Source organism: Lethenteron reissneri, chromosome 2, assembly GCF_015708825.2.
Source record: "Lethenteron reissneri isolate LAM-NWPU_2019-01 chromosome 2, ASM1570882v1, whole genome shotgun sequence".
Taxonomy (NCBI): Eukaryota; Metazoa; Chordata; class Hyperoartia; order Petromyzontiformes; family Petromyzontidae; genus Lethenteron; species Lethenteron reissneri.
The window spans coordinates 3,456,103-3,575,806 of record NC_083780.1 but is presented as its reverse complement, the minus strand read 5'-3'; the positions used below and the strand labels follow the sequence as shown (position 1 = coordinate 3,575,806).

At 52.0% G+C, this 119,704-nt stretch overlaps 3 protein-coding genes across 13 annotated transcripts; 2 read left to right on the top strand and 1 right to left on the bottom strand.

Moving 5' to 3' along the window:
• Positions 1-29,761: 29,761 nt before the first annotated feature.
• On the top strand, positions 29,762-42,519 carry LOC133342367 (beta-1,3-glucan-binding protein-like). Of its 3 annotated transcripts, none has more exons than XM_061551504.1 (11): positions 29,762-29,923; positions 32,226-32,460; positions 33,697-33,842; positions 34,856-34,991; positions 35,613-35,798; positions 36,042-36,119; positions 36,539-36,656; positions 37,151-37,222; positions 37,481-37,613; positions 38,831-38,958; positions 40,721-42,519. In XM_061551504.1, exons 2-11 carry the CDS (start codon positions 32,307-32,309, stop codon positions 40,812-40,814), a joined length of 1,245 nt encoding a protein of 414 aa, XP_061407488.1. In that variant the 5' UTR covers positions 29,762-29,923; positions 32,226-32,306; the 3' UTR covers positions 40,815-42,519. The 3 variants fall into 3 exon arrangements, with proteins under 3 accessions (XP_061407488.1, XP_061407470.1, XP_061407479.1); XM_061551486.1 differs by having other exon boundaries at positions 38,831-38,997; XM_061551495.1 differs by lacking the exon at positions 29,762-29,923 and adding an exon at positions 31,087-31,903 and having other exon boundaries at positions 38,831-38,997.
• A 12,826-nt stretch (positions 42,520-55,345) lies between these two features.
• LOC133342468 (beta-1,3-glucan-binding protein-like) lies at positions 55,346-69,227 on the top strand. Its single transcript, XM_061551638.1, has 10 exons — positions 55,346-55,551; positions 57,078-57,223; positions 58,410-58,545; positions 59,783-59,968; positions 60,425-60,502; positions 60,952-61,069; positions 63,896-63,967; positions 66,137-66,269; positions 67,139-67,266; positions 68,637-69,227. The coding sequence occupies exons 1-10, from the start codon at positions 55,425-55,427 to the stop codon at positions 68,728-68,730; spliced, it is 1,218 nt and encodes a 405-aa protein (XP_061407622.1). The 5' UTR covers positions 55,346-55,424; the 3' UTR covers positions 68,731-69,227.
• Positions 69,028-87,185, bottom strand: LOC133342137 (NXPE family member 3-like). 9 transcript variants are annotated; one of them, XM_061551108.1, is made up of 10 exons: positions 86,976-87,185; positions 84,766-84,827; positions 80,678-80,766; positions 79,957-80,466; positions 75,567-75,811; positions 75,025-75,095; positions 74,178-74,393; positions 73,318-73,488; positions 71,667-72,027; positions 69,028-69,607 (listed from the first exon to the last, which is right to left on the bottom strand). In XM_061551108.1, the coding sequence occupies exons 3-10, from the start codon at positions 80,756-80,758 to the stop codon at positions 69,310-69,312; spliced, it is 1,953 nt and encodes a 650-aa protein (XP_061407092.1). In that variant the 5' UTR covers positions 80,759-80,766; positions 84,766-84,827; positions 86,976-87,185; the 3' UTR covers positions 69,028-69,309. The 9 variants fall into 9 exon arrangements, 5 of the variants coding, with proteins under 5 accessions (XP_061407092.1, XP_061407085.1, XP_061407121.1 ...); XM_061551101.1 differs by lacking the exons at positions 84,766-84,827; positions 86,976-87,185 and adding an exon at positions 81,606-81,711; XM_061551137.1 differs by lacking the exons at positions 84,766-84,827; positions 86,976-87,185 and adding an exon at positions 81,606-81,711 and having other exon boundaries at positions 69,420-69,607; positions 71,708-72,027.
• Between the last annotated feature and the right edge of the window lie 32,519 nt (positions 87,186-119,704).

Here is a 119,704-nt window from a genome sequence, read left to right as displayed (position 1 = left end):
CCCCGTATAACTGTAACAGACTGTTGGGACAAGTGCTGTTCATGGGCACCTATATGAAGGCCAGCATGGCACACGAGGGGGTGGGTGGGTGGATAACCCCATCGCCTGACCACAGACACTGCCACCACTACCACCACCATCACCACCACCACCACCAACACTACCTCCACTACCACCAACCACTACCACCAGAGGGCAACACCACCATCACCACCATCACCACCATCACCACCACCAACACTACCACCACCACCATCACCACTACCAACACTACCACTACCACCAGAGGGCAACACCACCATCGCCAAAGCAAATTGACCCCTAACTCCCACTTTGACCCACTGTGTAGGCGAGGAGCAGGGACGGGAGCTGAGTGAGTGCAATGTGAGGAGGAGTGTTGCTTCCGACTGGGAAAGGTCAGCAGAGACAGAAGAGGCGACTCACACCGAGACGCGAACTTCACCGCATCCCAAACGCACAGGGCGTGCATTGTGCGTGCGTGTGCGCGTGCGTGGGTGTCTGTCCCCAAAGCACAGGGACGTACATTGTGCGTGCATACAAGCACGTGTGAGGGCGCGTATTGGGGATGAGGGTGTATTGTGTGTGCAAGTGTGCGCGTGCGTGTACGCGTGCTTGTGCGAGTGTGTGTGTATGTGCGCGTGTGTGTACGTGCGCGTGTGTGTACGTGCGCGTGTGTGCGAGTGCATCGTTAAGAGGGCATTTTGGTCTAATCTTCCACGCTGGCCAGATGTCTTGGAAGGAAGGGTTGAGAGTACCCACACTTTACCCCACCACACACGACATGCAGATCAACTCATCTGGGTTGAACCCCTTTAACTATGTGCGCATGTCATGTAGAACTTCTTTCGCACCGTGCGTAGAAAACCGTGCTAATCGGAGGTGCCAATATTACTCTGCTTGAGCCAGAAGTGGGGGTCAGGGAGGGAGGTGGGGTGGGAGGTGGGGAAGAGAGGGGGGTGGGGGAGGGAGGTGGGGTGGGGGAGAGGGGTGGGGGAGAGGGGTGGGGGAGAGGGGTGGGGGAGAGAGGTGGGGAGGGAGGTGGGGGTGGGAGGTGGGGGAGAGAGGGGGGTGGGGGAGGGAGGTGGGGTGGGGGAGAGGGGTGGGGGAGAGAGGTGGGGAGGGAGGTGGGGTGGGGGTGGGAGGTGGGGGAGAGAGGGGGGTGGGGGAGGGAGGTGGGGTGGGGGAGAGAGGGGAGGTGGGGGAGGGAGGTGGGGTGGGGGAGAGGGGTGGGGTAGAGAAGGGGGGTGGGGGAGAGAGGGGGGTGGGGGAGGGAGGTGGTGTGGGGGAGGGAGGTGGGGTGGGGGAGAGAGGTGGGGGTGGGGGAGAGAGGTGGGGGTGGGGTGGGGGAGGGAGGTGGGGTGGGGGAGAGAGGTGGGGGTGGGGTGGGGGTGGGAGGTGGGGAGGGAGGTGGGGGAGGGAGGTGGGGTGGGGGAGGGAGGTGGGGTGGGAGGTGGGGGAGGGAGGTGGGGGTGGGAGGTGGGGAGGGAGGTGGGGTGGGAGGTGGGGAGGGAGGTGGGGTGGGAAGTGGGGTGGGGGAGGGAGGTGGGGTGGAGGTGGGGTGGGGAAGGGAGTTGGGGTGGGGGAGGGAGGTGGGGTGGGGGTGGGGGAGGGAGGTGGGGAGGGAGGTGGGGTGGGAAGTGGGGTGGGGGAGGGAGGTGGGGTGGGAGGTGGGGTGGGAGGTGGGGGAGGGAGGTGGGGTGGGAGGTGGGGGGATCTAAGAACTCCCCCTCCACCGACCTCCATTGTCTCAGCTGCCACGCCGGGAGATGGGAGTGGAATCAGAATATTGATTAACAATGGAGGAATCCGATGAGCTATGAAGCTATTTTTCACACGCTACAACAATACAAAAACACGACAGCAGTGCAAAGCATAGGGCAAGGTAGGCAAATCACAATAAAAATATACAAATAAAACTAAAACACATTTTTTTTTTTAACCAGGCAAAACCCAACGAGCTATTAGCTTCTTTTTCAAAAGCGACCTGACCCACAAATGACAGCTCAAACGAAGCGGCTTATCGAGTGGAAATTTCTCGCAGCCAAATACTCTCAGTAATCGAATACGAACCGGCGAACTCGGGATGGGCAAGTCCGGTCAGTGCTCTGCTGACCACGATCACACCACAGTGGCCGCCTGGCTCAGTTACCATCACTCGATATGACGTGTGGGTAATAGGCGCGTTGCTCGCTCACAGCACTATTGCCAACAGTCTGCTCAGGCGACACGAGGGGGGGGGGGCGATCTGTGTTTTTGTGCCGTGGGCGCGGTTGTCTGTTCCTACACACCGCGCCTGTCGGAACTTCCCCGATTACTCCATCTCCCGTGCGGGAAACCACGGTCCAAATGTCAACACCGCCACCACCACCAACAACACTGCCAGCACCACCACCACCGCCACCACCACCGTAGCTAGCACCACCACCAACACCGCCACCACCAACACTGCCGCCACCACCAACGTACCAGCCCTACCCACCACTTTGCATTACTCAGCCGCCGAATATTTTGTTTTTGTAGATCGCGACCAGACCTCGACGAGCGAGACACACCGAGACAAAAAAATAACAGCTACACCGCAGCCACCGCCACGCGAGTCTGTGTCCGAGTGTGTCTGAGTGTTTCGCTGAGTGGGTGTCTGAAGTGGGGAGCGGTGGTGCAGTAGTTAGCGCGCCGCGCTCAAGACTCAGCGGCCCGAGTTAGATTCCCGCTCACAGCCAACACCGATGACGAATACCTGAACAAATCCTGGGCCTCCTCTAGGTCGATTTAGCCTAAAATGAGGACCTGGTGTGGTGTGTAAACATCAGCATTGGGGAGAAAGGTTGCCGAGCGTGGTGGATATCATCACCTCCTTGTGCGGCGTGCCAGCCTGCAAAGGTGCTAACAGCAAATGCCCCATTCGCCTGCTGCTCAAGGCGATACGGTGATAAATTAAATCACGACGTTTCGGAGGCAACACAAGCTTCCGTCTTCAGGTGGAACCGTCACAGCAAAACGACTGTATCAAGTGACTTTACCATGCAGTCACGAAAACTTCAAATCTAAAATTCACTTGATACAGTCATTTTGCTGTGACGGTTCCACCTGAAGACGGAAGCTTGTGTTGCCTCCGAAACGTCGTGATTTAATTAATTTGTTTTCTTTAACCTACGTGACTTTACCGAAAAAACTCAAGGGTATATGGATCTTTGCGGTCACAAAAACTTCAAATCTAGAGTTGTACGGGGATATTGTCTTTGTTTTTAACTGTCTGTGTGTCTTTGCCTGCCTGTGAAACAGCCGTACAGGCAGACAGGCAAGGGGGGCAGCCTGAGAGGCAGGTAGAGAAGGAGACAAGACAGAGAGACGGACTGAGAGATACATTGACAAGACAGGCGGGTAAGGAGACAAGACACGCTGGGAGGGAGCCAGGCAGTACCCCCCCCCCCCCCCCAACGCCCCCCCCACGCTCACAGGTCCAAACAGAGAGATTGACCTCAGACACTGGGCCCTGTGACTCCTCATTGACTCGCCCCCCTTCTCCCCACTCCGCCAGTTGAATATCGCAAGCGCTCATTTGCATCGACGCGATGACAGAGGCGCGGCACAGACGATAACGAAATCAAACACCTCCACGCGCCCAACGCGGCACGGCACGGTTGGCAGTTTGAGCGCGTGGAGGCTCGCGCGGTTCGAGCCCACGCGGGCCACCCTGGTTAATACCGTGGTGCATACCGATCCTAATAATAGTAAAACTGCCGCAGTGGCTGTTCAGAGATGCCGTGCCGTTGTTTTTTCGCAGGAGTCCACCGTGTGCCAGCGTCACAGCCCAAGTTTTGCCAAATGTGAAAGATTACACCGATAAGTCACTCAATTGGGATCACACGCAAGCACACGCATGCAGCAGGAGCAGCAATCATCGCCCGACCGCGACTGTGAAACTACCGCAGGCCGCATGTATGAGACTCGGCAGCGCCTTCCTTCGTGATGATCAGCCTGTGCTATGGCAATGATAGCGCCGATTCCACGTGTATCTCCATATATATAAAAGGCAAAGTTGTGATTATGTGTGTCTGTTAAAAATGTTTAGTGTACTTCCTGACATGCAACAAACTTGAAATTTTCCATGTGCGTACTTTTCAGACTGTACACCATGCACAAATTATAAAAATACACTTTTCTTTTTTGGGGGGGGGGGGGGGGGCTCAATAATGCATATATTTTTTGCACGGCAAGTGAGCTGTGATGTCAAATCTGTCATGTGACCCGCGCACGTGGAAGCGTAACGCATTGTAGTGTAGTGGTTAGCGCGCCGCGCTACGAACCCGGCGACCCGAATTCGATTCCCGCTCACGGCCACCACCGGTGACGATTATTTGAACCGGTCCTGGACTTCCCATAGGTCGACTCAGCCTTAAACGAGTAACTGCTGTGGTGTGTGAACATCGCCACTGGGGAGCCAAAGGCGGCCGGGCCTGGTTGATCCAAGTCCCGGGCGAAGCCGGGTAGTACAGCTAGTTAAGTTATAAAATACGTCATCTGCATGTACAAGTGTGTAAACATGTAGGGAGCACAGGTGGTGCATCTGCTGATCAGTCAGGAAAGTCACGGCACCTGGATCCGTGCCGTGATCTCCAACCAGCAGAGAGCGTGATAGCCTCAAAGTACACCTAGCCTGGCACAAGCACTGTGGTGACGTTACCGTCACTTAGTGGAAAATATTGGCTGAATGAGAAAGTGCATACGAGTGGGGAGCGGTGGTGCAGCGGTTAGCGCGCTGCGCTACGAACGCAGCGACCAAAGTTCGATTCCCGCGCACGGCCAATAACACTGGCGATTATCTGAACTGGTCCTGTGCCTCCCCTAGGTAGACTTGGCCTTAAACGAGTACCTCGTGCGGCATGTATGAAAGAGCACTGGGGAGCCAAAGGCCGCTGGGCGTGGTGCTGGCCACCCACCACCTTGTGTACCGTGCCTGGGTTCATTGGTGCTGCTTGCTAACAGCACTTGCCCCAAGGATACACAGGGCATCTTAGTCCGTCTCTATGTGCCCCTGATCGTGGCACAACTTCACACCGGAGTCCCACGCGTGTGGGATCATCTTAAACTATTTAAAACTATTTTTTATTTCACCAGGTAAGGCCCACAGCTCTTTTCAGAAGCGACATGGCTATAACAAATGGTAGCTCAACAAAAATCTGGAAATGTGTACACAAACCAAATACTCAAAACGCATGATGTTGATTCTAGATATGGGGATAGAAAAACCGGAGGTCCCTGCGAAAAATCCACACGACCACGGGGAGAGAGAGAGAGACACGCAGACTCCAAATATACAGCGGGTGTCATGGTCGGGATCAAACTCACAACCTCGTGTATACCAGGCGAGGTAGTTAACATCTCGCCACGAGAGTAATGGTGACCCTCACGCGTTCGAGGCGGAAGGACACTTGGGATGCCACCTGTACTGTCAAAGGGAACCGGGCTGGGGTCAAAGGGCACTGGGCCAACCCCCCCCCCCCCAGGCGGTGGGGGGAGGGTGTGGCAGGGCTACGGTTTAAAGGTCGGAGCTGTTTGCGTCATTGAGTAGGAATGAGACGAGAAGACAGCAAACTATAATAATACATCGCTGGATGTGACGCGTGCACACGTGTCACACACCACAATGGGGAGGCAAATGTGACAGGGTGTGGTTCTGGACACATCGGCCCCCCCCCTTCCACCTGCGTTGTGTGCAGTGCCAGCCTTCGTAGGTGCGAACGGCACTTGCTCTAACAACTTTGGGGGATCTTTGTCTGCGTGATTGCTCTACGGAAGTTTGCGTCATCAAGTCAGAACACGCGGGCACGCAAGATAACGCGCGAAGATACCCCGGGCGGAGATGGAGAAGGCACGCACACACACCACGCCCAGCCACCTTTACACGCCGTACCAGCCACACACTAACACACACACGTGCTCTCATAGCCACACACAAAAAACACAACACACACGCTGTCTTTCACGGACAATCTCACATACACACAAACGCAGACAAAAACCACTCGCACTGATGCGCGCACACACAACAACAACAGCCTCCATTCACCAATAAGTGATGGTGACCTCACCACAGTGCTTGTGTCAGGCTCGGTGCACTCACATTTTCACAACAACAACCACCACCTTTCGCCACTATCTGGCGGTGACATCACCAAGGTGCTCGTGCCAGGCTATGTGCACTTTAAGGCCACGTGAAGTGTGGAACGCCCGCTGGTAGGAGGTCATGGGACAGACCCAGGTGCCATGGGTTGACCGACTCTCTCGTACACTCTCACACACACTGTCACTCTCACTCACTCTCTCACATGCTCGTCCACACTCTTATATGCTGGACCACACTCACCTTCACAGGCTCTCACACACACAGACAGGCAGGTGCGGGCCATGCATGTGTGCCATCACTCAGGTGCAAGGTACAAGCTGATTTTGTTTAGCCAAGGTAAGAATTCAAGAGACCATGATGGGGTCTCACCTCCAACAAAGCTGAGCCGGGGGTAAACAAAATAACAGACGGCTAAATACGAGAAAATCAAGTGCGGCAACGAAGCCGAACAGAAATCGTGACGAAAGCCACCGCGTCGTCACGCGAGAAATCCGAATCATAGCAAGAGACTCACCGGCACCATGCCACAGTCGCACACATGTGTCTCACGGCTCGCTTCCTCCGGGGTGCATGCTCGGCTGGCTGGCGGCGGCGGCGGTGGTGGTACTGGGCAGACACGGTCAGGCAGGTGAGTCTCACCTGTGGGAAGGGGGGGAGGGGCCAGGGCGCACACGGGGACGTTTCATTGCAGAATCTTGGTGGCTGCGGCGGCGGCAGGAGGGGCGAGGTTTATGAAACCCGTTTCCCCAGACTGTGTGAGTGATGGACGCGGAACTAGTCGTGTGTGTCCGTGCGTGTGTGTGCACGTGTGTATCTGTGTTTTTGTCCGGTTAGAAACATTCAGGCTGGCCTTGCCTACCATCCATTCTGCATTAAACCAGACTGAATTACAGTGCGAGGAGCTCACAGATCCTTGAAAGATCTGGACACAGCCCAACATTAAGCTCCTCAGGCAGGCGAGGCTGTATTGGCTGGGCTACATAGCCGTATGCCCAGTCACCGCATGCCCAGGCAACTTCTATTTGGCTGGATAGCGGGGGCTAAACGGGCATGCCATGGGGTTGGAGAAAAGATGGAATGATGCAGTACAAAAGGACGTAGAGCTGAGTGAACTGGCTGATGACTGGTACCAGCGGTTTCAAAGTCAGCCTCTGTTGAAGGAGGCTTGTGAAGGACGCTATGGGGCACAGTTGGTGTGAGTCGCCCTCCAGCATGAGAGGAGGACAGAGGAGTGACGCTCACAACAATGCGCCAAGTGCCAGGCAGCTAAAATAGAGTGTGGTGGCGCAGTGGGGGGACACAGGTGGGGCATCTGTCAGTTATCTCAGCCAGTCAACCCTTGGCACCTGGGTCTGTTCCGTGACCTCCTGCCAGCAGCGAACCTTTATGACGCTTCACGTGGCCTCAACGTGCACATAGCCAGGCACAAGCGCCGTTAGTTGTTGTGTAACTTAGTGGCGAATGGCGGTTGTTGTGTAGCTTGTGAGGAGTGGTCGTGTAATGGTTCGTGCGCTGCGCTACGAACCCGGCCCACGAGCGTTACATTCCCGCTCACAGCCAAAGCCAGTGACGATTATCTCAACTGGTCCTGGCCCGCCCCTAGGTCGACTCAGCCTCAAATGAGTACCTGGTGCGGTGTGTAAACATCGCCACTGGGGAGACAAAGGCGGTCTGGCGTAGCGCTGGCTACCCACTACTCAATTGTGTGCTGTACCGGACTTCATCTGTGCTCACTATCAGCGCTTGCCCCAACAGCCTCTCAAGGCTACACGTGCAGATCTTTGTCTTTGTAGGTTCGTGATCCCAGTGGCACGAATTCGAGTCTCGGTCACAGGACAACATGGGCGACGGGCGAGTGATATCCGAACCGGTCCTGTGCCTCCCCCTGGGTTGACTTAGCATTAAATGAGCACCTGGTGTAATGTTTAAAAAAAAAACAATTCGTTACCGGGGAGACAAAATGTGGCTTAAGTGAAGTATTGGCCACAACCGCCCCCCCCCACCACTCTCTTCGCACTGTGCCAACCACAATAGGTGGCTGCTTAACAGCACTTGCCCCGAATGGTTTGTATGTCTCTATGGGGGACCTTTGTCTCGTGTGAGTGGAGAGGCCCTGGGGGTTTGTGTTGACACTGGGGGGGTTCGTCACGGGGATGCGAGTGGGAATCTGTGACGTGTACAGCTGTCACACACATACACACAGACACACATTCTCACACACGCACACAGAGGACAAACATTTACATGCACACATACATAGACAGTATTCACATACACACAACTAAACAATAAAGATCCCCCGTATAGCCTTAACAGACTGTTGGGGCAAGTGCTGTTAATGAGCACCTATGAAGACCGGCATGGTACACAAAGGGGTAGGTGGCCAACACCACGCCTGACCGCCTTTGTCCCACCAGTGTCGATGTTTAGTCACCGCACTAGGTACTAATTTGAGGCCGAGTCTACCTAGCGGAGGCTCAGGACCGGTTCAAATGTTCGTCATGAGCGTGAATCGACACGCGCACAAAGTGACACGAAACATTCAAACACGCACACACAACAAAAAGACAAAGCTTTGAACAGACTGTTGGGGCACATTGGCAAGCACAGATGAAGGCCGGCATTGCACGCGAAGGGAGCAGTAAATAAGTGATCAGTACCGCTGTTCTTGTTGTTATCGCGAACAAGAAGAGGTGTTGCCAGTGATGTCGCGAGGCGCGGGGAGAGAATCAACGACGGAGCAGAGGATCCGGAGCAGGGGACCAGGAGACTCGACACATTTTTATTTTTTACCAGGTAAGACCCAATGAGCTACATAGCTTTTTTCTCAGAAGCGAACTGGCCACAAATGATAGCCCAATCAAGTGGCATGTCACGTGGAAATTTACAGCGGCCAAATACTCTGAACGCGTGTTGTTGATTCTAAAGCGTGGGGGGAAAAAATCCAGAGGACCCGGAGAAAAATGAACATGACCACGAGGAGAGCGAGGGACACGCAGACTCCAAATACACAGCAGCAGGCGTCAGGGTCAGGATCGAACCCACGAACCTCCTGCATACCGGGCGAGGTAGTTAACATCTCCTAGCTACCGTGATGATGATGAGAGAGAGATACGCAACCTCCAAATATACAGCAGCAGGCGTCAGGGTCGGTATCGAACCCACGACCTCCTGTATACCAGGCAAGGTAGTTAACATCTCCTAGCCACCGTGATGATGATGAGAGAGAGAGACACGCAACCTCCAAATATACAACAGCAGGCGTCAGGGTCGGGATCGAACCCACGACCTCCTGCATACCAGGCGATGTAGTTAACATCTCCTAGCCACCGTGATGATGATGACAGAGAGAGAGAGAGACACGCAAACTCCAAATATACAGCAGCAGGCGTCAGGGTCGGGATCGAACCCACGACCTCCTGCATACCAGGCGATGTAGTTAACATCTCCTAGCCACCGTGATGATGATGACAGAGAGAGAGAGAGAGACACGCAAACTCCAAATATACAGCAGCAGGCGTCAGGGTCGGGATCGAACCCACGACCTCCTGCATACCGGGCGAGGTAGTTAACATCTCCTAGCCACCGTGATGATGATGAGAGAGAGACACGCAACCTCCAAATATACAGCAGCAGGCGTCAGGGTCGGGATCGAACCCACGAACCTCCTGCATACCGGGCAAGGTAGTCAACATTTCGCCACCGCAGAAAAATGTGGCGAGATGAGGTTCGCGGTTCATACCCCGTGGCTGCCCCGGTTAATACCGCACAGCACAACGACAGCAACCGGGGGGGAGGGGTGGGTAAAAAAAAAAGACACAAAACCCGCTGCTACAGGCGCCGTCCACTTCACTCGGCGGTGGTCGCCCCACAAAATCCCACTTCCGTCGCGACGGCATTCAGATCTGGCGCGATTCGTTCACGCGGGTCAGAGACGTTCGCGCTCGAGTTTGTTTGTTTACGATGTGCGCCGCGCGGAGAAATGGACCTTGGCGCTAACATGAGAGCAAGTCTGAGCACAACGAGTGAAGGGTCCACTCTTTAAAGCCGAGCCATGAACGTCTCGGGAGTTACCCACACTTTACCCCACACCACCTCTACCACACGTGGTGACCTGCCCATCATAGACCTCGCGGGGGGTGGTTGAATCTATTTACACAGCATCTGCTGCTGCTGCTGCTGGGGAAGGGAGGGAGGGGGACGGGCAGAGGAGGCGGGGGGGGAAGTTGGAGAAACTTGCTATGACCAGCGACCTGTTTAGGGGCCATCAATTTAGTAGGAAGGCAAAAATCTGTCAAAACTTGACCCCCCTCCCTCCCCCCGTCCCTGTATGCACGCGGACTTTTTACACCCCCCCTCCACCTGCGTACGTACGCTTGACGCACCCCCCCACCCCCCAAATCCTATAGAACGGCCAATATTTAATTCACGCAGAAACGATCAAGGATGAATACTATGAACGTGTTTAAGCAAACAGATAGTCCATGGCCGGCTGCATTAAAGAATTAAGTTGCGTTCCCTGGCCACTGATGTTGCCGGGCTGCGTGATAGCTGCAGTCAGGGTGGCATACAAGTGACACCTCTCACCCACAGTCCCACTTCTCCCTGTAGTGCTTGGTCTGACAGCTGAAGACACTGAACTGTGGCTCATTTGAAGGCCAATGGAGACAAATTATTATCGAGGCTTCCCCCCCCTCCTCCCCCCGTTTCCTATGCGTACATTGTCAGTAGACCCCCCATACGCAAGCGTACGCATTTGGGTCAACCCCCTCCCCCCTCCATGCATACGTACTGAATGGATGGCCCCTTCGTGCACGCCTGGTGTTACTGGGAAAAGATGTTAACGCCTTGGCCCGATGTACAGGAGGTCTTGGGTTTAATTCCCACCCTGACACCTATTGAAAATTTGGAGTTTGCATTTCTCTCTTTCCCCGTGGCCGCGTGGATTTTTCTCCGGGTCCTCCGGTTTCTTCCCCTCGACGCTAAGGATCAACCACAACGCGTTTCGAGTATTTTGGCCGCTAGAAAATTCCAGAAGTTAAGCCACTTCTTTGAACTATTATTCTTCAAAAGAGATTCACAGGTCAGTGGGCACTCGCATGGTGAAATAAAACAATGTTTTAAGTTTCGTTTCAATGTCGCTGTGATTCTCTACACATGTTCACATATCCGACCTCGTCACGTAAACCCCTCCACCACCACCGTGCCCCCCGTAGAGTCCGACTGACCCCCCTGTACACGAGATGGGTCTCCGTGTGTCGGTCCATTTCACACTGCGGTGCACTAAATGTGACTGGTTGCCCTGGGAACTCTCTGGGATTTCTCGAAGCACGTGGTGTTGTGCTGTTGCAGCCTCAGTGCAATGCTCTTGTTGTCGTGCTATTGTGTTTCTCAATTGATGGCGATGGTGGCGATGGTGGTGGTGTGGGGAGCGGTGGTGGAGCGGTTAGAAAAGCACTGCGCTACAAACCCGGCCACCCGAGTTTGATTCCCACTCGTGGCCAACACCAGTGACAATTATCTGAACCGGTCCTGGGCCTCCTTCCCTAGGTCGACTCAGCCTCAGATGAGTACCTGGTGCGGTGTGTAAACATCGCCACTGGGGAGACAAAGGCAGTCGAGTGTGGTGCTGGCCACCCACCCTCTCGCATATCGTGCCGGCCTTCATAGGTCCTCACTAACTGCACTTTGCCCCGACAGTCTGTTAAAGCTATACGGGGGATCTTTGTCTTTGGTGATGGTGGTGATGGTGGTGATGGTGGTGATGGTGGTGATGTAGCCACAGGTGGTAACATCGGCCAATAATCTGAGTCAGTCAACCCACGGTACCTGGGTCTGCCCCGTGACCTCCTGCCAGCAACAAGAGCCTTCGACACTTCACGTGGTCTCAAGGTGCACCTAGCCTGGCACAAGCACCGTGGTGACGTCACCACCACTTAGTGGCGAACGGTGCAGTTGTTGTAGTTGTTGGTGGTGGTGCCTGTGGTGGTGTTGGTGGTCGTGGGGAGCGATAGTGTAGCGGTTAGCGCGCTGCGCTATGAACCTGGCGACACGGGTTCGATTCCCGCTCACGGCCAACACCAGTGACGATTATCTGAACCGGTCCCGGGCCTCCCCTAGGTCGACTCAGCCTCAAATGAGTACCTGGTGCGGTGTTTAAACATTGTGTGCCACTAGGGAGACAAAGGCGATCGGGCGTGGTGCTGGCCACCCACCCCCTCGTGTAGCGTTCCGGACTTCATAGGTGCTCGCTAACAGCACTTGCCCCTACAGTCTGTTAAGGCTATATGGGGGATATTTATCTTTGGTGTTGGTGGTGAAGTTAACGGTGCCGGTTGGTGGTGGTGAAGAGTTAATCGCAAACTTTTGGTAAACTCCTTTGGGAGACCCCTTTGGGAGACCCCTTTGGGAGACCCCTTCGGGAAAGCCCTTTGACGTGCGTGGCTGTGGCCGAGATCCTCTGTGCCGAGATCCTCAGCGACGTGAATATCGCCCCCGTCTCTGACCGTCTGGACAAGCGTTATCGTGACCCCCCCCCCCCCCCCCGTTACACACACACACACGGGACAAGCACTTAAACACAACAACGCCGCCACACCGTGCTGGTTTTCCCACTCATGTCTCGAGAGCCTGCCAGGGCAACGTGGAATTTCCATCATCATCAGCAGCAGCAGCAGCAGTGTCTCAGGACGATGTTGTGACGTTATACAATCGGGGTTACCCACCCTGTGCCCCACCACTGTGAACTGGGCAGGGTCGCTGCGCTGGTGGTGGTGGTGATTGGTGGTGTAATTGGGTGGTGGTGGTGATTGGTGGTGTCATTGGGTGGTGATGGTGGTGGTGATTGGTGGTGTAATTGGGTGGTGGTGGTGATTGGTGGTGTCATTAGGTGGTGATGGTGATTGGTGGTGTCATTGGGTGGTGGTGATTGGTGGTGTAATTGGGTGGTGATGGTGATTGGTGGTGTAATTGGGTGGTGATGGTGGTGGTGATTGGTGGTGTAATTGGGTGGTGGTGATTGGTGGTGTCATTGGGTGGTGATGGTGGTGGTGTAATTGGGTGGTGGTGTAATTGGGTGGTGGTGGTGATTGGTGGTGTCATTGGGTGGTGGTGATTGGTGGTGTCATTGGGTGGTGGTGTCATTGGGTGGTGGCGGTGATTGGTGGTGTCATTGGGTGGTGGTGGTGATTGGTGGTGTAATTGGGTGGTGATGGTGGTGGTGATTGGTGGTGTAATTGGGTGGTGGTGATTGGTGGTGTCATTGGGTGGTGATGGTGGTGGTGTAATTGGGTGATGATGGTGGTGGTGATTGGTGGTGTAATTGGGTGGTGGTGATTGGTGGTGTAATTGGGTGGTGGTGATTGGTGGTGTCATTGGGTGGTGATGGTGGTGGTGTAATTGGGTGATGATGGTGGTGGTGATTGGTGGTGTAATTGGGTGGTGGTGATTGGTGGTGTCATTGGGTGGTGATGGTGGTGGTGTAATTGGGTGGTGATGGTGGTGGTGATTGGTGGTGTAATTGGGTGGTGGTGATTGGTGGTGTAATTGGGTGGTGATGGTGGTGGTGATTGGTGGTGTAATTGGGTGGTGGTGATTGGTGGTGTCATTGGGTGGTGATGGTGGTGGTGTAATTGGGTGGTGATGGTGGTGGTGATTGGTGGTGTAATTGGGTGGTGGTGATTGGTGGTGTCATTGGGTGGTGATGGTGGTGGTGATTGGTGGTGTAATTGGGTGGTGGTGATTGGTGGTGTAATTGGGTGGTGATGGTGGTGGTGTAATTGGGTGGTGATGGTGGTGGTGATTGTGGTGTAATTGGGTGGTGGTGATTGGTGGTGTCATTGGGTGGTGATGGTGGTGGTGTAATTGGGTGGTGATGGTGGTGGTGATTGGTGGTGTAATTGGGTGGTGGTGATTGGTGGTGTAATTGGGTGGTGATGGTGGTGGTGATTGGTGGTGTAATTGGGTGGTGGTGATTGGTGGTGTAATTGGGTGGTGATGGTGGTGGTGTAATTGGGTGGTGATGGTGATTGCCCCCATCATGTGGATGAGTCACCTTAACATAGGGCGCAGCAGCAGCACAGAATCGAGTGCATAAACACGCTCACACACACAAAGACAAAGATCCCCCGTACAGCCTTCACAGACTGTAGGGGCAAGTGCTGTTTGCGAGCACCTACTAAGGCCGGCACGGCACACGAGGGGGTGGGTGGCCAGCACCACGCCCGGTCGCCTTTGCCTCCCCAGTGGCGATGTTTACACACCGCACCACGTACTCATTTCAGGCTGAGTCGACCTAAGGGAGGCTCAGGACCGGTTCAGATGATCGTCACTGGTGTTGGCCGTGGGTTGCAATCGAACTCACGGCGTAGCGCACTATCCACTAGACTACCGCTCCCCACACCACTGTAGAAACACAATACAGTGTGCGCAGTGCATGTACACACTGTATATCTACACACAATACAGTGTACATGTGCACAATACACACACACGATACAGTGTACACATACAGTGTGCATGCGCACAATACAGTGCGCATGTACAAAGCGCACACACACACACCATACAATGCACACACGTTGCACACAAGCAGAACAGTTTATACAAAGCAGTATAGTACATCGTGTGGTGTGCATGTACACATACAGTACGGCGTGCAGTGTATATACACACAGGCCACAGTACATAAACACATCACACAGTCCACTTACACGACACACACATGACATGAAACACAGTATAGATGCACACAGTACATGTACTGTGCACACTGCATGACATAGCATCAGCATATGTAAAATACACACACACACACACGTGTAAATACACGCCCACACACAGACCCCCAAGACACATGCACAACACAAACGCGTAAACTAACACGAAGATGCCCCCTGAAAAGACTGTCTCCCCAGTTGCGATGGTTTTTTGACACACAGAACCAGCGGACTCATTTGAGGCTGAGTCGACCTAGTGGAGGCCCAGAACTAATTTAGGGAATGTGTCACTGGTGCTGTTGGTCGTGAGCTGGAATGGAACTCGGGTGGCTGCTGGGTTAGTATCGCTGGCGTGCTAACCTCTACAACTACCGCTTCCCCTGCCTAACACAACACATACACACACACGTGTACACACACGTGTACACACACGTGTAAACACACACATATACTCACCACACACACATGTAAACACACACACACACACACGTGTAAACACACACATATACTCACCACACACACGTGTACACACACGTGTAAACACACACATATACTCACCACACACACATGTAAACACACACACACACGTGTAAACACACACATATACTCACCACACACACGTGTACACACACACACGTGTAAACACACACATATAGTCACCACACACACGTGCAAACACACATATAGTCACCACACATACATACCACACACACATACCACACACACACATACTCTCCACACACTCGTGTAAACACACACACACACGTGTAAACACACACATATACTCACCACACACACGTGCAAACACACATATAGTCACCACACACACATACCACACACACACATACTCTCCACACTCTCGTGTAAACACACACACACTCACTATACACACTCACCACACACACCACACTCACCATATACTCACTCACCACACACACTCACCACAAGTGTAAACACACATACTCACCACACACACACACTCACCACACACACATACACACTAACCACACACACATACACACTAACCACACACACATACATACTCACCACACACATACTCACTCACCACACACACACGTGTAAACACACACATACTCTCCACACACTCACCACACACACTCACCACACACACTCACCACACACACTCACCACACACACTCACACTCACCACACACACTCACACTCACCACACACACTCATCACACACACCACACACTCACCACACACACTCACCACACACACTCATCACACACACCACTCACCACACACACTCACCACACACACTCACACTCACCACACACACACTCACGTGTAAACACACACACTCACCACACACTCACCACACACACAACAACAACAACAACAACCGCCATTCGCCACTAAGTGGCGGTGACGTCACCACGATGCTTGTGCCAGGCCAAGTGCACCTTGAGGCCACGTGAAGTGTCGAAAGCCCGCTGGCAGGAGGTCACGGGGCAGACCCAGCAGGTGCCACGGGTCGACTGACCGAGATGACCGAGATGACTGGCTGATGCACCACCTGTGCCCCCTACTGTGCCAACTTGCTGTGCTTTAGCCACCCGGCGCTCCGCTCGTTGTTGTGAGCGTCGCTCCTCCGCCCTCCGTTGTTGTTGGAGGGCGACTGCCTCCAACTGCCCAGTAGCGTCCTTCACGAGCCTCCTCCACTGAGGCCGATCTTGACACCGCTGGTACCAGTCATCGGCAAGTCCACTCAGCTCCACGTCCTCCTGTACCACATCACTCCATCTCTTCTCCAGCCCGTGCCGCGCCCGTCTAGCCCCCTCGATCCGGCCGAACAAAAGCTGTTTAGGCATGCGGTGGCTGGGCATGCGGGCTACATGACCCAGCCAACGCAGCCTTGCCTGCCGGAGGAGCTCACTGATGGGACTTTGCCCAGATCTTTCAAGGATTTGTGAGCTCCTCACACAATCCAGCCTGGTTAAACCCAGGATGGATCGTAGGCAGGCCAGCCTAAATGTTTCCAACCGGCGAAGATGCTCCACCAGGGGGGTCCACGTCTCGCAAGCGTAGAGAAGGGAGGGAATGACCGTGGCCGAGAAGACCTGAAGCTTCGTGCGGAGCGACAGACCAGGTAGCTTCCACACAGCGTTACGCAACCGATGAAAAGATATTGCCGCTCGACTGATTCGGAGTAAGACCTCTGCTGATAGACTGGAGCCGGTCATAAGCACACTGCCCAGGTATGGGAAACTCTCCACTCTCTCCACAACTGCCCCATCACCAATTGGGAGTTGTGGGGGTGGAGTGTCCGATGGTACAAAATACCCAGGCAGGTGCTTAGTTTTGGTGGGGCTGATGGTAAGGCCCCACCTCTTAGTGGCACGCTCCAGTCTCAGCAGCAGCGTCTCCAACTCCTCCTCTGAGTGAGCAGCTATTACCAAATCATCGGCATACATAACGTGGTTGACCAATAGGGAGCCATCCCTTGATCGCACCCGGGCGTCGATCAGCCTCCCATTATATCTGTACCAAATGGAAATTCCCCCGGTACAGCTATTGAAGGCTTCACGAACTACGCGGTCACGTGTAAACACACACACCCCACACACATACATACTCACCACACACACACACACCACACACATACATACTCACCACACACATACATACTCACCACACACACACACACCACACACACTCACCACACACACACTCACCACACACACACCACACACACACGTGTAAACACACACACACACTCACCACACACACACTCACCACACACACACTCACTCACGTGTAAACACACACACTCACCACACACACACTCACCACACACACACTCACCACACACACACTCACCACACACACTCACCACACACACACTCACCACACACACACACACTCACGTGTAAACACACACACTCACCACACACACACTCACCACACACATACATACTCACCACACACACACTCACCACACACACACACCACACACTCACGTGTAAACACACACACTCACCACACACACACCACAGACACACACGTGTAAACACACACACACTCACCACACACACACTCACCACACACTCACCACACACACTCACCACACACACACACCACACAACCACACACACTCACCACACACACCACACACACTCACCACACACACTCACCACACACACTCACCACACACACACGTGTAAACACACACACACACAGGCACAAGCAGGTGGCTAGTGCTAAATCAGTGTGTACGCTGCAGTCGGCCATTGTGTACCTGTGACACTGCCACACGTTCCCAGTCGACCCCGACACACGCTCGCAGCAGACACACGCACGCGAGTACAAGTGCGCCGAACAAGTGCAGGTCGCCCTTGGGAACAGGAGGGGAACCTCCGCAGAACAAAAAACCCAACTCGGAACATAAATCGGATCGCGTGTTGGATTTGTTGAAATTTTTTTTAAAAAAACTCCGAACAGATTTTAATTGCGAACCCGTAGCCCTCGCTGTTGTCCTTCACCTCGACGCAAACGTACCTTGACATCGGAAGCTTCATTAAGGACGCGGCCAGGACATTGTCTCGTCCTGCTCGTCGCGAACAGTGGCGGACGGACCTTGTGGGTGGAGACGGAACGGATCGAGACGCACGGACGAGCACATTAGCGACGCGTGGGGAGGGGAGAGAAGTGGGTTCGATTACCCCCCCCCCCCTAGTTGCTGTCAAGAGTGGTACGCTCTGGGCTGTACCATTATGTTGCTTAGAGGGGGGTGTTTGTAAGATGATTTATTCCAGATTCTTCCAATTGTCGAATTGTGAGTGGTCAGGAGGGATTATGGTTCGGGTGTATCTGTTGTAATGATCAGTGAGGGAGTGTAGCTGCACTGGATGCTCATTTATACAGTCAAGAAGTGGGGCCGTGGGAGGAGGGAACTCTGTAACTCCCCAGGGATTCTCAATAGTGGTATGGCCCAGTTTTACCATTCTCACAGCGGAGTCCGCGGGCGAACCCAGATTTCAGAAACATTGCCCCTGTGAGATGTCAAGAGTGGTACAGTCCGGGCTGGACCATTAATGCAATAGCAGGGATGAATACAGTATAAGGGATCGTTCCATTGTACAGTATAGATACCCCTATGTATAACCACAATTGGTATTGTCCGGGCTGTACCATTAAGGTAGCTTCATAAATGAGATGGGATATTCGCATATAATGTGTGTGCTACGAATAAGGGCCATGCCGGAAACATCGCAGATTATTAATGTTTTATTTCAAAGCCACAGTGTTATTGTCTAATATGTTGCCTTTATATTGTATATCACAGAGGGGAGTTGCACGGGCTTATGCACATTACACAAACAAGCCCCCCTCATTTAACGTCATGAATGGTAACGGTCCGGACTGTACCATTCACCAGCAGAGGGGAATTGAAGATGTGGGTCCAGTCGGGGCTGTACCATTCAGAACCAGAAAAGGGGGGAGTAAGGTCCGTACCATCTGGATACTATTCTAGATTTGAAGTTTTCGTGATTGCAAGGATCCATATTCTTGGTTCATTCGGTAAAGTCACGTAGGTAAAGAAAATAAAAAATAAAAATTAAAACAGAACAGAAGAGAGATGTCAAGAATGGGCTCATAGACACTCTAAACACCCCCCCCCCCCGTAAATAGTGACGAGTGGTATCGTCCGTGCCGTACCAACGTGTCTACATTTTGATTTAAAGCTTTCGTGACTGCAGGGATTCATATTCTTGGTTATTTCGGTAAAGTCACGTAGAAGGGAAATAATAAATAATATAAGTATAAAACAATACAAATTCTCACGACGTTTCGACTGCAACACAAGCAATCATCATCAGGTGTGAAATCCACAGCAAGAAAATTTGAAAAAAATAATTATTGCTGTGAATTTCACACCTGATGATGATTGCTTGTGTTGCAGTCGAAACATCGTGAGAATTTTTATTGTTTTATATTTATATTATTTTATTATTTTTCTTCTACGTGACTTTACCGAAAGAACCAAGAATATGAACGTGTCTACAGGTTACCCGTGACAGGCAAGTGGTAGATTGCGGACATAAAATGTTACCCCTTTAACTTAAAAAAAAGTCACGCTGTTTTTTTTACATCCCATCAGCCACGCATTTCTAACATTTCCCCCACAGCGCCCTGGGTACTGTTTACGTGTGAAAAAAAATAGCTTCATTGCTCATCGGATTCCTCCGGTCCGAATAAAGATTATTCTCATGTGCGAGTGCTTTTGTGTGTTGGCCTTGGTGTTAAACTATCGCTAATAATTACATTTGCTCTTTGACTCAGGGAACCGTGTTTAGCTGCTGCTGAATTTAGAAACCGCTGCAGGGTTTTGTGCTGAAGCAATGTGGCCCATGGGAATGCAATGTTAGGGGGTGGGGTGGCTGATGAGATGTGTAACAATGCTTTTACTTTTATGTCTTTTAAACGTGGAGAAACGAAGATGTGGGAGGAGAGAATTGTAAATTTCGTTATTGTAGGGACTGAATCTTAACTTAAAGCTTTCGTGACTGCAGGAAATCATACGAAAGCTTTAAATCGAAAAATAGAAAAGGATTTTTTTTAAAATCACGTTTCGATCGAATTTTTAAACCTAAAGACGATTAATATTCTTGGTTCTTTCGGTAAAGTCACGTAGAAGGGAATTGATAATTTAAAAATACAAATAAAAATATCAAATTCTCACGACGTTTCGATTGCAAAACAAGCAACCATCATCAGGTGTGAAAACCACAGCAAGAAAATGTAATTTAAAAACGCCACTTTTTTCAAAATTTCTTGCCGTGGTTTTCACACCTGATGATGATTGCTTGTGTTGCAATCGAAACGTCGTGAGAATTTTATAGTTTTATTGCTATGATTTATAAAAAATATTATTTCCCTTCTACGTGACTTTACCGAAAGAACCAAGAATATGAATCCCTGCAGTCACGAAACGTTAAAATCGAAAATTAAAGACGATTGCTTGTGTTGCGATCGAAACGTGATTTTTTAAAATTATTTTTCTATCTACGTGCCTCAGGGCTTACGGACACTAAGGGGCCGTCCATAAATGACGTCACGCACCTAGGGGGGGGGTCAGACATTTGTGACGATGTGTGACAAGGGGGGGGGGAGGTTTGAGAAATATGACGTCACATCAAAATGCGCAACTTTAAATAAATATAGACAACACGTTCTACTTAATTAAATAGACTTTTTAATAAATGTTTTCTCCTACATCAGAGTGCAGCGGCACATTAAATACGCACTACAATGACAATAGTTTAAAGCAATTTGAAGCATGTTTTATGGTTTGGGGGGAGGGGGCAGAGCTTTGTGACGTCATATTTGAGGGGGGGGGTCTGACTTTTTGTGACGCCGCGTGACAAGGGGGAGGGGGGGGTCAAAAATCGTCCAAAATCGCGTGACGTCATTTATGGACGGCCCGTTACGACGCACGGTGGAATCATCACCAGCCACGAGAGGGCGACGATTGCTTGGCAAATTTGGACACCAGCATTGTCCTTCACGTGTCCAGGAACACCTCGCTTAGGTCAATAACATTGGTCAACAAAAAAACATTTTTTTCTGTCCTGGACTTTTGCAGCTGTTTTAGACTAATTTCAGGGTGCTGATTCCAAATCTGATCTCAGATTTTCTCTATCACATCTCATTTTTATGCTATCGGCATACCCCATTTTCATTGATTTTACCCGAAATTAACTCTGTCACTTATGATTGCAAGTTGTTGCGAGTCAGTGACTGCTTTAGTGTTAAAATATGGTGCTGTATTTTTAGGATAGTGTGTTTATAATATAATTTTATGTAGATATCCACATTTATTTAATATTTTTCTTCTGCAGTTGTTATTGATGATGGAATATTTGATATCTCAAATACCTGATGTGATAGACAAAAACTGATGCCAGATTTGGAATCAGCACCCTAAAATTACCTTAAAACCGTTGGAATACCTTATGCCAGAAAACGTGTGTTGACCAGTGTAATAGATTGCGCTGCCGCATTGGAGAATGCTTACAACTCCGCACAGATGGATTCCAGAATCCATTACTGTGCTGCCAGCACATGACGGTGATCTGTTTACCGCATCGTATTTCCACCGAAATGTTATCTTTCACGATACATTAATGTTGTGCTCTCGAATATGATCATCATTAATTCGATTTCAGTTTATCGTAACTTTGTACATTCATATTCTTTGATTATTTACCGCAAGAACCAAAGAGAATGGATTCCTGTAGTCACGAAAGCTTCAGATCAAGATTTGCACATTTATTTCACGTTTGATTATTTTGTTGGCTTCAAAGTTATTCAAACGCAGTCAAATTAGCACAAGCGTGGCCGCACAATGGCGAGGCCATTACTGCAACTGTACAGCCAGCACCGCGTGCAGCGCCCACGATGACTGTTACAGACGAAACCATGGACGAACTTCATAGATGGGTGTGTCACAAACCCATTACGTCGCATACCCATTATGACGTCACGCACCTAGGGGGGGGGGGTCAGACATTTGTGACGATGTGTGACGAGGGGGGGGGGGGGTGAGAAATGTGACGTCACATCAAAATGCGCAGCTTTAAATAAATATCGAATTCTTATAACGACACTTATTGTTATAACAACACTCCTACAACATCAGAGTGCAGCGCCACATTAAATACGCACTACAATGACAATAGTTTAAAGCGATTTGAAGCATGTTTTATGGTTTGGGGGGGGGCAGAGCTTTGTGACGTCATATTTGAGGTGGGGGGGGGGTCTGACTTTTTGTGACGCCGTGTTACGAGGGGGGGGGGGGGGGTCAAAAATCGTACACAATCGCGTGACGTCATTTATGGACGGCCCCGTCATTGTCACCCATCATGTCACATCATGTCGCATACCATTGTCACATACCCATCGTTGTTACATGCCCATCATGGCACATAGCAATCATTTTATCACGTAACCATCATGTCACATACCCACAATGTCACATACCCACAATGTCACATACCCATCATGTCGTATGTATGTTTAACTTCTTTCGTAACGTAATTTGCCAACCGTGCTAAACGGAAGTGCGGGGTGATGGACATGCAGAGACAACTGCTACAGACCCACGTTTCGTGAAGCACGAACGTGAATGCTGTTTTCTTCTTGTGCGTGGTGGTAGCAGGAACGATACGGGCCAGGAGCTGAACGTCCAATGTCGACAACTGCTGGGCATGACGAGATGGCTTCAGCAGAGAGATCGTGTCGTGTTCGCTGTCCCTCCGTTGAATGAGCGCAGGCAAAGTGGTTTAATAATAATTATGCATCTTCTTGGTTCTTTCGGTAAAGTCATCACGTAGAAGGGAAATAATAAAATAATAAAAATAAAACATAATAAAATAATTCTCACGACGTTTCGGCCACAACGCAAGCAGCCGTCCTCAGGTGAAGAACAGGTCTGTCGGAAAGACAGCATCTCATTCTGAATGTCAGACTTTACCGAAAGAACCAAGAAGATGAATCCCTGCAGTCACGAAAGCTTTAAATCGAAAAATAATAATGCAATTTATAACGCGCGCAAATTTGCGGACGTAACGGCCGCAACTCAGAGGCGCGGAGCCAAGCTCAGAGTCGCTCGAAAGCACGTGGCTGTAGAGGTGAGTGTTTAAGTGTCTCTTGAAGGAGGCGATTGAGGTGATGCTGCGATTGTGCAGAGGGATGATGGCGTTCCAGACTGTTGGGGCTGTCACCGAGAAGCGGCGCGTAGACACGGCCATCCTGGATCTTGGTATAGGTCTCTATGGGTCTATATATCTACGAGTCTCTGACATGTCTCTGTGGGTTTGCTATACGGTCCATAGTGTGGGTTTCACGGCCACACTCGCAACCACTTTGGCTTGCCTTTAATTGTTTCTGTTTATGGCGTGCGCATGCGTGAATGTGCAAGAACTACGGGATTTATTTACAATTATTGTTTATTATTGCCGAGCACATATTTTTGTAAGGATATATACACCGGGGAAAATTTGCAACTTTTATCACGATATAGCGATGTTCATAAATGGACGGTACGATTAGCGTGGGTTTGAATACCGCGCGATACAGAGTACAATGTCGAATCTATACCGGGAGGGGTCGCCCTTGAGTTGCAGGAGTTTGGGGCAGAGTCGGGGGTGGCGGGGTTCACATTCCGGTCAAACAAATTAAACTACAATTCTGGCAAATCGCCTGAGGAAGCTGACTGCAATCACCCGCGACACGCCGTACTCAAATTGTAAATGTTGTGGGTTTACTCTCCGACACACCGGGTGGCCTAAGTAGTAGTAACTAATTGGCCACGTTTTGTTGACGTGACAACCCTTATTAAATGTCTGTGTTGGGCGGTGGTGGGTTAACGACACATTTATATTTCCGCGATCTTACCCAAAAAAACTTTATTATTAATAAGCTGATTTAAAGCTTTCGTGACTGCAGGGATTCATATTCTGGGTTCTTTCGGTAAAGTCACGTAGAAGGGAAATAATAAAATAATATAAATATAAAACAATAAAAATGCTCACGACGTTTCGACTGTAACACAAGCAATCATCATCAGGTGTGAAATCCACAGAAAGAACATTTTAAAAACCGCCTGTAGCATATGTTATAAAGGGGCCCTAAATAAAAAAAACACGTAAATATTAAAACACAAATGTTTTACTTGTGTAATAAAGGTCGTTGAGGCGACTTCTGGAATCTGGTCTTTTATTCACTTTTCATTACAGCTCTCCTTCACGCTGCTGACAGGCAGCGTGAGAGGGATAGAGAGAGACGCGCAACCACGTGGCAACTTGGAGCCCCGCTCTCGCGTGGCCTCTTCCTCCGTTCGTTCCAGTTCTGACCACGTGTTGTTCGTCTCCACCCCTATTTAATACCCGGGTCACGTGGTACGTTTCCACCAATCCTCGTTAGCCTCTATGGAATCTTCCAGACTCCATCGTAGGCTCCCGGGACCACGCCCCTGACTCGTCTCCCCATTGGCTGCGCATCTGGAGCTACATGCAGCTCTTTACGGGGCTGCTTTGCCACTCTGGAAATCCTAAAAAAATGGCTCTCGTTATATTGGTTGCCGGAGCCCTGGCCATTGAAGTCCAGTTTACCATCAAAATCCAGTTTACCATCAATGTTCAGTTTACCGTGAAAGTCCAGTTTACCATCAAAATACAGTTTACAATCAAAATCCAGTTTACCGTGAAAGTCCAGTTTACCATCAAAGTCCAGTTTACCATAAAAATCCAGTTTACCGTAAAAGTCCAGTTTACCATAAAAATCCAGTTTACCATCAAAATCCAGTTTACCATCAAAATCCAGTTTACCGTGAAAGTCCAGTTTACCATCAAAATCCAGTTTACCATCAAAGTCCAGTTTACCATCAAAATCCAGTTTACCATCAAAATCCAGTTTACCATAAAAATCCAGTTTACCGTAAAAGTCCAGTTTACCATAAAAATCCAGTTTACCATCAAAATCCAGCTTACCATCAAAATCCAGTTTACCGTGAAAGTCCAGTTTATCATAAAAATCTAGTTTACCATCAAAATCCAGTTTACCATCAAAATCCAGTTTACCGTGAAAGTCCAGTTTACCATCAAAATCCAGTTTACCATCAAAGTCCAGTTTACCATCAAAATCCAGTTTACCGTGAAAGTCCAGTTTACCATCAAAGTCCAGTTTACCATCAAAATCCAGCTTACCATCAAAAAATCCAGTTTACCATCAATGTCCAATTTACCATCAAAATCCAGTTTACCATCAAAATCCAGTTTACCGTGAAAGTCCAGTTTACCATCAAAGTCCAGTTTACCATCAAAATCCAGTTTACCGTGAAAGTCCAGTTTACCATCAAAATCCAGTTTACCATCAAAATCCAGTTTACCATCAAAATCCAGTTTACCATCAAAGTCCAGTTTACCATCAAAGTCCAGTTTACCACGGGCAGGGATCGGCAACCTGCGGCTCTGGAGCCGCATGCTTCGACCCACATATAAAAGACGCCGTGCCACCCGATTTAGCGCAACCCTGCCAAGAACATTGCTCGCTCTACAGAAGCGTCCTTCTTCTCTCTGCTGTCCCAATATGGAACAGCCTCCCCGAACACACTGTCGGCGAAATCACCGATTCTGGTCTTCAGGCCTTTAAAGGCCGAGCACATGGACATATCCTCGCTTTACCTTGCAGGACTGAGTCTTTGAGCGGCAGTGAACCAATGACTATGGCGATTAGATGTACTCATGTCTGATATGTAGTGTCGGATTAAGCGAGTGCGGGGCCTGTAGCATATGCTATGAAGGGGCCCTAAATAAAAAAAACACGTAAATATTAAAACACGTAAATATTTTACTTGCATAGTAAAGTGATTGTATTTTTTCACTTGCTATACAGCCAGATAATACGACAAATCGCTAACCTTAAACACCCAGTCGTCCATAAAAGTTGAAGGCAGTATAGTACTATAGTAATAGAGCAAGTGCAGAATCACTGAACCGGAATTGAAAGCTTGAAAGCGTTTATGCGCGAGCCCTTGAAGTGCGGGGTCCGTAGCATATGCAGCTACTTTTGCTACGAGGATCATCCGGCACTGCTGATGTGGCTATTGTTCACAATTGCACGCAATGCAAAGACAAATTTGAGTGCTGGAGCCGGTGGAGAGGAGGGGAGGGGAAGAGTGATAGTGATGACAATGAGAGGCATAATGATTAACATCACGGGGTGGGTGAGCCAGGGTGGGTGAGTTTTAGTAAAAATATTCTGGCGAGCGTGACCTCCACTCGGACCCGGTGTGTGGGTGACATAGTCGTGTTGATGTTTGTTGTTTAATCTGGCAAGTGTTGAATGATGAGTGCCTCTCTGAGAATGAGGCGTCGTGGACAGGTGTATGCACGTGCAGCTAGGGCAGATATTGACAAAATAAAGCAGTTATAGTTCACCCAAAGTAAAACCCCAAATGTCATGGACCCATTATGTCACATGGTGACGATGTCGTACGTTGCTTCCTCTTAGTACCCTTCACGCGACGGTCAATGGTATTGTGTATAGCAGATTGTATAATAATAAATAGTATAAAAGTGTAATGTTTAATATAATGTATAAGGTAATATATAGTATCGTAATTGTATGGTTAAAATGCAGCAGTGTGGTATACAGTAGTGACTAATCCCATATCTGCATTTTCCATAAATATGCTACATTCCTCTGTTGATATGCAAATTCATTTGTCAAGGCGCTCTTCCTCCCCTAACCCAGTTTAAATATACGCTGCCAAGCTTGGTGGTGCTCATTCAGACGCTGTGTTTCCGACAGCCCTGTTCTTCACCTGAGGACGGCTGCTTGCGTTGTGGCCGAAACGTCGTGAGAATTGTATATTATTATGTTTTATTTCTATTATTTTATTATTTCCCTTCTACGTGACTTTACCGAAAGAACCAAGAAAATGTCGTACGGTTGAGTATCAAGTACGGTCTTGACATAAAGTTTTGGCGTCCAGTCAAGAGCTCCGGCAGATGTGGAGTGACTTTCAGTGATGTGTCTTGAGATGATTATTCTCTAACTAACGCCGTTGCTGAGCGCAGGCCAGCAACAAGCAGCACGATCACAGTTGTACTACATACAGGGTGGGACATACGTAATTACCTGATTCGTTTTGCCTAAAACTTTTTTGGACTGACTCGATGGGATCGTGTCATGAACGAAGACGTTCGGAAGCGACTTGGTGTGGCCCCCATTGCGGACAAGATGCTTGAGGCAAGGCTTCGGTGGTACGGCCGTGTGATGCGAAGTGAAGAGTCATCAGTGGCCAAGACTGCCGTGCGTTTTGAGCCAGAGGGCCGCCGTCCACGCGGACGTCCGAAGAAGCGATGGATGGATCGAATAAAGGAAGACGTGAAGACGGTCAACGCATCCCCCGAAGATGCCCTGGACCGAGCCAAATGGAGAAGACAATGCCGAAAAGCGGACCCTGCGCCACAGCGGGAACATCGCTAGGAAGAAGAAATGTTGCCTAAAACTTTTGAAAAATGAAATACAAACACAAACTCTAAATGCTCGAAAAGTATTTAATTCATGGAGATTCGATACGATAATGGATGAAAAATAATATCTTGTCAATGACAGCCTGCGTTGCGTTGGCAAATCCGTGCTCTTTCAACGGCATTTGCCACCACTCTCCTCAATGAAAGCTCGCGAACGCTGTAGGTGGCTTTGATGGTCTCTGGCCTGACATTTTTGCTACCAGCTGAATGTTATATGGAAACGAATTCGAGTCCTGTACCAAGATTCGCCGCATCGACCGTCGTGCGATTCCACAATTGAGAGGAGCGTCTCTCCTCGTCGAAGTTTTGTGGTTCTCAGTGACCACTCGCCCTTAACTTGCTCAATAGAAGTCGGAGATCAACTGGCTCAAGGTCTGCCGACACTTTGTTCCTGATTCCCTCAAATCGGGAAATCAACGCCCGATTACAGTGCGGAGTTGGAGTCTTCAAATATCTGCGATAGTCTCTCTGTGTTGAAATAATTGAACATTTTTGTTCTAAAATGAATGTAAACTACTCTTGCACGCTGCTGAGGTGTATCCCGGTTCTACTTTCTTTCATGATTTGAAGCTTTCGTGACTGCAGGAATCCATACGCTTTGGTTCTTTCGGTAAATTCACGTAGGTATAACATAAAATAAATCACGACGTTTCGGGCGCAACACAAGCTTTTAAAACAGTCTGCATCAGCAGCAGGCCACGCTTTCCTACCTGATGACGGACGCTTGTGTTGCGCCCGAAACATCGTATTTATTTTACTTCTACTTTCTTTCTGCATTTTTTTTTTACAAAATGATTCAACACAACGTACCGCAATTTCAAATCAGGTAGTTACTTGTGGCCCACCCTGCATACCAGGAAATGAGCAAGGCTTTTATAATTGTCTTATTTATTTAACCAGCCTAACACCCAAATAACAGCATCCTTAACGACCAAACTGGGTATAGTAGAGCAGAGATTTCCATTTCGGGTGAGATTTGCGTAGGTCTAATACTGTACGACTCTTAAACGTCTTCATTTTGCGTTGTTTTTGTTGTTCTCAAGTCTGCCTGTAAATGCTGGTTCCCTATCAGGCGATTCTTGTGAAGGCTATGGGGCTCACAATAGCACGGTTGGCTACGTACGGTGCGAAAGAAGTTCAACATACATAACATACATACAATAGTCGCCGCCCTGTCTTTCATTGCAGTAAAATAAAAACAGTGGTAGTGGTCAGCCCTCTTCTCAACCCTTAACTCAACTTTAACAAAGGTTTACTTCCTTGTTGCATTCTTTGCTGATAGAAAAACATCTGCACACATTCCATTTCGAGCTATGAGACTAATCCACACATTTGTGGTCATTGGTGAACACAGGAACGCGGTACAATGCGGTTCCACGCGATGGAGAGAGTAGTTGGGGAACGTGCAAGGAAGATGGGATGGGCTGTTCTTGCTGTGGGTTTCCCACCTGATGATGATTGCTTGTGTTGCAATCGAAACGTCGTGATTTTATTTATTTTACACCTACGTGACTTTACCGAAAGAACCAAAGAGTATATTTATTTTACCAGGTTAAGGCCCACTTAGCTATGCAACTCTCTTTCACAAGTGACCTGGCTACACATGCTCGCTCAACCAAGTGACTTACCACGTGGAAATGTATAGCAACATACAAATACTCTCAAAGGCATGCTTGTAGTTTGAGGCATGCTTGTAGTTTGACGAGTCAAACGGGTTTGTTTTCTCAACACAGCGTGTGAACGGAATGGAGGAGGTCGAAAGTTGAAGCCGATCGGAGCCGGTTCACGTGGGGTAGGGGATCCACATGGTATATAGGCAGCAGCTTTCAAGCTACGAGGGTGGTAGGCAGCACTTTTCTAGCTGTAGCAACTGTGGGCACGGCATCAGCGTAGGAGCAAAATCAAGCAGAGTGGGAGGTGGGGGGCGCTTTGAGCGACCAACTGCATATCCGCCCCAAGCTGGAAGTCTGCCGATTCGTCTCTTGGTTGCGGTAAGCTTCGGTAAATCGGCACAATGAGACGGCGAGAGTTGACAGTGGAGGGGGGGGGGGGTGTCTCATTTCTGTTTTGCGCTGTGGGTTGAGGGAGAGGGAAGCTCTCGGTGGTGGTGGACCCAGCGGCCACTTGTGGAGAACGGGTGGGATGGAGGCGTCACGAAACTTGAAGTTCGATCCTCAACGGAGAACGTGGAATCCTTCTAGATTTGAAGTTTTCGTGACAGCAAGGATCCATACCATTTGGTTCTTTCAGTAAAGCCACGTAGGTAAAGACAATAAAATAAATTACATCACGACGTTACGGACACAACACAGGTGGGAAAACCACAACACAAAGCTTTTTGCTGTGGTTGTTTGTGTCCGAAACGTCGTGATTTAATTTATTTTATTTTCTTTGCCTACCTGACTTTACCGAAAGAACCAAAGAGAACGTGGAGACATTTTACTGTCGTGGTGGCAGCGCACCGCACTGCGCTTTGAGATTGCCGTGCCGTGTGCCGAGTGAGGTTGACCGGATGGTGTTTGCGGGATATGTGAGTGCGGCACCAGTCCGTGGGATTATAGTCGATTGGAGTACTCGAAGCGCGGTGCCACATCGCGACTGGTGTACGTATGTATGTTGAACTTATCTCACACTGACGTAGCCGATTGTGCTAAGCGGACGTACGGGGAAGGACAACAAACTAAATGCAAGAAGCAGTTCTAACGAAATGAGTTTCCAATCTCGATTTAAAAGTGCGTTGCTCCCAGCGGTTTCGAAATATTGGAAGGAAGAGCGTTCCAGACGGCCGCAGAAGCGCATCTGAAAGCGCGCGATGCGGTGACCGCCTTTGTTCGATGGTCAGCGAAAAGCGGCCGGTGCGAGAATGATCGGAGTTCGGGTGATGATGGTTTGTGCTCCTTGTCAACGTCAGCAAGGTAGTGTGTGGTCCATTCGTGGCGAGCGCTCTGCGTGTAAACGAGTGCGACCTCGCAACGCATTCGTTCGCCAATCGGAAGCCGATGGTGCGAATTGTCACCGTCGAGGACACTGCCGACTGCTTGAGAGAAAACCAAGTGGCGTTGCGGCGGTGGAGAGCATCGTCGGGTCAGAGGCGGCATGGTTCTCGAGGCGGTTTGGTGTCGTGCGCGCGTGGCCACTGACCCAGGAGCGGGGTTCCGTTCAGATCCATTCGAACCGCGGACGCGGCGCGAGGTGGCTAAGGGGGACGTGGCCGTTACCGAGCGCGCGGACATCGGAGCGCGTGAATGTCCCGTGTCGCATCGTTCGATTTGTTTGAACAAAGGGAACTGTTTTGAAATCCCCTTTTTAAGGCAATCGTCTGAATGCGCCTTTGATGATCGGCTCGCGTTTTAGGCGAGGCGGTGTTGTTCCCTATCGCTGTTGGGGATTTTTGTTTTGTTTTTGTTTTAAACTGGAGGATGTGTGATGCGTAATAGCGTCGCACGGGTAAGGGACGCGATGACATGCCGGGTGGGGAGGAATGAGTGATAGTAGTGATGTTGGCCATCCACCCTCCTCGACTGCCGTGCCGGCCTTAATAGGTGCTCGCTAACAGAACTTGCCCCAACAGTATCTCAAGGCTATACGGGGTCGCTTTGTCTTTGATGATGACGCATGGCGATATTGTTATCATCACTGCACATAGTTTAATAAGCACGCTTCATCCAGTGGATAGATCACTTGCCACCGCTCATGGCTGTTCTGGATAAAGCGTTCTGATTGGTCAGACATGTCGGGCAGGGCAGTCACCGCACATCGGTGTGTATGTTGAACTTTTTTCGCACCGTACGTAGCCAACCGCGCTATTGTGAGCCCCATAGCCTTGATAAGAAACGCCAATCGGAGGCGCGGGAGCAGTGGTCGCTGTTCGAGTGCGTGCAGGTGTCTGGGATGGTCGTCGTGGTCGGGAACGAGTGCGCAGGCCGGGCAAGGGCATTGCAGTGGTCTCCACGAGTCCGTTGACCAAGAAGGTGATCAAAGAGCAGATGGTGGGAGATGGATGGTCAGGGCAGATCTCGTAAGTCGCCACGTGTGTGTCGACCGTGCAGCAGCCGTGGGATGTGTCAGAGCTGCGAGGTGGTGAACAACGCCTTTGGCCATGATGGCAGCTTGAACTTGAACTTCATCCCAAACACCAATTATTTTATCTCCGTGACCCCACTAACTCTCACTCATTCACTCCCCCCCCCCCCTTCCCCACCCTGTGACTCCCCCAATTCGTTATTGTACTCATGTTGCTTTAACAAAGTCGTTCATTAACTTGTGCATTCCGTGTGTCCGTGCGTCCTGCAGAAGCCGCGCAATATCGCGTAGCCAGGGAAGATTGGTGCCGCAGATAAAGCGTCCCCCGAGCAAGGGTTTTTGTGTCTGGATATGGTGGAGAATTCAGAGCGCCGAGACGACGCGAAGTTTTGCTGCGATCAAAAGAGTCGCGAGCCTCTCTGGATGGCGGGGACATTCTTCTTCCTTGCCCTGTCCGTGGCGCTTGCCGCGGCGCTGGGGTCAAAGGCCGTCTGCGCAAAGCAAGGTGAATGAAGTGGTGACGGTGGTGGTGATGGTGATGGTGGTGGTGACGGTGGTGACGGTGGTAGTGGTGACGGTGACGGTGGTGGTGATGGTGATGGGGGGAGCGGTGGCGTAGCGGTTAGCGCACTGCGCTACAAACCCGGCGACCCGGGTTCGATTCCCACCTACGGCCACCACCAGTGACGATTATTTGAACCGGTCCTGGGCCTCCCCTAGGTCGACTCAGCCTCAAATTAGTTCCTGGTGCGGTGTGTAAACATCGCCACAAGAGAGACAAAGGCGACCGGGCGTGGCCTTCATAGATGCTCGCTAACAGCACTTGCCCCTACAGTCTGTTCCGGCTATATGGGGGGATCTTGTCTTTGGTGGTGGTAGTAGTATCGGTGGCGGTGGTGATGATGGTCTGACACAAACTCCACCTCCTCGTTGCACCAGATGCCAACACGGCAGTGTGTGTTGTAAGCAATGCCCTTGGCTAAAAGGGATGACATTAGTCGACCAGGAGCTGCGTCAGAGGTCCAGGAAGGGACACGCGACCCATGACATCCCCTGGCCACACACTCCAGGAACAACAGGCACTTGCCATGAGTGGCCAGGTGGAATGTGTGAATACCTGTTGGGGAGGAAGAAAGATGCCATTCCTCTATTGCAAGCTGCACTACGACCGTACACTTCTCTGCGGTGTACAGAAGGTCCGGTGGACTGGTTCTGGCTCCTGTCAAGAGGCATGGACAGTTCTCTACTTGCGTCAGTGGCTCCTCTTTTTCTTCGTATTGCAAGGATAAAGGAGGGCCTGGGAACAGCGCGGTGTGGGAGGCCGTGAGTGCAGGACTCGCCTTCTCATCAGTAGGTGTGGAATAGTGGTGATGGTGGTGGCGTGGAGGGATGTGAGGCAAGGCTGAGGAGTCCTCGATGACCTCCTGTCCCAGGTGCTGGCTAAAGTGGTCCCTTCGAGTAGAATCATCCTGTTGGGGTGACGTTAATGCCCGAGTGGGTCATGATGCTAGAACTTGAGCCGGGGTGAAGGCATGGGCCAGATTATCTCACGAATAATGGTAAAAAGTTCAGCCTATGGGCTTGCAATGACCAAGACACTGCTCCATCACCAGCACATCAACCCAACACCTTTGGTGGATGTGTGATGTGAGAAAGACGTCTGCAAGAAGGGGGTGATGGTGATGATGACAATGGTAGTGATGATGGCCATGTTTCTTCTCCCCACCCCCCGCCCGCTCAGCCTCTGTGGATGTCTGCACGAGTTTCCCGTGTCCCGACTCCTGCGACAAAACCCTCAAGCCCTGCAATGGGCTGATCTTCGAGGAGCTCTGGAATCAATTAAACCTGGACACCTGGGAGCACGAGATCACCGCGGGAGGCGGAGGCGTGCATATCCGCACCTCTAACCCCTGACTCTGACATCTCAACCTTTGACCCCCAACCCTGATGCTGAGCCGAGGTCATTACCGTGACCTCTAACTCTTCTCACTAAATTTCGATTTAAAGCTTTCGTGACTGCAGGGATTCATCTTCTTGGTTCTTTCGGTAAAGTAAAAAAAGAACCAAGAAGATCTTCTCACTAACTTATAACCCTGATTTCTATTAACCTCGACTTGAACCCTGATCCATTTTTGTTGACCTTAAACCGTGACCCAGTCTTCTAACGATGACGTAACCTCTGATTTTTTTAACCCCTCATACTTGTCCCTAAGCCGGATACTAACCTGACGCCTGCGTGTCTAATTGTGACCCTGAGCCGACCCAGACCCTCACCAGAAACCTATCCCAAACTTCTTTCATGTGAAAAAGCATTTCATTATAGGAATCATCTGATACCTATCCCACCGCCACCACTACCACCACCACCACCACCATGTCATCACCATTTTAACCACCACTTACTGCTGTGATGCCGTGGTGGTTTTTCTTTGGCTGTGTTGTGGTTTGCAGTTGTGCCACGGTTGTATTCGTGGTGGTTTCCTGGTTGTGGTTTTCCTTGGTTATTTTTGTGTTTGTATCTTGGTTGTGGCTGTAGTTATTCCTGTGGTTGTGTTGATGGTCGTATGGTTGTGACTATTCTTGTGGTTATTCTTGTGGTTGTTGCATGGTTGTGGTTATTCTTGTGGTGGTTATTTTTGTGATGGTTGTGTTTATTTCTGTGGTTGTGGTTGTGGTTATTCTTGTGGTGGTTTTGGTTATTCTTGTGGTTGTTGGATGGTTGTGGCTATTCTTGTGGTGGTTTTTTTTGTGATGGTTGTGTTTATTTCTGTGGTTGTGGTTATTGTTGTGGTCATTTTTTTGGTGGTTGTGTTTATTCCTACGGGTGTGGTTATCGTTGTGGTTGTTGCGTGGTGGTGGTGGTTGCGATGATTCCCGTGTTGGTGGTTGTCTCTCTGTAGGACTGGGAGTTCCAGCACTACACCAACAACCGCAGCAACAGCTACGTGCGCGACGGGACTCTGTTCATCCGCCCCACGCTCACGGAGGAAACCTACAACGAGGACTTTGTGCGCACCGGCACCCTCAACATCTGGGGTGAGGGTTCGAGCACTGTGTGTGTGTGGGGGGGGCAACGCCCATCTCCTTGTGATTGGAGACGGTAACACCGCGTTGAATTGTGAATGCCTGCACTGCCATTTGAGGTGAAAGGCTGAAAGGCTGACGTTAGTCATGGCGTGCTCGCATCCATCACAGTGGTAATTGTGGGTGCGCTGGACGGGAGCGAATAGCTGGCAATTCCTCCACCTTCAGCTTCATTACCAAAAAGACCACAGGATAGCCGTGAAATAAAGAACATACTGAAGGCCCCGTGGGGACCAAATTCCGTGCCATCTCCTGGATAAATCCCCACACGGCAAAGACAGGGATCTGAAAACCCACCTTGGGGAGCCTCCACAAACAAATGGGACAACACTGCGATTGGCAACGTGGAATGTCTGATGCTGGCCGGCGGGGAGAGGCTGCCGTTCCTCTGTCGGGAGCTGGACCTGTATTGCATTAGACGGGTATGGAATACAGGAGGTCCGGTGTGTTGTCGTGTGTGTGTGTGAGAGAGAGCTGTACTCCCTTGTGCCGAGTATTGTACACGCCGCATCAGCTGCTCATTTAAGGTCTAGTTGACTCTGCGTGTACTCGCACGCGCGCACCCGTACGCAGGCTCGACCCCGGCCGACACGTGCACGGACAACGCGTTCTACGGCTGCGAGCGCTCCGGGAAAGTGGGCAGCTTTGTGGTGAACCCGGTGCAGTCGGCGCGCCTGCGCACCGTCCACTCGTTCGCCTTCACCTACGGGTGCGTCGAGGTGACCGCCAAGATGCCCACGGGCGACTGGCTGTGGCCGGGTGAGCGATGGCGCCCCTACAATGAGACACAGTGCACGCAGACGCCCTGCACACATCGAGAATCATCGGGCAGTTTATAGAAATGCGAAGATGTCCCCCAGCCTCGCGCCTTCTTTAACAGGGGGTGTACGGTAGCCATCGACATTTCTTAGTTCTTAAGTTATTGATGACTTCTGGGGTAGATGCCGTGGCTTTTTGTGTGTGTGGATGTTGTGACTGCTCGCGACTCTCTCTGCTGTGTAGCGATCTGGTTGATGCCCAAGAGGAACGCGTACGGGAATTGGCCCAGCTCCGGTTTGATCAACATCGTGGAGTCCCGAGGTGAGGTGCAGCAGTACAAGTCTGGCCTACAGCTCGGACAGGGGTGGAGTCTGTCTCTGTTTGGGTTGGGTTCAGTTCAGTGTGGGCCTGCTCTGGTTCCGTACCAGATCCGGTCTTATCTCGGGATAAGATGGGTTTGGTCTGGGTGTGGGTCTTTGGTCGGGTTTGGTCTGGGTTTGGTCTGGGTCTGGGTTTAGGATTGGGTCTGGTTCTAGGTCTGTGTTTGGTTTGGGTCTGGGTTTGGTCTCGGTTTGGTCAGGGTCTGGTTCTAGGTTTTGGTTTGCTCTGGGTCTGGGCTTAGGTCTGGGTTTATTCTGCGTTTAGGCCTGCATGTGGAATGGGTCTGCGTCTGGGTCTGGATGTAGTCTGGACTGGACCGGACCGGACTGGGTGTCAATGACTGTCCCCACGCGGTGCAGGGAACGTGTATCTGAAGGACGCGCAGGGAGTGTCTCACGGGGTGGACGAGATGGGGTCCATCCTCCACTGGGGACCCTACCCCGACCTCAACTCGTGGTGGAGGACTTACGTGACAAAGTGAGGGGCACCCGAGGGGACAGTCCACAGACCTCGATTCTACCACCGCCACCACAAGAACAACTACAGCAATAATTAACACCACATCGACCACACCCACCACAACAACAACAACCAACACAGCCATCACCGTGACTCCCGACAATTACGGAATTATCAATCACCAAAAAACCAAACTTAACCACCATAACTACAGTGACTGCAGCATCCAACCACAATGGTCATCACGGTGACCGCAACAAGCACATGATCAACCACCCTAGATCCACAGAAACCCAAACAATCACCAATTGATATCAACATCATCCACAACAACCACTACAACACAACAATCACAACTACAACATCATCCACCATACAAGGACCCGAACTACAATCGCACCACAGCCACCACAATGACGACATACACCACAAGAATCTCAACAACCACCACCCTCACTCCCCTGCAACTCCCACCCCCTCCTCTCTCCTCCTTTCCCCTCCCCTCCCCACAGGCATGCGACACAGGGGACATTCGGAACTGGATTTCACAAATACGGGATGGAGTGGACACCAGACTACATCAGGTATCAGCATCATCAGCTGCAACATCTTCGCCAGTAGCAGCAGCACTTTCAGTTCCACCAACTCAACCATCCTCATGGCCATCATCCGTCCCACCAACAATTACCAACACCACCATTGCCATCATCACGCCAACCACCTTGCAAACCATCACCGACATCATCACCATCCCGAGTGGCCACATCTGGAACCTCCCGGGTGCTTACGAGTTGCTCCTAGGTTTCTCGGCATCTTTGCAGGCGACTGGTTTGTGGTTCCAGGTTCCTGCTGGACGGTCAAGAGATCCTAAAGGTGGACCCTGGTGCGGGTGGCTTCTGGGAATTTGGGAAGTTCCCGGCGTACTTGGATAACCCGTGGAAGGGGCGGGGAAAGATGGCCCCCTTCGATCTGGAGGTGAGGATAAGGACCTGGGACGAAAGGGGAAAGGGTCTGATTCCTAAACTAAACAATTTTTTTTTATTTTACCAGGTAAGGCCCTCTGAGCTACGTAGCTCTTTTTGAGAAGTGACCTGGCCACAAATGATAGCTCAACGAAGTGGCTTATTTGGACATTTATAGCAGTCCAATGCTATAAATGCGTGATGTTGATTATAAATGTGGAAGGAAAACCTACAGGACCCAGAGACCAATCCACGCGACCACCACGGGGAGAGTGAACACGCAAACTCCAAATATACAGCAGGTGACAGGGTCAGGATCAAACCCACGACCTCCTGCATACATGGCGAGGTAGTAAACATCTCGCCACCGATCCAGGCATCTGGAGCCTGGAGCTTAGATCAAGGAACTGGATTCTGAAACGTTGATCCTGGGATCATGGTTCACAGACCTGAGGTCTAAGGAATGGGAACTGGACCCTGGACATGATAGCTAAGGTTTGGGCTCTGAGACTGGGACCGTGGCATCTGGAATGTTTGGATCCTGGGATCTGGATCTTGGAAAGTTGAACCTGAGGCATAGAGTGATGGAACTGATGCCATTTCTAAACATGTCCTTAAATTTCCATTTTTAACTGTCAAAAGTTTCACCTCTTGTTGGACTCTCCCATCACCCACCATGGCTCTCCCAGCCTCAAACCCGCACCTCCGATTAGCACGGTTGGCTACGTACAGTGCGAAATAAGTTCAACACAAATACACATACAAACCCTGCCTACCGTCCACCAACGCCAAACCCCAAACATCACGTTTGACACTTTTTAATCTCAACTCGACCTTGGGCCTATCCTTCTCTGCACGCGTCGCCGCTGTGAACGTGAACATCCATTGCCCGCGATTCAACGCACCCCGTCTTCGCCACCTTCCCGACGCTCTTGGAATGGGCAGCGGTCATTTGCCCGGTATCGTTGTAGGGTTTTTGTTTTCCTTATTTTCCTCTTCCCACGAGTGAGGCCCGGTATCACGTGATGAGCCAGATCTGGTGAGAGGGGCACCTCAATTTTCTCAGAATTCAGAATTTTAGTTTTTTTTTATCCTGGAGGAATCCGATGAGCTATGAAGCTCTTCTTCACAGATGTTCACTAGGGGCGGGTGAGCAAGTTATAGAAGCGCCTTCTCTCATCCAACTCGTATCCGACCTCCCCCCCTCTCACCCCCAACACTTCCCCGCAGTTCTATCTGATCCTCAATCTGGCCGTTGGGGGCACTGTGAACTTCTTTGACGAGTGGACGAACCGGCCGCACGCAAAGCCCTGGAACAACACTTCTCCCACCGCTATGTTGGACTTCTACAACGCCAAGTACGTGGCTCTCGCGGGTATCACGCGGGTATCACGCGGGTGAGTACCAGCGAGTGTAAGGGTGGGTGGGTACACGCGGTTGTGTGGGTACACGCACGTGTGTGTGTGTTGGTACGTGCGTGTCGGGAGCGGTGGCGTGGCGGTTAGCGTGGTGCGTTACGAACCCGGCGAACCGAGTTTGACTGCCACTCATGGTCAACACCAGAGGTGTGGACTCGAGTCATGTGACTTGGACTCGAGTCAGACTCGAGTCATGAATTTGATGACTTCAGACTCGACTTGGACTTGCATAACAATGACTTTGTCCCACCTCTGAGGTGTGGACTCGAGTCATGTGACTTGGACTCGAGTCAGACTCGAGTCATGAATTTGATGACTTCAGACTCGACTTGGACTTGCATAACAATGACTTTGTCCCACCTCACTCAACACTAGTGATGATTATCTGAAACGATCCTGGGCTTACCCCTAGATCGACTCAGCCTCAAATGAGTACCTGGTTTAGTGTCTAAACATCGCCACGAGGGGGACAAAGGCGGCTGAGCGTGGTGCTTGCCAACCACCCCATCATGTGCCATGCTGGCCTTAATAGGTGCTCGCTAACAACATTTGCGCCAACAGTCTATGCAGGCTACACGGGGGATCTTTGCTTTTGGACTGTGTAGGTTGCCACCTCGCTGCTCCTGTAGGATCTCACTGCACTCATAATATAAGAGGGTGGTAACACTCAAAGCTCCGCGCAGATGGATTCAAGAATCCATCACAGTGTTGCTCTCGCCTGCAAGCCCAAGACTTCAACTCGTGGTAAACCTAAGTAGTCTCCCACCCAAATGCCAACCAGGCTCAACTATGCGTAGTGTTCATTGATCTGGAGAGGCCGGGGGCATTTCCAGGGTGATGTGGTCGTAGGCAGTATCACAAATCAAAGTTGGTTAACTTTTTCCATATTAATTTTCACGTCTTTTATCATCAATAAGCGAAAATAAACTTTTTTTTTATTTTACCAGGTAAGGCCCACTGAGCTACATCACCTTTTTTCAGAAGCGACCTGTCCACAAATGTCAGCTGAACGAAGTGGCTCACCACGTGGAAATGTATAGAGCCAAATATTCTAAACACACGATGTTGATTCTAGACGTGGAGGGGAAAACCCAGAGGACTCGGATAAAAATCCACGCGTCCACAGGGAGAGAGAGAACATGCAAATTCCAAATATATATAATTGACGTCAGGGTCGGGATCAAACCGCCGACCACCTGTACACCAAGCAAGGGAGATAACATCTCACCAAATACAGGTATCGTCAGGGTCGGGATCGAACCCACGACCTCCTGTATACCAGACGAGGTCGTTAGCATCTCATAGCCACCGCGGCGCGGTGTAGCTCCCAATAGTTCTAGATTTGAAGCTTTCGTGACTTTCAAGGATTCACACTCTTAGTTTTTTCGTTAAAGTCACCTAGGTAAAAAATTGAAATTAAAATTAATAAAAATTAAATAATAATTATTATTTTATTTTAATTTTAATTAAAATTAATAATAATAATTATAATTATAATTATTAATTATCATTTTATTTTAATACAAATTAAAAAAATATTAATTATTATTTTATTTTTCTTAATTTTAATTTCAATTTTTTACCTACGTGACTTTACCGAAAAAACTAAGAGTATAGCTCCCAACAGCCTCGGTGAGATGGCGTCTCCTTGTCGGGCTCGCCGTCTCGACGCCTGCGTCTCGTCGTGTCTGCCGCCCCGCAGGTCCCAGTGGCTCCCCACCTGGAAGAGGGAGGTGAGCAACGGCGAGGAGGCGGCGCTGCAAGTGAAGGACATCCGCGTGTGGGCCTACAAGTAGGAGAGCCCTTCTCGTGGAGCTACGCGAGGCTCCACGTGGAGCCATGTGTATCTGTTCAGGAGCCATGTTTGTTTGTTGTAGTACGGAGTTAGACTGATGGCCTTAATCTAAGTTGTCTTGTGGTTGTTGTTGTTGTTTGACTTGCATCCCACTGGGATTTGTTGCACACAGTGTTGGTGTACGGTGCTTTTTCTGCAATATGTTGCTGTCTTTTCTTGGATTTTCTGTTTGCACTTAGTCACATAGTCACTTTAAGATGTTTTCTTGTTCATGTTTTTGTATTTTGTTTGTTGCGGTAGCACCCGATTCAAGAGCCGAATGGCTCACAGGGTTATACCTAATACATGAACTTGAACTTGATGTGGAGCCTCGTCAATCAATGTTTCTTTCCTACACGGAATAGCACGTTTAGTCAGTTACCCAGCAAGTGTGCATGGGAGCCACGTGGAGCCACGTGGAGTCACATGGACCCCTCACAGCAAATACATGATATGCTTCGATTTAAAGCTTTCGTGACTGCAGGGATTCATCTTCTTGGTTCTTTCGGTAAAGTCACGTAGAACGGAAGTAATAAACTAATAAAAATAAAACATAATAAAATAATTCTCACGACGTTTCGGCCACAACGCAAGCAGCCGTCCTCATGTGACTTTACCGAAAGAACCAAGAAGACATGATATGCTTTGTAATGGATCTCATGATAATATTTTGACGTGTATATGCTGTATTGGTGTGGTGTGTGGGGCTATAAGGGCGCGGTAGTGTAGTTGTTAGCACGCAAGCGCTACGCACTCGGGAACCCAGGTTCGATTCCCGCTCTGGGCCATCGCCAGTGACGATTATCTGATGTGCAAGCATTGCAACTGGGGAGACAAAGGCGGCCGGGCGTGGTGATGCTGTCCCCACCCATCCCCTTGTGTGCTTTGCTGCCCTTTACAGGTGCACGCTAACAGCACTTGCCCCAACAGTCTGCTTAGGCTATCTGGGGGATCAATATCTTTGGGTGTATGTGCTGGGGATGAGTTCGGATTTTGAAGGACAATTTCGGTTCATTCCAGAACGTTTCCATCGAACAATCGTTGAACGTCGTCTTAGCACCGTACGAGTGGCGGTGACATCATCAGGGTGTTCGTCACGTGCTCCTGTGACGTCACCAGATTCTGGATCATTCCTCAAAAAAATGTTTTTTGCTTTTTTGGATCACCCAGAATTTGCGATGCGTTTGGTATTAGTCACCAAAAAAATTAACCCGTAAAAACAAAGTTTTTCACTATAAATCCTTTATATGCGTGGCGGCTAGAGTCCTCTCGTCCTCTGGCTTGAGATGGCTGCCACCTATGGGTCAGATGATTGCCTGCCACCATTAAGCAATTGGTAATTAAATATAATTTTTTTTTTCCTAAAAAGTGTAAAGTTATGGAATTTTTTTTCACGAAAATAAATTGTCACGCACAACGAGTCTGTGTGGAAAATGTCAGCTCGATTGGATCACGGGAAGTGGGTTAAAAACGACCGAAAGATTTGCACGGTCGTAAGCGCGCAAGCAAGCAAGTAAGTGAACTTAATATGAAGGATTTAAAAAGGACCGGGAACCGGTAAAGGCGATATGAAGATGTGCATATCTCGCGAGCGTTAACCGGCAGTCGCGAACAAACCGTTACGTGCATGCATCATCCGGAATCCCATATTGTAAAACTAGAATCTATAACACTGGTCAACACACTTTTTCTGGCATAAGGTATTCCAAGGGTTTAAGGTAATTTTGGGGTGCTGATTCCAAATCTGGCATCAGTTTTTGTCTATCACATCAGATTTTTGAGATATCAAATATTGCATTTTCAATAAAAACTGCAGAAGAAAAATATTAAATAAATGTGGATATCTACATTAAATGATATTATAAACACACTATCCTAAAAATACAGCACCATATTTTAACACTAAAGCAGTCACTGACTCGCAACAACTTGCAATCATAAGTGGCAGAGTTAATTTCGGGTAAAATCAATGAAAATGGGGTATGCCGATAGCATAAAATGAGATGTGATAGAGCAAATCTGAGATCAGATTTGGAATCGGCACCCTGAAATTAGTCTAGAACAGCCGCAAAAGTCCAGGCCAGAAAAAACGTTTTTTTGTTGTTGACCAGTGTAAAACAAGGTGTCCATAAAGTCCCGAATCTATTTGATTAAACTGATGGTTTATATTTTGATATGTTTCTTTGCAGGACCCTATGAATGAGTGTACAAGAACGTGTGATGGGAGTAACAATAAGATGGGGGGGGGGGGGGCTCCTCTGTGCTTAGGCAAACATCGTGTCGGGAAAACTATCTTGAACGTTTTGCATATCGCTGAATTGGCAACAGGCACCTGGACGCCTCGATCTCTGGGATTTAACGCCTTTGGATGCGCCTTTGGATGCGGTCTTTATCAAGTCAGGAGGGGTTATCGAACATTAGCTACATATCTGCGTGATTGACGAGATCGTACAACAACACCACAAAATAACTACACAGATGCTGCAAAATGTGTTCCGGCGACGCAGCCGACTCGACTTGAGCCGTGCAAGAGATATCAATGCCGCTCGTGTAGAATCCAATGCGCAGGTGTGAATTAATCGATATACCTCTGATTATAGTACAGGGACTCCTCTACGTACGGACGAGTTATGTTCCAGAGGTCTGTTCTTAAGTCGATGTGTTCTCCATGTCCATTCCAAACACGTTGTACGTCGTGTACATTAAACATGGGGAATGGCTTAAACACATTCCTCCTGCAGAGGGAGCTGGTAGGAACGTTGGGTTGCTCGGTCAATGGCCAGGGTCAACAGCGGCGTGGTGAATTCCGCAAATATGCCCGACTGTGAGGGCGGGCACAAGCCGGCGTGAGTAGGTTAAACGTTGAGTTTTATAAGGGCACCACGGGGTGACCAGCCCCTCCCCTCCCCACCCAGCCCCACCCCTCCCAGCCCCACCCTCCCCACCCAGCCCCTCCCTACCCTCCCCACCCAGCCTCTCCCCACCCTCCCCACCTAGCCCCTCGCCACCCTCCCCTCCCCTCCCCTCCCCACCCAGCCTCACCCTCCCCACCAAGCCCCTCCCCACCCTCCCCACCCAGCCTTCGCTGCACGACGGACGGACACAATAATCCTTGTGGGCTGGTGTAACCTGGCGGTTCCTACCAGTAAAAGTTGTATAATCTCATGCAGATGTAGATGCCACTGGTTCTTCACATTTTGCAGATGTAGATGCCATCACCGCCATCTATTGCGCAGCATTTGAACTCTCGGTCCGAACAGGCAACTGGACACACGGACAAGTTAATTCGTATCTCTGAAAGTTCGCCAGTAGGATGTTCGTAAGTAGAGGACCTCCTGTAATTTTTTACCCTAAATTGATTTTAATTTCAATAAAATAGATAGGGACTTTATGGACACCCTGTGTAGTTCTTGCGGTCTTCCCCCCCCCCCTCTCTCTCTCCCGTGTGAGTTTATTGTCTTGAACCTCGACGGACGCCTGCGAGCTGCCATAGTGCGCAAGAGGAAAGAGGAGAATCGGCCGCACGGGGAAACATCTTAAAGTTGTGCAACCAAATCTCCTCCACCCCCCCCCCCCCCCCCCCCCTCTCTCACCCCCCCCCCCCTCTCTCTCTTGAGAAATCGCGCCGTGGTCGCCAGGAGTAATCTCCCTCGCCACCTGGTTTATGCAGGAGGACGTGGGTTCCGATCCAGACCCTGACGCTTGTTGTGTCTTTGTAGTTTTTGTGTTTCTCTCTCCCCGTGGTCGCGTCGGTTTTCTTCGGGTCCTCCGGTTTATTTCCTACTTTTATCTATAGTCAACAACAACAACAGCAGCTCCTTTAGGGTATTTATAGTCAACAGCAGCAGCTCCTTCAGGGTATTTGGCTGCGATACATTTCTACACGATAAGCCACTTCGCTGAGCTTTCATTTGTTATCGCCAGGTCGCTTCTAAACAAACAAAATATGAACCAAACTGTTTTGTATTTTACCAGGTGAGGCCCACTCAGCTATGACATTGCCATGTCGTGCACCACCACGACATGAAAATCACAAATTCATCATCAACATTTCACACCCATCACCACCACCACCACCACCACACCTGATGATGGTTGCTTGTGTTTCAGTCGAAACGTCGTGAGAATTTTTATTGTTTCATATTTATATTATTTTATTACTTCCCTTCTACGTGACATTACCGAAAGAACCAAGAATATGGTTTGGTTAATAGTTTATAAATAGATTATATCTTCATTTGAAGCTTTCGTGACTGCAGAAATCCATACTCGTTGGTTCTTTCGGTAAAGTCACGTAGGTAGAATAAAATAAATCACGACGTTTCGATCGCAACGCAAGCAATCATCATCAGGTGAGACAACTTAGGGTGGATTCTTGCAGTCACGAAAGCTTCAAATCAACTCGTGATTGTCTCACTTGATGACGATTGCTTGCGTTGCGATCGAAACGTCGTGATTTATTTCATTTCTACCTGCGTGACTTTACCGAAAGAACCAAAGTGTATGAATAGTTTATAGTTAATAACAAGTAAATATTACGTCGGAACCGCTGATGATGGGGCTTTGCAGGCCCCTTCCTTGCGTCACCAAAACCTCCTCCCCCCCTCGCACGCCACGACCTTGGCCGTGCGTCCGAGGTGTCAGGGGTGGGGGGAGACGTGGGGTGGGAGCCCCCCCCTCCCTCTCTTTACCCACCTTATCGGTGTCCCTTCACTGACCCATGAATCGGTGCTTTACGAGTTGTTTGTATTGTTGGTCGTAAACCGTCGTGAGAAATTCTGGCTACTCGGGACATTCTCAGTCTGGGTTCGATCCTTGGGTCAGGGTCTGTCTCTCAGGGGCTCGGCTTGTTGACGGTCTTGTTGGAGACGCTGGGCCACCACCCACCACCGCTGATGGTTCGAATCCGGGTTGCGACCGAACAGCTGTGGTTGTCCCCTTGTACTCGAGCGTAGTGAGATGAGGGTCTCAACCCGGTGGGCAATGACTTGCACAGAGATTCATAGACTCACAGGGCGGACTCTAGACCCACAGGAACTATAGACTCACCAGCCCCTCCCCACCCAGCCCCACCTCTCCTACTCAGCCCTCCCCACCCAACCCCTCCCCACCCTCCCCTCCCCTCCCCACCCAGCCCCTCCCTCCCCAACCAGCCCCTCCCTCCACGACGGACGGACACAATAATCCCCTGTGGGCTGAGGTAACCAAGAGGTTCCTACCAGTATAAGTGTAATAAAAGACTCGACCACGATGTCTGGCTTGGTGTCCTTTATTCGGTTCGTTTGCTGTCTCCCACACGGCTGTCCTCCTTTGAGACTTTCCACACGGTGCCGACACTGTTGTTACACCCGTCACCGCTAACAGCTCCGCTGTTGATCTCCGCCGTTCCCGTAGCCTCTTAGCAGCCTCGCTGCTGTTACCCTCACGCAGCCCCCTGGCTGTACTCGCTGCAGCTTCTCCTTGTGTCGCTCCCGTAGCCTCGGACAGCCTCGCGGCTGTTTCCCTGTCGCTCCTGTAGCTCCTAGCAGCCTTGCTGCTGTCTCCCATACACAGCCTCCCCGGCTATACTCGCTGCAGCTCCTCAACCGCTCTCTCTCTCCAGCAGCCCCACTGCTGTCTCCTCCCGCAGCTCTGCTGTTGCTCCCTTAGTTGGTCACCGCTGGCCGACGGCGCCACTCTCCCCTAGCTTCGCCCTACGTGGCCTTACCCTTGCTCAGTCTCCCACTCTCTCCCGTCTCCTTCCGGTTTCCTCCCCTAAGGACCCGAACCTTGCTCCCACGTCACATAACTCCACCTCCTCGTGACGTCATATCCGGGAGGTCGCTCGCGCCCGCATTACACCACCCTCCCCCGTAGAGAAAAACCCAGCCGACCTCGGCTGAACAATACCAACCAACAGTAATGCGGGCGAAACCGACCTTGACACACCAAAGGACACCAAGCATGCAATATAACAGTATAACAGTAACAGTAAGTAACAGTAAGAACAATCAACACATCATAACAATCAACGAACGTACAAGAAGCAGGCAATAAATATAACAGTAAGAACAACAATGCAACATAACAATCAACGAAACACAAGGGATTTAGAACGTGTGCGGGTCGCCGGCCCGTCCCGGACGGTCGGCGGCCCATCCGCAGAGCGGGAACGTGACGGAGGTCGAGGAGTGACAGGGCGTAATCCTGTCGATGTTGGAGGTCCACCAACGTCCCGTGTCCCTGCAGAATTAGCCCCGGACGTGTCCCGCGACTGTGCCTGCAACGGGGTCGGAAGGGCCGCAGAGCCCGGAGCTCCCGCAGTCCTGGCAGGCACCCTCCGAGCAGGGCTCTTCGTCACCTGCGGCGTCACGGCCGGTCTGTCTGTTTCGGAGGTTCCTTGGTCGGCTTGTCCGTTGATGAGGCCTCCTGTTGCGGCGGACCCGGGATGCGGGCCCAGCAGTCCTTTGCGTAGTGGCCCTTCCGCCCGCAGCGGAAGCATTCGGCGTCGTTGCGCCGAAGCGCAGGCCTTGTATCCCGCCGGCCCCGTGCCGGTGGTGCAGCGTGCGGGCCCGGCCCGCCGCGTCCCGACCATGGACCGGAGGCGGCCGTCAGCTCCTGAGGGCCCCCCCCATTCGGCACGTAGACCGCCTTCGTAGGGTCCCAACCCAGAGCACCACCCTCTGCGACGGGCCCCCCCGTCCACGCCGTGACTTGTTTCCACCGTCGGAGGTTGAATTGTGCATCGAGACATTTTGCCGCCGCCCGGGAAGTGAGCTTCTCATGCCCACACACAGGCATGGGAATCCCAAAATCCCGAGACAGCTCGAGCATCTTGCCCAAGATGAGAGGCTCGAGCAGTTCAGGTGTTGTCTCTGGATATGCGGCCATGGCCAAATCAAGCACCGCACCCCTGTATGCAACGGGCGATTCATCGGGCGCTCGTTGTCGTTGAGCAAATCGCCGATGCGCATCGTCAGGTGGCTCGTAGGCGTCGGCCATTTCTTCAAAAACTCCATATAATGTCTTCTTCTTTTCGGCCTTTATGGAACGAAAAAAATCGAACTGATTCGTCGTCCAGAAGAGTCGGCAACACTTCTAAGGCCTCAGCATCGGTCCACCTCGCCGAACGGACCGCCGCCAAGAATCTACAGGCGAAAGCGCTCCAATCGCCGCCGATGGCGAATTCCTTGACTGTGGTAAGATGGCGACTCCGACTTCTCTTTACGCCGCCCTCCACCGATGGCTCCTCCGGTGGTAAATTCAAAATGGCGTCGAACCGCGGCGTGGTCAAGATGGTGGTTTCCCGCCGCGGAACGCGCAAGATGGCGGCCTCCTGCCGCGTGGCCGATGGCGTCGGAAGCGAAGACAACGTGGCGGCCTGTGGAGCACTCTCAGCTCTCACTGTCGCCGCCTTTGGCGTGACGAGATGACTCAACTGCGCCAGGACGTCCTTGAGAGTCTCCAGTTGCTCCGCCATCTGCTGCCATCGTGGATCAGCGTCCGATGTTGTTGGCGGGCCCGACACCACGGCGACATCTTCAACTCCAGTCCCCGCGCTCGTTTCAGCAGGGCTCTCCTCCACCACCCCAGCAGAATCCATGGTTGGAGGGAAGTCGTCGTCGTCGGACGAAGAAGCCGATGCTGGCGCCGGAATAGTTTTCTTTCTCACTTGCTTCGACATGCCGTTGCACTTCTGACACCAATGTAATAAAAGACTCGACCACGATGTCTGGCTTGGTGTCCTTTATTCGGTTCGTTTGCTGTCTCCCACACGGCTGTCCTCCTTTGAGACTTTCCACACAGTGCCGACGCTGTTGTTACACCCGTCACCGCTAACAGCTCCGCTGTTGATCTCCGCCGTTCCCGTAGCCTCTTAGCAGCCTCGCTCCTGTTACCCTCACGCAGCCCCCCTGGCTGTACTCGCTGCAGCTTCTCCTTGTGTCGCTCCCGTAGCCTCGGACAGCCTCGCGGCTGTTTCCCTGTCGCTCCTGTAGCTCCTAGCAGCCTTGCTGCTGTCTCCCATACACAGCCTCCCCGGCTATACTCGCTGCAGCTCCTCAACCGCTCTCTCTCTCCAGCAGCCCCACTGCTGTCTCCTCCCGCAGCTCCTAGCAGCCTTGCTGCTGTCTCCCATACACAGCCTCCCCGGCTATACTCGCTGCAGCTCCTCAACCGCTCTCTCTCTCCAGCAGCCCCACTGCTGTCTCCTCCCGCAGCTCCGCTGTTGCTCCCTTAGTTGGTCACCGCTGGCCGACGGCGCCACTCTCCCCTAGCTTCGCCCTACGTGGCCTTACCCTTGCTCAGTCTCCCACTCTCTCCCGTCTCCTTCCGGTTTCCTCCCCTAAGGACCCGAACCTTGCTCCCACGTCACATAACTCCACCTCCTCGTGACGTCATATCCGGGAGGTCGCTCGCGCCCGCATTACACCACCCTCCCCCGTAGAGAAAAACCCAGCCGACCTCGGCTGAACAATACCAACCAACAGTAATGCGGGCGAAACCGACCTTGACACACCAAAGGACACCAAGCATGCAATATAACAGTATAACAGTAACAGTAAGTAACAGTAAGAACAATCAACACATCATAACAATCAACGAACGTACAAGAAGCAGGCAATAAATATAACAGTAAGAACAACAATGCAACATAACAATCAACGAAACACAAGGGATTTAGAACGTGTGCGGGTCGCCGGCCCGTCCCGGACGGTCGGCGGCCCATCCGCAGAGCGGGAACGTCACGGAGGTCGAGGAGTGACAGGGCGTAATCCTGTCGATGTTGGAGGTCCACCAACGTCCCGTGTCCCTGCAGAATTAGCCCCGGACGTGTCCCGCGACTGTGCCTGCAACGGGGTCGGAAGGGCCGCAGAGCCCGGAGCTCCCGCAGTCCTGGCAGGCACCCTCCGAGCAGGGCTCTTCGTCACCTGCGGCGTCACGGCCGGTCTGTCTGTTTCGGAGGTTCCTTGGTCGGCTTGTCCGTTGATGAGGCCTCCTGTTGCGGCGGACCCGGCATGCGGGCCCAGCAGTCCTTTGCGTAGTGGCCCTTCCGCCCGCAGCGGAAGCATTCGGCGTCGTTGCGCCGAAGCGCAGGTCTTGTATCCCGCCGGCCCCGTGCCGGTGGTGCAGCGCGCGGGCCCGGCCCGCCGCGTCCCGACCATGGACCGGAGGCGGCCGTCAGCTCCTGAGGGCCCCCCCCATCCGGCACGTAGACCGCCTTCGTAGGGTCCCAACCCAGAGCGCCACCCTCTGCGACGGGCCCCCCCGTCCACGCCGTGACTTGTTTCCACCGTCGGAGGTTGAATTGTGCATCGAGACATTTTGCCGCCGCCCGGGAAGTGAGCTTCTCATGCCCACACACAGGCATGGGAATCCCAAGATCCCGAGACAGCTCGAGCATCTTGCCCAAGATGAGAGGCTCGAGCAGTTCAGGTGTTGTCTCTGGATATGCGGCCATGGCCAAATCAAGCACCGCACCCCTGTATGCAACGGGCGATTCATCGGGCGCTCGTTGTCGTTGAGCAAATCGCCGATGCGCATCGTCAGGTGGCTCGTAGGCGTCGGCCATTTCTTCAAAAACTCCATATAATGTCTTCTTCTTTTCGGCCTTTATGGAACGAAAAAAATCGAACTGATTCGTCGTCCAGAAGAGTCGGCAACACTTCTAAGGCCTCAGCATCGGTCCACCTCGCCAAACGGACCGCCGCCAAGAATCTACAGGCGAAAGCGCTCCAATCGCCGCCGATGGCGAATTCCTTGACTGTGGTAAGATGGCGACTCCGACTTCTCTTTACGCCGCCCTCCACCGATGGCTCCTCCGGTGGTCCAACACCAGGGTGAGACTAGGCTCTAAGGAAAGCTGTCTCGGGTGTGGACCAATCAACTTCAAGGACAGTGCATACATTATCAGAGTTATGTTTTTTGTTTGCATTACGACTGCAGGTATTGTGGTCTATGCAAACATGACTCCTTGTAAAAAATGTGTCAGTTTTGTTGCCAGATAAAAGGGTAAAAAAACTATTCTCATATTTTTCTACTGGCAAATGAGGTTCCAATGGTGTTCTCTCTCTCATTTATTCATTAATGCATTCGACAATCCACTCATTCATTCCCCTGTATACGCGGGTCCGAACCCTACGAGGTCAACACCGCAATTAACACTGTGGCGTCACGCAAGAGACCGCGGGCAAAGATTTCTGATACGAGAGCCCCCAACAACCAGATTCAAGTGCAAGTTTGTTTTGTTTGACCTGCAGGTGAAACCTCAAGATATCGGAATGAGTTTAATTTACAAGAGTGAGTGGGTGGGTGAATGAGTGAGCGTGAGTGGGTGGGTGAGCGATTGAGTGTGTGGTAAGTGAGCGTTGAGTGAGTGGGTGGGTGAAGGGGTGGGTGAAGGAGTGGGTGATTGAGCGAGTGGGTGGGTGATTGAGGGGGTGAGCGAGCGAGTGCGTGCGTGAGTGGTGAGTGAGCGTTGAGTGGGTGGGTGGAGGAGTGGATGAGCGAGCGAGTGGGTGAGTGAGTGGGTGGGTGGACGAATGATTGAGTGTTAGCGGGTGGGTGAGGGGGTGCGTGAGTGCGAGTGAGTGGTGAGTGAGCTAGCGTTTGAGTGAGTGGTTAGGTCAAGGAGTGGATGAGTGAGTGGGTGAATGAGTGAGTGGGTGGGTGAGCAAGTGCGTGAGTGGTGAGCGTGTGAGTGAGTGGGTGAAGGAGTGGTCGAGTGGACGGAGGAATGGTGGCTTTAGCGAATGGGTGAGTGAGCTCAAGTTGATTTTGTGTAACGCAGACGAGAAGTCAAGAGGCCAGGATGAGTCTCATTTGCAAGTGTGACCTGGCTCACGAGTCTGCTGGAGGGGCATTGAAAGCTGCTGTTTGCGATCCCAATTTGGTGATTCGCGTGCACATTTTGAATTGGGCACGGGATCTTTAACATCGACTGTGAGTGAAGCAGACGGCATCAGCGGCATCGTCACGGTCCGGCCCGCGGGCCGTATGAGGCCCGCGAAATCATTTGGTGTGGCCCTGCCAAGGCAACCGCAGGTAGGACTCGAAATTCAATAAATCTAGGAGCAAACCTGGAAAAGCAGTTGCGAGTAGCAACATCGTCAATACCAGCCAACATCACACGCCTCGCCAAAGAGAAGCAGTTCCAGCCATCGCATTAGGGGTGGAGTTAATTAAATGTTTGACCAAATATAACGGGCTAATTTTTAAGTTGATAATTTTGCATGGCCCGCGAATGATGTTATATAAATATCCAAATGGCCATTGGCGCTCTGCACACAACGCAGTCGTAACGGTGGGAGCGGCCGCTCGATTCGAACCGTGAACTCCTGCCACGAGCTGCTTGCCCTAGCCATGACACCGACTCTTATCCATTCCAGGGGGGGCTGGCGGGGGGGGGGGCGGGGGGGGTCCACATTTTCTCGAACCCGGCTCGGCTTCGATACCGTGTGGTCGCGATACGATATCGGCTGTTGTCAACTTTCACAACGCGGCAATCGTCGTGATATCAGTCTCCCTTCGACTCGCGTTGCCGTCACCGGCGTGAACGGCTGACGCGAGCCGGCTGAACGACTGCCCCCCCCCACCCCCCTGCCCCCCCCCCGTATGTATAGCATCCCATCACAATACACCCCATCACAATGTACCCCATCACAATGCCCCCATCACAATGGACCCCATCACAATGCCCCCATCACAACGCCCCCCATCACAATGCCCCCATCACAATGCCCCCCATCACAATGCCCCCCATCACAATGGATCCCATCACAATGGACCCATCACAATGGACCCATCACAATGGACCCCATCACAATACACCGCATCACAATGCACCGCATCACAATGCCCCCCATCACAATGGACCCATCACAATGGACCCCATCACAATGCATCGCATCACAATGCACCGCATCACAATGGACCCCATCGCAATGGACCCCATCACAATGGAGTCTGCGTGTCTCTCTCTCATCATCATCATCACGGTGGCTAGGAGATGTTGACTACCTCGCCTGGTGTGCAGGAGGTTCGTGGGTTCGATCCCGATCCTGACGCCTGCTGCTGTGTATTTGGAGTTTGCGTGTCTCTCTCTCATCATCATCATCACGGTGGCTAGGATATGTTAACTACCTCGCCTGCTGTGCAGGAGGTAGTGAGTTCGATCCCGACCCTGACGCCTGCTGCTGTGTATTTGGAGTTTGCGTGTCTCTCTCTCTCATCATCATCACGGTGGCTAGGAGATGTTAACTACCTCGCCTGGTGTGCAGGAGGTTTGTGGGTTCGATCCCGACCCTGACGCCTGCTGCTGTGTATTTGGAGTTTGCGTGTCTCTCATCATCATCATCACGGTGGCTAGGAGATGTTAACTACCTCGCCTGGTGTGCAGGAGGTAGTGGGTTCGATCCCGACACCCTGACGCCTGCTGCTGTATATTTGGAGTTTGCAAGTTCTATTTCTCTCTCCCCGTGGTGGTCGCGTGGATATTTACTCCGGGAACTCCGCAATTTTTTTGCTGCTATACATTTCCATGTGATAAGCCATTTCGTTTAAGCTGTCAATTGTGGCCAGGTCGCTGCTGAAAAAGAGCTATATAGTACAGCGAACCATACCTTGTAAAATAACAACAAAAATGTTTAGTTTAAATAGTTATAGAATGTCTGAACACTGTAGAGTGGGCAGTCGAGGGTGCCATTCCCCTGGGCTTATGTGATGTGGAGCAGAGTGGACTTACCGATGACTCGTACCGGTGGTGTCAAGATCGGCCTCTGTAAAGAAGGGAGGCTCGTAAAGGACGCTACTGGGCCGTGCCAGGCTAGGTGCACTGTGAGGGCTATTGAGCAGTTGGAGGCAGTCGCCTTCCAACAACAGCGGAGGGTGGAGGAATGACGCTCACAACAACGAGTGGAGAGCCAGGGTGGATAAAAGGCAGCGAGGTGGCGCTGTGGAGAGCACAGGTGGTCCATCTCAGTCAGACCATGACACCTAAGTCTACCCCGTGACCTCCTGCCAGCGAGCCTTCGACACTTTACATAATGGCTTCAAAGTGCACCCTGCCTGGCACAAGCGCCGTGGTGATGTCACATTATATGCATGTCCTCATTGATTATTGTTTCAGTTACAGACATTAATTTTAACGCACTCATCACTCATTCATTCCCCCCAATTGCTCTCCAACCGCAACTTTTATCGCCACCACCAATTCGTCGTGAATTTACCAACACCATCACCACAATCACCTGCAATGCTGCGCACAGTCGTGTGTTGTTAAATGTATCCATCAACATTCCGTCACCACCATCAATTCATCATCATCATCATCACCACTATCACCACCAATGTACCACCATCATCACCAAATGATCACTATTACCACCACAAATGCACCATCGCTACCAACTCACCACCACCATCATCACCAATTCACCATCACCAATGCACCACCACGACATAATGGTCACCAATCCAATTCACCATCACCATTTCACCCCCATAAATTCATAATTATCACCACCACCAATTCACCACCACGAAATTCACAGAAGCATCTCTATAACCACCTTCACCAATCACCGGCCCCCCGCTTGCCCTCCCTCTCTCCGTGTCAATGAAATAAAAAAAAACTAAACAATATTTTATATTACCAGGTATGGTCCGTTGAGCTATGCAGCTCTTTCTCAGAAGCGACCTGGCCACAAATGATCGTCAACGAAGTGGCTTATCACGTGGACATTTATAACAGCCAAATACTCTAAACGCACGTTACTAAATGTGGAGGGAAAAACCGGAGGACCCAGAGACAAATCCACGCGACCACTACGGGGACAGCAAACACGGAAACTCCAAATACACAGCAGCAGGCGTCAGGGTCAGGCTCGAACCCACGACCTCCTGTATACCAGGCGAGGGAGATAACATCTCCTAGCCACCGTGATGATGATGATGAGAGAGAGAGACGCAAACCCCACATATACAGCAGGCGTCAGGGTCGGGATCGGACCCACGACCTCCTGTGTACCAGGCGGGGTAGTTAACATCTCCTAGCCACCGTGGTGATGATGAGAGAGAGACGCAGACTCCACATATACAGCAGGTGTCAGGGTCGGGATCGAACCCACGACCTCCTGCACACCAGGCGAGGGAGTTGACATCTCATAGCCACCGTGATGATGATGATGAGAGAGAGAGACTCAAACTCCAAATACACAGCAGCAGGCGTCAGGGTCGGGATCGAACTTACGACCTCCTGTATACCAGGCGGGGTAGTTAACATCTCCTAGCCACCGTGACGATGATGAGAGAGAGACGCAAACTCCAAATACACAGCAGCAGGCGTCAGGGTCGGGATCGAACCCACGACCTCCTGTACACTAGGCGAGGGAGTTGACATCTCATAGCCACCGCGGCGTCCGCAGTGGCAGAGGTCACGTCGCCATAAACGCGTGGCCACGCCTGTGAAATATCTCTCCCGGGTGAAAACCACAGACCGCGAGCAAAGTCTCGCTTCGATAGCGCGCACCTCTACGGATAACGAGCCGTAGATAGGAAAAACCTCAAGGACCCAGCGACTACGGCTCCGGGATAAATGGGGTGTTCGTCCAAGTCTCTCACTCAACGAGAGCTGCTCCTCATGGCGCTCAGCGGCTTCCTCCTGGCGGTGTGCGTGGCGCTCAGCGCCCTGCTCGGCACGGGGGTGCTCTGTGCCGATCCAGGTAATTGGTGGTGGCGGCCGTGTAAAGGGGCGCGCCACGGTGGCTAGGAGATGTTAACTACCTCGCTAGGTATACAGGTGGTCGTGGGTTCGATCCCGACCCTGACGCCTGCTGCTGTATATTTGGAGTTTGCGTGTGTCTCTCTCTCATCATCATCACGGTGGCTAGATGTTAACTACCTCGCCAGGTATACAGGTGGTCGTGGGTTCGATCCCGACCCTGACGCCTGCATGCTGCTGTATATTTGGAGTTTGTGTGTGTCTCTCTCTCATCATCATCACGGTGGCTTGGAGATGTTAACTACCTCGCCTGGTATACAGGTGGTCGTGGGTTCGACCCTGACGCCTGCTGCTGTTTACTTGGAGTTTGACTGTTATTTCCGTGGTCGCGTAGATTTTTTTTCTGCTGGTACTACCGGGTTTTCCCCTCCACATTTCGAATCACGCGTTTAGAGTGTTTGGCTGCGATACATCTAGACCTGATGATACACTTCTTTGAGCTGTCGTTTGTGATCAGCTCAGTCGGCTTTAGTTGGTAAAAAAAAAAATGTAATTGGCGAATTGATGGTGGTGATGTCGTCCATGATAACGGTAATGGGCATTTACATTGCTATGCTGACGGTGTGATTGGATTTTTGGAGTCATTGTAAGGCACGGGCCAGATCAGCTCAATGTAACGACTGATAGATTCCTTCTGTGCAGCCGACAGATGCATCCGCACACACTCAGTCGTATGCAGGTTGAACTTCTTTCACAATATGCGTAGCCAACCGTGCAATCTAGTATGGTCCAGCACACCGAGTCCAAGCAAACACATCGGCAAGACGGTGATGTTGACGATAATAGTTATTCAATCGTGATGATGGTAATGCAGTGGCGTAGTGACGACATTATCAGCTCAGGGGGGGCTGCTGCAATCGGTCAGATGATGGTCCCAACATTTGATTTGTCTCGCGCGGTCGCACCTCGAGTTCCCTAATCACGTCCTCGCTACGCTCACGGTCTCGAACATTTAACACTGGAGGGACGCTCCGTATTCGCAAAATGCAGCCACGACTAAATGAAACAATTTTAATACTACATTAATTTCATCCGCGTTTTAAATAGGTTTTCTAAAATAAAAATAACAGATAATAAAATGTAAAAAAATATATTTTTAAATATATGTCTCTTATTATTACATAAAAAATAATTTTTTTTTTATTTAATTTTTTTTTAAATTACAAAATATATAAACATATATTTAAATTTTTTATTTCCTATATACGTGACTTTACCGAAAGAACCAAGAATACGAATTCCTGCAGTCGCGAAAGTTTTAAGCCAAGATTTTGGTTTTAGTTTTGTTCACACCGTTGTTGAAAACAAATCTCACGGTGTTTGTCAAGGGGGCCCCAACTCGTAACTTTGGCCACTAGGGGAGGGGGGGGGGGCTTGGACAAGGCACCACCTGCCCCACGCTAGTTACGCGACTGTGGTATTGACGATGCTATCGATGATGATGATGGCGTTCCTTCGTGTCCCCAGACCCAGTGTCCCTGTGCTCGAGTTTCCCGTGCCCCGCATCCTGTGACCAGGCCCTCCCGCCATGCAACGGGCTCGTCTTCGAGGAGCTCTGGGACCAACTCGACATGGACACGTGGGAGCACGAGATCACGCTGGGCGGCGGAGGGGTAAGCGCTGACCCCTCACCCTGACCACCAGCCTGACCCTGAACCCGTGCCTGATCTCTAGCCTGATCCTGAACCCGTGCCTGATCTCTAGCCTGATCCTGAACCCGTGCCTGATCTCTAGCCTGACCCTGACCACTAGCCTGACCCTGAACCCGTGCCTGATCTCTAGCATGATCCTGAACCCGTGCCTGATCTCTAGCCTGACCCTGACCACCAGCCTGACCCTGAACCCGTGCCTGATCACTAGCCTGATCCTGAACCCGTGCCTGATCTCTAGCCTGACCCTGACCACTAGCCTGACCCTGAACCCATGCCTGACCACTCGCCTGACCCTGAACCTGTGCCTGATCTCTAGCCTGATCCTGAACCCGTGCCTGATCTCTAGCCTGACCCTGAACCCGTGCCTGATCTCTAGCCTGACCCTGAACCCGTGCCTGATATCTAGCCTGACCCTGAACCCGTGCCTGATCTCTAGCCTGGCCCTGAACCCGTGCCTGATCTCTAGCCTGACCCTGAACCCGTGCCTGATCTCTAGCCTGGCCCTGATCACTAGCCTGACCCTGAACCTCTCCCTGACCACTAGCATGACCCTGAACCCGTCCCTGATCTCTAGCCTGACCCTGATCACTAGCCTGAACCTGAACCCGTGCCTGATCTCTAGCCTGACCCTGAACCGCTCCCTGACCACTAGCATGACCCTGAACCCATCCCTGATCTCTAGCCTGACCCTGATCTCCAGCCTGACCCTGAACCTGACCACTAGCCCGACCCTGCCCTCTAACCTGTCCCCGACCACAGAAGACATGGAGCGATGAAGTATTGTGTGCAGATGGTTGTGTTTCTCCTCGTGGAGGTGGTTGTATCGTGGTTGTGGTCCTGGCCACACCAGGTGCTGCTCGCTAACAGCACCTGCAGCAACAGTCTGTTGAGGCTACACGGGGGATCTTCGTCTTTTGTGGTTATATTGTGGTTGTTGCGTGGTTGTGGTTGTTGCGTGGTTGTGGTTATTTCTGTGGTTATTCTTGTGGTTATTCTTGTGATAGTTGTGTGTATTTCTGTGGTTATTGTTGTGGCTATTCATGTGATGGCTGTGTTCATTGCTACGGTTGTGGTCATCGTTGTGGTTTGTTGCGTGGTCGTGGTGGTGGTTGCGATGATTCCCGTGTTGGTGGTTGTCTCTCTGTAGAACTGGGAGTTCCAGCACTACACGAACAACCGCAGCAACAGCTACGTGCGCGACGGGACTCTGTTCATCCGCCCGACGCTCACGGAGGAGACCTACAACGAGAACTTCGTGCGCACCGGCTCCCTCAACATCTGGGGTGAGGGTTCGAGTCCGGTCCCTGTCTGAGCGGCGAGCCTTCCACGCCTGACGTGACGGCCTCAGGGTGCACCTAGCCTGGCACGAGCGCCGTGGTGATGTAACTTGGTGTTGTTGTGTGGAGCGGTGGGTGTAGTGGTTAGCGCATTGCGCTACGAACATCCGTGACGATTATCAAATGAGTACCTGGTGTGGTGTGTTAAGGATCAGCACTGGGGAGACAAAGGCGGCCGGGCGTGGTGCTGGCCACCTACCCCCCTTCGTAGCCACTGGATAACAGCACTTGCCCCCACAGTCTATCGAAGGCTACACGGGGGATCTTTGTCTTTTGGAGAGGTGGCACAGCGGTTAGCGCCATGAACGTGTCCGCCCAAAACAACCACAACAAGACGAGCCACTGTTGTAGAATTCGCTAAAACAAAGTCGATATTTTAAGAGCCGCAACGCGACGCGGACACCAGACGGTGGTGGCTGTCCTTGATTCGTGACGGTCACGAAGCCGTCCAATCAGGACCCGCCGCACGCGGCTACAGAGCCGCAAGTTGCCGAACCCCTCCCCATGGCGAAGCGCCGGGGGAGAGACGAAGGCGGCCGGGCGTGCCGTATCACCCCCACCAACTCCCCTCATCACGGGTGCCGTGACGGCCTTCACGTGTCGCCTACTCGGTAAACAGCAACACAGAAGTATCGGCTGTGCGAGTTCGACGGTTCACGTTCAAAGTTCAAAGTTAATTTATTAGGTATAGCCCTGTGAGCCATTCGGCTCTTGAATCGGGTGCAACCGCAACAAGCAAAAAACAAAAACATGAACAAGAAAACATCTTAAAGTGACTATGTGACTGAGTGCAAACAGAAAATCCAAGAAAAGACAGCAAAATATTGCAGAAAAAAGCACCATACACCAACCCTGTGCAAATATCCCAGTGGGATGCAAGTCAAACAACAACAACAACCACAAGACAACTTAGATTAAGGCCATCAGTCTAACTCTGTTCTACAACAAACAAACATGGCCAAACCAAAAAACTTTTCCAAAATCACCAAAACAAAGCCATAAAAGCAATGAAACAGTGGTCATAGGAACTGTGACCGAATTTTCACAATAAACGACGTAAACAACATGTACCACCAAAACCCTGCAGCCATAGCTGGCTGCATGAGTCACGTGACACGAGCGCGACCGCCGTGACGCGCCCAGCCCTTTGTGACGTTGCCCCTCTCCCCGTGACGCGCTGCAGGCGCGGCTCCGGCCGACACGTGCACGGGCAACGCGTTCTACGGCTGCGAGCGCTCGGGCAACGGGGGCGACCTGGTGGTGAACCCGGTGCAGTCGGCGCGCCTGCGCACCGTCCACTCGTTCGCCTTCACCTACGGGCGCGTCGAGGTGACCGCCAAGATGCCCACGGGCGACTGGCTGTGGCCGGGTGAGCGATGGTGCCCCTGCAATGAGACACCCTGCACCCAGACACCCTGCACCCAGACACCCTGCACTGAGGCAGCCTGCACCCAGACACCCTGCACTTTAGTCGCCCTGCACCCAGATACCCTGCACTGAGACACTTTGCACTGAGGCAGCCTGCACCCAGACACCCTGCACTGAGGCACCCTGCACCCAGACACCCTGCACCCAGACACCCTGCACCCAGACACCCTGCACCCAGACACCCTGTACTCAGACACCCTGCACTGAGACACCCTGCACCGAGACACCCTGCACTGAACCATCCTTGCACCGTGATGTCCAGCACCGATACACCCTACACTGAGATACTCTGCAGAGAGACGTTACGCATCGGTCCGTTTGTGACTGCACACGTGCGTGACTGCGTGCGTGACTGTGTGCGTGACTGCGTGCGTGACTGTGTGTGTTGTGTATGTAGCGATCTGGATGCTGCCCAAGAGGAACGCGTATGGGGGTTGGCCCAGCTCCGGCGAGATTGACATCGTGGAGTGCCGCGGTGAGATGGGGGTCCGGCTTGGGGCCTCGGATCTGGGTTGGCTCGCCTCTGCGTCTGGGACGGATTCTGTTTTTCGTGGGTGTGGATGAGGTTTCCCGTGGGTCTGGGCAGGTTTTCTTTAGGTACGGATGTGGTCTGGGTCTGGGCTTCGGTCTGCGTCTGGGTTCAGGTTTGGGGTTAGGTCTGGCCCTGGGTCTGCTATGGGTCTGGGTTTATGTCTGAGTTTGGTCTGGGTGTGGGTTTAGGTCTGAGTTTGCTCTGGGTTTATGTCTGAGTTTGGTCTGGGTTTAGGTCTGGGCGGCTTATGTCTGGGTGTGGGTTTAGGTCTGGGCTGAGGTCTGGGTTTGCTCTGGGTTTAGGTCTGGATGTGGAATGGGTGTGCGTCTGGGTGTGGATGTGGTCCGGACCGCACCAGACTGGGTGTCAATGACTGTCCCCACGCCGCGCAGGGAACGCAAATCTCAAGGACGCTCAGGGAGTGTCTCACGGGGTGGACGAGATGGGGTCCACCATGCACTGGGGACCCTACCCCGACCTCAACTCCTGGCCCAAGACTCATGCAACAAAGTGAGGGGACTGGGGACCCGAGGGGACCTTAGACCCATGAGTTGACAGCAACTACATCACAACCATAGCCGCCACAACAGCAACATATTGACCGTAATAATCACTAAGAACACAGCTACGAAAACAATTTAAACAACACAATGTTTTTATTTTTCTCATCTTTTTCAAAAGCGACCTGGCCACAAATGATAGCTCAACGAAGTGGCTTATCACGTGGGAATTTATAGCAAAACGCATGTTTAGATTCTGATACATGACCACGGGGAGAGATAGAACACACAAACTGCAAATATACAGCAGGCGTCAGAGTCTGGATCGAACCCACGACCTGATGTACACCAGGCGAGGTAGCGAACATCTCGCCACCATGGCACCCCTACAACCAATTACAAAAAATAACCGCTGCACTTCCGCTACACATCGCACCAGGTACTCATTTTAAGGCTGAGTCGACCTAGGGGAGGCCCAGGACCGGTTCAGTTATTAGTCACCGGTGTTGGTGGCCGTGAGCAGGAATCCAAACCCGGGTCGTCGGGTTCGTAACGTAGCGCGCTAACCACTGCGCCACCACTCCCCACTCATAACCACAACAAACAACCAACTTAACGCTCATCTGGCAGCAACCATCGCCACCTACCGCATAGAACGTGGCAGAGGTGGGACAAAGTCATTGTTATGCAAGTCCAAGTCGAGTCTGAAGTCATCAAATTCATGACTCGAGTCTGACTCGAGTCCAAGTCACATGACTCGAGTCCACACCTCAGAGGTGGGACAAAGTCATTGTTATGCAAGTCCAAGTCGAGTCTGAAGTCATCAAATTCATGACTCGAGTCTGACTCGAGTCCAAGTCACATGACTCGAGTCCACACCTCAGAGGTGGGACAAAGTCATTGTTATGCAAGTCCAAGTCGAGTCTGAAGTCATCAAATTCATGACTCGAGTCTGACTCGAGTCCAAGTCACATGACTCGAGTCCACACCTCAGAGGTGGGACAAAGTCATTGTTATGCAAGTCCAAGTCGAGTCTGAAGTCATCAAATTCATGACTCGAGTCTGACTCGAGTCCAAGTCACATGACTCGAGTCCACACCTCAGAGGTGGGACAAAGTCATTGTTATGCAAGTCCAAGTCGAGTCTGAAGTCATCAAATTCATGACTCGAGTCTGACTCGAGTCCAAGTCACATGACTCGAGTCCACACCTCAGAGGTGGGACAAAGTCATTGTTATGCAAGTCCAAGTCGAGTCTGAAGTCATCAAATTCATGACTCGAGTCTGACTCGAGTCCAAGTCACATGACTCGAGTCCACACCTCAGAGGTGGGACAAAGTCATTGTTATGCAAGTCCAAGTCGAGTCTGAAGTCATCAAATTCATGACTCGAGTCTGACTCGAGTCCAAGTCACATGACTCGAGTCCACACCTCAGAGGTGGGACAAAGTCATTGTTATGCAAGTCCAAGTCGAGTCTGAAGTCATCAAATTCATGACTCGAGTCTGACTCGAGTCCAAGTCACATGACTCGAGTCCACACCTCAGAGGTGGGACAAAGTCATTGTTATGCAAGTCCAAGTCGAGTCTGAAGTCATCAAATTCATGACTCGAGTCTGACTCGAGTCCAAGTCACATGACTCGAGTCCACACCTCAGAGGTGGGACAAAGTCATTGTTATGCAAGTCCAAGTCGAGTCTGAAGTCATCAAATTCATGACTCGAGTCTGACTCGAGTCCAAGTCACATGACTCGAGTCCACACCTCAGAGGTGGGACAAAGTCATTGTTATGCAAGTCCAAGTCGAGTCTGAAGTCATCAAATTCATGACTCGAGTCTGACTCGAGTCCAAGTCACATGACTCGAGTCCACACCTCAGAGGTGGGACAAAGTCATTGTTATGCAAGTCCAAGTCGAGTCTGAAGTCATCAAATTCATGACTCGAGTCTGACTCGAGTCCAAGTCACATGACTCGAGTCCACACCTCAGAGGTGGGACAAAGTCATTGTTATGCAAGTCCAAGTCGAGTCTGAAGTCATCAAATTCATGACTCGAGTCTGACTCGAGTCCAAGTCACATGACTCGAGTCCACACCTCAGAGGTGGGACAAAGTCATTGTTATGCAAGTCCAAGTCGAGTCTGAAGTCATCAAATTCATGACTCGAGTCTGACTCGAGTCCAAGTCACATGACTCGAGTCCACACCTCAGAGGTGGGACAAAGTCATTGTTATGCAAGTCCAAGTCGAGTCTGAAGTCATCAAATTCATGACTCGAGTCTGACTCGAGTCCAAGTCACATGACTCGAGTCCACACCTCAGAGGTGGGACAAAGTCATTGTTATGCAAGTCCAAGTCGAGTCTGAAGTCATCAAATTCATGACTCGAGTCTGACTCGAGTCCAAGTCACATGACTCGAGTCTGACTCGAGTCCAAGTCACATGACTCGAGTCCACACCTCTGGAACGTGGCAGCACCCTTCTGACAAAGAGTCGTGGAACTCGGTGAGGCTTATCTCGGTAAACAAGTAACGAATACAAATAAATAAACATAGCCCGCAACAATATCAACAATCACTAGGATGACCACAACTTTCATCACAACAACAACGACGTAAATAAAACGAATCGATGTATTTAATTGAATCGTCAATGTCCATCCGGGTTTCACATAAATGTTCTTGCTGTGATTTTCACACCTGATGGTGATTGCTTGTGTTGCAATCGAAACGTTTTATTTATTTTTTATTTCTATTTTTTTTTACCTACGTGACTTTACCAAAGAACCAAAGAGTATTCATATACCCCCCCCCCTTCCTTCCCCCCCTCCCCCACCCCATCACAGGCACGCGAAAGAGGGGACTTTCGGAAGTGGATTCCACAAGTATGAGGTGGAGTGGACACCAGAATACATGAGGTAACAAGCATCATCATCAACAGAATCATCATCATCAACAGCATCATCATCAACAGAATCATCATCATCATCAACAGAATCAGCATCATCAACAGCATCATCAACAGAATCAGCATCATCATCATCATCAACAGCATCATCATCAACAGCATCAACAGAATCAGCATTATCATCATCATTATCGTAACAATCATCATGGACTTGGCTACAAGAATCATTGAGGAACCATCGGGCATCCAGATGGTGGTGTCCATGCAGAAGCAAGAGATAAGGGGCACCGCGGTGGCTAGGAGATGTTGACTACCTCGCCCGGTGTACAGGAGGTCCTAGGTTCGATCCCGACCCCGACGCCTGCTGCTGTGTATTTGGAGTTTGCGTCTTCACGCTCTCCGTGGTTGCGTGGGTTTTCTCCGGCTCCTCCGGTTTTTTCCCCCTCCACATTTAGGAACACGAGTTGAGAGTATTTGGCTGCTGTACATTTCCCCATGATGAGCCACTTCGTTGAGATGTAATTTGTGGGCAGGTCGTTTCTGCTTAAAGAGAGCTATAGAGCTCAGTGAGACTTTGCCTGGCATTTTTTTGGTTTTATTTGAATCCGCAATGGGGCTGCAGCAGCAATCAGATCTTTTGAGGTGAGACGGGCGATAGACTAAAATTTGGGGGCATGGAGAGCATCTTTAGGTCTGCTGTGTGGCCTTGAAGCAAGCCGTTGACTTTGTGCAAAGCCGTAACCATGGGGTCAACATTGGGGGGGGGGGGGGGGGACCAAATCTTCCACGGGGTCTGGGGGTCCACCTCCAGAAGAAAAAAAATTCTAAATTTGAAAACGAATTTCCTGCCTAAAGTATAAAGAAATTCACTAACATATAGGATGGACTTTTTATTTATTTTGTACAATATCTAATAGTGTATTGTATTACATTGAGATTGTATTACAGGACTGTTTTTTTCTTTTTTACCATTTATTGTTGCATTGTATGTAATGGCAGAGATTATGGATTAATAAAGTACAACCATAACCACAATCATATTAACAGAAATATATTTTATAGCAATATATTGGGGGGGGGGGCATTTTGAGCATTTTTGAATGAATATTGGTAGGGGATGTGTCCCCCCCCCAATATGTATTATAATTACGGCCTTGATTCTGTGGAACGTGGCTGGGAATGTGAGAACTGCTTTCGGCTGCGATGACATCCCAGGTGAGCTGAGTCATATGCTTGTAAAGTCTGTGATGTCACTGAGGTGAGCTGAGTCAGCTGCTTGTAAAGTCTGTGATGTCACTCAAGTGAGCTGAGTCAGCTGCTTGTAAAGTCTGTGATGTCACTCAGGTGAGCTGAGTCAGCTGCTTGTAAAGTCTGTGATGTCACTCAGGTGAGCTGAGTCAGCTGCTTGTAAAGTTTGTGATGTCACTCAGGTGAGCTGAGTCAGCTGCTTGTAAAGTCTGTGATGTCACTCAGGTGAGATGAGTCAGCTGCTTGTAAAGTCTGTGATGTCACTCAGGTGAGCTGAGTCAGCTGCTTGTAAAGTCTGTGATGTCACTCAGGTGAGCTGAGTCAGCTGCTTGTAAAGTCTGTGATGTCACTCAGGTGAGATGAGTCAGCTGCTTGTAAAGTCTGTGATGTCACTCAGGCCTGTGGACGAATAAGTGAGACGTCACAATGATTTCATTTCCGGACTGGTCGTTTGCCAAAGGTTGTGTTTAGTCTCCTTCATCATCATTGTGTATTCACTAACACCACGGATTAAAACCCAGGATTCAATACAGGGCAGATGAATGTGCGGGTTTGTTGACTTTCACTTTTTGCTGGAGCCGTGAAGCTGGTGGACACCAGTTTCCTCCTGGCCACGCCAGATGCCTCCAGTTTCATCCAGGTACCTCCAAATATCTCAACTTTCATCCTAGTCCTTCCAGCTCCCTCCAGTTTCATCCTGGTACCTCCAGACACCTCCAGTCCCCCCCTGGTCCCTCCAGATGCCTCCAGTTTTCTCCTGGCCTCTGCAGATGTATCCAATTATCTCCTGGCAACTCCACGTGTCTCCAGTTTCCTCCAGGTCCCTTCAGATGCCTCCAGTTTCTTTCTGGTCCCTTCAGATGCCTCCAGTTTGCTCCTGACCACTCGATATGTCTCCAGTTTCCTCAAAGCGACGGATGTGTGTCCCCAGGTTCCTGCTGGACGGCGAGGAAACCCTGAAGGTGAACCCGACAGCAGATGGTTTCTGGGGCCTGGGCGCGTTCCCCAATAACATCGACAACCCGTGGAAGGGGCGAGGAAAGATGGCGCCCTTCGACCAAGATGTGAGGATGAGGACCTGGGAGGAAGGCGAGGCGATCTAAACTAAAACTATTAAAAACTAAAATACTAGTTTTACCAGGTAAGGCCCACTAAGCTATGTAGCTCTTTTTCAGAAGCGACCTGGCCACAAACGAAGTGACTTATCATATCCAAATATATAGCAGTCCAATACTCTAAACGCGTGTTTCTAAATGTGAAAAAAAATCCATGTGACCACGGGGAGACCATGCAAACTACAAGTATACAGGCGTCAGGGTCGGGATCGAACCCACGACCTCCTCTGTGTACCAGGCGAGGTAGTTAACATCTTGCCACCCCGGCGCTGAATCCTGAGTCCTCGATGAAGGTATCTGGAGTCTAGAACTTAGGTCTAGGAACTCGATCCGGGAGCCTTGATCCTGGGATACTGAGACTTGGGTCCTGAAACATCAGATTCTTGGATTCTGGATTCACCCCCCCACACCCATCTAGAAATCTGGGTAATGGGAAATGGATATTGAAATCTTGGATCTGGGAAATGGAATCTGGGATCCTAGGAATGGAATGAGAGACCTGGATTCCGATACTGTGGCCTGAAAACCTGGCACAGAAACCTGAAATATGGATTCGAAGAGCCGATAGGATCTGGAAAGCCGGGACCTTGTTTATGAAGTAATTTTTGTATTGTACCTTCAGGAAATCTTTGAAAGAGAGCTTCATAGCTCATCGAATGCCTCCAGTATAAATGAATATTCTGATTTTATAGGAGGTCCACAATTTGCACCGAAAACTTCGGAAACCACCACCACTACTTCCTACCCCCCCCCCTCCACCTCCTACGACCTTCCCTGTGCCTGCACCCTCTGACCTCTATGACCACCCACACCCCTAGTTCTACCTGATCTTGAACCTGGCGGTGGGGGGCACGGCCTTCTTTGTGGACGACTGGACGAACCAACCCTACCCCAAGCCCTGGTTGAACAACTCGCCCAGAGCGGCTGCCGACTTCTACAATGCCAAGTACGCGCCACGCCTGTTCATGTGTGTGTACACGAGGCAGATGTCGCAATCGGGTACCCGATACCCGTACCCTACCCGATACCCGGCTACCCGTACCCATTTGTGACCCTGGTGCGGCCGGGTACGGGTAGGCCGTGAGTCACTGGTGAGTCACCGTTTGTCACTCAGTTCCCAACGTCTTGTCTCTTCTCACAATTCAAGTTCCTAGAATCAACCCACCCGCGCCTGCAACGTGGCTTCATCCCAGAGGTCTCAATCATGTACCCGTACCTTACCCGATACCCGGCCGGGTACGGGTAGCCGGGTATCGGATAGGGTACACATTTGCGACCCTGGTGCGGCCGGGTACAGGTAAGGAATTAAAACCCGTTTGCGACCTCTGACACGAGGTTGTATGCAGGTGTGTTCACGTATGTGTATGTACACGTGTGGGGAGCGGTGGTGTAGCGGTTAGCGCGCTGCGCTACAAACCTGGCGACCCGGGTTCGATTCCCGCTCACGGTCAACATCAGTGATGATTATCTGAATCGGTCCTGGGCCTCCCCTAGGTCGACTCAGCCTCAAATGAGTACCTGGTGCGATGTGTAAACATCGCCGCTAGGGAGACAAAGGCGGCCGGGCGTGGTGTTGGCCACCCACCCCCTCGTGTGCTGTGCCGGCCTTTACAGGTGTTTGCTAACAGCACTTGCCCCTACAGTCTGTTAAGGCTATACGGGGGATCTTTGTTTTGTGCACTGCGTGGGTGTGTGTGTGTACACGTGTTGGTGGTCGTGACTGATGATGCTGATGATATTTGGATAATTATAAAGTTGAAGATTAATTTCGTTGCTCTGCCCATGCGAGAAGCTGCCACACAGCGGGGTAGTGGTAAGCAGCGCGCTCTAAATTTCGATTTAAAGCTTTCGTGACTGCAGGGATTCATCTTCTTGGTTCTTTCGGTAAAGTCACGTAGAAGGGAAATAATAAAAATGAAATATAAATGTATTTTTTCAAATTTTATTATTTCATTATTTCCCTTCTACGTCACTTTACCGAAAGAAGAGGAGTGGATGTCGAGAGCTCCCTCGAGTGGAGGCCACTCCAGCCAGCAGCAGGGGCGCGAGCGAGCACTCCCAGGGGCTGCGCCTTTCCCCAACGAGATTTCCACTCATCTTGGTTCGGTAAAGTCACGTAGATGACTTAAAAATAAATAAAACTAACGTTTCCATCGCAACACGACCGCGACATGACGGCTCGTGTTGCGATCGAAACGTCGTAGTGTCATTTTTTTGTTTCTACCTATCTACGTGACTTTACCGAAAGACCCAAAGAATATGAATTCCTGCAGTCACGAAAGTTTCTAAGTCAGGATTTCCACTGCCGCCCCGCAGGTCGCAGTGGCTCCCCACCTGGAAGAGGGAGTTGAACAACGGCGAGGAGGCGGCGCTGCAAGTGAAGGACATCCGCGTGTGGGCCTACAAGTAGAGCCCCTCCCCCCCTTCTTGGAGCCAAGTGGAGCCACCCATTCAACCACGTGGTCTACGTAGAGCTACCCATGCAACCACGTGGTCAATGTGGAGCCACATGCAACCACGTGGGTGCACGTGGAGCCACATGCAGCCCCTTTCGAGCCTTGCGAAGCCCCCTCGTGGAGTAACGTGAAGTTCCCCATGCAGCCACTTGGATCCACGTGGGGCCACCTATGGGGCCACAGTCGTACCCAGATCCACAATTACTCCACCCGTAGTCACCCGGAATAAATGAGACCACAGGGGAGATGGATTGTTGATTTGTAGATTTAATTTGCAGGCAATCGTGCAAGAGCATTGTGTGTAAGGGGGCGGGGGCCGGTAGACAATGACGACGATCGTCGCTCCAGAGCTGCGTTCTCACGGCCTGGACAACAAAGGGTGTCGGCCCGGCCCAACTCTATTTCCTGTAACGGCCCGGCCTTGAATAATAAAATCAATGATGCCTCCTCACCACATTTGTCTCTTTGTATCATACAAAATAACTGATTTACACCTCACCGCCTCCCCCCCCCCTCCAAACTCCGTTCCGCCTTCAATTGCTCGCTCGAGGTGGTGGGATGTTATCTCCATCGCCTGTTCTGCAGGAGGTCGTGGGTTCGATCCCGACCCTGACGACGACGATGCCTGCTGCTGTATATTTGGAGTCTGCGCGTCTCTCACTCTTCCCGTGGTGGTCGCGTGGATTCTTCTCCGGGTCCTCCGGTTTTTCCCCCTCCACATTTGAGATCGCGCGCTCAGGAGTCCATTCAGCTGTTGCTGTACATGTCCACGTGACGACGATGATGAGAAGCCACTTCCGTGAACCGTCATTCGTGATGACCGGGTCGCTTCTGCAAAACAGCTACGCAGCTCAAGCGGGGGCCTTACCTGGTAAATGACTAAATAATAGATTTGTCTTAAAGAGAAGCCGCTGCACGCGCTACGCAACCCCACGGGAACCCCGTTCCCGCTCTGTGTCTCGGCGGTGAAGCAAGCGGATCATCATCGGAGAGGGGGGGGGGTGGTCGATAAATTGAGTAACACTGTGGGGGAAGTAAACATTGCTCGTCCTACTGATGGACTCGCCCCGGCTAATCGGAATGTGGAATCTACACTGGGAGCTGTAGTGAGTTTTGCCGCGAAGGTCTATTAACGTTAAAAAACACAAAACCCCTCACGCTGTAATCACGCTGTGTGTGCCAACTGGCACAGATTGATGAAAGCGAGTCAGGTGATCAGCCCCCCCCCCCCCCACAAGCTCCCACATCCCCATCCTTCCCAAACCCCCATAACACCCCCCCCCCAACAACAGCCGCCGTTTGCCAATAAGTGGCGGTGACGTCACAACGGCGCTCGTGCCAGGCTAGGTGCCCCTTGAGGGGGTCGCGTGAAGTGTGGAAGAGCCGCTGCTGCTGGCAGGCAGGAGGAGGTCACGGGGCAGACCCCGGGTGTTGTTTTGCCCCGCAGGGCAGTGTTGTGCAGAGATCACAACACACACAGTACACACACAGAGAAGGATCCCCCCCCTCCCTCCTCCTCATGCCGTGGAGCCTTAACAGACTGTCGGGGCAAGTGCGGTTAGCGAACACCTCTGAAGGCCGGCACAGCACACGTGGGGGTGGAAAACACCAAGCCCGGCCGCCTTTGTCTCCGAAGTGATGTTTACATACCGCTCCAGGTCGACTTAGGGGGGGATGGGGGGGGGGGTTGAGGCGTCGCTAATACCAGTTCAGAGATACGTCACCGATGTCTGCCCTGAGCGGGAATCAAACTCGGGCCGCGCGGTTCAAAGCACAGTGGCGCCGATCGCTACTACGCTGCCGCCCCCCCCCCACAGCACACCAAGTGGCGGGAATGTCACCAGAGCGCTTGTGCCAGGCTAGGTGCACTTCGAGGCTCGCCGCTGGCAGGTCACGGGACAGACCCAAGTGTCAGTGGCTGACTCAAGATATTACCGGCAGATGCACCACCTGTGCCCCCTACTGTGCAACCTATGCAAAGACACTCAAACTCACTCGCACCCATCACACCCCATCCGATCTTCCACACCACCGTCACACACATCCCATCATCACACCCATCACATCACAACTCCCACCCATCGCATCTCAAATCACATCACACCCATAACATTACAGCCATCCCACACACATATCACATCGCATCCACCACCCAACCCATCATATCACATCACACCCATCACACCATCACACCTCACACCCATCCGCACCCCCGATCACAACCATTGGCAATGTACAGTGCAAAATAAGTTCAGCATTCGTACACACATCCCACCACACGTCACGCCCCTCATCCTCGTCGCCACGTCACACCTCGTCACACTCAGTCGTCACGACGTCACACCTCGTCACACTCAGTCGTCACGTCACCCCTCGTCGCGACGTCACACCTCGTCACACTTAGTCGTCACGTCACCCCTCGTCGCGACGTCACACCTCGTCACACTCAGTCGTCACGACGTCACACCTCGTCACACTCAGTCGTCACGTCACCCCTCGTCACGACGTCACACCTCGTCACACTTAGTCGTCACGTCACCCCTCGTCGTGACATCACACCTCGTCACACTCAGTCGTCACGACGTCACACCTCGTCACGACGTCACACCTCGTCACACTCAGTCGTCACGACGTCACCCCTCGTCGCGACGTCACACCTCGTCACACTCAGTCGTCGCGACGTCACACCTCGTCACACTCAGTCGTCACGACGTCACACCTCGTCACGACGTCACACCTCGCCACACTCAGTCGTCACTTCACCCCTCGTCACGACGCCACACCTCGTCACGACGTCACACCTCGCCACACTCAGTCGTCACTTCACCCCTCGTCGCCACGCCACACCTCATCTCCAGGTCACGCCTCATTGTCGTCAGGACACACGTACGAGAGGAACAGCTCCACCTCGGCGCGCACCACCGCGCCCACCGGGTGGATGTTGTCGGGGGAGGGGTGCGCCGCGCTCATGTCCCACGCGTCGACCACGACCACGCCGCCCGCGCCGGCGCCCAGGTGCCTGCGCAGGGCTCGCCGCATGAGCGCGTCCAGGCCGCGCGCCAGCCACTCGGAGCCGTGCGCCGAGCGGTAGCCGGTGTTGGCGCTCTTGACGAGCACCAGGGTGCGCGGGGCGCGGCGCAGCAGGCGGCGCAGCGCCGCGCCGATGCGGTCGACGCGGCCCGCGTAGAGCGCCGCGGGGAACGACGTGAAGTGGGCGCACACCGAGAGCACCACCACCGTGCCGGGCACGCCTAGCAGCCCGCCAGGAGCGAGCGTGCCGCGTGCGTGATGATGTGTGTGTGCGTGACGAGGTGTGTGTGACGAGGTGTGTGTGCGTGTATGACGAGATGCACGTGTTTTTGATTGTGTAACGAGGTGTGTGTGCGTGTATGACGAGGTGTACATGATGAGGTGTGTGTAACGAGGTGTGTGTGCGTGTGTGACGAGGTGTGTGTGTGTGTATGACGAGGTGTGTATGACGAGGTGTGTATGACGAGGTGTACATGATGAGGTGTGTGTAACGAGGTGTGTGTGGCGGGGAGAGAAGGGGAGGGGAGACCACAGAGTAACACGCTAGTCACCACCATGCTTGACATCATTCTGTGCGAGTGGGAAGCTTAGAGCACGTGGCGGTGGCGGTAGTGATGGTGATTGTTTTGGTAGTGGTGGTGGTGATGGTGGTGGTGATTGTTTTGGTAGTGGTGGTGGCGATGGTGGCGGTGATTGTAGTGGTGGTGGTGTGACCACTGCAGAGCCAGGCAGATCCACTCCGGCCACACTAGCACCGGAGACCGTGACAAAGCCCCTCTGGCCACAACACCTCCACCACCACAATCACCACCACCACCACAATCACCACCACCACCACAATCACCATCACCACCACAATCACCATCACCACCGCCGCCACAATCACCACCATCTCCACCACCACCACTGGCGCCACCACCGCCACGTGCCACGCGCAACCAGACGCGACCGTCGTGCCCCTGCGCGCCTCTTGCAGCAGCAGCGCCGCTCTGTCGAGACCTGGGCAGTGTGTGGGCCAATGGGAGCCCCCCCCTCACCACACTCACCACCCCCCCCCCACCCCTAATACGAGGCCAGGGCAGTGCTGCTAATTCAGTGATGCATCCGATGTCCCCTCGCGCGCAACCAGCCAAGAGACTGGAGCTCCCGCTCCCCGCTCACCCCCACGTGCTTCAGGAGGGATCCGCAGAGAGAGGTTCAACAACAGGGGGGGGGGGGGGGGATCAACAAGAGGAAGGATCGGTGAGGGTGGGAGGAGCTCAGTGGGGATGGGGGGGGGCAGCGGGGATCAGTGTGGATCAACAGGAAGGATCAGGAAGAAGAAGCAGCGATCGAAATGAATCAGGGGGATCAATTGTGATCGGAGGGGATTAAAGGGGATCAGTAGAAATCGGAGGGGTTTAGTGGCGATCAGGGGGGATCGGCGAGTAACAGAGGAGTTCAGGGGGCTTCAGGGAGATCAGCGGGGATCAGGGGGATTAGCTGGGATCAGGAGGGATCAGGGGGATCACCGGGCAGGCTGTCGAGCTCGTTGGCGATGTAGTGGATGGAGGAGACGGGTCCCCGCTTGGAGCGCAGGGGCAGGCCGTGGGAGCGGCACAGAACCACGGCTCCGGTCTCGGAGTCCCGGGCGATCAGCGGCCCCAGCTGCAGGGGAGCCTTGTTGGCCTCCACCTTCAGCGCTGTGCGTGTGGGCGGGCGGGGGGGGAACGGGGGACCTCATTCAACCATCCACTCACCCAAACAGCCACTCACTTAACCACCCACCCACTCACTTACCCACCCACTCAACCACTAACCCACCGACTCAACCACCCACCCACTCACTCAACCAACCCACCCACCCACTCAACCACCAACCCACCGACTCAACCACCCACCCACTCACTCAACCACTAACCCACCGACTAAACCACCCACCCACCCACTCACCCACCCAGCCACTCAACCACTAACCCACCGACTCAACCACCCACCCACTCACTCACCCACCCACCCACTCAACCACTAACCCACCAACTCAACCGCCCACCCACTCACCTACCCACTAACTCATCTGCCTACTAACTCACTCACTCGCCCACCACTCAATCACCCACCGACTCGCTCATCCACCCACTCACCTACCCGCTCACTCGATTGCTCGGTCACCCACTTGCCCTCCCGCCCACCGGCTAACCTCATAGCTCACTCGCTCACTCACAGGGCGCGGTGTCGGTGAGCGACTAACCTCACCGGTTCACCGCGTGGCTCACTCACAGGGCGCGGTGTCGGTGAGCGGCTAACCTCACCGGCTCACCGCGTTGCTCATTCACAGGGCAAGGTGCCGGTGAGCAGCTAACCTCACCGGCTCACCGCGTGGCTCACTCACAGGGCGCAGTGTCGGTGAGCAGCTGCCACCACTGGCGCAGCGTCGAGTCCCCGTACATGAAGACTCGGCGGCCCCGGAGGCAGCTTGCCACGGCGCCCGGCTGGCGGAAGCGCCGAGCGGCGCACACCAACGAGTGCCACTCTCCCCCCACGTAGAAGCCGCTCGGCACCACCGCGGTGGGGGGCAGCACCGGGCGGCACGGGGGCAGGTGTGCCGCTTGTGGGACGGGGGAGTGGGGGGCACAGTGGGGCGGGGGGGGGAGGGGCAGGGTGAATGGAGGGGGGAGGTGGGAGGGGGCAAGGAAAAGGGGGGAGCGTGCCAGAGGGAGGGAACAGGAGAGGAGGGAGAAGTGGGGGGGGGGGGGAGAGTGCGGGGAGGGGGTGAGGGGAGGGAGCAGGAGAATAGGGGGAGAAGGGGAGGGCAAAGAGGTGATATGGAAGAGGGTGTGTGTACGGTGTGTGGTGTCTGTGTGGTTCGTGTGTGTGTGCGGTGTGTGTGGGGTAAATGTGCAGTGTGCCCAGTGTGTGTGTGTGGTGCGGTAATGTGGGTGCGGTGTGTGGTGTCTGTGTGGTTCGTGTGTGTGTGTGGTGTGTGTGGGGTGAATGTGCAGTGTGCCCAGTGTGTGTGCGTGGTGCGGTAATGTGGGTGCGGTGTGTGGTGCGGTGTGTGGTGCGCGGTGTGGTGCATTGTATGTGCGGAGCGGGTCGGTGTGTGTTGCGGTGCGTGGTGTCTGTGTGCAGTGCAGTGTGTGTGGTGTGTCCGGAGCAATTCAGTGTGTGGTGTGGTGTGTGCGGTGTATGGTGCGGTGTGTTTTGTGCGGTGTGTGCGGGGTGTGGTGGTGACTCACTGAGGTTCACCTCCGAGGGCTGCACCATGATGGTGAGGTCACCACCACCAATCGGTACATCGGTCACAGATCTGAAACAACATCATCACCACCATCATCACCACCACCATTATCACCACCATCCTCACCACCATCATAACCGCTCCTGTCCTCCTGCTCCCTCGACCTAGTGATGGTAATGATTATTTCCGGCGGTGATGATGATGTGGATAATGGTCATGATGGTGGTTGTGGTGATAATGGCGGTTATCATGATGATGATAACGGCGGTGATTACTGTGGTGTTGGTTGGAATGGTGATGGTGTTGATGACGATGGTGATAACAGTGGTGATGATTGTGGTGGTGGTGGTGGTGGTGGTAGTGATGATAGTGATGATGATGGTGATGATGATGATGGTGGTGATGATAGTGATGATGATGGTGGTGGTGGTGATGATAGTGATAATGATGGTGATGATGATGGTGGTGGTAGTGGTGATGATGGTGGCGGTGACGATGATGATCCCCCCCACTCCTTCCCCCCCACCCTCCCCGCCCCACCTATGCAGCAGCGCGTCCTCCGCCCTGGTGGTGACGGTGCGGTAGCCCCCCATGGAGTGGTAGCTCCAGGCGGAGCAGGGCAGAGTGGGGGGCCTCACGCAGAACCACCGCTCCCCCGCGTCGCGGAACTCGCACACCTCCGGCTCTTCCTCCGCGTGGACGCCGCGCACACGCCCCGGCCTCACGGCGTTGCACTCGGTGCGCTCCGTGCGCCCCCCGCCCTCAAAGTAGCCGTAGAAGAAAACCTACGGAGGGCGGGCGGGCGTGAGGACCAACGACTCCTACCTCGCACGTCCGGCACTGCCCGAGATTCTGCAGTGCCCCCCCCCCCCCAACCCGGCCCAGTTAAACCCCCTCGGCCACAGCTCCCACCCAACTTGGCGAGACTGTACAGGAACACCGTGCACTTCCGTCTGGATGGGGGCCAGAGCATGGACGAATATCAAAAATGTTTGAATGTCAAAGCGGAGCCTTTGTTGGGCTTGCACATGTATTTTGGACGGCGAAAAACGTACGTGCAAATAGCTACAGTAACTATATAACACGTACATGCAAATAGCTACAGTAACTATATAACATGTACATGCAAATAGCTACAGTGACTATATAACACGTACATGCAAATAGCTACAGTGAATATATAACACGAACATGCAAATAGCTACAGTAACTATATAACACGTACATGCAAATAGCTACAGTGAATATATAACACGTACGTGCAAATAGCTACAGTGAATATATAACACGTACGTGCAAATAGCTACAGTGAATATATAACACGTACGTGCAAATAGCTACAGTGACTATATAACACGTACGTGCAAATAGCTACAGTGAATATATAACACGAACATGCAAATAGCTACAGTGAATATATAACACGTACATGCAAATAGCTACAGTGAATATATAACACGTACACGCAAATAGCTACAGTGAATATTTAACACGTACGTGCAAATAGCTACAGTGAATATATAACACGTACGTGCAAATAGCTACAGTGAATATATAACACGTACGTGCAAATAGCTACAGTGACTATATAACACGTACGTGCAAATAGCTACAGTGAATATATAACACGAACATGCAAATAGCTACAGTGAATATATAACACGTACATGCAAATAGCTACAGTGAATATATAACACGTACACGCAAATAGCTACAGTGAATATTTAACACGTAAATGCAAATAGCTACAGTGAATATATAACACGTACGTGCAAATAGCTACAGTGAATATATAACACGTACGTGCAAATAGCTACAGTGAATATATAACACGTACGTGCAAATAGCTACAGTGACTATATAACACGTACGTGCAAATAGCTACAGTGAATATATAACACGAACATGCAAATAGCTACAGTGAATATATAACACGTACACGCAAATAGCTACAGTGAATATTTAACACGTACGTGCAAATAGCTACAGTGACTATATAACACGTACGTGCAAATAGCTACAGTGACTATATAACACGTACGTGCAAATAGCTACAGTAAATTTAAAAACGTGCGTGCGAAACATAAACAAACGTAAATAAAATAAAAATAAACATAAGAATAAATAAACAAAACAAAAATAAATAAACCAAAATGAAACCTTTACATGTGTTTATTCTTGTGTAGTGGGTTCCACGGAGAGGCACACTGTAATCTGGAGGCATCACGTTTATTATTCGGCCCAACGGGGCCCCTACTTAACGTGACAACGGTTTAACTAGAACCCAACCGGGTCAACTACGTAGCTGGGTCAGGACGGTAACTCTTCCTGACCCACGGAACCTAAAATACAATCTAAACCGACGACCAAAGAGGCGGAACACGGTGAGTCCACCATTCCAGACAACCACGATCGCTCCGCCCCCCATCCCTCTTATCCTCCTGAGCGTGGCCTCGCTCCGCCTCTGGCAGAGGTCGCAATCGGGTACCCGATACCCGTACCCTACCCGATACCCGGCTACCCGTACCCGGCCGGGTATCGGGTACCCATTTGCGACCCTGGTGCGGCCAGGTACGGGTAGGCCGTGAGTCACTGGTGAGTCATCGTTTGTCACTCATTTCCCAACGTCTTGTCTCTTCTCACAATTCAAGTTCCTAGAATCAACCCACCCGCGCCTGCAACATGGCTTCATCCCAGAGGTCGCAATCGGGTACCTGATACCCGTACCCTACCCGATACCCGGCCGGGTACGGGTAGCCGGGTATCGGGTAGGGTACGGGTACCCGTTTGCGACCCTGGTGCGGCCGGGTACGGCTACGGGTACGGCTACGGGTACGGCTACGGGTACGGGGGCTAAGGAATCAAAACCCGTTTGCGACCTCTGGCCTCTGGCTACGCCCCCTACTCAATCTCTCCCGAAGGAACCGGGCCCAGCGTCACGTGTCCCTCAAGCCCCCTTTCCGGGCCGCCTCACTACCCCGTGTCGTTCACGTGCCCTCGCTCTCCCTTCAACGGGACCATGCCCTCCAGGGCCCGCTTCCCTGCCATATCTCCGCCGGTGCCAGAGAGAGATACGTGACCTGAGCAGTTACCTGCTCGTGAACGTTGATTTCTCTATTGACGTCTCTACAATCTTGATTTGAAGCTTTCGTGACTGCAGGAATCCATACTCTTTGGTTCTTTCGGTAAAGTCACGTAGGTAGAAAATAAAAGAAATCACGACGTTTTGATCGCAACACATGCGACCGATACGGCAGGACAACTGCTGATTTAGGAGAAAGATCTGCTAACGACAAGAGGTTATATTGGTGGGCTCAACGCCAGGGGTAAGTGGGCGGAGCTGGAGAAGGAAGAAAGGCGGGAGGCAAGGAGGGAGGGAGAGGGCAGTTGGGCACAGGTTATAGATGGAAGGTAGAGAGAAGCTGGGTTAGTGATGCTAATGTGAGACAATTAGCGTGTCAATGATACAGGATGCTGCAGCGTTGGCTGCCGCGCTGTGAGAATGGGGAGGCAAGGAGGGAGGGAGGGAGGGAGGGAGGGAGGGGAGGGAGGGGAGGGGAGGGAGGGGAGGGGAGGGAGGGCAGGGGAGGGAGGGGAGGGGAGGGAGGTCAGGCAGGTGCCTTTCGCCGCTATGGTGCTGGTAGCGCAGCAGCAGGGGATCTGGTGATGGGTATTTTGAGGATGACTTGTTTTCTTATTGGTGTCTATGAACACCGTAACACACAATGGGACTAATGTTACACGGGAAACTCGCGTTAAATCTTTGATTAAAAGAAAAATACAAACAAACGACATGATGAACGAAGTAAAGTGCCGAAAGACTGAGCATTTTCTCGTCTGATCGTTTTAAAAAAAAGGAGGGAGGGAGGGAGGGGGGGAGTTGGGCACAGGTTATAGAAGACAGAGATAAACTTCTCTCTAGCTTCCATCTATAACCTGTGTCCAACTCCTCCCTCCCTCCTTGCCTCCCCCCTTTCTTCCTTCTCTAGCTCCGCCCACTTACGGCTGGGGTTGAACCCACCAAAACCCTTTATAACCTCTTGTCGTTAGCAGATCTTTCTCCTAAATCAGCAGTTGTCCTGCTGTATCGGTCCCGCCTGATGACGTTCGCTTGTGTTGCGATCAAAACGTCGTGATTTATTTTATTTTCTACCTTCGTGACTTTACCGAAAGAACCAAAGAGTATGCATCTCTACACTTGTGTAAGTGAACGAGTTTGGTTTGCGCTGGCGTAGCGTTTATTTATTTCCTCTAACACTTTAGCGTTGTTCTTAAGAATTGTACGAACTGTTGTGCGAGGTACGCCTAGCTTGCGACTTATATCAGCATGGGACATGCTGTGCTCATTAAGTTTGATTATGTCAAGCTTTTTTTGCAAATTGAGAACCTTATGGGTTCTTTTAGCTTTACTATCACCACACTTAGGACCCATTATGAATATATTAAAGCACAAAAATAAGTATTTTACAGTAATAACAAATATAAGCACAGTAGGAATACTGTACACGTGTTTTATAATCACGAAAATAACTATGGACACTATAGTATTATACTGTTATCACAAAAATAACTATGAATTGTTTACAGTATAATCAAAGAAATAAGTACGGTATTAATAACACATGAATAAACACAAATATAAGAGATGCTCACTGAACGACTTCTATTTAACGACTGAACGAAGAGGATGGCACGTGGCGCGAATGTCGTGGAAGGTTTGGCAGAAATTGTACGAAAGCACGTGGATGACATTTGAAATGTGGTGATAATTGAAAATGGCCGCAAGAGCGAAGCGACAAAAGTCAAAGTATCGTTGTAGCTACAGCCCCCCCCGCACCCCCCCCCCCCCGCAGGCCCCACCCCCCAGCCGGCCCCCACCCCCCGTAGGCCCCCACCCCCCAGCCAACCCCCACCCCCAGCCCGCCCCCACCTTGTCGGGCGCCTCGTCACGCAGGCGGGCGAGCAGTGCGACGGCCTCCCGCGAGTGGACCAGCGAGATGGAGACGGCCGTGGCACCCGGCCACAGCAGGCGGAACGTGGCCGAGTAGGTCCCGTCCGCGTGGTCCCGCACCGCGCCCGTGGCGCTCGTCACCCCTGCGCCGTCCGGCTCAAACCCCGCCAGGCTGGCCAGCCCCGCCAGCCCCACCAACCCGGCGAGCCCGCCGTGTCCGTATACCTCCTGCGCCGAGTGGATCCTCGCGCGGAAGTAGTCCCCGCCGCGCAGCTTGGCGCTGCCGTTGTAGTCCCGTGCCACGATGGACACGGTGAGTAGATCGCCCACTCGATAGGAGGGGGGGGAGGGGGAGGAGGAGGGGGGGGACTGTGGGGGGGGTACGATGCGCATGGAGCAGTGGCGGGCGCTCGTGACCCTCAGGGACATGTGGGGGGTCGTGAACGGGAATCGGGGGGCCCACTCAGCCCAGAAACTCGACGGCAGCAGCTGAGAGGGGGCAGGGGGGGGGGGCAGAGGTGGAGGCCGAGGAGGGGGAGAAGAGGTTAGATGGCCAGACGGGAGGTGATGGTGGTGGTAGTGATGGTGGTCGTGGTGATGCATGATGGGAGGTGATGGGGGTGGTGATGGTGGTGGTAGTGATGGTGGTCGTGGTGATGCATGATGGGAGGTGGTGTGGGTGGTGATGGGGGTCACTCACGTTCGAGAGGAGGATGATGGCGAAGATAATGGTGAAGATGGCTCCCAGAGTACGAGTCCGTTTCACCCGGCCTTCTTTCATCTCTCCACCTGACATCAACATCCTCATTAACATTGCATTCAACAGCAGCACCATCACCACCAAAATCAACAGCAGCAGCATCAGGAGCATCATCATCGTAAGCAACAGCAGAATCAACAGCAGCGGCGTCATAATCAGTCATGCCAATTATCATCAGAATCATCATCAGTAACAGCAGCATCGTCGTCATAATCAGCATCGCACGTTCACACAAATGCCCGCTGCTTACTTTCAACTTGCCAGAACACCTCCTCCATGAGCCAGAGTTTCTGGGGAGGTCGGGACTGAGTACCAGAGGTCGCAACCGGGTACCCGATACCCGTACCCTACCCGATACCCGGCTACCCGTACCCGGCCGGGTACAGGTACCCGTTTGCGACCCTGGTGCGGCCGGGTACGGGTACGGGTAAGGAATCAAAACCGTTTGCGACCTCTGCTGAGTACCCAGTGCAAACATAACAGCTGCACGAGCTGCTGTCGTGAAACTCAGGAGGAAGGGAGGGCGCGATGCCAACTCCAGTTGTAAGCGATGATGAAACCTTAATCAGCACAACGAGACCAGGCTATTGTGGGTTTGAGTGGAGTCCTCGATGGATGATTGCCACAGCAGTGAAAGTCAGGTAGTCACATCTTACAGATAACAAGCCGATGGTCAGGAGGAAGATCAATTCCACGATAGGTCCCGCTGGTCAAGGACATGGGCCCACATTTTCTATTCAATAACTATGTAGTCTGGCAGATGTTCTTGCTTGTGCCTGGTGTGCATCCATGATATCGTGTGAATGCACCGATGCCACAACAGCGTGTTGGTGATTACATGCTGATGGGCTGCACAGCAGCCTCCTACCATTGTTATTGAGCCGATCTGGACCATGCCTTCCAATCATTCCAGACCAGGTGACTGCATCATGACCCACTCGGGCAATAAAGTCACCCAAGAGGACGACTCTATACTGAGGGGTCGCAATAGCCAGCACCTGCGACAGGTCACAGAAAGCATCCGACTCATCAACCTTGCCCGCATCCCTCCACTGATGTTCATCTTCGGTGGGGGCGTAAGCCACCACCACCACCACCATCCCTCTCCTCCCGTTGATGAGACTCACGGCTTCCCGCACCTCGTCTCCATGTTCCCACACACCCTTCATATATTGTTAAAAAAGTGGCACTCCTTGTTGTTTGGCAGTTTCCTGTCCCAAGTAGACAAAAACTGTCCTCCCCCTTCTGGTGGCTGGAGCCAGAACCAGTCCACCGGACCTCTGGTATTCAACGGAGGTCCAAGCGGTACCGGTCCAGCTTCCGACAGAGGAATTGAAGCCTCTTATCCGCAGTGAGAGTTCGGACATCCCACGTGGCCAACCTCGGTAATTTCCTGGTGCTTCTTGAAGAGCACCGAGGGGAGGGGGAGAATCTGGCTCCACCAAATTGGATTTTGCCAGAAGGCATCATAGATTAATCTCTTCGGGGCCTCCAGCGCAAATTGATTTGAGTGTGTCCACCGTGGTTGCTAATATAAATTAGTGCTAAGTGGACGGGTTACCAGCCCCTCGCACACACTGATCTTGCTACATGAACACACAAAACACAAAGGCATCCCCTTATAGCCTTAACAGACTGTTGGGGCATGTGCTGTTAGCGAGCATGGCAAACAAGGGGGTGGGTGGCCAGCACACCCCCCCAGTGGCGATGTTTACACACCGCACCAGGTACTCATTTGAGGCTGAGTCGACCTAGGGGAGGCCCAAGACCGGTTCAGATAATCATCGCTGGTGTTGGTTATGAGCGGGAATGAAACTCGTGTCGCTGTGTTTGTACAGCAGCGCACTAACCGCTACACCAGCGCACCAGATACACACCCCTACTCATACCTGAGCCTCACCTCCGCCCCAACACACTCACCCTGACTCACACTCACCCTGACTCACACGCACATCAGCCTCACCGCATTCATCCCAATCAGGTCAACCTCACTGTATTCAATCTCACACTCACACGCTGCACTATAGACCACGAAATGCAGTAATATATCTCGATATGCAAATATTCTACGTACGAAGTTTCAGTAGAACGAACTTTCGATTCTAGATTTGAAGTTTTCGTGACTGCAGGGATCCATACTACTCTTTGGTTCTTTCGGTAAAGTCATGTAGATGAAAAATAAAAAAAATGAAAATAACTAAATACCTCTCTCTGCTCACTACAGTCATTTTGCTGTGGCTGTTCCACCTGATGACAGAAGCTTGTGTTGCCTCTGAAACGTCGTGATTTAATTTAGTTATTTTCATTTTATTAATATTATTACTTAAAATTTTCATCTATGTGACTTTACCGAAAGAACCAAAGAGTATGAACTTTCGATTTACTAACATTATTTCAATGGAAAAATATAAAGGAAAGTGATACATAAATAGCCATCCACGGTACTATTTCAAGAACACAATTATAATAAGATGGATTATTGAGCGTTGCGCATCATGCTCGTAGAATGTTTGTTTACATTTGTCTCGGCTAACATATGCGCAGTAACGCACTCCGCCACGGAGCTTGGTGATTGGTGGGCAATGCAACCTCACGGCTTGCTAGATGGCTGCATCGGCGAAATGTGAATGTACTTTACAGGTCACGATGTTTCTTTTATTGACGTCTTGAATTTTAATAGCGCACTAGTATGGGACGTCACATTATTTTCAGGATAAATTGTCTTTGCCTACGATATGAATGGGTGGTTATTTAGCGTTCACGGTATGAAACGGTGAGTTACGCTGGCTGAGCAAACTGCACCCCTCATCACACAGTGTCTGTTACCCTGTCTGCATTTTTTATTCCTTTAAAGCCCATTTTTTTTAGCACCTAAAATTTGTGAAGCGTCAATATTCAATTAAACATCGATTTTTCATGAACTTTGGTTAATGTTTCAGTAAATGTCAGTCAAAATGTTGATTGCACACAACCCATATGGGTCACCACGTGATTCTTGTACAGTGAAATTGATTTTTCACGTTCAAGAGGCATAAAGCCGTTTCTCTATGGCAGGGGTGGGGAACGTCTGGCCCGTGGGCTGTATAAGGTAAATCATTTGATGTGGCCCTACCAAGGTAACCGCAGATGGGACTCAAAGTTCAATAAATGTAGGAGCAGATCCTGGAAAGCAGTTGCTGGTAGCAACAACATCATCAATACCATCTAACATCGCACGCCTCACCAAAGAGAAGCAGTTCTAGCCATCGCATTAGGAGCGAGTTAATTAAATGTTTGACCAAATATAACAGGCTTAGTTTTAAGTTGATAATTTTGTACGGCCCGCGAATGATGTTATAGATATCCAAATGGCCCTTGGCAGAAAAAAGGTTACTCACCCCTGCTCTATGGGCAAACCATTTTTGTTGTCTGTTTGTGTTTCTCCCTTGTGATGGGACTTTGTAGGACGAACGTTGAGATGTATCAAGGCACGGAGTGACAAAAAAATTAACCCGTAAAAACAAAGTTTTTCACTATAAATCCTTTATATGCGTGGCGGCTAGAGTCCTCTCGTCCTCTGGGTTGAGATGGCTGCCACCTATGGGTCAGATGATTGCCTGCCACCATTAAGCAATTGGTAATTAAATATAAAAAAAAATTACCTAAAAAGTGTAAAATTTTGGAAAAAAATTTCACGAAAATAAATTGTCTCGCACAACGAGTCTGTGTGCAAGATGTCAGCTCCATTGGATCACGGGAAGTGGGTTAAAAAACGACCGAAAGATTTGCACGGTCGTAAGCGCGCAAGCAAGCAAGCACGTGAACTTAATATAAAGGATTTAAAAAGGTCTGAATTGGTCTGTAATAAGGCAGGGCACTGATCAGGGGTTGACAGGTTTGTAACACTTCACACTCAGGTTTACAGACGGTCCGAATTTACGACGCCCACAGCACATGCCACCACGGATCGATTTACGGCGCAGAAACTTCCTCTCCGACGCATCGATCGACCGATGACTCTAAACACATTTGATCAGCGAGGTGCTTACTTGTGAAACGTAGTAGAACGTGATTTTTATTCTTCTTCTTCAAAAGATCAAGCCACTTTAGCCTAGGTAAGAAAGAAGACAAGGTGAGCAAAATGTTTTAAGTGTTGTGGGTCAATTTTGGTAAAACAAAAATTCATATTCTTGATTCTTTCGGTAAAGTCACGTAGAAGAGAAATAATAAAAAATAAAATAAAAATACATTTTTGTTCCAATTGTCTTGCTGTGGTTTTCACACCTGATGACGATTGATTGTGTTGCAATCGAAACGTCGTGATAATTTTTTATTTTATTATTTCCCTTCTACGTGACTTTACCGAAAGAACCAATAATATGAATCCCTGCAGTCACGAAAGCTTTAAATCGAAACAAAAATTAATGTTTCAGGAACTTTGTACAACAGCACTCTTGCCAAATGAATTTACAGGAGTCACGGACTATTTTCTAACGTGTTATAGCATGAAGAATGGATTATACTTTATAGATACAGTCGATTATTGATTATCCGGCGGCTTTGGGGTTAAGAGGGCGCCGGATAATCACGAATCATTCTTTAAAATTGCTTTATTTTTGCACACTCTTGCGTAACCTTACATGTTTAAGTGTTGTGTGTATGTTTTCCTTAGTGTGTTACTCTAATGTTCACGATATGACCTTGGCACAAACGTCCAAATAGACACGAAAATACAGATCCTAGTGTGAAAAAGTTACCGCATTTATTCTAGATGTGAAGCTTTCGTGACTGCAAGGATTCATACTCTTAGGTTTTTTCGGTAAAGTCACGTAGGTAAAAATAAATAATAAAAATTAATAATACATTTCTTATGATTTTTTTCTATTATTTATTTTTACCTACGTGACTTTACCGCATTTAACTTGACCGGACTTCCCACTCTAATCTCCACCCCGCTCTAATTTCAACATCAACGTCAATGGGTTTTTGACAATCGCCGGACTGTGGTCGACAACCTTTGGAGCGGTGTTCGCAGGATCGGCCCGGGACCGACTGATTAAGTTGTAATCTGGATAACCGAGTGTGTGTATGTGTGTATATGCCAACACCAATGATTATCTAAACAGGTCCCGGGCCTGCCCTAGGTCGACTCAGCCTCAAATGAGTACCTGGTGCGGTGTGTAAATATTGTGTGCCACTAGGGAGACAAAGGCGGTCGGGCGTGGTGCTGGCCACCCACCCCCTCGTGTGCCGTTCCGGCCTTCATAGGTGCTCGCTAATAGCACTTGCCCCTACAGTCTGTTAAGGCTATACGGGGATCTTTGTCTTTTTATCTTTGTGTTTGTCCCGAGACCCAGCAGGTGTCATGGTTTGGGTCTGCCCCGTGACCTCCTCCTGTCAGCAGAGAGCCTTCGACACTTCACGTGGCAGCCTCAAAGTGCACCTAGCCTGGCACAGGCGCCGTGGTGACACCACCGTCACTTCGAGGCTTATGGCGGGTGTTGGTAATTGGTGTTGAGTGCAATATTTCGTAGCCTTTCTTGCGAAAATGTGGTTTCTGGCAGCGTATTTCAAGAACGCAACCATCCTGCATTTTATGGAAGTGATTGCCAACACGTGGCACGTGAGACATACACGATCACACAACGTGGCAAAACCTCGTGTGTTCATAGTCACTGCCAATACAATTACGTGGTAAAACCTCGTGTGTTTATAATCACGGCCTATACAATTACGTGGTAAAACTTCGTGTTCATAGTCACGTCCTATACAATTAAGTGGTAAAACCTCGTGTGTTCATAGTCACGGCCAATACAATTGCATGGCAAAACCTCGTGTTTATAATCACGGCTAATACAATTACGTGGGAAAACTTCATGTTCACAGCTAATACAATTACGTGGTAAAACCTCGTGTTCATAGTCACGGCTAATACAATTTCTGTACGTGGTAAAACTTCGTGTGTTCATAGTCACGTCCTGTACTATTTACACAACGTTGGGTTCCATCAAGAGCCATCAAAGACGAGTGATTGCTGTGCTCAAGAAGAAGAATATGAACTTTGTATCACTGGAACACGCCACTAACACGAGCTCGCGAACGCGTGGTCTATCAAATAGACGCTTTGTTAAACTCATACATCACTTTCGCGTCTTATTATTACATAAATAACACGCAAAATTCGTTTTAAACCCTGCAATGTTGTTGTCTATTCAGCTTGGATGTTTTTTTTTTGATGCTATTGCACATTTTGAGGTACCTTGTGGCTTAAGGCTGCATCGGTTAAGAGTTTTGAAGGCCTTGAAATGCCCCAAAGGCCACGAGTTCCTCTGCAGGGCCCACAATCTTCTGCTTAAGTTCGAATATAAATACAGCGAACAAGTCACTCAGTTGTCGTGTGTCGAAGAATCACTCCACAAACACAAAACTATCGTCTTTATAGCCAAACTCAACAGACTGCAGCAGCAGCAACAACATCTACAACGACAACGACCGCCATTGCTACTAAGTGGCGGTGACGTCACCACGGCGCCCGTGCCAGGCTAGGTGCAGGAGGTCACGTGACACCCAGCAGGTGCCATGGGTTGCCTGACTGAGATGACTGGTAGATGCACCACCTGTGCCACCCACTGTGCCAGGCTAGGTGCAGGAGGCCACGTGACAGACCCAGCAGGTGCCATGGGTTGCCTGACTGAGATGACTGGTAGATGCACCACCCGTGCCACCCACTGTGCCAGGCTAGGTGCAGGAGGCCACGTGACAGATCCAGCAGGTGCCATGGGTTGCCTGACTGAGATGACTGGTAAGATGCACCACCCATGCCACCCACTGTGCCAGGCTAGGTGCAGGAGGCCACGTGACAGACCCAGCAGGTGCCATGGGTTGCCTGACTGAGATGACTGGTAAGATGCACCACCCATGCCACCCACTGTGCCAGGCTAGGTGCAGGAGGCCACGTGACAGACCCAGCAGGTGCCATGGGTTGCCTGACTGAGATGACTGGTAGATGCACCACCCATGCCACCCACTGTGCCAGGCTAGGTGCAGGAGGTCACGTGACAGACCCAGCAGGTGCCACGGGTCGACTGGCTGAGATGACTGGTAGATGCACCACCTGTGCCACCCACTGTGCCAGGCTAGGTGCAGGAGGCCACGTGACAGACTCAGCAGGTGCCACGGGTCGACTGACTGAGATGAGTGGCCGATGCACCACCTGTGCCCCCTACTGTGTCAACTTGCTGTGTTTTATCCACCCGGCGCTCAGCTCGTTGTTGTGAGCGTCGCTCCTCTGCCCTCCGTTGTTGTTGGAGGGCGACTGCCTCCAACTGCCCAGTAGCGTCCTTCATGAGCCTCCTCCACAGAGGCCGATCTTGACACCGCTGGTACCAGTCATCGGCAAGTCCACTCAGCTCCACGTCCTCCTGTACCACATCACTCCATCTCTTATCTAGCCCGTGCCGTGCCCGTTTAGCCCCCTCGATCCGGCCGAACAAAAGCTGTTTAGGCATGCGGTGGCTGGGCATGCGGGCTACATGACCCAGCCAACGCAGCCTTGCCTGCCGGAGGAGCTCACCGATGGAACTTTGTCCAGATCTTTCAAGGATTTGTGAGCTCCTCCCACAATCCTGCCTGGTTAAACCCAGGATGGATCGTGGACAGGCCAGCCTAAATGTTTGAACCGGCGAAGATGTTCCCTTTGTGGGGTTCCACGTTTCGCACGCGTAGAGAAGGGGGTTCATGACCGTGGCCGAGAAGACCCGGGCCTGCCCACCATCATGAAGGTCCTTAATGATTGTGAGCAGAAAGTCTGGGACTCTGAAAGCACCAATAACAACCCAGAGCCCAAGCCTATTGATGATGATATCACAGGCCTTGACCAGGTCAATAAAGCAGAGATGTCGGTCCTGTTGGAATAGCATCAGTGCAGGACCGCCCTGGCCTGCAACCACATTGGCAAGGCGGTGTTGAATAATCCTTGCCAGGACCTTTCCCGGCACACCAAGGAGTTAAATGCCCCTGTAGTTGTTACAGTCTGCGCGGTCCCCCTTCTTAAAGAGGGGGACCACCAGGGCATCCTTCCAATCCTGCGGAACCCGTCCAGACTGTTGTAATGATGCCATGTAGGGCAATCTCTGCCGCGCACACAAAGACAAAGATCCACCTCATTTACTTGATACAGCTGTCGTGGCTGTGACGGTTCCACCTGAAGACGGAAGCTTGTGTTGCCTCCGAAACGTCGTGATTTTTATTTTATTTTACTTTTATTAATTTTAATGTTTTTACCTACGTGACTTTACCGAAAAAACCTACGAATATGAATATCCCCCGTATAGCCTGTAAAAGACTGTGGGGGCAAGTGCTGTTAGCGTGCAACTATGAAGGCCGGCCCGGCACACGAGGGGGTGGGTGGCCAGCACCACGCCCGGCCGCATTTGTCTCCCTAGTGGCGCTGTTTACACACCGCACCGGGTACTCATTTTAGGCTGAGTCGACCTAGGGAAGGGCCAGGACCGGTTCAAATAATCGTCCCTGGTGCTGGCCGTGAGCGGGAATCGAATTCGGATCGCCAGGTTCGTAATGCAGCGAGCAGACCGCTACACAGGAGCACACACACAGCACACACACAGCACACACATACACAGCACACAGATACACAGCACACACACACACAGCACACAGATACACAGCACACACACACAGCACACAGATACACAGCACACAGATACACAGCACACACACAGCACACAGATACACAGCACACACACACACACAGCACACACACACACAGCACACATATACACAGCACACACACACAGCACACAGATACACAGCACACAGATACACAGCACACAGATACACAGCACACAGATACACAGCACACACACACAGCACAGATACACAGCACAGATACACAGCACGCACACACACAGCACACACACACACACAGCACACAGATACACAGCACACAGATACACAGCACACACACACACACATCACACACACACACAGCACACAGATACACAGCACACACACACACAGCACACACACACACAGCACACACACACAGCACACACACAGCACACAGATACACAGCACACACATACACAGCACACACATACACAGCACACACACACACAGCACACACACACACAGCGCACAGATACACAGCACACAGATACACAGCACACACACACACAGCACACAGATACACAGCACACAGATACACAGCACACGCACACACATCACACACACACACATCACACACACACACAGATACACAGCACACAGATACACAGCATACAGATACACAGCACACAGATACACAGCACACAGATACACAGCACACACATACACAGCACACACACACACAGCACACACATACACAGCACACACACACACAGCACACACACACACAGCACACAGATACACAGCACACAGATACACAGCACACACACACACAGCACACAGATACACAGCACACAGATACACAGCACACGCACACACATCACACACACACACATCACACACACACACACAGATACACAGCACACAGATACACAGCATACAGATACACAGCACACAGATACACAGCACACAGATACACAGCACACACATACACAGCACACACACACACAGCACACACATACACAGCACACACACACACAGCACACAGATACACAGCACACAGATACACAGCACACAGATACACACTCACGGTCACTGCGCATACACACAATTAGCAACACACAGTGTCTCTCTCCGTGTCTCTGTGTCTCTATCTCTCACAGTGTCTCTCCCCGTGTCTCTGTGTCTCTCTATCTCTCACAGTGTCTCTCTCCGTGTCTCTCCCCGCGTCTCTCTGTGTCTCTCTCTTTTTTCTACGCTCAGTGGAAACAAGAAGATGCTCGTTGTAGCCGGCACTTTGCTTCGTTCATCATTTCGATTTTTTTCTTTGCTTTATGCAACCCCGCTCTCGCCCACTCTCCCCGTGTCTCTCTGTGTCTCTCTCCCCGTGTCTCTATGTGTCTTTCTCCCCGTGTCTCTCTGTGTCTCTCCCCGTGTCTCTCTGTGTATCTCTCCCCGTGTCTCTCTGCGTCTCTCTGTGTATCTCTCCCCGTGTCTCTCTGTGTATCTCTTCCCGTGTCTCTGTGTCTCTCCCCGTGTCTCGCCCCGTCTCTCTGTGTATCTCTCCCCGTGTCTCTCTGTGTATCTCTCCCCGTGTCTCTCTGTGTATCTCTTCCCGTGTCTCTGTCTCTCCCCATGTCTCTCCCCATGTCTCTCCCCGTGTCTCTCTGTGTCTCTCCCCGTGTCTCTCCCCGTGTCTCTGTGTATCTCTCCCCGTGTCTCTCTGTGTATCTCTCCCCGTGTTTCTGTGTCTCTCCCCATGTCTCTCCCCGTGTCTCCCTGTGTCTCTCCCCGTGTCTCTGTGTATCTCTCCCCGTGTCTCTCTGTGTCTCTCCCCGTGTCTCTGTGTATCTCTCCCCGTGTCTCTCTGTGTATCTCTGTGTATCTCTCCCCGTGTCTCTCTGTGTATCTCTTCCCGTGTCTCTGTGTCTCTCCCCATGTCTCTCCCCATGTCTCTCCCCATGTCTCTCCCCGTGTCTCTCTGTCTTTCCCCGTGTCTCTCCCTGTGTCTCTGTGTATCTCTCCCCGTGTCTCTCTGTGTATCTCTCCCCGTGTTTCTGTGTCTCTCCCCATGTTTCTCCCCGTGTCTCTCTGTGTCTCTCCCCGTGTCTCTGTGTTTCTGTGTCTCTCCCCGTGTCTCTCCCCGTGTCTCTCCCCGTGTCTCTCTGTGTCTCTCCCCGTGTCTCTGTGTTTCTGTGTCTCTCCCCGTGTCTCTCCCCGTGTCTCTCCCCGTGTCTCTCTGTGTCTCTCCCCGTGTCTCTCCCCGTGTCTCTCTGTGTCTCTCTGTGTCTCTTACCGTCTCTGCAGCACGCGACCACACGCGGAGGAGCGATTCGGAGCAGCTGGGAGCAAGCGGAGGGGGTCGGGGGGAGGGGGAGCGGGGGGGGCGGGGGGAGGGGGAGCGGAGGGGGTCGGGGGGAGGGGGAGCGGGGGGGGCGGGGGGAGGGGGGAGGGGGTTGCTATGGAGACGCGGGGAGCACGGGGACCACGCGACAGGGCACGGAGGCACCCCACCCAGCAATGGTGTGAGTCGGGTGGTTGGTGATGGGAGAATGGTGACGATGGGGAGAGGATGGCGATGGTAATGACGGGATGATTGGCCTGATGGTGATGATGATGGGAGGACGGTGACAGTGGGATGATGATGGTGGTGGTGGAGTGAGGAGGAGGCGGTGTATGGCGGCAGCAGTGATGTTGGTGAAAAGAGGATGGCGATGGGGGTGATGGTAGAGGATGGCGATGGGGGTGATGTTGCTTTACAATGGGCTAGGCCCAGAGCGCCCCTGCCGCGTCTGCCCCTCCCCCCTCTCCCTCCGAGCGGCTGATGACGTCACGGCAGTGCTGCCCGGATCGCGAATGCGTTTCGGATACTGTGTGTGTGCTGCCATCTGTGCTGCCATCTGTGTTGCCCTCTGTGTTGCCCTCTGTGCTGCCATCTGTGCTGCCATCTGTGCTGCCATCTGTGCTGCCATCTGTGCTGCCCTCTGTGCTGCCATCTGTGCTGCCATCTGTGCTGCCCTCTGTGCTGCCATCTGTGCTGCCATCTGTGCTGCCCTCTGTGTTGCCCTCTGTGTTGCCCTCTGTGCTGCCATCTGTGCTGCCATCTGTGCTGCCATCTGTGCTGCCATCTGTGTTGCCATCTGTGCTGCCATCTGTGCTGCCCTCTGTGTTGCTCTCTGTGCTGCCCTCTGTGCTGCCATCTGTGCTGCCATCTGTGTTGCCATCTGTGCTGCCATCTGTGTTGCTATCTGTGTTGCCATTTGTGCTGCCATCTGTGCTGCCATCTGTGTTGCTCTCTGTGCTGCCCTCTGTGCTGCCCTCTGTGCTGCCATCTGTGCTGCCATCTGTGCTGCCCTCTGTGTTGCCCTCTGTGCTGCCATCTGTGCTGCCCTCTGTGCTGCCATCTGTGCTGCCATCTGTGCTGCCCTCTGTGCTGCCATCTGTGCTGCCATCTGTGCTGCCCTCTGTGTTGCCCTCTGTGTTGCCCTCTGTGCTGCCATCTGTGTTGCCATCTGTGTTGCCATCTGTGCTGCCATCTGTGCTGCCCTCTGTGCTGCCATCTGTGCTGCCCTCTGTGATGCCATCTGTGCTGCCATCTGTGCTGCCATCTGTGCTGCCATCTGTGCTGCCCTCTGTGCTGCCATCTGTGCTGCCATCTGTGCTGCCCTCTGTGCTGCCATCTGTGCTGCCCTCTGTGTTGCCCTCTGTGCTGCCATCTGTGCTGCCCTCTGTGCTGCCATCTGTGCTGCCCTCTGTGCTGCCATCTGTGCTGCCCTCTGTGCTGCCATCTGTGCTGCCATCTGTGTTGCCATCTGTGCTGCCATCTGTGCTGCCATCTGTGTTGCCATCTGTGCTGCCATCTGTGTTGCCATCTGTGTTGCCATCTGTGCTGCCATCTGTGCTGCCATCTGTGCTGCCATCTGTGCTGCCATCTGTGCTGCCATCTGTGCTGCCATCTGTGTTGCCATCTGTGCTGCCCTCTGTGTTGCCCTCTGTGTTGCCCTCTGTGCTGCCATCTGTGTTGCCCTCTGTGCTGCCATCTGTGTTGCCATCTGTGCTGCCCTCTGTGTTGCCCTCTGTGTTGCCCTCTGTGCTGCCATCTGTGTTGCCCTCTGTGCTGCCATCTGTGTTGCCATCTGTGCTGCCATCTGTGTTGCCCTCTGTGCTGCCATCTGTGCTGCCCTCTGTGCTGCCCTCTGTGCTGCCATCTGTGCTGCCCTCTGTGTTGCCATCTGTGCTGCCATCTGTGTTGCCCTCTGTGCTGCCATCTGTGTTGCCCTCTGTGCTGCCATCTGTGTTGCCATCTGTGCTGCCATCTGTGTTGCCCTCTGTGCTGCCATCTGTGCTGCCCTCTGTGCTGCCCTCTGTGCTGCCATCTGTGCTGCCCTCTGTGTTGCCATCTGTGCTGCCATCTGTGTTGCCCTCTGTGCTGCCATCTGTGCTGCCCTCTGTGCTGCCCTCTGTGCTGCCATCTGTGCTGCCCTCTGTGCTGCCATCTGTGCTGCCCTCTGTGCTGCCATCTGTGTTGCCCTCTGTGTTGCCCTCTGTGCTGCCCTCTGTGCTGTCATCTGTGCTGCTCTCTGTGCTGCCATCTGTGCTGCCATCTGTGCTGCCCTCTGTGCTGCCCTCTGTGCTGCCATCTGTGCTGCCATTTGTGCTGCCCTCTGTGTTGCCCTCTGTGTTGCCCTCTGTGCTGCCCTCTGTGTTGCCATCTGTGCTGCCCTCTGTGCTGCCCTCTGTGCTGCCCTCTGTGTTGCCATCTGTGCTGCCATCTGTGCTGCCCTCTGTGCTGCCCTCTGTGTTGCCCTCTGTGCTGCCATCTGTGCTGCCCTCTGTGCTGCCATCTGTGCTGCCATCTGTGTTGCCCTCTGTGCTGCCATCTGTGTTGCCCTCTGTGTTGCCCTCTGTGCTGCCCTCTGTGCTGCCCTCTGTGTTGCCCTCTGTGTTGCCCTCTGTGTTGCCCTCTGTGCTGCCCTCTGTGCTGCCATCTGTGCTGCCCTCTGTGTTGCCCTCTGTGCTGCCATCTGTGTTGCCCTCTGTGTTGCCCTCTGTGTTGCCCTCTGTGCTGCCCTCTGTGTTGCCCTCTGTGTTGCCCTCTGTGTTGCCCTCTGTGTTGCCCTCTGTGTTGCCCTCTGTGTTGCCCTCTGTGCTGCCCTCTGTGCTGCCATCTGTGCTGCCCTCTGTGTTGCCCTCTGTGCTGCCATCTGTGTTGCCCTCTGTGTTGCCCTCTGTGCTGCCCTCTGTGCTGCCCTCTGTGCTGCCCTCTGTGTTGCCCTCTGTGCTGCCCTCTGTGTTGCCCTCTGTGCTGCCATCTGTGTTGCCCTATGTGCTGCCCTCTGTGTTGCCATCTGTGCTGTCATCTGTGCTGTCATCTGTGCTGCCATCTGTGCTGCCATCTGTGTTGCCATCTGTGTTGCCATCTGTGCTGCCATCTGTGCTGCCATCTGTGCTGCCATCTGTGTTGCCCTCTGTGCTGCCATCTGTGCTGCCATCTGTGCTGCCATCTGTGTTGCCATCTGTGTTGCCATCTGTGCTGTCATCTGTGCTGTCATCTGTGCTGCCATCTGTGCTGCCATCTGTGTTGCCATCTGTGTTGCCATCTGTGCTGCCATCTGTGCTGTCATCTGTGCTGCCATCTGTGCTGCCCTCTGTGCTGCCCTCTGTGCTGCCATCTGTGCTGCCATCTGTGCTGCCATCTGTGCTGCCCTCTGTGCTGCCCTCTGTGCTGCCATCTGTGCTGCCCTCTGTGCTGCCATCTGTGCTGCCATCTGTGCTGCCATCTGTGCTGCCCTCTGTGCTGCCATCTGTGCTGCCATCTGTGCTGCCCTCTGTGCTGCCATCTGTGCTGTCATCTGTGCTGCCATCTGTGCTGCCATCTGTGTTGCCATCTGTGCTGCCATCTGTGCTGCCATCTGTGCTGCCCTCTGTGCTGCCATCTGTGCTGCCCTCTGTGTTGCCCTCTGTGCTGCCATCTGTGCTGCCATCTGTGCTGCCCTCTGTGCTGCCATCTGTGCTGCCATCTGTGCTGCTCTCTGTGCTGCCATCTGTGCTGCCATCTGTGCTGCCATCTGTGCTGCTCTCTGTGCTGCCATCTGTGCTGCCCTCTGTGCTGCCATCTGTGCTGCCATCTGTGCTGCCCTCTGTGCTGCCATCTGTGCTGCTCTCTGTGCTGCCCTCTGTGCTGCCATCTGTGCTGCCATCTGTGCTGCTCTCTGTGCTGCCCTCTGTGCTGCCATCTGTGCTGCTCTCTGTGCTGCCATCTGTGCTGCCCTCTGTGCTGCCATCTGTGCTGCTCTCTGTGCTGCCCTCTGTGCTGCCATCTGTGCTGCCCTCTGTGCTGCCATCTGTGCTGCCATCTGTGCTGCCATCTGTGCTGCCCTCTGTGCTGCCATCTGTGCTGCTCTCTGTGCTGCCCTCTGTGCTGCCATCTGTGCTGCCATCTGTGCTGCCCTCTGTGCTGCCCTCTGTGGTGCCATCTGTGCTGCCCTCTGTGCTGCCATCTGTGCTGCCATCTGTGCTGCCATCTGTGCTGCCCTCTGTGCTGCCATCTGTGCTGCTCTCTGTGCTGCTCTCTGTGCTGCTCTCTGTGCTGCTCTCTGTGCTGCCATCTGTGCTGCCCTCTGTGCTGCTCTCTGTGCTGCCATCTGTGCTGCCCTCTGTGCTGCTCTCTGTGCTGCTCTCTGTGCTGCCCTCTGTGCTGCCCTCTGTGCTGCTCTCTGTGCTGCCATCTGTGTTGCCATCTGTGCTGCCCTCTGTGCTGCTCTCTGTGCTGCTCTCTGTGCTGCTCTCTGTGCTGCCATCTGTGTTGCCATCTGTGCTGCCCTCTGTGCTGCCCTCTGTGCTGCTCTCTGTGCTGCCATCTGTGTTGCCATCTGTGCTGCCATCTGTGCTGCTCTCTGTGCTGCTCTCTGTGCTGCTCTCTGTGCTGCTCTCTGTGCTGCCCTCTGTGCTGCCATCTGTGTTGCCATCTGTGCTGCCATCTGTGCTGCTCTCTGTGCTGCCCTCTGTGCTGCCCTCTGTGCTGCTCTCTGTGCTGCCCTCTGTGCTGCTCTCTGTGCTGCCATCTGTGTTGCCATCTGTGCTGCTCTCTGTGCTGCCCTCTGTGCTGCCCTCTGTGCTGCTCTCTGTGTTGCCATCTGTGTTGCCATCTGTGTTGCCCTCTGTGCTGCCCTCTGTGCTGCCCTCTGTGCTGCTCTCTGTGCTGCTCTCTGTGCTGCCATCTGTGCTGCCATCTGTGCTGCTCTCTGTGCTGCTCTCTGTGTTGCCATCTGTGCTGCCCTCTGTGCTGCCCTCTGTGCTGCCCTCTGTGCTGCTCTCTGTGCTGCTCTCTGTGCTGCCCTCTGTGCTGCCCTCTGTGCTGCTCTCTGTGCTGCTCTCTGTGTTGCCATCTGTGCTGCCATCTGTGCTGCCATCTGTGCTGCCCTCTGTGGTGCCATCTGTGCTGCCATCTGTGCTGCTCTCTGTGCTGCTCTCTGTGCTGCCATCTGTGCTGCCATCTGTGCTGCTCTCTGTGCTGCTCTCTGTGTTGCCATCTGTGCTGCCCTCTGTGCTGCTCTCTGTGCTGCCCTCTGTGGTGCCATCTGTGCTGCCCTCTGTGCTGCTCTCTGTGCTGCTCTCTGTGCTGCCATCTGTGCTGCCATCTGTGCTGCTCTCTGTGCTGCTCTCTGTGTTGCCATCTGTGCTGCCCTCTGTGCTGCCCTCTGTGCTGCCCTCTGTGCTGCTCTCTGTGCTGCTCTCTGTGCTGCCCTCTGTGCTGCCCTCTGTGCTGCTCTCTGTGCTGCCATCTGTGCTGCCCTCTGTGCTGCCATCTGTGCTGCCCTCTGTGCTGCTCTCTGTGCTGCCATCTGTGCTGCCCTCTGTGCTGCCCTCTGTGCTGCTCTCTGTGCTGCCATCTGTGCTGCCATCTGTGCTGCTCTCTGTGCTGCCATCTGTGCTGCACTCTGTGCTGCCCTCTGTGCTGCTCTCTGTGTTGCCATCTGTGCTGCTCTCTGTGCTGCCCTCTGTGCTGCTCTCTGTGTTGCCATCTGTGCTGCCCTCTGTGCTGCCCTCTGTGCTGCCCTCTGTGCTGCCATCTGTGCTGCCCTCTGTGCTGCCCTCTGTGCTGCCCTCTGTGCTGCCATCTGTGCTGCCATCTGTGCTGCCCTCTGTTCTGCCATCTGTGCTGCCATCTGTGCTGCCCTCTGTGCTGCCCTCTGTGTTGCCCTCTGTGCTGCCCTCTGTGCTGCCCTCTGTGCTGCCATCTGTGCTGCCATCTGTGCTGCCCTCTGTGCTGCCCTCTGTGTTGCCATCTGTGCTGCCCTCTGTGCTGCCCTCTGTGCTGCCATCTGTGTTGCCCTCTGTGCTGCCATCTGTGCTGCCCTCTGTGCTGCCATCTGTGCTGCCATCTGTGTTGCCCTCTGTGCTGCCCTCTGTGTTGCCCTCTGTGCTGCCCTCTGTGTTGCCATCTGTGCTGCCCTCTGTGCTGCCCTCTGTGCTGCCATCTGTGTTGCCCTCTGTGCTGCCATCTGTGCTGCCCTCTGTGCTGCCATCTGTGCTGCCATCTGTGTTGCCCTCTGTGCTGCCATCTGTGCTGCCATCTGTGCTGCCATCTGTGCTGCCCTCTGTGTTGCCCTCTGTGCTGCCCTCTGTGTTGCCCTCTGTGTTGCCCTCTGTGTTGCCCTATGTGCTGCCCTCTGTGTTGCCATCTGTGCTGCCATCTGTGCTGCCATCTGTGTTGCCCTCTGTGTTGCCCTCTGTGCTGCCATCTGTGTTGCCATCTGTGCTGCCATCTGTGCTGCCATCTGTGCTGTCCTCTGTGCTGTCATCTGTGCTGCCATCTGTGTTGCCCTCTGTGCTGCCCTCTGTGCTGCCCTCTGTGTTGCCCTCTGTGTTGCCATCTGTGTTGCCCTCTGTGCTGCCCTCTGTGCTGCCCTCTGTGTTGCCCTCTGTGCTGCTCTCTGTGCTGCTCTCTGTGTTGCCCTCTGTGCTGCCATCTGTGCTGCCATCTGTGTTGCCCTCTGTGCTGCCCTCTGTGCTGCCATCTGTGCTGCCATCTGTGCTGCCATCTGTGCTGCCATCTGTGCTGCCATCTGTGTCTCCCTCTGTGCTGCCATCTGTGCTGTCATCTGTGCTGCCATCTGTGCTGCCCTCTGTGCTGTCATCTGTGCTGCCCTCTGTGCTGTCATCTGTGCTGCCATCTGTGCTGCCATCTGTGCTGCCATCTGTGCTGCCCTCTGTGCTGTCATCTGTGCTGCCATCTGTGTTTCCCTCTGTGCTGCTCTCTGTGCTGCCCTCTGTGCTGTCCTCTGTGCTGCCCTCTGTGCTGCCCTATGTGCTGCCATCTGTGCTGTCCTCTGTGCTGCCATCTGTGCTGTCCTCTGTGTTGCCCTATGTGCTGCCATCTGTGCTGTCATCTGTGCTGTCATCTGTGCTGCCCTCTGTGCTGCCATCTGTGCTGCCCTCTGTGCTGCCCTATGTGCTGCCATCTGTGCTGTCCTCTGTGCTGCCATCTGTGCTGTCCTCTGTGCTGCCCTATGTGCTGCCCTCTGTGCTGCCATCTGTGCTGCCATCTGTGCTGTCCTCTGTGCTGTCATCTGTGCTGCCCTCTGTGCTGTCCTCTGTGCTGCCATCTGTGCTGCCATCTGTGCTGTCCTCTGTGCTGCCCTATGTGCTGCCCTCTGTGCTGCCCTCTGTGCTGTCATCTGTGCTGTCCTCTGTGCTGTCATCTGTGCTGCCCTCTGTGCTGTCATCTGTGCTGCCCTCTGTGTTGCCATCTGTGCTGCCCTCTGTGCTGCCCTCTGTGCTGTCATCTGTGCTGCCCTCTGTGCTGCCATCTGTGCTGCCCTCTGTGCTGCCATCTGTGCTGTCATCTGTGCTGCCCTCTGTGCTGCCATCTGTGCTGCCATCTGTGCTGCCCTCTGTGCTGCCATCTGTGCTGCCCTCTGTGCTGCCATCTGTGCTGCCCTCTGTGCTGCCCTCTGTGCTGTCATCTGTGCTGCCCTCTGTGCTGCCCTCTGTGCTGCCCTCTGTGCTGCCATCTGTGCTGCCCTCTGTGCTGTCATCTGTGCTGCCCTCTGTGCTGCCCTCTGTGCTGCCCTCTGTGCTGCCCTCTGTGCTGTCCTCTGTGCTGCCCTCTGTGCTGCCATCTGTGCTGCCATCTGTGCTGCCCTCTGTGCTGCCATCTGTGCTGCCCTCTGTTTCATTGCTTTTATGGCTTTATTTTGGTGATTTTCGAAAAGTTTTTTGCTTTGGCCATGTTTGTTTGTTGTAGTACAGAGTTAGACTGATGGCCTTAATCTAAGTTGTCTTGTGGTTGTTGTTGTTGTTGTTTGACTTGCATCCCACTGGGATTTTTGCACACAGCGTTGGTGTACGGTGCTTTTTCTGCAATATTTTGCTGTCTTTCTTGGATTTTCTGTTTGCACTTAGTCACATAGTCACTTTAAGATGTTTTCTTGTTCATGTTTTTGTATTTTGTTTGTTGCGGTTACACCCGATTCAAGAGCCGAATTGCTCACAGGGCTATACCTATTAAATGAACTTGAACTTGAACTGTGCTAACATCTGTGTTGCCATCTGTGCTGCCCTCTGTGCTGCCCCAAATATGCGTGACGATGCGTCTATCCCGCGTATCCCCCCCTCTCTCTCTCTCGGTCTCTCCGTGCATCTCCCAGGCGAGCGCCTCTCCGTGCCTCGATCCACCTGTGGTGGGTCCCACGGAGACGGTTTAGTGTAAATCTTATAACAGAAAACCTTCTTGACTCCCACTTCCTGGGGGGGGGGGGGGGGGATGGTACGCCCTCCGGGCTGACGTGGGCCTACGGGCTCTGAGTCCTCTGGCTAAGGGTGACCCCGAGGGGAGGCGATGCCGATCCGACCCAGCTGAGGTGCGGGTCCCGACCACTGGTCGGCTCCCCGGGGTCCCATCGTCCTCCAAGCCTCGCTGGTCTTCTGTCTTCCTACTCTCAGGTTTTTTCGGTAAAGTCACGTAGGTAAAAAATACAATTAAAATTAATAAAAGTAATAATAGAAGTAAAATAATTTTATTTATAATATTTAATTTCTATTATTACTTTTATAGATTTAAAATAATTTTTTACCTACGTGACTTTACCGAAAAAACCTAGGAGTATGAATCCTTGCAGTCACGAAAGCTTCAAATCTAGAATTCTGTCTTCGTCTTCAGAACACTGCCTCGAGGCGTCCTGAGGTCCGTCTTTTATTTCTGTCCTGGGAGTCTCCGCCCCCGGTACCGCCCCCTTTCTGGAACCTTCCAGGGGGCTTTGGAGTAACCCCCAACCCCTCACCTGAGGTCGGGGGGGGGGGCGACTTGGCCTCTCACTGGTCCGGCTCTGTCTCTCTAGCTCAGGGGGGCAGCCCCAACAGACCCGTGCCCACCACTAACAGGTAAGTACACACAGGGCGGTTTGTGCAATGGATTTCCGACGCTACACATCCACAACTGGCGAGATTGTTTATAGGGAAGAACCCCCCCCCCCCCACCCCTAGCTGTTAGATATGGGTGCTGGTTAGACCAAGGGGAGGGTGGAAGTGGGAAATAAGTGTGAGGATTTTGATTTAAAGCTTTAGTGACCGCAGGGATTCATCTTCTTGGTTCTTTCGGTAAAGTCATGTAGAATGGAAATAATAAAATAATAATAAAAACATAATAAAATAATTCTCACGACGTTACGGCCACAACGCAAGCAGCCGTTCTCAGGTGGAGAGCAGGTCTGTTGAGGAGACAGACTCTGCTATCCAGACAGAGTCTGTCTCGATTTAAAGCTTTCGTGACTGCAGGGATTCATCTTCTTGGTTCTTTCGGTAAAGTCACGTAGAAGGGAAGTAATAAAATAATAAAAATAAAACATAATAAAATAAAATAATTCTCACGACGTTTCGGCTACAACGCAAGCAGCCGTCTTCAGGTGAAGAATGAGACACTACCAAGCTAGGAGCTTATATATAAGCTGCGTTGGAGGTGGAAGAAGAGCGCCTTAACAAAAAGAATGTGCATATGAAGAGGAATTTAGCATATTCATGGAAATGCGTAGGAGGTGGACGGGGGGGTTTCAAAGTCATATTATGCCCATGCATTATGCAGGATCAGCAGCACCAAGGGGGGTGCAGGGATTAGCAGTAACAAAGGAAAGGAATGTTAATGATATGTAGCTGCAGTTACTCAACAACCACGTAGAAAACTAAAGTATAAACTACATAAAAAACTAAAGTATAAACTGCATAGCACCATCAGTATACTTACTATACTCTACAATAAGCTGAGTTACTAACAGCAAGTAATACATTACAATTCTACGTCGTAAAAATTATATAATATGCTTCCATCTAAACTTTATTCTCTTACATCACACGAGCATACACCGTACTATATACTGCAACCCAACATTAAATTATATACTGTATTGCTGTAAACCAACCTATACCTTATACATTTTAATATAACACTATGTATTATTCTACACACCCTAATGTGTATCGAAATGGTTTATTACGTCCTTCCAATGATTGCTAAGCCAGAATCCATCTTCTCGGTTAAAATTGTCTCTGTGTTTGTATATGTGGATCGCCTCATGAACGAATCTCTCATGATAGCCAGATGGCTTGCAGAGAACCTCTGTCTTGGAGAAGTCAATATCATGTGAGCCCACTGAGTTGTAACAGTGATCTGCCACGGCTGAGGTGTTTGTCCTACCGTGTTTCAGGTCAGCTTTATGTTCACGGATGCGGTCCGAGACATGTAGTTTGGTTTCCCCAATGTAACTGCTACCACAGAGGCAACTTAGTTTGTAGACGCCAGGGTACTGTATGTCTGGAACCACATCTTTTACAGACGGTACCAGATCACGGATTTTATGTACTGTGTTGAATCGGACCTGGATCTTGTGTTTAATCAGGATTTTGGAGATCTTTTTTGTGACCCCAGCAATGTAGGGTAAGGTGATGGTCTTGAAAGGCTCCTCAACAGGATCCTTCTTGATGGTTGGAGTGATGGCTTTGCGGATTGTGTAGTCGGAGTAACCATTAGCCTTAAGAGCTTGGCGTATGTGTTTGAGTTCACTGGCAATGTGTTCATGGTCGGAGATGCATTGGGCTCTATGATATAGAGTCTTGATGAGGGAATTCTTCTGGGATGGATGGTGGTGGGAATCCGGTTTTAGATAAGCATCCGTATGGGTGGCTTTCCTGTAGACAGAGTGGCTCATTGAACCATCAGGTCTCCTTTTGATTAGGACATCCAAAAAGGGTAGCTTGCCATCTTTTTCGACTTCCATGGTGAATCTGATGGCTGGGTGTATGGAGTTGATGTGGTCGAGAAATTGGTCTAGAGCAGCACGGCCATGTGGCCAGATGACAAAAGTGTCGTCTACGTACCTCTTCCATAAGGTCGGGCGTAGAGTGGCAGTCTGGATTGCGTCCGTCTCAAATTTATCCATGAAGATGTTGGCTACAACCGGAGATAGGGGGGAGCCCATTGGGGTGCCCTCAGTTTGCTTGTAGAAAGTTCCATTCCAGGTGAAGTATGTATTGGTTAAGCAGTGTCTCACCAGGGGGGGTACCCCAGCATTCAGTCCATGATGAACCAAGTCTTCAATTATTGCGATGGTGTCAGGTACAGGAACCTTGGTGAATAAGAAAACCACATCAAAACTGACAAGCAGGTCGTTTGGGGACAGGGCAATCCCCTTGATTGTCGATACCAGGTCGGTAGAGTTTAGTACCGCAGAGGTGGTTTTTACAGTGAAAGGCCGTAGGATTTCAGACAAAAAACGAGCCAATTTATAGGTGGGGGAGTTGATAGTAGAGACAATAGAGGGATGACATTGTCATCCTCTCAGCCGACAAAGGCAATGCCACTGTCATCATGGACAAAATAGAATACAACAACAAAATTCAAGAACTACTCAACAATGGCAGCTATACAAAAATAAAAAGAGACCCCACCAACAGCCTCGTCACTAAAACCAAAAATATCATTTCTGATTCAACTGCATTATTTGATCAGACCAAACAGTTCTCGTTGAAACCTTCTGCAGCCAGGCCACCAAGATTATACGGCTTGCCAAAGATACATAAAGAAGATACACCTCTTCGTCCCATTGTCTCTACTATCAACTCCCCCACCTATAAATTGGCTCGTTTTTTGTCTGAAATCCTACGGCCTTTCACTGTAAAAACCACCTCTGCGGTACTAAACTCTACCGACCTGGTATCGACAATCAAGGGGATTGCCCTGTCCCCAGACGACCTGCTTGTCAGTTTTGATGTGGTTTTCTTATTCACCAAGGTTCCTGTACCTGACACCATCGCAATAATTGAAGACTTGGTTCATCATGGACTGAATGCTGGGGTCCCGGTTTCTTGTTTGAGAAGGCAAGTTGAATTTGGAACTCCAAGTGGCTCCCCCTATCTCCGGTTGTAGCCAACATCTTCATGGATAAATTTGAGACGGACGCAATCCAGACTGCCACTCTACGCCCGACCTTATGGAAGAGGTACGTAGACGACACTTTTGTCATCTGGCCACATGGCCGTGCTGCTCTAGACCAATTTCTCGACCACATCAACTCCATACACCCAGCCATCAGATTCACCATGGAAGTCGAAAAAGATGGCAAGCTACCCTTTTTGGATGTCCTAATCAAAAGGAGACCTGATGGTCCAATGAGCCACTCTGTCTACAGGAAAGCCACCCATACGGATGCTTATCTAAAACCGGATTCCCACCACCATCCATCCCAGAAGAATTCCCTAATCAAGACTCTATATCATAGAGCCCAATGCATCTCCGACCATGAACACATTGCCAGTGAACTCAAACACGTACGCCAAGCTCTTAAGGCTAATGGTTACTCCGACTACACAATCCGCAAAGCCATCACTCCAACCATCAAGAAGGATCCGGTTGAGGAGCCTTTCAAGACCATCACCTTACCCTACATTGCTGGGGTCACAAAAAAGATCTCCAAAATCCTGATTAAACACAAGATCCAGGTCCGATTCAACACAGTACATAAAATCCGTGATCTGGTACCGTCTGTAAAAGATGTGGTTCCAGACATACAGTACCCTGGCGTCTACAAACTAAGTTGCCTCTGTGGTAGCAGTTACATTGGGGAAACCAAACGACATGTCTCGGACCGCATCCGTGAACATAAAGCTGACCTGAAACACGGTAGGACAAACACCTCAGCCGTGGCAGATCACTGTTACAACTCAGTGGGCTTACATGATATTGACTTCTCCAAGACAGAGGTTCTCTGCAAGCCATCTGGCTATCATGAGAGATTCGTTCATGAGGCGATCCACATATACAAACACAGAGACAATTTTAACCGAGAAGATGGATTCTGGCTTAGCAATCATTGGAAGGACGTAATAAACCATTTCGATACACATTAGGGTGTGTAGAATAATACATAGTGTTATATTAAAATGTATAAGGTATAGGTTGGTTTACAGCAATACAGTATATAATTTAATGTTGGGTTTATCTATGGCAGTATATAGTACGGTGTATGCTCGTGTGATGTAAGAGAATAAAGTTTAGATGGAAGCATATTATATAATTTTTACGACATAGAATTGTAATGTATTACTTGCTGTTAGTAACTCAGCTTATTGTAGAGTATAGTAAGTATACTGATGGTGCTATGCAGTTTATACTTTAGTTTTTTATGTAGTTTATACTTTAGTTTTCTACGTGGTTGTTGAGTAACTGCAGCTACATATCATTAACATTCCTTTCCTTTGTTACTGCTAATCCCTGCACCCCCCCTTGGTGCTGCTGATCCTGCATAATGCATGGGCATAATATGACTTTGAAACCCCCCCGCCCACCTCCTACGCATTTCCATGAATATGCTAAATTCCTCTTCATATGCACATTCTTTTTGTTAAGGCGCTCTTCTTCCACCTCCAACGCAGCTTATATATAAGCTCCTAGTTTGGTAGTGTCTCATTCTTCACCTGAAGACGGCTGCTTGCGTTGTAGCCGAAACGTCGTGAGAATTATTTTATTTTATTATGTTTTATTTTTATTATTTTATTACTTCCCTTCCATGTGATGCGAAGTGAAGAGTCATCAGTGGCCAAGACTGCCGTGCGTATTGAGCCAGAGGGCCGCCGTCCACGCGGACGTCCGAAGAAGCGATGGATGGACCGAATAAAGGAAGACATGAAGACGGTCAACGCATCCCCTGAAGATGCCCTGGACCGAGCCAAATGGAGAAGACAATGCCGAAAAGCGGACCCTGCGCCACAGCGGGAACAACGCTAGGAAGAAGAAGATTACTTCCCTTCTACGTGACTTTACCGAAAGAACCAAGAAGAAGAGTCTGTCTCCTCAACAGGCCTGCTCTCCACCTGAGGACGAAACGTCGTGAGAATTATTTTATTATGTTTTTTTTTTACATTCTACGTGACTTTACCGAAATAACCAAAAGATTAGTGTGAGGATGTCAGTCGGGTGTGAGGGTGTGGGTGTGAGTTGGGTGTGAGTGTGTTTGTGAGGCCTTACCATCAGCCCTACCAAAACTAAGCACCTGCCTGGGTATTTTGTACCATCGGACACTCCACCCCCACAACTCCCAATTGGTGATGGGGCAGTTGTGGAGAGAGTGGAGAGTTTCCCATACCTGGGCAGTGTGCTTATGACCGGCTCCAGTTTATCAGCAGAGGTCTCACTCCGAATCAGTCGAGCGGCAATATATTTCCATCGGTTGCATAACGCTGTGCGGAAGCTACCTGGTCTGTCGCTTCGCACGAAGATTCAGGTCTTCTGGGCCACAGTCATGTCCTCCTTTTCTCTACGCTTGTGAAACGTGGACCCCCCTAATGGAACATCTTCGCTGGTTAGAAACATTTAGGCTGGCCTGCCTACGATCCTTCCTGGGTTTAACCAGGCTGGATTGTGTGAGCTCACAAATCCTTGGAAGATCTGGACAAAATCCCTTTGGTGCGCTCCTCCGGCAGGCAAGGCTGCGTTGTCTGGGTCATGTAGCACGCATGCCCAGCCACGGAATGCCTAAACAGCTTTTGTTCGGCCGGATCGAGGGGGCTAAACGGGCACGGCACGGGCTAGAGAAGAGATGGAGTGATGTGGTACTGGAGGACGTGGAGCTGAGTGGACTTGCCGATGACTGGTACCAGCGGTGTCAAGATCGACCTCTGTGGAGGAGGCTCGTGAAGGACGCTTCTGGGCAGTTGCAGGCAGTCGCCCTCCAACAACAACGGAGGGTGGAGGAATGAAGCTCACAACAACGAGCGGAGCGCCGGGTGGCTAAAGCACAGCAAGTTGGCACAGTAGGGGTCACAGGTGGTGGATCGGCCACTCATCTCAGTCAGTCGACCTGTGCCATCTGGGTCTGCCCCGTGACCTCCTGCCAGTGGGCGTTCGACACTTCACGTGGCCTCAACGTGCACATAGCCTGGCACAAGCGTCGTGGTGATGTCACCGCCACTTAGTGGCGAATGGTGGTTGTTGTTGTTGAGTCGGGTGTGAGGGTGAGAGTGTGAGTGCAATCTTCAACGTTACCCAGCCTCTCCATATCTAACGTTGACTTCACTGCGGTGAACAATTTATGTGCCACGGCCATATTGATGGCACTTGATGTCATGCGGTGAGAGGACATCGGCGACTAGAGAGACTTGCGTCGAAACTAGGAAGGGCCCAAGGATGCACCCCTGTTGTCCGCCAAATCTGTACGGCATAGGCCAGGGGTCGGCAACCTACGGCTCCGGAGCCGCATGCGGCTCTTTACAGGCTGCTTCTTGACGATGAGTACGTATGTACTCAGATGCATTGCGGCTCTTGAAATACTGAATTTTGTACCGAATTGGAAAGAAATGGCTCTTCTTGTTATTTTGGTTGCCGACCCCTGGCATAGGCGATGACTGTCCCACACACCCAGCTTGATGTACTGTGGTCGACCACGGAGGTATGACTCAATGCACACCGAACCTTGACCTTAGACACTCGATGAACATCTCACGGTGGATGGTGTCGAAGGTGGCTGAGAGATCTGTGGTGCACCGATCATCCACGATCTTGTTGTGGAGGTTGAAATTTACCCATGGCAGCGACGTAGGTGGAGTAACCTCTTCGGATGAAGGCACTCTCTGACCTTTAAAATAGTACTCAGCTTTGAGATCGGGAGATAGTTTTGCTGGGCCACTTTGGTTCAGGCCAAATTTCGGTGGCGGCGTTACCTGTAACATTTCGAATCGGTCTGAAACACGGCCCTCGCTGAACAAAAGATTTTGCTAGGTGGACAATTGGCGGCGCAAGCAGCGTCCGAGCATGATTTGAGAATGGAGGGGTGGATGTGGTCGAGTGGCGATGTTTGATTTGGCAGCCGTGCGGTGAACATCGACACCTCTGCCACCGACGCTGGTGCCAGCTTCTCGAGTTTTACATCGGTTCCATGTTGGTCAAAACGCAGATGTCAGACCGGGAAAATGCGTTTCCTTAAAGTTAGAAACTGTCGTCTTGATCGTCACTATTTTATTGACGGAGGACGTCAAGTTTCAAGTTTAATTTCAAGTTTCATTTATTAGGTATAGCCCTGTGAGCCATGGGGCTCTTAAGTCAGGTGCAACCGCAACAAACAAAATATGAACACAGAACATCTTAAAGTGACGACACGTAACAGAAACATCCTGGAATAAACCAGCAAATATTAAATAAAAAAACGTATAAAAAACCTGTGTGCAAAAATCCCAATATGGTGCAAGTCAACAATAACAACCATGAGACAATTTAGATTAACCATATGTTTTCGAATGCCCAAAATAAATCTATAAAAACAATGTAACAACAGCAATCATAGGAACTGTGATTCAACTGTACATCGCAAGTCCTGTGCACAGAGCGGGTTGACTCGTTGATGGGTGGTTGGAGTGCAGCAAACGCTTCGCGATGCGCCGCAGATCACACGTGGGTCGCGAGCCAACTGGTTGGCGCGCAGGGCATCGAACGGTCTGTGAGGCTCAATAATGAGTCGGCTGGCAGATCTCCAGTCGGCTCTGTAAGCGAGTCGGACATTCTCGGAACCGGCTTTCTTCTAAAGAAGCTGCAGCCTCCCCCGGGTCTGCTTCGCAGCGATCGCCTTCGGTGATAGATGGGCCCGAGGTTCATCAAGAACAGCGGTGATGTCATTTTCAAATAGAACTGCAAATTAATCGACCGTCGATGCAGTATTTTTAGACACGTCGACGCAGACCGGAATTCTGAGGGAGAGCATCGTGGTCCAGCCCAAGGCCGTAGCCATGGAGTCAACATTTGGAGGGACCAAATCTTCCAGGGGGTTTGAGGTCCCCCCCCCCCCCAGAAAAAAATCTAAATTTGAAAACGAATTTCCTGCCTAAAATATTTTAAAAAATTCACTAACACATGGGATGGACTTTTTATTAATTTTTTACAATAATGTCTAATAGTGTATTGTATTACATTGCTCTGTGCTTTTTTTTTTACCTTTTCTTGTTTCATTGTGTAATAAAGCTCGTTGAGGCGACTTCTAGAAATCGTCTTTTATTCAACTTATCTTACAGTTGCTCCACGCTACTGCTAGGTAGCGTGAAGGGACAGATATAGAGAGAAAGAAGCACTGCCACGTGGCAACTCGGAGCCCCACTCCCGCGTGGCCTACGCCCTCTGTTAGTTCCCGTTCTGACCACGTGTCGTTCGTCTCCACCCCTATTTAATACCTGGGTCACGTGGTACGTTTCCGCCAATCCTCGTTAGCCTGCATGGAATGTTCCAAGCTACCTCGTCATCTCCCGGGACCACGCCCCTGACTCATCTCCCCATTGGCTGTGGCCAAGGCCAGCAGAACCAATCCTCATAGCTGTCATCTTTCCATCACGTCAGGGCCACGCCCCCAGGCTTCCCCCCATTGGCTGTAAACCAGGACCGGCAGAGCCAATCCCCATAACGAGTTGTGATACGTCAGTGAGCCGGATATATCCTCATATTACATCACCCCCCCCCCCCCCCGGTGTAAAAAGTCAGTCGTCTCGGCTGGGAAAAGGGTGACAAGCCGAATCCAATTTAGAGAATATTAGGGTGTCTAAGACGCATTAACAAGGTAAGGGGGGAAGCAGGCGTCTACGCGCCGAGGAATTAAAACTTTAACAACGGACATACATTAGGGCGCCCCTGTAGCACAGTAACAACAGGTTATTCAAAACATCAACAACAGACATACATTAGGGCGCCCCTGTAACGCAGTAACAACAGGGTAACAGACCGCAAGGCAATCATAACTAACAAAACGTAAGAGATTTCGACCGCGAACGCGACGCAGGACCCTCTCCGTTTTTCGCGCATGGTCGCCTCGCCACCCGATCTGCAAGAGGTGGTTGCCGTGGAGAAAAAGAAGAATGTTCCGTTTCGGTTGTATCCGGGATAGGTCCCGTTGGAGGAGGGACGTCCGGGGTCTCGCTGTCCCTCAAAACCTGTTCATCTGCGGGGGGTACAACACAGCCCCGCTGGGGATCAATGGGCGAGGCCAGTGGCACATTCGGCACGCCAGACCCCGGCAGGTCAACAAGTGGAGATGAGGGCCCAGCACGCGGTCCAACGTAGGGTTTGAGTCGCGACGAATGGACATACCAACGATGTTTGCCGTACTGAATGTGAACACTCTGGGGGTTCCGAATGTCCACCAGCCTCACAGGCCCCCGCCAAGGCCTGTGCAGTTTAGGGGACGTTCCCACTGGTACCTGAGGGCAATGGAGCCATGCCAGATCGCCCACCGACCAAGGCATGTCAGTTCGTGATCGACGCGCATACATCTCGTTCCTTGCCTGCGTACGGGCCGTCGCACATCTGGTGGCCTCTCGCGCCTCTGTAACCCGTTTAAGCGAGTCCCGTACGTGATCAGGCAAGGAAGGGGACGGTTGTTTACCCGACGTACCCAGTTGCACATCAATCGGGGGTACATTCTCACGGCCATACATCAGGAAAAATGGCGAATATCCTGTGGACACGTGCGGAACCATGTGGTATGCCGCCAGGACGCCCGGTATGTGCAAGTCCCAATCGGTCTGTTTTTCACTTACTGTGTGACAAAGCATGGCCGAAAGGGTGCAGTTAAACCGTTCCACCATGCCAGCCTTTGCGGATGGTAAGGGGAAGTGCGGTTTTCTTTGTGCCCAGCGCAGTGTATACATCCTTGAGCAATTTTGAGGAGAAGTTACGTCCCTGATCCGTGAGCAGCCCTTCGGGTGCTCCTTTATCCATGACGTAACCATTCAAGAAAGCCTCGGTGATGGACGCGGCCGTTTGGTCAGGCAGAGGCCAGGCCATAGGCCATCGAGAAAAATATTCGACCCTGACCAAAAGGTATTTGTTTCCCCTAGCCAATGGAGGGAACGGGCCCAGGATGTCCAGTGCAACTAGTTCATTGATACGAGATACTTCAATCGAACGTAGTGGCGGAACATAATGTTGCCGAGGCGGTTTCCTCTTTGCACAATCATGGCATGACCGGACAAAGTGAGTGACATCTGCCGTCATGCCGAACCAAAAGAAATCCTGCTTCATCGCGGCCAACGTTTTCTGCATGCCGAGGTGGATCAATTTGTCAGCGTGCAGAGCGCGGAACAGGTCGTGGCGAAGGGATGTCGGCACGACCAGGCGTGAACGGTCAGACAATCCATCCGTACACATCAATAGTACCGCCTGGCCCCGGAACCACTGCAATTTCTATCCTGCCAAATGAGCTCTCGGTTTCCCGATAAGTTTGCGCAGCGGAGCCAGAGAGGCATCGGCCTCCTGCTCACGTAGCCACACCGAGTGCAGCAAACGCAGTGTATCGTCGGCGCCAACGGGTACATCCTGGCCTTCATCGTTCGACATTGCCCCCATAACCGGACAGGTCGAGGTAGGCAGCGCTGCACAGCGGTGCGTACCTGTCAAACAGGCGCAGGGAGGTGTCGGGGGCAACCTGGAGAGAGCGTCCGCATTGGCATTGCGAGTACCCTTGCGGTACGTGATATCGAAGGAAAATTCCTGTAACAATTCCAACCACCGAGTTAATTGGCCCGATGGTTGGTCTAATTTCAAGGAATATTGCAAGGCCGCGTGGTCAGTGCGCATGAGGAATTTCCTTCCATACAGGTACGGCCGGTACCGGCGAACAAAATGTACGATCGCTAACTGTTCCGGTCGCGTCACGCAATATAGCGTTTTAGCAAGGGACAGAACTCTGCTGCCGTATGCCACCACTCGCTCGACTCCGTCTTTCCGTTGTGACAAAACGGCTCCTATGCCGATATCACTAGCGTCCGTGTCAAGGATGAACGGCTGGGAAAAGTCTGGGTAGTCGAGCGTAGGCGCCGTGGCGAGGTGATCCCAAAGAGATTGAAAAGAGCGTTCCTCTTCCGGGCTCCATTTAAATCTCTGATTTTTCCCCGTCAGAACATGCAGTGGCTTAGCCAGTGTCGCGAAGTTATTAACAAAACGGCGATAGTAGGATGCGAACCCAATAAACCGCCGTACGTCGCCCACCGAAGTGGGCGTGGGCCACTCTCGGACACACTCCGTTTTCTGAGGGTCCCTGTACACGCCGTCCGAACTGACGATGTGACCCAAGTATCGGAAGGACCGTTGCAAAAGGTGGCATTTCTTTGGTTTAAATTTGAGGTCAGCCGAGCGCATCCTCTGAAAGACAGTCTCCAGGCGTTGGAGGTGTTTCTCGAACGTGCGGCTGAATACGATGATATCGTCCAAATATATGAGGCATGTTTCCCACTGCAACCCCGCTAGCACCAGTTCCATCAGGCGTTGGAACGTCGCCGGTGCCGCATTCAAGCAATTAGGTGAAAGGAATAAACTCAAAGAGGCCTTGTGTCATGCGGAACTCCGTTTTTGGTTTTGACGCATCATCGAGGGGAAGCTGCCAAAACCCTGACGACAGGTCGAGGGTGGAGAAAAAATTTGCCCCTGACAAAGCGTCCAATGAGTCGTCCATCCGTGGCAAGGGGTATGCGTCTGCCACGGATATCTTATTCAATCGGCGAAAATCCACACAAAACCTCGTCCCACCATCTTTTTTCTTAACCAGCACCACCGGCGCGCCCCAAGGACTGTTGGACGGCGTAATAATATCAGCCGCCAACATATCGTCCACCGCGCCGTGCACGTATTCCCTTTCAGCAGGGCTCATGCGATGCGGGTGCATACAAATCGGTCCCTCCGCACCGGTATCAATATGGTGCAACAAGAGCGAGGTATGGCCAAGATCCAAATCGTTTTTACTGAAAACGTCAGCGTACTCTAACAGTAATGAATGCAAAGCGCTCCTTTGCGTGGTCGACAAAGACGTATTCTCCCCGCACAAATCCGCGATCCATCGATCCTGTGAATGATCGCATCGAGGTCTCTCAGCGGTTATTTTAGTGAGTGGTTTACCCTCAAAGCTGGCGAAATCGGTAGTGGCGTGAGCCAATACCGATCCAGCCGGAACAACGACCCGGTCCGGGCCCCCGTTCAACACTTGTATGAACGGGGCCTGACCCGGCCAAACGATAGTTTGAGCCGCTACTAGGGAAAAAGATTTAGCCACCGAATTCGACGGGGATAACAGCACACCCGTCGCACCGTCCGGAGCATCCAAAGGTTTTCGGTAACGCAGTGGAATAAGCATTTGCGAGCCCGATGGCACCTCTACCGTGGCAGCAACAATCGCGTTAACTGCATTTCCCGTGGGCGGACGGCCCAGCAGGGAAGGCAGGAACGACATCCTATGGCCCCCTGGCATTTCTAAACAACCTTGATCGACAAGTATCTTAACAGTCATGCGGCGCAAGAAATCAGTGCCTAATAGGCATGGAACGGCCAGTGAGCGAGAAATCAACACTGGTCCCTATGCGGTAACATTCCCGATAGCAATGCGCACATCAACTTGTCCGAAAATACCCATGCTACCCCCATTAGCAGCAACACACGCGTCATTAACCGGTCGGATCCGTGACGTGGGAATAGACAGAAGATGAAAAATTACATCGGAAATGATGGTGGCAGACGCGCCTGTGTCCACCAAAATACGGACATCGATCCCATCGATGGTACCTCGTACCGTCGATGAGCCCGATGCGGCAGCTACCACCCTACGGGCCAATTTTTTCCATTGCGTCGTAGAGTGTGGCATCGACACAGGTGTAGAAGAATTTCCGTCCGGAGCGCAAACATGTGTGCGAGTGGATGGGTGATGTGACAAGACCTGCCGGGTGTCCGATTTGTGCCGACTCGCCCGAGGGTGTCGTGGCTCCGCGCCCGGTGGAGGAGATGGAAGCCGACCCGACGGGAGCTGAGAAGGCAGAGGTCGGCAGCGGCAATCCCGGGCGAAATGGCCCCGTCGGCCACACTTGAAGCACGTGGCCGTCGTCGCCCGGCGGTCGCTTGTCCCGGCCCCTGCACGTGGTCGACCCGTATCATCACGCTGGTCGCGCAGCCGGCGTCTCGGGACCCAGCTCGGAACAGCAGCCATCACCTCGTCGTCGTCGCCAGAGTCATCGGAGCAGTGGACGACCCGTCGTGGAGACCACCCCAACGGTGGACCATCTATTTGGGGATTCCCAGTCCACGCCGCCATCTGATCCCATCGCTTCAGATTGAACTTAGCGTCCAAGCAGCGCGCCACCCATCGCGACGTGATCGGTTCGTGGCCGCATACCGGCAGCGAGATGTTCAGTTCCTGGGGAGATCAGCCGTCGAGTTGGGGTAGGCGGCCATGGCCAAAACTAACAGCACCCCTCGGTAGGCCACGGGCGATTTCTCTGATCCTCGACGACGTAACATAAATTGTCTGGTAGCCGCCGTCGGCGGGTCGTAAAACTCCGCCATTTCTGCGAAAGCATCACGGAGCGTCTTCTTCTTGGCAGCCGGGATAGATCGGAAGACCGCCAGGGAGACATCATCCAGCAGCGTGGGCAGCGCCTCCAGTGCCTCCGCCTCCGTCCATCGAATGGATCTAAAGGCCGACTCGAAGCGCCACGTGAAGGCACTCCAAATCGCCCCCGGCAATAAATTCCTTCATTTGAGGAAGGCGATGTCCGCGGTGAATGTTCGACGCCTCGAGCGTCTCCATTCCCGCTTCCCGCGTTCTCCGCGGCTCCATCAAAATGACAGCCCCGCCCAAGATGGCGTCCGGCGGCCGCCTTGCAGCAGCCCCTCCTAATATGACGTCCGGCGGCTCCGTCGCAGCCGGCCCGCCCAAGATGGAGGCCTCTCCCCACGTGGCAGGAGCAATGGCGGACATCGATTCCCGCTGAAAATCCGGGTCATCGGCACTCGGCTGAAACCCACGCGGCCGACCAAGGGCCGCTGAAGATGCGACCGCCGTCACCAGATTCAGCAAAATCGCATGGAGCGACTCGATCTGCTCTGCCATTAGCCGCCATCCCTCATCTGCAGTTGAGGGCGTCGCTTCTCCAGCCTGTCGGCGATGAGCGGCGTCGAGGAGAGCAGCAGCCGGAGGCAGAGGACCCGCAGCTCCCGGCAGTTCGTCCTCGTCCTCTTTAACTTCTTCCTCCGACGGAGGGTCCGGTGGGTTCTTCTTGCTGAGGTGCTTGGACATCTTGAAGGATCGTCCAAACGGTCTCAGAAGATACGTATGCCACCAATGTAATAAAGCTCGTTGAGGCGACTTCTGGAATTCGTCTTTTATTCAACTTATCTTACAGTTACTCCACGCTATTGCTAGGCAGCGTGAAGGGACAGATATAGAGAGAGAGACGCACTGCCACGTGGCAACTCGGAGCCCCGCTCCCGCGTGGCCTTCCCCCTCTGTTCGTTCCCGTTCTGACCATGTTTCATTCGTCTCCACCCCTATTTAATACCTGGGTCATGTGGTACGTTTCCGCCAATCCTCGTTAGCCTGCATGGAATGTTCCAGGCTCCCTCGTCATCTCCCGGGACCACGCCCCTGACTCATCTCCCCATTGGCTGTGGCCAAGGCCAGCAGAACCAATCCTCATAGCTGTCATCTTTCCATCATGTCAGGGCCACGCCCCCAGGCTTCCCCCCATTGGCTGTAAACCAGGACCGGCAGAGCCAATCCCCATGATGAGTTGTGATACGTCAGTGAGCCGGATATATCCTCATATTACAATTGTATGTGTAATATGAGAATATATCCGGCTCACTGACGTATCACAACGCTCGAGGCGTCGGCCATTCACCGCGGACATCATCTTCCTCAAATTAAGGAATTTATCTCCGGGGGCGATTGGAGTGCCTTCACGTGGCGCTTAGATTCGGCCTTTAGATCCGTTCGATGGACGGAGGCGGAGGCACTGGAGGCGCTGCCCACGCTGCTGGATGATGTCTTCCTGGCGGTCTTCCGATCCATCTCGGCGACCAAGAAGACGACGCTTCGTGATGCTTTCACAGAGATGGCGGAGTTTTACGACCCGCCGACGGCGGCTACCAGAAAATTTATGTCACGTCTTCGAGGATTAGAGGAATCGCCCTTGGCCAACCGGGGGGCGCTGTTAGCATTGGCCATGACCGCCTACCCCAACTCGACGGCTGATCTCCTGGATCCTCTCATCCTTTCCCGAATGCTTGAGCTATCCCAGGAACTGAACATCTCGCTGCCGGTATGCGACCACAAACCGCTCACGTCGCGATGGGTGGCGCGCTGCTTGGACGCTAAATTCAATCTGAAGCGCTGGGATCAGATGGCGGCATGGATGGGGAACCCCCAAATAGACGGTCCACCGTTGGGGTGGTCTTCACGGCGGGTCGTCCAGTGCTCTGATGACTCTGGCAATGACGAGCTGATGGCTGCTGTTCCGCGCTGGGTCCCGAGACGCCGGCTGCGCGACCAGCGTGATGATACGGGTCGACCACGTGCAGGGGCCGGGACAAGCGACCGCCGGGCGACGACGGCCACATGCTTCAAGTGTGGCCGACGGGGCCATTTCGCCCGGGATTGCCGCTGCCGACTTCTGCCTTCTCCGCTTCCGTCGAGTGGACTTCCATCTCCTCCACCGGGCGCGGATCCACGACACCCTCGGCCGAGTTGGCACCCGGCAGGTCTTGTCACGTCACCCATCCACTCGCACGCATATTTGCGCTCCGGACGGAAATTGTTGTACACCTGTATCGATGCCACACTCTACGACACAATGGAAAAAATTGGCCCGTAGGGTGGTAGCTGCCGCGTCGGGCTCATCGACGGTACGAGGTACCATCGAGGTACCATCGATGAGATCGATGTCCGTATTTTGGTGGACACAGGCGCGTCTGCCACCATAATTTCCGATGTAATTTTTCATCTCCTGTCTATTCCCACATCACGGATCCGACCGGTTAATGACGCGTGTGTTGCTGCTAATGGGGGTAGCATGGGTATTTTCGGGCAAGTTGATGTGCGCATTGCTATCGGGAATGTTACCGCGGAGGGACCAGTGTTGATTTCTCGCTCACTGGCCGTCCCATGCCTATTAGGCACCGATTTCTTGTGCCGCATGCCAGTTAAGATACTGTCGACCAAGGTTGCTTAGAAATGCCAGGGGGCCGTAGGATGTCGTTCCTGCCTTCCCTGCTGAGCCGTTCGCCCCCGGGTAACGCAGTTAACGCCATTGTTGCTGCCACGGTAGAGGTGCCGTCGGGCTCTCAGATGCTTATTTTGCTGCGTTACCGGAAACCTTTGGATGCTGCAGACGGTGCGACGGGTGTGCTGTTATCCACGTCGAATTCGGTGGCTAAATCTTTTTCCCTGCTCGCGGCTCAAACTATTGTTCGGCCGGGTCAGGCCCCGTTCATACAAGTGTTGAATGGGGGCCCGAACCGGGTCGTCGTTCCGGCTGGATCGGTATTGGCTCACGCCACTACCGATTTCACCAGCTTTGAGGGTAAACCACCCACTAAAATAGCCGCTGATGAACCTCGTTACGGTCGTTCACAGGATCGATGGATCGCGGATTTGTGCGGGGAAAATACATCTTTGTCGACCACGTTAAGGTACGCTTTGCATTCATTGTTGTTACAGTACGCTGACGTTTTCAGTAAAAACGATTTGGATCTCGGCCATACCTCGTTCTTGTCGCACCATATTGACACCGGTGCGGCGGGGCCGATTTGTATGCACCCGCATCGCATGAGCCCTGCTGAAAGGAACACGTGTGCGGCGCGGTGGACGACATGTTGGCGGCCGATATAATTTCGCCGTCCAACAGTCCTTGGGGCACGCCGGTGGTGCTGGTTAAGAAAAAGGATGGTGGAACAAGGTTTTGTGTAGATTTCCGCAGATTGAATAAGATATCCATGGCAGACGCATACCCCTTGCCACGGATGGACGACTCGTTGGACGCTTTGTCAGGGGAAATTTTTTTCTCCACCCTCGACCTGTCGTCAGGGTCTTGGCAACTTCCCCTCGATGATGCGTCCAAACCTAAAACGGCGTTCCGCACACCACAAGGCCTCTTTGAGTTTAAGCGTTTACCTATGGGCTTGAATGCGGCACCGGCGACGTTCCAACGTTTGATGGAACTGGTGCTAGCGGGGCTGCAGTGGGAAACATGCCTCATATATTTGGATGATACCATCGTATTCAGCCGCACGTTCGAGGAACACCTCCAACGCCTGGAAACTGTCTTTCAGAGGATGCGCTCGGCTGACCTGAAATTTAAACTGAAAAAGTGCCACCTTTTGCAACGGTCCGTCCAATACTTGGGTCACATCGTCAGCTCGGACGGTGTGTCCACGGACCCTGAGAAAACGGCGTGTGTCCGAGAGTGGCCCACGCCCACTTCGGTGGGCGACGTACGGCGGTTTATTGGGTTCGCATCCTACTATCGCCGTTTTGTTAATAACTTCGTGACACTAGCTAAGCCACTGCATGTTCTGACGGGGAAAAATCAGTGATTTAAATTGGGCCCGGAAGAGGAGCGCTATTTTCAATCTCTTCGGGATCACCTCGGACTTTTCTCAGCCATTCATCCTTGACACGGATGCTAGCGATATCGGCATAGGAGCCGTTTTGTCGCAACAGAAAGACGGGGTCGAGCGAGTGGTGGCATACGGCAGCAGGGATCTGTCCCCTGCAGAAACGCGATATTGCGTGACGCGACGGGAACTGTTAGCAATACTACATTTTGTTCGCCAGTACCGGCCGTACCTGTATGGAAGAAAATTCCTCGTGCGCACTGACCACGCAGCCTTGCAATATTCGTTGAAATTGGAACAACCATCGGGTCAATTGGCTCGGTGGTTGGAATCATTACAGGAATTTTCCTTCGAGATCACGTACCGGAAGGTTACTCGCCATGGCAACACGGACGCTCTCTCCAGGTTGCCCCCGACTCCTCCCTGCGCCTGTCTGACGGGTACGCACCGCTGTGCAGCGCTGCCTACCTCGCCCTGTCCGGTTATGGGGGCGATGTTAAACGATGAAGGCCAGGATGTACCCGTTGGCGCCGACGATACACTGCATTTGCCGCACTCGGTGTGGCTACGCGAGCAGGAGGCCGATGCCTCTCTGGCTCCGCTGCGGAAACTGATCAGGAAACCGAGATCTCATTTGGCGGGATGGAAATGGCAGATGTTCCAGGGTCAGGCGGGACTATTGATGTGTACTGATGGATTGTCTGACCGTTCACGCCTGGTCGTGCCGACATCCCTTCGCCACGACCTGCTCCGCACTCTGCACGCTGACAAATTGATGCACCTCGGCGTGCAGAAAACGTTGGCCGCGATGCAGCAGGATTTCTTTTGGCCCAGCATGACGGCAGAAGTCACTGACTTTGTCCGGTCATGCCATGATTGTGCGAAGAGGAAACCGCCTCGGCAACATTATGTTCCGCCACTACGTTCGATTGAGGTATCCCGTATCAATGAACTAGTTGCTCTGGACATCCTGGGCCTGTTCCCTCTATCAGCTAGGGGTAACAAATACCTTTTAGTCAGGGTCGAATATTTTTCTCGATGGCCTATGGCCTGGCCTCTGCTTGACCAAACGGCCGCGTCCATCACCGAGGCTTTCTTGAATCGTTACGTCATGGATAAAGAGCAGCCGAAAGGCTGCTCACAGATCAGGGACGTAACTTCTCCTCTAAATTGCTCAAGGATGTTTGCACTGCGCTGGGCACAAAGAAAATCCGCACTTTCCCTTACCATCCACAAACGGATGGCATGGTGGAACGGTTTAACCGCACCCTTTTGGCCATGCCTTGTCACACGGTAAGTGAAAAACAAACCGATTGGGACTTGCACATACCGGGCGTCCTGGCGGCATACCGCATGGTTCCGCACGCGTCCACAGGATATTCGCCATTTTTCCTGATGCATGGCCGTGAGAATGTACCCCCGATTGATGTGCAACTGGGTACGGCGGGTAAACAACCGTCCCCTTC

What these genes read in the sequence shown, in the direction of transcription:
- LOC133342367 (XM_061551486.1), top strand. Translation starts at nt 32,307, where the DNA reads ATGGTGGAGAATTCAGAGCGCCGAGACGACGCGAAGTTTTGCTGCGAT. An exon ending in CGGCACCCTCAACATCTGGG is followed by an intron (nt 34,992 to 35,612) that starts GTGAGGGTTCGA and finishes ACCCGTACGCAG; the next exon opens with GCTCGACCCCGGCCGACACG. An exon ending in TGGAGGACTTACGTGACAAA is followed by an intron (nt 36,657 to 37,150) that starts GTGAGGGGCACC and finishes CCCTCCCCACAG; the next exon opens with GCATGCGACACAGGGGACAT.
- LOC133342468 (XM_061551638.1), top strand. Translation starts at nt 55,425, where the DNA reads ATGGGGTGTTCGTCCAAGTCTCTCACTCAACGAGAGCTGCTCCTCATG. An exon ending in TGACATCGTGGAGTGCCGCG is followed by an intron (nt 60,503 to 60,951) that starts GTGAGATGGGGG and finishes CACGCCGCGCAG; the next exon opens with GGAACGCAAATCTCAAGGAC. An exon ending in TGGACACCAGAATACATGAG is followed by an intron (nt 63,968 to 66,136) that starts GTAACAAGCATC and finishes GTGTGTCCCCAG; the next exon opens with GTTCCTGCTGGACGGCGAGG.
- LOC133342137 (XM_061551101.1), bottom strand. Translation starts at nt 81,645, where the DNA reads ATGATTGGAAGGCATGGTCCAGATCGGCTCAATAACAATG. An exon ending in GAGGACGCGCTGCTGCATAG is followed by an intron (nt 75,096 to 75,566) that starts GTGGGGCGGGGA and finishes ATGTTGTTTCAG; the next exon opens with ATCTGTGACCGATGTACCGA. An exon ending in GCTCACCGACACTGCGCCCT is followed by an intron (nt 73,489 to 74,177) that starts GTGAGTGAGCCA and finishes CCACACGCACAG; the next exon opens with CGCTGAAGGTGGAGGCCAAC.